Source organism: Mercenaria mercenaria, chromosome 13 (assembly GCF_021730395.1).
Source record: "Mercenaria mercenaria strain notata chromosome 13, MADL_Memer_1, whole genome shotgun sequence".
NCBI lineage: Eukaryota > Metazoa > Mollusca > Bivalvia > Venerida > Veneridae > Mercenaria > Mercenaria mercenaria.
In genome coordinates this window covers 44,047,437-44,150,927 of record NC_069373.1, presented here as the reverse complement: position 1 = coordinate 44,150,927, position 103,491 = coordinate 44,047,437, and the positions used below count along the sequence as shown (strand labels likewise).

The window sequence follows — 103,491 nt, the reverse complement described above, 5'->3', positions numbered from 1 at the left end:
TATATTTTTATACTCTGTGCTGAAGTCCTTTCAATTATGCTAAAACAAAACCAAAGAATAAATGGCATTAATCTTAATAATTCTGAATTTCTGCTGTCACAATATGCAGATGACACAACTGTACTATTAGATGGAAGTGAAGTATCTCTCAGAAACCTAATGCTAACATTAAACTACTATGCCAAAATTTCTGGATTATGTATTAATGTGGAAAAAACAAAAGCTGTTTGGATAGGAGCAATGAAAAATAGTCATTTAAGGTTATGTACTGATTTGGATCTACATTGGGAACAAGAACAATTTAAATTACTGGGTGTAACCTTTACACTAAATCTGAATAATATTGTTATTGCAATTACTATTCAAAAATAGAGGAAATTAAAAGCTTATTAACACAATGGTCTAAAAGAATGATCACACCAATAGGCAAAAATATAGTTAAGACATTAGCTATGTCAAAACTGAATCACCTAATATTAAGTTTACCAAACCCAAATATAGACATAACTAAATCAATACAAAACCTATTTTATAAGTTTCTGTGGAATTCTGGACCTGATAAGATAAAGAGAACAGTCATAACGCAATCTTATGATTATGGTGGCATTAGAGTGGTGAACTTAGAAACCTTTATGACATCTCTTAAAATTACATGGCATAGAAGGTACCTGACCTATAATACTAAAAACTTTAACTTTATCACACAGATATATCCATTTCTTAATACGTTTCACAGTTTTGGTGCTGACTTCTTAAAAAACGAACTACATAATGTGAAAAATGCTTTTTGGAAAGACGTTTTTCAGGGATATATAAAACTCAGCATGCAATATCCAAAATCATGGAAAGATTTCTGTGTTTTACCAGTTTGGCATAATAGTATGTTTAAAATAGGAGGAGCAAGTTACTATTTTTCGAGATTCTCTAAAAAGGGAGTAAAATGGGTGAATGACTTCCTGGATAGAAATGGAAGTCTGTTATCATTCAACAGTTTTATAATTTTATATAATATTCAAACTAACTTTCTTCAGTACCAAAGTATAGTTGAATCTATTAGGGAATTTTTAGATAAATTAAGATTTCCTCATTATGCCGTCAAAGAGCAAAATCCTCTGCAATCATTACCAATAAAAATCATTCAGAGTGCAAAAAAAAAGGTTGTAGGTGTATTTATGACTTTTTGTTAAACTTTCATAAGTTACCAGATTCAAGTAGAAAATGGAGAGACAAATTAAATTTAAATGCTGATTTCAATTGGAAGTTTATATATAAATCTCCATTTACAATAACAAAGGACCCAAAACTTCAGTGGTTTCAGTTCAAAATAAATCACAGAATTATTGGCACAAACTATTTATTAGAAAAACTGAGGAAAAGAAATGATAATCTCTGTACTCTTTGTCACAATCACTCAGAAACTATAGAGCATCTATTTGTAGACTGCCAAATTTCACTAACATTTTGGGAAGAAGTTAAAAGATGGATAAAAAGAAAATATCCTAATGCAGATATTGACTGGTCAATATCAGATATTTTATTAGGTAATTCAGATTTCAGTGCAGCTACTCTATTATTAATTCTGCTTGGAAAATACACTTCTTATCAAAGTAAATTTAAGGAGGCGGTTCCTACCTTACAAATGTTTATTAGTAGTTTAAGAATACATTTGAAAATTGAGAAGTATGTTGCTAAAAACCCTAAAACATGAATAGCTTTGATAGAAAATGGAAAAGTTTTAGGACTCTATTTGTAGATGGTGAAGTGTAACACGTGGGTCTGGGGCTTCATAGTGACTGCGCCTGTTATCTTTCTTTTTTTTCTTTGTTCTGTTTTTATTTCTCAATAAAAAATTAACTTAGGTCTGAATTACATGCTATCTATGAAACATTTTAGCTTTTCATTAATGGATATTTTTACTGACTCTTTTCCATTCTGACCTTGTACTTTTTAAACTACATTTTTTCTCTTTTTTTTTTCACATATAACTTGTTGAATAAGTTATTATAGAGAAGATATGCAACTCTGCAATCTCCACAGAAAAGTATCTGTTAGAGTTTTCTCCCCTAGATCAATATCATGTTAATGACAAAAAATCAAAGCCTTGAGATGTCAGGTGGTTGCGGGTTTTGCTAGAGTTATTTTCATTTTAAATGCCAATCTATAAATATACATGTATAAGAAACAAATACTTAGATGTCTCGATCTAAGATAAACTCTGCCTGACCTTACATGAACAGCTGGAAGTCAGTGATGTAACCATGGGCTGGAATACCTAATCATTGACTGATCTTATATAATCTAAATGGCCAATGTGAATGGATAGAGGATGAATAAGAACTGCTTGATCATTGATAATTCATCCGCACTTTCCATGAATGGGACTAGTTTGTGTTGCACATGAACAAATTCCTTTGGATGTGATTTGGAATCAAATAAAGATGCTACATGATTGTCAGAAATACACAACTTTGGTAGCGGGATAAACTCGCAACCAAAAACCTTGCAGTTAAACTAAGCAAGGTAACTATGTACGGTTATTAAGCCGCTAATTTATTGTGTGTAATTGGATTTCTGGAACCTACTCGTCAATTTGTCCTTGTTATTTTCGTACTCGTTTCTTTTTCTTTCGAGCAAGGATAAGAAATTATAATACATCTATTAACGATATTAATGTAGACCCAAACATTGCAAGTTAAGTTTATTTACTGATAAGTTACTCAAACAGCATTTGAAAAACTATCTGATCATGTGTACGGTCTTTTCACTGTTAATATATTACTAGTCTATCTTTTTAGAATAGTCTCCATACGAACACAAGATGTTATTACTTGATGATAATGAACAATGTATATCATTATTTGCTTAGACATGTACATTTATGCACTTTCAAACAATTCTGGTTTATGTAGGTAAATTTATTTCTTTTTTTGCATAGACATGTACACTTTCAAAAATTCTTGTTTATGTAGGTAGATTTATTTCTCCAGCTACGCTTGATATTCTATGTAAATATCTTTTTTGGCACATAAAATCAATGTTTGTGATGAATGTATGATACTTTGGATGTGGGAATGGAAATAAATTATATATATATAAAAAATACTCTATATATATTACAAATATTCATCACATCAAGGCCAAGGCTAGTCATAGGGGATATGGGCATATTTTATATAATTTAAGCTCTGAATTTCTTGGCTTTTGTGATCACTCACACTTCCCCAACACATCTCTGAAACTAGTTAGCGGAAACTTGACCTGGATGGTCCACTACCACAATTGTTCAAAGAATTCTATTCTATGGCAACCGAACGGAAAAACCTTAAAACTATTGTCCAAAACTGCTTAGGCCAAGAGCTTGGTATGTAGCAAACTAACATTGTAAATGTTCCTGTTCCAAGGTTCACGGTGGGGAAACCAAGAATGCAACGTCCTCAAAAACCAGCGCAAATGAGCTGTCCACACACAAATTTACGCTGATTTAGGTAAGATTTTTATTACTGCAGCTTTCGACTCGAGATAAAGAGCACCGTATATACCCGGCCTGGAGTATACTATTCTGGGGTAGTGTTCCATGTTGTATGTATAGCTTGGTTTCTTCCCGAAAACGCGAACAGTTCGCAAAGAGGGCATGAGCTGTACCACACTTTTGTCTAAGAAAGTGAATTTTGACCTATCTTCGTGAAATGAGGACAGATTTGACGCTCAGTTAATATCCGTGACTAGCATAATACTCAATCATTGTTTTATTTTGCTGTTTTCAAGGATATCCGACGACAATTCATTCAAAACAAACATTATTAAAATATGAACATCCACACTGACGACTTTGTTGGAGAATATCCACACTCTTAATTATCATGCACTATTTACAAAAATCTAAACCAAAAACGTTATTGTTTTAAGTTTTGCTGCATTCAATCTGCGCGTCATTTGTTATTTTGTTTCGGATGACAGGGCGTTTGAGCTAAATAAATATTTAGTACAGTAGAATCTACATGTATAGGACCGTGTTACTTTTTCGAGAAGGACCACACCTTTCCGCTTTTATGATATACAAATACTTATCATTGGTGGACTTTGCATTTTTATTAAACCATCTTAATTTTTTTTGTTTTTTGTTTTTTTTTTTTAACTTTTTTAAAGCCCTATAGGCCTACATCAATGACGAGTGGACAGACTAAGCGAACACAATATTTCCGATGGCTAAAATCACAAAGGATGACTGCGCAGCATAGTGAATAATACGGGACACACTTTAATGGGGCAATAAATGTAGGTCACACACACACACAAACACAAACAGACAAAAGAGGGAAAAGAACACACAGATCTTTTCAACCTTTTTAAACACCCTTACAATTTTCCTGGTTGAACTATTGTTTACGAAAAGTACGTACGGCTCAGGCTCTATAAAACAGTTTGAAATTATTAAGATTTACTAATGTGGAGAGGTGTCCGCGAATACTAAACTTATTAATACAGTATTCAAAATCAACATTACTTACATAGGCTAGATCCACAGCAAACAATTTAAATGATAATATCATAAAGTTCTACCTCCTGAATTGAGAAAATAAAACAAGAAGTTAATTGCAGCAAGTGCAAATTAAACGGTAAGATAAAATTTTGTATTACGTATGATTTACAAACAAATTCTCCAATGAAAATGCGAAAACTATCAAAATCCTAGATACAACTTTTTGAGTCAGCGATACTATAAATATTGTAAATTACCGGCAACATGTGAACAAATAGAGAACGGGGTAAAATGATACATACAATGTAGGTGACTTGCATTTGGAAAGAGAAATCTATTTTCCCTTCGTTTTCAAGTGATTGGCCATTTATCCCCATTTTGTGGAACAAAAACAAATCTAATAGATTGTTCCATTTCCACGCTTAATAATTTCTATATTGATTATTTTCTTGGTAGGCGAGTGGTCGAGCGCCCACTTTATGTGCCGGAGGTCAAGTCTTGGCGCTCAGTATTAAGAGGATATTTCTAGGAATGGTAAAAAAATGTGACTGGGTGTGGTATTATGACATTTGTCTATGAGTCATATTCTAGTGAAGCAGCGCTATAAAGCTTGGCATTCTGATCACTGCTACAAGTAGATACTGTCGTTTATATTACTAAATGTTTTTGTTTTAAGATGCTTAACCACACACGCAATACTAAGTGTTGTGTGGTTTCTATTATAATGTGTTTCAACTACGGCTCGTGTCTCAAAGATATATATTGAAAATATTAAAACTAGTTATTTTCTTAAGTCGAATTCACTGTCATTGTTTAAATGATATTATAAATTGATTTTCAGATGTTCCAAGCATATTGAAGTTGGCACGTTTGTGTGTGTGTGCAGTGCCACAAGCATTCCCTACCAGTGATGACCTTAACCGCCTTGGAAAGCGCAATAGGAAAATTGGATTGCAGTGTGATATTAGTGGCGTAACTTTTGCCGGAAACATTGCTCTGCGGGAACATTTAGACAGTCACAGCGGAGAGAAAAGCAAATATGTGAGGAGTGTGAAAGGTGTATAAACATCGACAATTTTTAAGCCGTCACATGAAATCACACAAAAAGGCATTCCTTTAAGAATCTCTTTCCCGCATGGTGCTTACGGTAGTTCTACATGTTCGGATCATTTTTTCTACACTGATTTGAAATTTGATTAAACCAATTATAGAATAAGCTTGCTAATTGTGGCAAATGTAAAATGATAGTGTCGTGTGCTTTTTCTGCTAGACAGAATGTTTTGACCTTACGCAAGTTTTCGTAATAGGTGTCTATATGGGAAATCATCTTTTAAAAAAATAAATTGTTCCCAATGCAGCTTTTAATTAATGTCTCAGTCGTAAATATATTCTACGGTCTTACATATGATGATATTAAATGTATTAGTCCGTGTGTCTTTTATGTTTTCTTTCATTTTAAGAGATCAGCGAATTTCAAGCTGATTTAAAGACACTATTTAGGCCTAGAACTTTTCAATAACGTTCTAACAATTTTAATATTATGTTCTATCTTTAGAAATATAGTATTGTTGTCATTTTTAGAACTTAACTCATTGGGTTAGTCATTCAAGAAATGAATTTCGGTTCCGTATGCCGAATCCAGGCTTAAGTCTACATAATGATAATACACTGTGTGCCTTACTTCCGCTTTATCAAACGTGCAAAATCACCTTAAGTGATAATGCCTTTTGCATGGATCAGGTTTGATTATATTTGATATTCGAAAGAAACTTCCATTTTCTGAAGTAAGGTTTAAAATAACTTACAATAGTTATTCTAAATTAATGTTTTTTCCCTAGAAGCAATCGTCTGAACGCCGTATGTCCTAATGTTACACCATACTCAGTGTGCTCAGTCATTGCTATGTGATTTGGCAGTTCCATTTTACCTGGCCTATAGCCTCGCGGTCTAAGTTTTTAACTGCTGCTTGTATGTACAGACGATACATGTATTTGTTGTTGAACAACGTGGTGACTGCCTTACAGACATCTTTTAGCAAGCACACTTGCAATAATGAGAGATTCTAATTAAAAGTGTGGATGTTCTCCAACAAAGTCGACAGTGTCGATGTTCTCATTTTAATAATGTTGATTGTTTGGAATAAACATCATCGAATAAATATCATCGAATATCCTTGAAAACAGCAAAATAAAACAATGATTGAGTATTATGCTAGTCACTGATATTAACTGAGCGTCAAATCTGTCCTCATTTCACGAAAATAGGTCAAAATTCACTTTCTTAGACAAAAGTGTGGTACAGCTCATGCCCTCTTTGCCAACTGTTCGCGTTTTCGGGAAAAAAACCAAGCTATACATACAAATGGAACACTACCGCAAAATAGTATACTCCAGGCCGGGTACGGTGCTCTTTATCTCGAGTGGAAAGCTGCAGTAATAAAAAAGTTACAAGACCTTTCTCATCTGAATCGGCGTAAATTTGTGTGTGGACAGCTCATTTGCGCTGGTTTTTGATGACGTTGCATTCTTGGTTTCCCCATCGTGAGTTTGTTCAAATCATGCCCCTGGGGTAAAAATTGGCCGCACTTCAGGATTCATTGTTTTACTTAGATATGAGATATCTCTTTGACCATTGCGCATTTTTTAGCTTGACTATTCAAAGAATAGGCAGAGCTATTGGACTCGCCTATGCGTCGGCATCCCGATTTGGCTAAGTTTTTGTATGTAAGCTGGTATCTCCGTAACCACTTGTAGGAATGGATTGAAACTTCTCACACTTGTTCACTGTGATAAACCGACTTACATTGCCCAGGTTCCATAACTGTTTTTCTTTTTTACAAAAATTATGCCCCCTTTTCAACTTAGAAATTTTTGGTTGAGGTTTTATGGTATCTCAGTACCCACTGAAGGGAATTGATTGAAACTTCACACACTTATTCACTGTCATCATGATCTGACATGCAGTGCACAGGTTCCATAACTATTTTGCATTTTTAGCTTGACTATTCAAAGAATAGGTAGAGCTATTGGACTCGCCCATGCGTAGGCGTACACGTCCCGATTTAGTTACGTTTTTGTATGTAAGCTGGTATCTCATTGACCACTTGTGGGAATGGATTGAAACTTCACACACTTGTTCATTGTGATAAACTGACTTACATTGCCCTGGGTCCATAACTCTATTCTGTTTTTATTTTACAAAATTATGGCCCTTTTTCGACTTAGAAATTTTGATTGAAGTTTTAAAAGTAAGCTGGTATCTCAATACCCAATGGGAATGGATTGAAACTTCACACACTTGTTCACTGTGATGATCTGACATGCAGTGCACAGGTTCCATAACTCTATTTTGCCTTTTTTACAAAATTATGCCCCTTTTTCGACTTAGAAATTTTTCGTTAATGTTTTGTATGTAAGCTGGTATCTTAGTACCCACTAATGGAAATGGATTGAAACTTCACACAATTGTCCATTGTCATGAGCTGATAGGCATTGTACAGGCTGTTTTGCCCCACCCTAGAGGTTCCCTTGATATACAAATAAAATCTGTAAAATGATCCTTTGGAAGCAAAGAATGCAACGAAGCAGAATAATAGCAGACTCGATTTCATTGAGTCTGTTCATGAGAGTTAATAAAACTAAAAATCTTGTCTAAAACTAATGGATATTTGGTATATAGCATTGTGTAGTTGTCCTCTACCAAATTTGTTCAAAACATGCCACAGGGGTCAAAAATAGTCCTGCCGTGGGGTTCATTTGTTTTACGGAGACATGCATAAGAAAAATTTCAAAAATCCTCCTCCAAAGACATGAGTCAAAAGAGCGATATAGTGTCATCATTATCCTCTTGTTTGAGTAACAGCGCCCAACATGAGGCTGCACGGCTTTTTGTCGCGGCTGGAAAAAAACTCCCTAGCACAGTTGTGAATATATGATTTTCTACATAAATGTGCACAAAAAGGAACACGGTTGTAATACACATTTCACTACTACAAAAGAAAGAGATGTCAGACCCTCGGCTGGTAAGGCTTTAACGTTCAAGTTAAGCGCAGTATTTGCTGACCTCTAGCATTATAAGAATGAAGTCTTCTCGGTTATGCTGTTGTAGAATGCAACCGGTCTCGTAGAGAAGTTTTTCTCTTTCAGAAAGGATACTCGCTGTTTGCATTTCATCGTTCGTTAGACGTCAGTTACATGTATAGGGACCAATTCTATTTTGTATTAGACCTTTATCACGGACACGGACATGGAAATGTAAACGTACATGTACTCTGTACTTCAGTCAAACTTGAGGGGTCATCTCAAAACTGTTTTACTTGTTCAAGTTGTTAAACTTATGTGTATATTGAGGATATATAAAGGGCTTAGTGCAAAAAGGAAGCTATTTCACATTTTCATTTTCTATTTTTTTTTAAATCAAAATGTGAGGATTAAAATTAGGAATGTTGTAAATTTCTCAAAGGGCTCAGTATGGTTTTCTGTACAAAATGGCATAAAACAATGAGTTCAAAATTCTAAAACATTTAATAAAATATTTTGATAGATAATCTTAAATCTATAAACAAGTGTTTGAACGTCATAGTGAAAATAACGTTATTAGTTTTTCTAGTTGTGGCGTCACTGATGACGTCATTTATATGTGAAATACTGTATAATGCTAGAAAAACCGTGTGTTGTTTTTTTTGCTATAAAATCAAGAAATAAACAATATCCACAATTGATAAACTTTCCATTATTTACATGGTCATGTGGGAGGAAGAGTTATCTCTGTCACATAACAAAATTTGTAAAGTTTACCGCTTGCGAAAATGCTGATATGACATCTTGTCATCGTTGCTTTTTTAAAAGAAGCTCAATATCTTACTAAAATGAGTTTCTATGCATTTTAGTGTTCTTCTAACACCAGAGATATCAAAACTATACTGACAATTTCTTTATTGAATATTAATAAGAGACAAGTTTTTTATCCGATAGACTTAATTCTACAGATTCGTAAAATGATTAGATCTACACAGTTCTTCGGTAAGAAGTATTTTGGAGGAGTAAAATTTAATTCAACATTTTGAACGTAACTTAGTCAAAACAGAAATATTTTTATGTACTGTACCTATCATGTGTTGCTTTCAGATCAACATTAATTAGAAAATATATGCGTGGGTCCCCGTAGTTTGCTAGCTACAGCGATGTTCACCAGCGATGTTTCATGCATTACCAACTTTAATAAAACATGCACTCTAGAAGTTTTATAAATTACACTGCTTAAATCACAAACTTTTAAGAATTCTTTGAAGCAGCCATCTTTTCATTCGATTTATCATTGATTTCACTGAATGGTGTTAATTTCAAATTCTGTATATTCTTTCAACATAATACAGAATTTCACAATTTTGATAAATATTCATTTTAGTGAATTATCTGAAAGGAAAATATCGACAGTCTTAATACTTGCAATTTACGGATGTTTGTGAAATATATAAAGGATCTTACGTGCGTGAGTTTTGTTACTGAATTTATTCAACTAGTGAATTAACATAATAAAACCAGAGGCTCGTGACGAGCATTTTATAATTAAATAAATAAGGCAAGTCTTTTTCTCGTTCTTGTAAGTGAATCTTTGCTATAGAATTTCCAGCATGTCATTTGTGTATACAGTTTACAAAGAACGACTGTTTTGTTTGTGTCTGTTCAATGTTCAACACCCTGCACGACCCCTGGCAACGGCTGTATCACACAGATATTAAATGAACTTGTATGGCCATAGTCTGTGTAAAGTTAATGTTCTAAACTTAAGCACATGGACGCTTATTGAAAGGAAGAATGAAATCCTACATGAACGCGTACACGTACAAGTACCACCTCTCTATCTAAAAATATTTACACAAAAAATACTATTATCACATACACGTGCACTTCGTGAACTCTATGGACTCGATATTGCATGGCTATATTTGCATGGACGTGATCAAATAATATGTCAATAGGACATTTTTTCCATATATTTATTATGCCTCACGTTGATAATGGAACTATTTTTAATCAGCAAAATTATTTTACCGTCTTCCTCGTTGACTTTATTGTGTGATGTTAGAATATTGATTCTGTGCCGTTTCAGTAACTCATTCATTATAAGAATATTATGCACGACTGCATGATTAAAGTACATTTGAAATGAAACTACCTTAATTACGTATATACTCGTATATGCCTTTCAGTAACGTTTGACGTAACGTCAAATTAGCACGTACAATGTAAGTGGATCTTTATCGCACTGAGAGTCAGATTGAAAACCGACGTGTAGAAGGGACAATTTTCATGATTTTTTAACATATCTTGTGACGTCATTAGTGAAACAGTCATAGTTAATTTATGTTTTGAGAAATCCCCCATATTTTGACCAAAGTACATAGTACGTCTACATTTACATTTACATCTACGTGTCCGTTGTAAAGGTCTATTGAGACGCGCAAACGTTGAATCCGTAGTAATCGTATCTATACATGTACCAGGTTCGATCCAAAAGCAATGTCATTGGTCCTCATCATTGTATTATTGAGAAAATTATATCAAAATGTATCCTTATTCAGTCCTAATTACACGACAAAAGGTTGTAGTGTTGTTCCGTTTCATAGAGATTCAAAATAAACCACCTACGACAGAATAATGGTTGTTCTGTAAACACAAAGACACTCGTAAATTAATTTCTAAATAACTATTATAATGATGCGAAGTAACGTCTATTTGCAGGCTACCGATAAAACTTCAGTGTTGCGATCACATGTTTTAGATCTCGAAGTTGTGCTAATGCTCGTTATTGCTTAGTGACAAAAAACACGTAGGTAATGTATGATGTTTATACAGCCCCGGTGACATTACTTTTGAATCAACCCTCATACATCGAACATCATTTGTTTTAATGTATATAACAGCCAGTGGCCGAGAAGTTTACGGCTGCATGCTTCAAAATAACGTATCTGCCACTAACCAACTTGAGCTCTTATCTCATATTCTTTGGTGAAATCTTGTTAAACAGATTGCTACTTTGGTTCCCTTTTGTATCTAGAATATTGCATTGCGGAGAAAAGCTGAAAGTTGCCGTATAAGATCAACTTTCGGTGTAAAAATACACACAAAGATTTTGTTCAGAGAGCGAATTACACAAAAAGGGAAGGGGTCTCTGGGGTTTATGGCCGCTAGTTCAGATCGTTTGCCAATCACCTCTGTAGGTTGCCTGCACGTGCATGAAGTCGCCTGGTGTCTTTCTCTGTAAAATCGTAGGTTATATGGCGACATTCCAGCTTTGATGGAAAGTCGCCATATGACCTTAATTTATGTCGGTGTGACTCAAACCATAAAAAGAAGAATATGACCAAAGATCAGAGTATTGTAGGAAAACGACAATAATTTTTTTCAAGTACGATTTTCTTTCCATACAGTTAATTCGTTCGTTTCTTAATAAATATATTTATGTATATTTGGTAACTTTGAAAATGAGCTTAGGTCCGGCCAAATAAGAAAAAATGTTGATTCTATTGAAATTTTGATATTGTATTGTGCTCATGTTGCGTTAAATACACATACTTTTATAATAACTTGAGTGCTCAAACAAAATGGTAAAAGCAAATATTGTTGTGCTACATATACTGATGATAAAATGTATAAGGACCTCTTAATGACAACACAATTACATACGTGTAAACGATAACTTAAAACCTTCTCAATGCTATGTGTAAATGCTACTGAAGGGACATGGAAAAAGCAGTTTAAAAAGAATGTGACTCAGTGGGTTTCTTTATTCAGAAAAAACATGTAAGCAGTATGTAATTTAGCAGTAGTAATTTGAAATTAATAGTAGGTACACATAAACAATTGCTAGTAAACAGCCTTTGGCCTGTAATTGCGGACAGGTTATTGAACACTATTTATTCACTTGGACTAAACCACACGGATAGTTCATACGGATGTAGAGGTTTTGGTAGAAAATAATGACAGCCAATGTTTTATTTGAATTATTTTTGTACGAGCAGTAATAACCACTTCGCAGCAGTATAATTTTGATGTGAGCTAAAATGCTGGCAAAGTAGCTATTTAATAAATACAAAATGTTAAAAAAAACGTATTTTTGAATTGAAAAGGATCCATACTTGATATAACCTTCTTATAGCACAATTATAGTTTTGGCTTTTTATTGGTTTTTTTTCCATTAAAATAACTTTTTGATTTACTTTAACTGCAAGCGTTACGGACGAATTTATACATTTATAAAGTATAAGCACTCGTTCATGAATTATCTTATAAAATATATACATGTATATTCCTAGGATGGATGTGGATCCGTTGAAGTATTCCCTAAGATGTCTTTGTTTGTCTACATATAAACATGAAGTCATCTATATTCCCTACCTAATCTTCTGCAAATCGGGCGTTTGTAGACACTCCACACTTTCTTACTCAAATTCAAATACATGAATATCATCATCATTATCACATCCTACTAAAATTCGGTTATCGTCCACTGCTATAGATAAACCTTCATCAAGACTAACATTGAGAAGTCTTTTATTGTTATAGTCCGTATTAGAAATTTGAAGCACTCTTCCAGACCTCGAAATAACATACAGCGCATCTTTGTCTGAGACAATATTCTCAATGTTGTGTTTTGGTATTTCCTTACCAATAACAAGGTACCTTTGCTCATGCGCAACTGTTTTACCTGTTACCGGATCCTTAACAAGACTAAAGCAAAGTATTCTGTTCGTCTCTGCTATGACGATTTCATTGCTATCGTTGACGTGTATTGCCATAGGATTTTTCAGTGTAAGAGACCTGTTACTATTTATAATCTTGAAGTCAGTTATGGTATCAAGGACATGCCCAGTTAGAACGTTCAAAATGTCTACTTCAATTTCGTCTTCATATGTGATAGTGCCTTCGGAGAAGCCTTGGTGTACCATAATTGCTAGTATATTCTTCCCGTCGTACGTGATTCCACGGTTGTATAGCCTTATGTTAAAGCCACCTTCATACACTAGTGAACATCCCACTAACTTGTAGCGATTTATTCTTTTGACAATTTCAAAACTCACAGCAACAGTGTTTGGCCCTATGGTACAGATCCTCACAGGTCTTCCCGGTAATCGTAAAGCACTCAGGAATTCAAAATCATTAGCAAATAATTTTATTTTTAAGTTGGTGTAATCTATCAAAACAATTTGCCCATTCTGAAGAATAACTAATCCTTGAATAGAGCACTCGCACTTTTCGCCAGCACCTCTTACGTGATGAAGCATTTTATCCGCACTAATATTTCTTTCTAATTTTGATATCCTGACATCAGCTTTTGTATCAGTAATCTTATGATTATTCTTATCTCTGGCGGAATGGTCTTCAGCGAGGTCTGTCACTGCATCGCTGGATATTTCAACTGCTCTTTTAAGAGTGTCATCAGAAGCAACGATACTCTCTGCATTTCTTATTACGTCTACTTCCCCAATCGGCTTGAACTTGCTGATGTTAAATGACTTAGAAAGCTGCAAAGTAACAAGTCCCTTTCTCTGCAAACAGAAAACCTTCTCACCTAGTGACTTAACTTTCTCCACCATAATGTGTTGAACAATGTTGACTTGGTTATCATTTCCGGCCCTAGGTGCTGCGTCAAGAATGTGTTCATATTTTGTTTTGGACAGTTCAATAACGTCCAATTCTTCTACATCTTTCTCAATTTCCTTTACCAGTGATTCTGTTATTGTCTTGGTATCGTTATTTGATTCATCAAGTAGTTGTTGCATCAAAATTTGCCTTTCCTTGAATACTTGTTCCTGGTTTTGATATAAACTTGTGATATTTTCCTTTTTACCTTTTCTTGTTTCTTTCAATGCATTTGCTGTTGTGGCAAGGAGCCCTTGTACATCGCTGAATAGTCTTTCACTTTGTTTTTCCTTCGCTATCTCATGTATATTTTCACAATTCTTATGAGTATCGACCCTACATAAGGCACATACATATACATCGTGATTTTTACAATGATGCGTAACATCCATATCTGCATGGTTAGGGCACGTTACCATTGCTTTAATTTCTTTCAAGGCGTCAGCATTTTCAGGAATATTATCCCGTTGAACTTTGTGAGTTCTTGTCATTTTCACTCTACCATGTTCTTTTATACAGCTGGGACATAAATATTCAACACATATCCAACAAAATCCAGTCGCTTCCGCTTTTGAATCGTCAAATAAGCAGGGATCGCACAGTATGGTTTCAGATGCATTCGTCCGAGAGTGTGACATCTTGTTTGGGAATGAGTACGTTTCCCAAACGTGATTATTCTATTAAAGTTTCATATGTCCAATGTATGTATAATTATCCATTTTAACGGTATCTTCAAATCCTAGTTCTGACGTAACGTATCGATTGTGTAAATATGCAAACTGCACATAAGTGGTTTACACAAAGGAAGTTATTTCACCGTATCCAGTCGTTACTTAAACAAACCGGATAAGTTATATCGGTCTTCCGATTTCTAGCACAAATATGTTGCATCAGTAATATCACGGAATTGGTAATATTCTATGTTTATCAGAGAACGTACTTAATATAACGCTTTTCCTGGGTCACCTGCTATTTTTGCATGGTTTTTCGAAGTATTAGGAAAATGAAAAAACAATAGCAACGGGTATTACACAATGTTCGGAACACCTTCTTGATCTTGTGCTGTATGCCGTCTTCGACAATAATTTTCAAATAACTTAAAAAGACAATTTTCTTACTCAAATTCACCAAAAACCGCTCCATTTATCCGAGATCATACGTTACTTATCCGGGTTTTCAAAGTAACGATTGGATACGGTGTATTTGAGGTCTTCAAAAGGGCAACTAAACACGCAGGCAAATGTGGCGATATGGCAATATTATTTTGATAAAAATACCACATCCTTTACCGATATGTGACTGAAAATATGTATCTTTATGTTCCAGTTTTTTATAATTTTTCCTCATTTACCTACAAACAGGCCCCAGATAAAGAAGTGTGTGCAATGATTAATATTGAGGTCTATTTAAAGTCTACTTTGAGTTACAAACTACGGTATACATGCATGTATTAAAGCATGCAGCCACACGTTAATGTATACGTGCACGTTTACGCTTAAATATGTATGAGCACATATGAACATGCAACTGTAATTACGAGTGCACTTGTGCGTACGTATGCACGCGTATATGAAAGTATAGGCTAATATATACTGCATGCATAATAACTAATAAAGCGTACGTGCACGCTTACAATTTTTATGTGTAGGCGTAAATATGATGGTGCATATATACAAACTTATACCTGTCTATAAATTAACAATTACACCAGACTAATATAATCTAGTTATCCACGTATATTTTTAAGTGCACGCGCAATTACAAATGCACGTGTATATATGCGTGCACTTGTATTTTAATGCGTGAACATATAAAACTGTATACCGGTGTGCACGCATGTAAGTATGAAAGATTTGCTTGCAACCATCAAACTTAACTGAGATATACACCCTATGTAAGTTTGAAGAAGATTGGCTAAGGAATGGAGCACGTGTAAAAAGTAAGATTGTTGACGGTCGGACAAAGGATCACCACACTAGCGAGCCATTGCATCTGAGAACCAGCTGTCATTATACCCAAAGAGAAAGTTGTTTCCTTTTTTGCGTAAGTAGTCGATGATACACCAGTACATGTATTTCGCAGATAGATCTAGTTCAGTCTCAATTATGTTGAACATTAGCACACAAAACGGGCCGCTGACTAGCTTTTACACAAAGCTATATCCTTGTTATAACTTATGGTTACAACACACTAAATAGATGCACTTTTTCATTCTATATCAAACTGACATATTTCCAATGGTTGCACACATTAGGACCCATTTTAATGTCTGTAACTTACATTTTCTTGAAGAATATTTCAAGTGCTGAATAAAATCAAAAGAAAAGCGGGGATCATGTTTGATGCAAGAAAAATATTTTCAAACACACAAACTGCAAAATCAGCTAAATAATGTGACCCCAAATTGTAGTGGTGATGTATGTTAAAATTTCTGTCATGTTATTATTTCATTTTGAAAATACTACCTACATGTCAAGCATAAATCTGTCATGTGATATTTGCAAAAAAATTGTAAAGAAAATCATGAATGAAAATTGCTCTACAGAGAACCTGAAAAACAAGAGCACTGCAATGCCGGGCAATATACGCCCGAAGGTATAACCTTTGCATGACCCCTAAGTGTGACCTTGAACTAGAACCAAGCCAACCAAAACATGCGCTCTGCACGTCGTCTCGATGCGGTGAACATTTGTGCAAGTTTCTTTGAAATCCTTCATTGGCTTGAAGAGTTAGAGCGGACACGAAATTCTTAGACGGACACCAGCGTCATAACATAATATGCTCCCGATACGGACACCAGCGTCATAACATAATATGCTCCCATCGGGCGTATAAAAACTGAGGATTATTTGAATCCGCCATTATGTGAATACAGTTTTTTTTTCCGTGCCATTTTCCTATTTAGTGTCTGTATTATACCATATTCTACAACTGATATTGGATAAAGGATGAATATACCCTAATTGCAGAGAAGAACAATGAAGCAGCTATTGGTCAATTCTCAATACCTCTAAAACATCAACTTCAAAACAAACACTGGATGCATGTTTAGTATTTTATTAAGTGTATAGAAAACTTAACTGGATACATGTGAATATAAAGTTCACGAAGCATAGAATTAAATTCCATTAACAAAAACCCCAACATCCCACCAATCTGTTTAGGGAAATACTAATAATGAAGATCTAGTATCATGACCATTACTGTAAAAGCACATATTTTGCCAAGGCAAATTATCGCAAATTTGAAATTCTGAGTTTGTTTGCGAGGTTTAATATTCTGGAAATTTTAAAAATGGTATCTTACTTGAACCTGTATTATACTAATCGTAAATATTTGTGTGGAAATTAATATACAGGGCATTGCGAATAAAGCGAAAATTAAACCCTTGTGAAAATTTCTGCTTTTACAGTATTTCCTTAAACAAGGTAACATAAATATATTTATGACAAAATTTAACAAAGATTTAATACAAATCAGTTTAAAGCCTTACTGGAACTTTAAATATTAGGACTGTGTAAAGCCAAAAGGTATTATCTGCCTTATTTTGTCGATATCTAGATAGAACATTTTAGTTTAAAGCCATCCTATAAAAAGATAGCATCTTTTTACCCTCTGCTATCAATACCTTCTAAGATCTCTGTATAAATGACTTAAAAAATAATTAATTAGGACATTACTTTTTTTCTATACTGTTTGATCAGCCTTAAATTATGTCTGTAGACACCTTACATGAATTATGCCTACGGAAAAGATTTGCTACTACTAAATGCGTGTAATATCTAGGGCCCATAACTTTACTTCACAATATTGCAGTTTTATGCCCCTCTCATTCAAAATGAAACTTTTTTTATCTGAACGCATAATGCCCGTTGTCAATTATATACCATAATGATGTTACATAAAAATCCCTAAATACACATACAGATATAATATCAAACATATGCACATCTAAAGTATTTGCATTAAAAAATTTCAATGGATAATATCTAGTAATATGTTAGAGCAGACATAAAAATGGGACAAGAAATATCTTTCCCTCAAATGCACGCTTAAGTGTCTTTGCTTTGCTTTGAGAGATGTTCAATTTCAATTATACCATCTCTCTCGCCTAAAACGGAAAAAAAAAAAAAAGAACTGTGTACAAGAAAACCCTAAACAAACTTAAACAATACAAAATATAATATTTCTAAAAAAAAATGAAAAAATACTAACACTAAGACGCATCTTTCGGTTCTTTTCAGAACTTTTTTCTTGTAAGATTAAAGAACAGCTTAGTCAATATCTAGCTATAAGTTATGTTCTACATTTTTCAAACAAAAGCAAGAGATGTAAAAGATAGATTTGACAGACTTTGTTTTTGATTTTGTATATTGTTGGGTTTAGAGTCGCATGGACACAATTTACCTATATAGATTATATCGGGCAAGGGTGGGCACCAAGGTAGAACCATCAACCTATTGATGGTTTCTTTACAAAGAGAATTCTACATCCCAAAGCCAGGTTTCGAACCCGCATCAGTGAGGGCCAAGCGATTCACAATCAGCAACTTAAACCAGGCCCTGGAGACTGATAGATTTACAGAAGTCAAAAAAAAAAAAAAAAAAAATGAAATTTAAAGAATAAAGAAAAACAAAATGATGGCACATTTTATAACAGTTATAAAAGCAGCACTTTTTTCCATGGCAGTATAAAGCAAGAGGGCCATGATGGCTCTAAATCGCTCATCTTATTACCATTTCTTATGATAGGGGAAGGTCACCAAGACAAAATTTAGTAAACACATACATAACTTAGTTGAAAAAAAATCTTTTAAGGTGATGTCAGTCAAAAGTCATCTCGAAAGAGTATCAAAGTTTTTCTCTGGTTTTTTCTAGTGACCTTTGTTATGGACCAGATGACCCAGAATCAGACCTGACAAACTTTCTCACCAAGTTCCATAAAGATCTGCCAAAAGTTATAATGTTTAGTGTTAACAGTCAAACTAATGATGATGGACAACATGATAAAATTGAGCCGCACCATGAGAAAACCAACATAGTGTGTTTGCGACCAGCATGGATCCAGACCAGCCGGCACATCCATGCAGTCTGGCCAGGATCCATGCTGGCGCTAACGGTTTCCCTAATTGCAACAGGCTTTGAAAGCGAACAGCATGGATCCTGACCAGACTGCGCGGATGCGCAGGCTGGTCTGGATCCATGCTGGTCGCAAACGCACTATGTTGGTTTTCTCATGGTGCGGTTCAAATGATAGACACTGATGCAGTACCATCCTCCTATACTAGCAACTCCCACATGAACCTTTGTTTCAGGTGAACTACATGTATAAATTGCACTATATTCAAATAATACTTATTTTCATACACTTGGCAGTCCCTCAGTATTTGATAACAACAAATATTTAAACCTACAGCATGAGAAAAGGTGCCCTACAGTACTTTTTTTGTCAAGTTTAGATTCTCTTTACAAATACCATTTTCATCAAAATTCAAAGCAAAAACATCCCCATCATATTTTGACAAGTCAATATGTTATTTCACCTTTTAACATGAAACGGCACAAATAACAGCATATCCTGGCAGGCAAAAAAGCTCAACAAAACTACAATGGTTATAACTGTGATGTTACATAATTATCAAGCATACAATATGACACATAATACTTGAAGAAAAAAAAATGTTTCGAGAACTTATTTCATACGTTGTAAAGGAGATATGTGTGACTTTTGCCAAAATTTGGGCATAAGAAGGCATGGTAAATTTCTGTCATTTATGACATATATGGATGCAGTGTAATATCATGTAAACTCATTTTGCTTGCTTTTGGATTTTCAGTTATTTTTACTTAATGGGGTCAGTTTCAACTAAGGTCATTTTGTTCTGACAGAAAGATCTATACACAACAGAGCCCACAGTAAGTAAGAGACTTTCATCTAGAATATAAATAATATATTTTCAAGGTCTTATATTGTGCAACATAAGTCATTTACCACATGAATTTGGAAGCCTCTTCGATGTTTTTTCTTTTCTTTTTTTCAACCCTTACCCCGCTAAATTTCTAAAATGGACTGGTTCATTATTCAATGTGGGCAATACCATTTATTATTCAAAGGGGTTTTTACTGAAAATTTACTGACTGAATAGCGAAAAGTGCAGACCATGATCAGCCTTCACGGACGTGCAGATTGATCTTGGTCTGCACTGGTTACAAAGGCAGAATCTGTTGCCACCAGCAGGCTAAAGGTAAATTTATATCATACCGCCTCTATATGTAACTATTTTTATTTAAAGAGCAAAAGTCTCCTTTATTACAAAATAACAAAATAAGTTCTCAAAACATTTTCAGTATTATCAATTACAGAAAATATTATCAATTACATCAAAAATGTACAATATTCTATAACAGAATGAAAAACAAAGAGAATGTACATATGAAATATAACAATAATGAATATAAACACACATATATAAATAATACTTGGTTTATTGTGCAGTTTGTATAAGACTTACTTTAAAACAAAAAACCAAAAAGGACAACACAAATTATGTTTTATATTTAAAGATACACTGTGCTCATTTTTCACTATATTTCATCATCACATATTAACTTTAAATGTACAAAATCCTTGTCAAATATATCTGACTTGGCTAAATATAGTGAAAAATAACTGTAAATCACAATTAAATGTCATTTAAATGTCATGTAGGAATAGTAATTTGTTTTAAAGAAAACTGCCAGTTTTTTAGTACCTGTAGTACGGGTAGTGCTAATTCATTTAACAGCTAGATATATCTTTGTTGTGGTCTATCTTTAAGCTAACAAACAATACTGTATATACAAACAATTATCTTACTATACATTTTTTTTTCTAAATATGAAGTTTGAGCAAAGTACAACTTTAACAATATTTCCTAAATCAAAAACAGACTTAATTATACATATTTATTTAAAAAATTTGATTCTAAATTCAAAAAATCTCTGCAGCACACACAGATAATCTTGTAAGTGCTAGCTGAATACATTTAAATAAGTTTGACAAATTTGTGTAGTACATAAAAATTAATTGTTTGCGTATACACAACAGAAAAATACTACATGTATCATTAATATTCATTTGTCAATAAAAACATGACAACTGATACAGTCTAAGACATTTTTAAATTAAAAATTTTCTTCAAGTACAGTTGCATTTAACTCCATTATGCAAATTGTTACACAGGATTTACATAAGTAAATGGCCCTATAGTTTCAGAAATTTTATAAGTTAAAAACAATATGCTAAATAATTTGCATGAAAACTGTTGTTTTTATAAAGCATTAAAATCTTTGTTATACAGTAATCTTTTTAAGTTTACGTAAGGGTACACTTTCTTGCCATTTTGTGTTCAGAAACAACAATAAAATCAAACTTTCAACAATAAAATCAAATTTTCATCTTCTAAACTCTTTTAAAAGGAACCCTCAATCATAAAAAATTCTTTTGCTTTTCAGGAATTATGATAGGCATCTGACTAACTGTAAAATATTTTGTGACATACAAATTTTGAGCAAGAAATCCTGATTTTAGGTGATTTTAACAAAAAATGGCGCAAACATCTATACCTGTGGTCGTTGGAATTATGTAACTCTAACTATGACTTTCATGCTTTATGTGACATGTTTTATTAGAGCAACCATGAATATAATAAAAGCAAATTATTTCACATGTTGTCATTAAGTTTTGAATTTTCTGAAACTTTGGGGTCATTTTCTTACGTATATCCTACATTATCCTTTTATTACAAAAAATATGCGTAAATGAATAATCTGGAATAATATTTATACATATAAAAAAATCGTTGAAAAGACAGAATTGAACCCTGAGAATACCCTGTCTAAACACTTGGACAATCAGATATAGCATGTAAATTTATTTCTTTAAGGTACAGTAAATTGGGGAAGATTTGTGATGGTTTAATTTTTTTTTGCTAATATTTGTGAATAATGCCACCTGAAGATTTAAAATATTCATGAATATCATTCTGCACCATGCCCACGGGCAGATTGTCGAGCCCACCAGCTGTCGTGTGACCTTGACCTAAGATCTAGGGACCTGGTTCTTGCATATGACACTCTGTCTCATAATGATGAACATTCATATCAAGTTACATCCAAATCCCACCATGCATGAAGAAGAAATGCTCCGGACAAACTTCAATTTGACCTTTGACCTCTAACTGTGACCTTGACCTTTGAGATAGGAATATGGAGTTTGTGCATGACACTCCTTCTTGTTGAGGTAAACATTCATGCCAACTGTATACAAGAATGGTCCATGTATGTCAAAGTTATGGTTCGGACAAAATGGGACGGACGGATGCACACACACACACTGACCCGCCAAAAGTGACAACTATATCGAGCTCGCCGCAAGCGGGCTCGACAACAAATAACTATTGGTGTTCAAACAATTAACAAATTGCTAAAGTATCAACTTTCAATTAATACCAACAAATTAATGCCCAACCCTGTGCTAAGGAATAAAATCAGTGGCTCAAACTTAATGTGTCCATCATTTCAAAGATTTTAAAAATTGTATAGCTTGAAAACTGTAATAATAGAGAAATTTTTTCATTAAACCAATCTTTTCCACTCTGTTCATTCAGCTAAATATCTAAAGCTCGACAAGAAATCAAAAACTTGCCCAACATGCATACTTTATTCAATCATTAGCCAAGGGTTTTCTTTTTGCATACCAAAACCTACTTGCAGACTTGCAACAACAATCGCCAATCTCTGTTTGATTTTTTGCAGAAACCCTCATGCTTGTTTAAGCTAGACCAACGGTAGGAGAATGCCAAATATAACAAACAAAAAATTGCAGAGACTGCCGAATATTTATACCAGTCCACAACCTTAAATAATATTTCAACTTTGTACAATGAACTTTGAATGCCGGGCAACATTACACACTTTTAACTGGAAATTTTACATCTACTCAAGAAATAACATCATCCATGACTTGAAGTTGCCATACTGAATTAACATTCCAAGCCAAGAGTCTCCAGGAATTCGTCAATAGTTTTCAAGGATTCCTCTGCATCTTGCATCTCCGTGTACGTCTGGATGAAGCTTGTAATATGGAACCTGATACTATCTATAATATCAATGGAATCTGTCTCCTCTCTGTCTTGCACTTCGCTGGCATCAGATTTGACCAGATCTGCAAACTCTTCCAGTTGCAACACCTGAAATAAATTTTTTAACTTAAATGCAGCAATGAACTTGTTTTGTTTTTTTTGAAAATGATAAATAATAGTATCCTTCAATACCCCCATAAAAAAGGGAGTATATCAGAGTCTTATATAACGGTCTGTCATATGTTTTGGCAGTGTAGACATGCATGACTTTTTTTAATGTCTTTCCGACCATTGCAGAGTTAAAGGCCCTTATTACCTTGGACAAAGCGGTATTGCATGGGTATTATTCACATTCAGTGATAGCTCCAGTTTATCTTAAAATAAAATTCATATCCAATTTCTAGCTTGATATAAATCTTTCTGCTCTAACTGATCACCGGCAACTTATACGGGTAATTTCTCCAGATGGCTTTTAATAATTTTAGTGGGAGGATAGTGCAACATATAGAAAACTCCCAGTGAAGAAGGTCTATAGCATGCAACATGCAAAGCATCCATACACAGTACTCTTATTCCAATGTTAACTTTTAACTGGATGAGTGGAGGCTTTAACTCACAATCTCAGATTTCACAGTTAGTGTTACCACTGAACCATCACATCTACTTTTTTTTAACATCATATGAAGGTTACATTCTGTAGCTGTAATCACTTTACTGAATAAAATGTATTCTCCACTGTTCACATGCTACACCCCCTGAAGGATTTTAGTCATTTTTATATTTTTGGAGGATAGTGCAAGATATAGAAGATGCTCCAATTCATAAGCAAAGGAACCTCGATTTAAAATCATGTCTGAAAGTCTTTCAGGAAAACTTCTGTATTTATTTAGAGATACGGGGAATCGAACTCACAACCTGTGGTTATGTAGTCTTTTGTCTTACCGCAGGAACACTGCACCTGCTCTGTATGAAATTGCTGACATTCTGTCAAATCTGTTGGCATTTAATTAAAGTACCAACCCGCTCCTTACAGAAACTACAGTGATATTTAAGTACATGTGCACTCACTTGGTCTAAATTCTTTGCAATAAACTCCGCACATTGATCCTCAAGTCGTGGAAGATTGAACAGTCTCGCCGTCCTGAGCACTGTCACTACATCATTTACTGTGAGGAATTTAGCCATCGCATTAGCACAGAAACGTTTCAAACCAGGAAGTAAAAACATGTCTGCTGCACATAATACATCATACACATTATCTTCCGACAGCTGTAAAGCAAAAAATTATAGAAACATACTGAGAGGCCACAATTTCGAAGTTTTTCAATACTTGTACCTACACATGCAATAAATCCCTCTACCAATATTAAGAGTCCTCTAAAAATTATCTGCTAAATTTAATTGAGTTGTTTGCTTAATTTGAACCTACATGTCTAAAACTTCAGAAGATGGTTTTGCTAAAGCATTCTAAACACTTACAGCTAAATTGTGCAAATAACTTGCAATGTACACAGTCTGATACTGAGCTGCTCAATGACAGAAAGAACAAGGAGCTGCGTTCAATAAACGCTTGATGCCCCTTGTGGTATCCTTGTCAATACAAAGCAACGTAAGTCAAAAACGAGGTCAAAATCAAGGTCAAACTGAGGTCAGGTGATGTCTGAAGATGAGGAATGTTCACAGGTTACATCTGCATTAGTGTCAAGTCATTCTAGTAAGGGGTACTGATGCTAGATGAAACGGTCCCATTTGGTTAACCTCGTACGGACGGACCGACAAACGTACAGGACAATCACTATATACCTCCCGCATCAGTAGATGCCGGGGGCATAACAAGAGCTGTCTAGTGACAGCATGCCTGGCTTTGAAGTCCCTCCACTTGTTACTTCCTTACATACAAAACTTTTGTATTTCCTTTTGAAAAGCTTTAGCAGCATTTTGCAAAAATGTAAGCCTGAGTTATAAAACTTGCCACCTGAGGTCACTCGATGACACCGAAGATGTGTGGAGAATCTGAAAACATTCCTTTGTGTAGTTTCTGAGAAACATGCTTACAAGAATAATTTTCATATAATTTCTATGTTAAAAAGAGGCATAGTTAAAATAAAATAAGGGCTTGTGAGGTCACTTTATGATGCTGAAGATGTGAGAAGTCTGAAAGCATAAATTTTGATAGTTTTAGAAAAACCTGCTCAATTGCAAAACTGAATGACTTTTTTTTACCTTTGACCTACTGACCCCTGAAACAATAAAGTTCATACACTGACCACAGGCAATCACCCTACTAGGCTGATGCCTATAGACCAAAGTGTTCTTTAGTTATGGAGTGCAAACAATCTTCAGTATCAAGGTTGCTGTGGCCTTGATTATCGACCTACTTTTGTCTCAAGGTCACTGTGACCTTAATTTTTTTACCTTCTGTCTCCAAAAAACATTGGGGGTCAGTTACTGATCACAGACAATCATCCAATGAAGTTTGAACACAGTAAGACCAAGCATTCTCTAGTCATTGATGGGGAAACCAAATAGTCTACTGGCCACAACAGGCAGACAGACTGATGGACAGATTGACTGATAATAAGCAAAACAATATACCACCTCTTCTATGAAGGAGGGTTTGAAATTTCTAAACCAATGTCAGTGATATAAAAAAACTATGCAATTTACAATAAAAAAAAAACTCAAGAAAAAAAATGCACTTACCTCACAGTAATCCTGATAGAGATAATACATGACTTTAACAAATATTTCTACACTAATGTTATGCAATTCAAGAACTGGAAGCTGCTCTTCTGAAGTCCAACATTCACCAAAATGGTCATGTACTAATGCCCTGAAGTAATCACTTCTACCACAGAAAAACACCTGTAAAAAAGATGTCCCTTATGTGTTTTATGCCAAATAAAAGATTAAATGAACCAAAACAAGAGGCCCAAATGGTCCTAAGTCACTCACCTGCTGAAGACCTTCACCATTTGACCTTGCTTCTGACCAAGTTTCCTGTATCCTCTCAAAATCTTTTCAAAGGATTATCTAATTTTTGCTCAGACTGTCCAAAAATGTTATCAAATAATAAAACTGACAGTTTGGTGACATGCTATCATGCGTTTCATGATAAGGAGTTGTTTAAAGATTTTCCTATTTACAGCTTTGACACTTCAAGTGGAACCATTTAAACTCAATTCCAAGGATGCTATAGGCTGACTTGCTGTTCATGAAAATAAGTTGTTACAAGTTTTTTTTTACTGTCAGTTTGGCGGCCCTTAGAAGAGACCTGTCAGAGCCATATGAGCAAATGTGACAGAAGTCCATAAAAAAATGCTACAGACAAACTTTGGTAAAAATTCATCTAGCGAGTCATGAGAAGAGGTTGTTACAGATTATTTTTTCTAATTTTAGCTCTAGCAAACTCTAAAAAGGTCCAAGTGGAACCACTTGTTCAAATTTGCGACAATAATGCTACCGACCAAGTTTGTGGAAGATCCATCAAGCAGTTCATGAGAAGCCATTTAAAGGTACTTTTTTTATTTTTAGCTCTAGCAGCCCCTAAATGGGCCAAGTGCACTGTTGGGAATAAACTTGGGACAGGAGTTTATAATAATGCTATAGACTAAGACTGATGAAAATCTATCATGGGGTTTAAGAAAAGAAGTCGTTGGAAGCCCCTAAAAGGGTCCAAAGTGAACAATTTGATCAAATCTGATAGAGGCTCATGCCAGGATGCTACTGACCACATCTGATGTAATTCTGATGGGATGTTTCAGGGAAGGAGATGTGTAAGTACAACTGTTGACACCGGACAATGGATGATGGACACAGTACCATCCACCTTGACTGATAGCTCTCCCTGAACAAAGCTCGGATGAGCTAAAAAGGTTAATGCCAAGAACTCCAACCATGTTTCTCTCTCATAAACTTGTGGACAACAACTTGTTAATAACCTTATATCTAAAAATACATTCTCAGAACAAAAAAATTTACTTACAAATAAAATCAAAATCGTTATTGAGAAGTCACTGCATTGAATAATATAAAATAATTTTATTGTTAATGATATTTTTTGGTTTACTAAATTTCTTACTTTAATATACTCTTAGTATATAGAATTGTTTGTACATATATTACTTCGTTAACTCTTAAAAAGCTTTGACTGTAAACATACCTTATGGCAGTAAAATTTATGTCCCTCTACCACTATTTGAATATCTGCATAGACTGAGGCAAATTCTGGTTCAAACGGCAACTCCCCAGTGGCCTGAAGAAAATAGACAATGTTTATGAGACATCCGCACAGTCTGGTCGGGTTTCATGCTGTTCGATTTCAAAGCCTATTGCAATTAGAGAAACTGTAAGTGACCAGCACGTATCCAGACCAGACTGCCAATCTGCAATAGAACAAGTGAGGTAATCAATGAATACATATACTTACAATAGAACAAGAGAGATAATCTGTGAATACATATACTTACAATAGAACAAGGGAGTTAATCAGTGAAAACATATACTTACAATAGGACAAGGGAGATAATCAGTGAATACATATACTTACAATAGAACATAGTTCTTCAGGTAGAGCAATATCAGCGAGAGAACCAAAATGTAACTGCAACTGCCACTTGTCTGTCTCCTCTACTAACACTGTTGTTATGTTAATACCTGGCTTTGATGATTCTGTATACCAATAAAATATAAAGAAACAAAAAAATCATAGTAAAGAAATATCTAAAAATAGTTCAATATAACACTGTCTGTTTCAAGAGACCAGAGAGCCACCTGTAGGTGTTTTCACTCATATGTCAGCACTTGGCATTAGGTATTATGCAAGAAGTCTTTTAGTTCTTAGCTTACTTACACAAAATTAATACTATGTTAAACAAATGTACAAAGTTTTGATATTTTTCTGACTGATACATATAATGTTAAGCTATAAATGAAATAAAAGTTTTCAAGATAGCATGTTATATTATCTAGAAAATATGAACTAAAACAAAAATAACAAAAAATATCAAAATTCACCACTTTTTAAGTTTTTTAATAATAAATCTCTTAGATGCACAGTGACCCCAACTTTTTTTCTTTACATTTTGAAGCATTTTTGTGTGTCATTAATGCTGCAAAATATTTTGAAAATCTTGAAGTCAGAACTTTTTTTGTAGATCTAAATACGTGTTTTCCATTGAAAATTAAGTGGGTGGGGTAATTATGTCAACAGGTAAAAGTTAAAGAGATTTGTTAATGACATTTATGCTTATATAATACTGACATCACCATATATTCATATTAATCTGTAAGACCATAAATCCCTATAAGATTAAGTAGGATATTATATGTTTCATCAAGTACAACATTTTTTCAATTTTACAAAATTTCAGAAATGCGTAAACAGTGGGTGAAGAAAATACCCTATAAAATTAAAACGAGTTCGGTGACCTATGTTTTTTCTGCTCTTGTTTGTCTTAGAAACTAATGTTCTTCAAGCTCACAGGGTATGAAAAAAATATTAACATTAGAAAAAATTCACTCGTACATCCTTAAACTTTTAAATATTTTACAAAAATCTTAACCAATGTTAACCCTTACCCTGCTGAGTTTCTATAATGAACTTGTCCATCTTTCAATTTGGACAGTTCCATTAACTGTTAAAAGTGGTGCTTACCAAATAGATACTAACTGAATGGCGAACAGTACAGGTGATGATCAGACTGCACGGATGTGCAGGCTGATCATGATCTACAATGGTGACATAGGCAGAATCAAGCATGTCCAGCATGCTATGGGTTAATGCTGACCATCAAGTGACAACAATACCTCATAGTTATTTCCTAAATTGGACAAGCTAACAATTATTTTACCCTCTAAAGCCTTAATCTGGAGCATATGCCTGATGTGCAACAGAACGCTTGATTAGTACAAACTCTCTGAGTCAGATAGAATTATTGACTGACTTTGTTGTTGTTGTTGTTCAAAAGTTTAATATCATAAAAATTTGCTGGCATATAATTTTTCCAATGATCTTGTCATTTTTTAACCTTTAGCCTACTGGCGGCAACTACTTTTGCCTTTGCGACCAGCCTGCATGATCTGCTCGGTCCGCTATTCTGTCAGTAAATTTTCAGTGAACACCTCTTTGATTAATAAATAGTGCTGCCCAAACTGTATGACAGATCAGTCCATTTTAGAAATTTTGCAGAGTAATGGTTAATAGAAACTTATGAATTTTCCGATTTTTGAAACAATGCAAATTGCTGTGAAAATATAGATAAGTAATTCAAATATTGCTAACAGAGCAAGAACAATATATTCCTTTCACCAAGACTGATTCTACTGCAAAAGCATTTTTGTGCACATGGAATTTCAAAGTTTTGGCCAAAACACCAATTTAATGAATTTGTGGGTTTTGATTTTTTTAAGATCAAATTAATGTGAATTTTACTTGTTGACTGGGATTAAATTTCAATGTTTTTCATTTAGATAGTGGTCCCACTGGCATTTAAAGTTGAGGGGTAAAAACTGAGTTTTTTTTTTTTTTGCACTTTTGAACCCCCTCACTAAGAGATATATAACAGCTGTCTCAAAAACTGCGGGTGCAAAGTAACAAAAACCCATTTGGGGGATTCTGTGAATACTGATTTAAACTGTTCAATGGACTGGATAATATTCACATCTCTTTTTATTTTGCCAATCTGATAATAAACAGGTATGCTTTCAGGATTTGTGTCAAAGAGCCATAAATAAATTAAATATCTGAAAATTGTATTGACTAACAGCCATGACTACTGATTATTCTGAAGTCAAAAACCACAATTATGGTCAGAAAAAAAAAAAGAGAAAAAATTTAACCATCTACAATGGTATCCAACCTGTTGTAAAACACACTTACCAAATGATGCCAACTTCTTGCATTTCTGCTCAATAAGTTCGATAAGTTTGTCCATTTTACACTGTTTTGCTAGAGTAATACATGGCTCTATTTCATCAACTGGAATTTCCATTTGACCTGTAAATGAAATTGATGCATATAATTTTCAGCAAAACAACTCTGAAATAAGCCAAGTAGTTTTAGAAATAAATATTCTCAAAGTTTTAACTTCAGTCATACATGTACATGAAAAACTTGACCTGCCTTGCCGCATCATGCAGGGCAGCCATGTTTTTTAAAATAGAGGTATGATCTGATGGAATTGGGCTGACGGTCATCCAAGGACCACTTCTGTTAAATATTTAAAATTAGGCAAGCTGCTTCTCACAAGAAGATTCTAGTTTACACTATTGCAATATAAGGAAAAGGTGCCTCCTGGTGGCATTGCCTGAAGCTTATATAAAAAAGCAAATTCGGTGAATTTATATAGGTTGTTTTTGTAAATTGGGGGACCATATTTTGAAAGATATTTTGTTTTCCAGATATATACAAGTTATGTATCATAGGACTAAGCCATGGTTTGTTGGTTCCACTTTTTTACTAAATCAAGGGGAAAATCTTTGCCCTATAGTGCTCTATATTTGTATTAAGTTTCATGAAGATCCATCTATGGGTTACTTTTTTTTGTGGAAACTTATATTTTGTAAACCGCTTTAATGCCAATAACTGGTGATCCTTATGAAAGATGTGCATGCACTATTGCACTATAGTGATCTATATTTGTATTTTAATGTTGTGAAAATCCTTCAATGGATTACTTACAATGCAGGAATTTATGTACTGTAAAATAATTAATGGGCAATAACTGTGGTCAATTAAGTGGCAAAGGTTGCATGTTTGCCACCGCCATAATTATAGTGATCTACATTTGTGTAAATTTTCATGAAGATCCATCGATAGATTACTTGGACACAGTCAAAAATCCTTACTTTTTACAAAATCAAGCGGGAAAAAATCTGCTTTAACTGGGTCAAGGGGGATAATACTAAAAGTGAGCAAAGACCATGCAAGGTTTGGAGATTGTAGCTAAAATACTTTGTGAATTATAACCACTTTCAATTTTTTTTTTACTAAATCAAGGGGGAAAACTCTGCTTTTACTGTCAAGGGGGATAATACTAAACGTGAGAAAAGGTCATGTGCTACTTAATAATTATGTGAGGTTTGGTGATTCTGGCTAAAATACATTTTGAATTGTAAGCATTTTCAATTTTTTTAAATAAATCAAGGGGAAAACTCTGCTTTTACAGCGTCAAGGGGGATAACAATATATGTGAGCAAAGGTCATATGCTAATTAACGATTATGTGAGGTTTGGTGATTCTGGCTAAAATACATTTTGGATAACAAGCAAATTCAGATGGCTGTACAGACTGACATACACACCAATGGACAGATGAACAGCCAGATGGACAGCCCCAAAACACTATCCCTTTACCTTTGGCAGAGGATAAAAAAATATCTGAAGGAGTTTGGTAGGTCACACAAGGCTAATTTCAGTATACGTATTTTGAATTCTTAGGAGAATATTTTTAAAAAGTTTTTCCTCTCAGTTGCCACTACATCCAGTATTTTTTTATGGATGAACATTTAAAGGAATAAATGAATAATCCTATATTCAAACATTTATGTAAACATAAATCTTTAGCTAATGAATACCTAATAACTTTCCTGAATACAAGTATAGGTAGATTGAAATTTAAATAATGTTTACCTGAATATAAGTACTGAACAATCTGTTTAAAAGCTCCTGGAAAAATCTGAAGAAAAAAAAAATTCAGAAAAATTGTCAAAGCTGTTAGATCATTTTCACCAACTGAATACTGATTCATGAACATTGTCATATTGCTGAAAAAGTGTTAGCTATATCTTCCTAATTTGAAGAAACAGTGAAAACTGGACATTTTTTCCTCACAACATATGTCTTAAAAAAGAAATTAAACAAAAAGTGCTACTGGGCTTGAGTAGTCAAAATATTACCTTGCGCAAGGAACCTGGCTTGAACAAATATACAAGTGAAGCACCCTTAATACAATATGTAACATAATCTAGCTCAAACCTCTAAGCTTTCAAGAGAATGACCTCCAGATTGAAGGGCAACAAAGATTAGAAGAAAATTTTAAAATACCCGGTATCAGGAAATTATTGCTCTTTCTTTGAAACCTATTTACTGACAGAATTTGTGTTATGGAAACACATGAGAATTAGTCGTTTTTACTAACTTTTCCATTTAAAATTGAAAAGCATTAGTCACTGATTAGTGAAGGTAAACTGCCTTAATAATAAAGCTTTATAAGAAAGTCTTAAATACATATTCTTCCTTGGTGTATTGGTCAAGATAGTAGGAAAGTTTTTATTGCCAAGATTACATGGGTACAGGTTTGATTCACAGCTGTTTTTTTTTTTATTTAGCTTTTTAATAACAGTTTAGAAACAAAAACTCGTGTTCTAATATTCATAATATAACCTAACTTCAAATTTAAAGAAAGATCATTTTAGCTGATTCCAAAAAGATGATTTTTAAGCCATGTATGTATTTTTATTAAAAAGAAATCCAAAGTCCATGAAAGAATAATAATATCTGTCATGTGTTTACGAATCGGATAGAAATATCCGTCCCGAGGGCACCTGCGCATTGGGCGGTAATGAGGCTTGCCGAATTCCCGCCCATGCGCAGGTGGCCGAGGGACGGATATTTCTATCCGATTCGTAAACACATGACTGATATTTTTTCTTGCATATCGTATACATGTTAGCATTTTATTCTGGCAGATTATTTTTCTTGAATACCGTATTTTACAAGTAACAAGTAGAAATTCTTACGTAGCCCTCTTTCTTATAGTAGAGAATAAACACAAAGCATGGGAAATTAACATCCGTAAGCAGAAGTGACGTCATGATGTTTTGCGTTACACACAATAACAAAGTTCCACTTTAGTTTTATCATTTGTAGCGTAAGGTTATGTTCTTACGGTAAACTAACGTATTTTGAATCGAGAAATATACTATAAGGAACGGAGAAAAGCTATCAAGGTACCTGCTTTTTTCGTATTTTACATAAACAATATATTATCAGTGCATGAACCAACTGTTGTCATTAACAGCACGAAAGTCATCTGGCATGGGGGGTGCCAGATGGGTTTTGCCGGCATGGGTAAAATCACCGGAAACGCCAGTCCAAGCTTATTGAGCAATCAAGCATTTCATGTAAAAAATAACATTTGAAATAAAATGTTGACACCAGCCAAGGTAAAATATAGTATCAGTCTATACTAACAGCTTACTTTCTATTCACATGAGCTTACAATAGAGTATTTACCATCTGGTGTTTAAGCTTTATTTCTTTCCTGCCCTTCCATCGTGTCCGAAACAAGTCCGCAAAATATGAGCTCCTTGCACTGAGAATGCACCTATGTACTGGAAACTTCTCACCATGTACATCAAATGTTACGTCTTGATACATCCCCGGATCTGACAATCTAGTGTGTACAAGTTAGTATTGTTAAAATCTTCTCTTTAATACACTTACTTAGTTCACGTCTTTTGCAATGAGATTTTGTAATTATTACAGACTCGATTTAAAAGTAACATGCCTGCATGTGCATCAAGATATTTCATGGGGATACAAATTCACAGATTTCAACATCTGAAGATAAAATGAGTAGAATTTTATATGTTTGTTGGGTCTTAATTTCATGGATTCATTCAACTATGAAATCGATTTAAATTAGTCAACAATGAATGTTAACGATTGCATAGTTCCATGTGACTACTGAATTCCATGCAAGTGATTACTTGTACACTGTGAAATCATTGATATCCATGAGAGATTAATTTTCATGGATTTGTTGTTAAGTCAATCCACACAATCAAATCCCAATTACCTGTAAAATTCCCATTCATTTTATATTAAAATGCCCTAACTCACAAATTCATATCCCCATGACATAGCCATTAAAGTCCAAACCATGAAATTTCATGCCCATGAAAATTAAACAATTTCACAGTACTTTTTTACTATAACAAGAGCTGTCCACAAGACAGCATGCTCAACTTTTCTCAGTGCTTGACTCTGAATTAGAGCTTTGCCAGTAAAAGGGCTTAACTCAATAATATATAATCAGAGATATGGGGATTGTTTCTCCTGGTGAAGACTTTAACTATTTTAATTATTTTAAGTTTCAAGTCAAGAGCTTTAATAGTAACAGACATATTTGACATTATCAAAAACATTAACAAAAAAATTCTAGGTTAAAAAGGGGCATAACCCTGTCAAAATTCAAATTAGAGTTATGGGGATTGTTTCTCCTGGTGTAGACTTTTTTTAGTAAATAACTATTTTAAGTTTCAAGTCAATATCTTTGATAGTAACAGAGATATTTGACTTTATCAAAACCTTTAACCAATGGCAACGGTGATGCCAGGGGGAGTGCAATAGCTCTACTTTTTCTTTGAAAAGTCGAGCTAAAAATAAAGGGAGATAATACCTTCTAAGAAACTCCTCATATAAATCTCTCCTCATTACTTTAGAAGAGACCATATTATATGACAGCAGCAATCTTTTGATGGTATCAGTGAGAGCCCCATACAAACAGCGCTCTCCGTCAAACGTATTTGCTTCACATCGTACCCCTGTAACAACAACACTCAACTTAATTTTGAATCTGGTCTTTTGTTATTACAGTAAAACACTACTCGCTCATGGTCATAAGGGAATGAACAAAATGCTTGACGATGAGGAACAACATAAAATGCTCATGGGAAACAGGGTGATTGAGCCATAGATATTCGAGAGAGTGTTTTTCTTACTCTATTTTTCTGTATTTATAAAAGTCTATGCAATACTCTTTATACTTTTTTTCTTGTAATTAACAGAATCAGTCTATTGTTTCTTTGTTCATTCAGCACAGGCTATCATACAAAAATAAAAATTTCAACCTTTAAATGACATTACAGGGCCGTCGCCGGGTTCCAAAAAGTGGTCCGGCCATGGGACGTCGAAGGCGTCCCGCGAGTGCCGACGGCAGGAGAGTGGGGAGAGCAGGAGAGGGGGTTTCCCCCTTTCGTAAGGGGGGTTTGGGGGGTCTCCCCCGAGAAAATTTTAAGATATGGGATGCCCGTAAGTACGTTTTCCTTGCATCTTGAAAGCATTTTCCATTAAGATTTTCAGTCAATTTTATAACAATTTTCAAGGATAATTATCCGACATTTGCCCAATGAATGTTGACCCCTCTGTGAGTCTCATCAGGCGGTGGCATTAATAATAAAGACTTTATCAAGATTCGAACTTGACAACTTGCCGTCTATGTGAGCAAACATACACACATGACAATAAGCAAGGTCATTAGTTTCATCGTAATGCAACCACGATCTATTAGTGAACCACAAAGGCTGAAAACTTCTGTTCACCGGATTTTTCCGACCAAAGGTGTGTTTCGGAAACTTAAATGTCTTAGGTTGTTTTGGAATTTCAGGTATGTCCATTTTGCAGCAATACGTTAAGCAACGAGTTAAGCATACGGTTTCAGAATTTAGAGATAGAAACGAAGTTTATATTATTTTATATAGTTGAGATGTACGTAAGCATTTTATTTGATTTAAAGCAATTATTTAAGATTATTCAAAATAATTAGAAGAAATTAGCTTTCGGTTAGTTTTGTTTTATTATACCACGAAAAACACATCTTTTCTAATTTTTTTAAACATACGACTATTTTTGTTTTCGTCAAAACAATTATTATAGATTATAAAAAAAATGCCCTTTAGATCATACCGGATTAAAGATAAGCGTTTAATTATGATTAATCTAATCAAGCAGGGTCGATACTTTTGATACGAAGTGTGCCGAAGTTTTCACACCCCGCGGGCAATTATGACAGATACCGCTCGTTGCGGATAATTAGCAAGGCAGTATTTCGGCACTTTCAATCTAAGCAAAAGCTGAAATTTTATGCGAAAAAACAACTGGTCATGCTCGGCCAAAAAAGTGGTCCGGCCATGGCCGGACCGGCCGGACCGCCCGCGACGGCCTTGCATTATATGAAAGTAAACGTGGTTGATACCAACTTTTCAAAGAAAATACATTCAGATGGGGGAAAAAATCATACAACATGTATATCAAGACATTTTTAGACATGCTGTCATTTAGGTCATTTCATTTGAACAAAATATTCATTAAAATTGGTCATTAAAATGGCCAAATCAAACATCTGAAAATCTTTCATGCTATTATAAACACTATCTAAGGTTCTATTTCATGTCTTTTGATTCTCACAACCTTGCCAATCTGGCTTAAGCTCAGAAGGTAGAATATGTGACTAACGGCCGAGAAGTCTCAAATCAGATCCTTGGGAAGGGCAATATTCTCTGTGGTGACTTATATGCAGCAAGCAGAACTGAAGTAAAATTCATGACCACCAGTAAAGTTAACTGATGACACTGCATACCTGAAATACTGTTAAAAAACAACACTGGTGTTGATGATGGGTTGAAAGTAATACCGACACAACTATATGCTTTAGACAGCACAAGAAGACCCTTAGTGGGCCTTAAGGGATTATGTCAGGCACTGTAGGCACCTAGGTAGAACCACTGACCGTCTGTAAGCCAGACAGATATGTGGCTTCCTTATAAGGGTTAAGTGATCTGAAATCAGTGACCTTTACAACTTGATCATGAGGCATTAAGCTTGTATCAAACAAACTGAAAAACTAACATGTAAATTTAATTTTACAAACAGACCAGCTGAACTGACATACCATTTTCTAGAAGGTACTGCACAACCTCCTCATGGCCACATAAACAGGCATAATAACTGCAAAATCAAACATTTATGCAAGTTCTTGTATCTGAAATAGCATATTTATACAGTTTTTTAAAAACTAATCTATCGTACCACTTATTATGATACCAGTGTAAATGTGTAACTGCCAAGTGAACAGATGGATGCTATGTCCATTTATTTCAAGGCTAAACTTGTGCTACTTAGATAATGCAACATTTAACCCTTACCCTGCTAAATTTCTGTAATAAACTTTATATCCATCTTTCAATTTGGACAGTACCATTAACTGTTACAAGGGGTGCATACCAAAAAGATACTGACTGAATATCAAACAGTGTAGATCACTATCAGACTGCATGGAGTCTGATCATGATCTACACTAGTCACCAAGGCAGAATCAATAGTGTCCAGCATGTTAAGGGTTAATGTTAGACCGATAGAGCAAAATGTCTTCTTTATTAGAAGTATATTATTGTAGGAAAATCAAGAACTGAATGTACTTTAGTTTCCCATTTGGAACTTTCAATACTTTCTACATTATGTTTAAATCTTAGTTTTTTGCTCGATCATCTGCAGATGGGAGGTAGTCAACACTCACAAAAATTTGGAAATTTGCCAAATTATCATTAAAATAATATTGCGACACTTACAGTGGAGTACTGTCCCATTTATCTCTAATGTTAACATTCACCTCCTTCTGTTCAACCAAATACCTGAAAAAAATGTTTAAAAAGTCAACATTTTCTCATATTTGGAAATGTTGTGGGGAGAGGAATGAGTAAGCAGTCCAGCAGCAGGAATGGTATTCTACAGTGACTCGTTCAAGTCCCAGTCTGACTGCTAATTTCTCTTGTGTCACATTTTTGGGCTAATATTTGGCTTTTACTGTATAAAATCATACTTTGAGAGATGCCTTACACCTTCTGTCCCAATGGAAAGTTTTGAAAGAATTTCGGAATGGACGGGAAATACATCATGTTTCAATACAGTGGAAAATGTGTAAGTGGTCCAACAGTGCAGTCAGTAGAAAACCTGAATTAGTAAGTGTGATGTTTCAAGTTGACTGGTAAGTAGCATTGTTACACTGGTGTTTTTTCTGAGAAGTAATCATTGAAAAAGAAAATAAAGCTTTTCACAGTAGCAGTTCTTGGATGCCAATTTAGGTTCTGCAGTGGTATTTTATGACACTGCCACAGTGGATGTATAAAGAAATAACATGCATTACATGAGTAACGAAGGAGTAAATTTCAGTGTTTAGTAACACACTTTTCCCTAAATTTTAAAAGCCCTGGATCCATTCCTAAATCTATATATAATCCTATATCCAGAGCAACCATGCAGGTAGTGGTGATCTACTGTCTCAGGCTGACAACACTGACATAACAGAGTCAGGTGGACCAAGGGTGATTCTGCATAAAGGTTATGTTACAATGTTATATCTTTCTCAGGTTGAATATGATTTATGTTACATGTATCTCAAGTCTGAGCATCCACTGATAAACCCATGATCTAGTAAGGACTTGTCACAATTTGAACGTCTAAGCATTATAATTGTAAAATACAACAGGCACTCAAATTTTATTATAGATCTATATGCGAAAACAAGGGATTTGTTTTGACTAATTACATTTGTTGTGAATGGCCCTAAATAGTGTCAGATGACTGAAACAATCAGAAAACTTATATGACTTGGATAGAGAAAACAACAGTAAGTTAACAATAAGTTAGTTCACCGTTTTAATGTACCAGTTGTAAGCTACAATACAGAAGAGTCTTCTTATTACAATAAAACTGCAAAGTAGAAATAAACAAGAGCTGTCTCCGTAGGATGACACATGCCCCCGATGGCACTTTGAATGAATAGTTATGGCCAATGTTAGAGTTTAGGACCTTTGACCTACGGAGCTGGGTCTTGTGCGCGACACATCGTCTTACTGTGTCACACATTCATGCATAGTTATTTTAAAATCCATGCATGAATGACAAAGATATGGACCGGACATGCCCATCAATGCACTATCATGAAAAATGATCTTTAACGTCTAAGTGTGACCTTGACCTTTGAGCTACGGACCTGGGTCTTGTGTGTGACACATCGTCTTATTGTGGTACACATTCATGCCAAGTTATTTGAAAATCCATCCATCGATGACAAAGATATGGACCGGACACGCCCATCAATGCACTATCCTTTAACGTCTAAGTGTGACCTTGACCTTTGAGCTACGGACCTGGGTCTTGCGCACTGCACGTCGTCTTACTGTGGTACACATTCATGCCAAGTTATTTAAAAAATCCATCCATCGATGACAAAGATATGGACCGGACACGCCCATCAATGCACTATCCTTTAACGTCTAAGTGTGACCTTGACCTTTGAGCTACGGACCTGGGTCTTGCGCACTGCACGTCGTCTTACTGTGGTACACATTCATGCCAAGTTATTTGAAAATCCATCCATCGACGACAAAGATATGGACCGGACACGCCCATCAATACACTATCCTTTAACGTCTAACTGGACCTTGACCTTTGAGCTACGGACCTGGGTCTTGCGCACTGCACGTCGTCTTACTGTGGTACACATTCATGCCAAGTTATTTGAAAATCCATCCATCGACGACAAAGATATGGACCGGACACGCCCATCAATGCACTATCCTTTAACGTCTAAGTGTGACCTTGACCTTTGAGCTACGGACCTGGGTCTTGCGCACTGCACGTCGTCTTACTGTGGTACACATTCATGCCAAGTTATTTGAAAATCCATCCATCGATGACAAAGATATGGACCGGACACGAAAATTGCGGACAGACCGACAGACTGACAGACCGACAGACAGACAGACGGTTCAAAAACTATATGCCTCCCTTCGGGGGCATAAAAACAAATATTTAAATAGGTCATGAGTCATCTTTCACCTGTCAAATACTGCCTTTATTTCCCAATCTGTTAATTTTGATAATTTTTTTTTATATATGACAATTAATTTCATATAAATAGTTGTGCTTAAAATTGTTTTGTTCATCTCATTGAAGTCATATAAGAATTTTCAATTTAGGTTCATGCACTGTTGGCAATAACGACACAGAAACTTGATGTTAAGGTGTAAGAATGGCTCGATCTCCTTTCTGATGGGCAAAGAAAATAGTAGATAGAAACATTGCATTTTCATTTTGGGAATAACTGGTTTTTTCTCTTTTTTTTTTCTTTAATCAGAAATTTGGAACTTCAAACTATGGAGCTGTGTAAGTTTGCTACATTGAAAACAGGGCATAATTTTGCCAATATGTAAGCCAGAATTATGAAATTTGTCAGGATAGTGTCATCCCATGACTTCTGTCATATAAAAGCTAGAATTATGTACATTTGTATAGATATGGCACAAAATGTGCACATTTTGGACCATATATGCATTTGTAAACTGCCAAGTGAGGTCATCTCATGAGTGAAGTTTGAAAGCATTTAGCCTGGTAGTTTCTGAGAACACTGCATGCTTATACATAGAACTCTTATTTCATTAATCTGAAATTCTAGAGTTATGAAACATGTCAGGTGAGGCTTAATACATGTTTAAAGTTTGAAAGCATTAGACATAGTAAATTTAGACAAAGAGCTATAAAAATAAATAGATTGGCAACTTGAAAGGCATACAGAGCAAATTCGCCAACCTCCTGTGACAAAAAAACGAGATCTCGTTTACCGGAAGTGGCACTTTCTCCACGCGCCATTTTGTATGCGAAAGCAATTATTCATCGGTAATATAACGTTTTAGTGCCACACAAATCCCGTCGGGGAAAAGCTAGCTCATCACCAAAGGTGATTTAATGTGCATATATACTGTCATTTTACTCCAGTGACAATTGACAGGTTTACAAATTTGCATATTAATGCAATTACTTCCCTTTATGCATTTAGTAATTGTTACATTACTTTCCCTCCGAGAAATCTCGTCCCGAGATTTGGCCTAGGAAATACATGGGTAAGGCAACTCCAGTCCGGCAGTTGACTTCATCCCACCGCTGCCACCATTTGTAACGTTTTAGTGCCACACAAATCCCGTCGGTGAAAAGCTAGCTCATCACCAAAGGTGATTTAATGTGCATATATACTGTCATTTTACTCCAGTGACAATTGACAGGTTTACAAATTTGCATATTAATGCAATTACTTCCCTTTATGCATTTAGTAATCGTTACAGTAAAATAATTATCACCGTATGACCACGCTTCTTTCGATGACAAAAAAAAAACGTGTACTTCGTGTCTTAAGACCATTTCACATTAAACTAATTTTGTTTTAGAAGCTAACATGTATTTTAAATGTAGTTTTAAAGGTACAAATTGTAACTCCATGCTCGCCGATGTTTGTTTTTAGTAAGATAACGCCAAATCACGCTCTGACACGAGCTCATGCGAGATTACAGCCAGTTGCCATTCTGTGTATTTTATACTTCTTTGATTTAGAGAAATCTGTTTATATGCAAAACTTTTGCAATGCGATGCAGACACTGGCAAGAGCTGACAACAAATGCTCTTCTCTACATTTGAAAAGTTGTCAAGCTAAAAATCGACTTTTCATGTCAATGACACCAATATGTTTCGCCAGCTCTGAAGACAGTTAACATTTGTTCCTGTTTAAATGGCAGTTAAAATACTTGGAATTAAGTTATGGATTGCATGGTTGGTAAGGATCTGACAGTGACACAGATTCTGTGACCTGTCCTTGGCTTTGCCTGCGGAGATTTAGACATGACAGCAAATTCAAACGCTGCCGTTCTTTGTCTTACTTAATTTTAGTGAGATCTCCTCTTCTACAACATAACATTAGTTCATGCTGCTCCATTTCTCTTGCAATTTGCACAAATTCCCCGAAGTTGACCAACCAAGAAACGATTTACTATATTGTTTATTCTTTGACAGAGTCGCTTCTATCGTAATTAAAAATAATAAGACGCAATATTATAATTATCAATTATGCGTTGAGAGTTACACAGAAAGTTAATTTTGAAACAAAACAAATTTATAAGTATACTATTTGACATAATTTTTGTCATAAAAGTATACCAAAGTATATTTCACAATGAATAACACAAGCGAGGTTAGATAGCAGTCACATGATCAAAACATGGTGGATGTCATGCAGATTGTCTCAGTCTCAGTATTATTTGTCTTGTGTATTTTTAGATTCATGAAACGGAGGAAAAATGAGGTCATAGTATTTACTAGGTACCCAGTCGCTGGTAAGGCTAAGACTCGACTGATACCAGCACTTGGTTCTGCTGGGGCAGCCAGGTTGCAAGTTTGTATGGTGAGGAGATGCTGCAGGGTTGGCGACCTAGATTCGGACAATTTTACAACCTTTTCAGATGTCATATTTTCATTTTTAATGCAAGATCCAAAAAATATAACCTGAATCAAGTTCAGTTCTTCGGTGTCACAAAACGCGAATCTGTTTTTATCGAAAAAATAAACTGAACACATCACTGAGGCCCGTTTTTAGCGTATTGCAGGACCCGGAAATCGGACAGTAGGAAAACGCTAATTATCATCATTTCAGGCTCGCAGAGTCACTTTTAGGTCAGTGTTAATTATAAAAAGACATGTTTACCTTGTTTACATTTAACTGATTATAATGTTTGATAACTGAAGAAATAAATTATGGACAATTCAATTTTAAGCCTGGCACTATATACCCATTTTGATTATTTTAAAACATGTAATTTTCTCGTCTGCATTTAGCAGATTGTAGGTGAGTACCCCAAGCATCTGTGTACTTGTCAACAAATGATCAAACAGAATGCCGAAATAAGCGTTTACGCGACTGTCTGGATTTTTGGGTCGTCCGAAATTCTGGGTCGCCAACCAGTACTGACTGCAGACACTTCAGCCCCAGCCGTTCAACTGCCGAACCCAGTTGTCATCTAATATTTTAAACATTCAAAAATAAAATTGAGCACAGGTCTTTGTCAAAAAACATGTTTTATTACAAAATCAGATTGTTTTAGAAATTCTCTTAAGGGGGTGTGGCGTATCAGAAAGCTATAATGTTCAATCACAGGAGTCTAAAACTCTGTCCCTTAGGCCATACCAAATTGATTTGTCGTTCGTCGGAACTACCGCATCAATGATTTCATTCCCGAGAAAAAGAAAAAAAATTTCACCCGCCTGCACGTACATAAAAATCGCCAAAATTTTTTTTTTTTTCTGATTACGCGGTCAGGAATGATAACGGTAAACAGGTTTTATCGCTGTTTTAATGCGTCAAAGTGATATTGATCGGAATCCATGCGTTCGTAATACATGTAGCTGATGACACAAACTCAAAAAGTCAGGAATTATGGTGTTGTTCATCATTTGTTTTAAATCTGAAGTGTCTGTGCTAGTGCCACACATGTCCTTCGATGTGCCGGTAGGTGATGAAGTAGGCACGTTCTACGATTGTTCAAATTATACAGTGAAAAGAACAAAGTTTGACTTGTAAGACGTGCACGGCCACGGGGATTCAAATTGAAAATATTTCAATTAAACATAGAAATATTGTTCAGATAAAGTTTTCAAACCATTTGTTATCAGTGTGTTTAGTTAAATATTTTAGATCTAGAGCCAAAGCCAGTGCTTTCTTGAAAAAAAAGTTTGTTCACAGATCCTGACTGATGGATCCATCACATTAATTGTCTCGGGGCCCAAATCGTTTTGAACGTAACTTCTTTAGTACGGCAGTCAGATATTCTATCAAAATGCATATATTCATTTTTAAAAAATGTTCAGCTTTTCAAGTAAGTTGTGTAGATATAAAAAATAATTTCTGTCGTATTGTAACCCCAATTTTTCCTGTTTGTATATTAATTGGCTGTGAATTGATTGAAAGAAAGAATCTGAAAAAACAGACTTTCCCAACTCAAAATTTCTTGGTCAATCAAAGCACAACAAATAACACTTTTAAAGAGTGGCCATATTGGGATCATTTTTTGTCCGTCTGTTATCATTTTTGACTGAAATGAACCTCTACCACAAAAACTTAAGCTAAGCTTATCTGTTAAGAAATTATTCCAATGGATTCGAGCAGTGTCGAAGCATTTGTGTGCCCAACTCCGTTTGGTCTCATTGGTCAAGTGATTTATTACTTTCCCCTCACCTCTACCGTTTGGAGTTTCACTAGGGGCACAAAGTTGCTCATGTGTCGAAGCCATCTAACTGGATTTCAGAAGATATGTTATTCCACTTGGGTGCCTGTTTTGTCTTAAATATTCCTCATCCTCTGCCGTTAAATGGGCACGCCTTCAGATTAATGTAGAACAATCAAAATTAAAAATAAGACACTCATCCCTCAGTAATTATAAATACAAAATAAAAACAAAGTGATTCAGTGAGTTTTAGCAAGAATTTATTTGCAAAACCATTCATGTAGTCTTTAAAACATACAGAAAAGCTATCTACTGTCTTAGTCACACTATAAATGTTTAAGTTCTGTGTTATTCTTAAAGAAATGTTGACTTCATGTATAATCATAACTGCAAAAAAAAAAAAAAAATACCCGCTCGCTCCATGTAAAAGCTACCCGCCTCTGAAAAAATCAAAATTGAGAAAAAAAAAAAAAAAAAATTTTCGCTCGCTCGCACCCATTTTTTTTGAAAATTTTCCGAAGAACCATGAATCAATTTGGTATGGCCTTAGGCTAAGACACCAGAAATCTATCTTTTAAAAAATGTCTATCCTTTTAAAAATTAATCCCATGTATATTTGAAACATGTTTTATATATATTTGGATCTTTTTATATTATATATAGGGGGTTATTTCTTTTAAAGATAGACTAACAGTGTCTTATGGATAGCATTTCAGACTACTATGGCTTGATTATAAATGAGCCATGCCATGAGAAAATCAACATAGTGCATTTGCGACCAGCATGGATCCAGACCAGCCTGCAAATCCGCACAGTCTGGCCAGAATCCATACTGTTCGCTAACAGTTTCTTTAATTGCAATAGGCTTTGAAAGCGAACAGCATGGATCCTGATGAGACTGCGCAGATGCGCAGGCTGGTCTGGATCCATGCTGGTCGCAACCGCAGTCTATGTTGGTTTTCCCATGGCTTGGCTCAAATACAAGTACCCTTATTGTTTGGATCTGGTGTGCATCATGATGTAGAAAAAACTTAATTAAAGTTTTTAAGCGATCTTATAATAGAAAACTGAATGATACATTGTATTATGTTTATGTTATAATTAGATTTGAAAGGTGTAACCAATATATGCATGCCATCCTTTTAGAACATTAGCATATTGTATAAGAATTATAAATATTTTTCGGCTTTTAAGAAAATTAAAAAGAATTAATTATTTAACAAGTTTATGAACTACTCTGTAAAGGCATATATTTTCTTTTCCATTAGCTCTAAGAATCTTAATATATTAATCTATATAGAGCAAAACCTGTTTTACACAACCATATTTTAGCCTCTTCAGAGAGAGAGAGAGAGAGAGAGAGAGAGAGAGAGAGAAGCTGCTGCATGATATAGAAGGAAATATTAAAAAATAAGGTATAAACATTTTGTGGCAGTAGTTTCTTATTTTTAATTTCCAAAGTCAGCCTGCTCTTTTTCATTCATATGACGGTGTTTTTACTTTTAAATTTCAGACTGAACATGTGCTTCAGACGCTTCAGAAAGTGTATAACAGTTTGAACAAGGCTGTTAATGTAACCCTACAGTATAATGGTGGCACACAGGCTCAGATGCATGACTGGCTTGACAGGAAGTTATGGGGTCTTCCTTGTGTTTACAGACCACAGACTGGCAACTCACTTGGAGAGAAACTAAAATTTGCTGTGAAAGATAGTTTCAGCAGGGGCAATGAACGTGTTGTTGTTATAGGTAAGGGAGAAAGTTATTTTGGTTAGACCTGCAGTGGCAATGAACGTGTTGTTGTTATAGGTAAGGGAGAAAGTTATTTTGGTTAGACCTGCTATATCTTGTACATTCTGTTTTCCAAACTCATTTTTGATGTACTAAACTAGTTAAAATGAATGAATTGACTATCATAAAAAAACAGGCTTTATTCTTGTTTTTAGTGAAATTATATTCGAGGCGATATTTTTATGCATGATCCTGAAGCCCTTAAGATTACTGTTGTTACTTATAGCACATTTCTTGGGCATACATCACAAATCAAAATACCAGTGCTGTGAATTAAAGCAGAATTTTAACAAACTTCTTCCTTTATTGAAAGGACTTTACAGTGCTATTCTGGAGGCTATGACAGTTCAAATAATCATTTACTTAAGGACACTGCATAACAAATTCACTTCCTTTTTTATTTTTTCAAACCAATGCACAGTGCTGTCACACACCATCCTTTTGTCTTTAGGTGCAGACATACCAGGCATTACTGAGACCGTTGTTGTTAAAGCATTTGAGGCTTTGTCTAAACCAAGGACTGATATGGTGATTGGGAAGGCAGAAGATGGAGGATATTACCTTATAGGGTTCAATAAAAATGCTAAAAGATATATTGGTAAGGTTTTTCCAAACCTGTAAAACTATAAATCTGAAGGTTTGCTTCATTTGTTTATTTTTCAGTATGATAATAAGGGAAGCTTTAAAGAGAAGTAACCCTTACTCTAGGCAGCAGGCTCCAAGATTTTAACCTTTAGCCTGCTTGCAGCAAGTGATTCTGCCTTTGTGACCAGTGCAGACCGAGATCAGCCTGCACAACTGTGCTGATCATGGTCTGCACTGTTTGCTATTCAGTCAGTAAAATTTCAGCGAACACCCCTGTGAATAACAAATGGTACTGCCCAAATTGAGTGATAGACCAGTCCATTTTAGAAATTTAGCAGGGTAAAGGTTAAATCTGAGTTTAGGATATCTGTCTGATACTAAAAAGATCAAGAACAGCCAATATTAACAACAATTTCTCTGTTCATTTTATCAACAATTCGGCACCATGCCTTTTTCAGTTTTGGAAACTCTAGCATCTTATTGGTTGATTCTTTGCATAAATTTGAAATTGACAGATGACCACTTGCCCCTCACCGATGTGAGTTCGTGACTCACTAGTGACATTGAATTATTCATGCAGGAAAGCCATCCAGCTGGCTTATGGAAAGTTGGTGGTTTTATCCAGGTGCCTGCCTTTGATGGAATAATGCATGGTAGGGCACCTAGAATCTTCATCCACCATCAAAGTTTGAAAGTTGCCATATCACATATATATGTCAGCATGACGTTAAACCCAACAAAAAGAATGGGAGTGAGCTGTTTTGAAACTGGTCTCCAATTTTAGTTTAATAACTTTGTAGCCAGCCCTTATTTTTTTCCACAGGAGCCCACTCAGAGAATATTTCAGTAAGCTGCAAGTAGGTATTATTCGAGGCTGAATAATTTAATATACTGTGAAATCATTGATATTCATTTGGGACTGTTTTTATGGATTTTATATTTTCTTTAATTCATGTTGTTAAATGACAGTGAACAAATTAAATTCTTGCTTCATATTATCTTCAAAAGTTGAAAGTCCATGAATTCATATATCTACAAAAAAAGCAGTTTTAGTAAAAATCATGGAATTTCCAGCCCAAAGTTTTTATTTCAGGAGGACATGAAAAAAAGATTTTTTTGTTAGGACTTTTATTTTTTATTTCACAAACATGAAATTACCCCAAAATTAATCCTGCATGAATAATACAGATTCTCTGTAAACTTAATTTTTTTTTATATGTCATGCCGTTTAATTCTTTTCTGCTGAGACAACCTAATATTACTTACTAGTGGAATAAGCCTAACCACTATTGAAAGAATCAATGCACAAAGCATCTGGTCAAGACACTTTAATAATGTCGGAAAAGTTATAGAAGACAAAGTTTTTACTTGTGATAGCAATTATAGAGGTATATATTAATGCCAGTTTTTGTTTAAATTTCATTGTGACTGTAGTTTTGACATTTGCTTACAAAAAAAATTAGGAGAGAAGGTTGCATTTGATGTAGACTGAGATTCAGTTTGCAAAGCAACGCCAGGTCGCAGCAGTGTAATTTGATGTGATTCTATTGTAAATAAATGTGACAGGGAAATCTCTCTTCAAAGTTACACAACCCGTGCCTATGTTCATTTTATGTCAGTTTTCAAAATGAGTAGGGACATCATTCCTGAAATGAGGTAAAAATTTGTAATCTAACATGGGTCTGATTATGTGTGATAACACGGATCATTGTGCATTTTTTACATAGAAAATTTAAGGATCAGCATTTAGTGCAATTCAACCTAAATGTTGAAGTATTTCAGCCAGTATATTTAAGTGCTTTGTGACATTCATTAAAGCTAAAATGATTTTTTCACAGATGATGTTTTTGAAGATATAGAATGGGGCACAGACAAAGTATTTCTACAACAGATAAATAAAGCAGAAACTCTACAGGCATCTGTTTCAATACTGCCAGTTATTTTACAAGATGTGGTTAGTAATAATTTTAATAAAACAATGTAATTGTTCCATCTTCAAATTAGTTTTTGTTTTAAATTTAAGTTTGATGTACGTGGAGGACTTTCGACTTAAGCCAATGAAAATACCTGAAATATATAGAAAATTTGTTTGTTTTACATATACTATCAAAATTACAATTTAAATAGATGCTCTGAAACTTTTGAAAATATTGAATCTGATTTTTACTAAGTTAACAATATTTTGATCTTGCATTTAAAACAAGTATCCTCCAAACTGCCTAAATATTAGAGGTATTAAAAGTATGAAAGTATCAAATATGAAGTGACATTTTTTCCCTGAAATAATAAAATTCTATTATTTTACAAATTGCTTAGAAACCTTCATTTCCAAGGTTTTTCATCAGATCAGAATTGTTTGAAAATGTAAGCTGTATTATACTGTGTATATTGGAACAAATATCATAAAAATACACGAAGAAATAAATTACTGATGAACATTTGTATTATTTGTCTTTACAAAAACTGCTAGTTTTAACTGCTATTAGCACACACACATTTTCTCTACAGAAGTAATGAAATAGTTAAATCGGATTTATATCTATATTTAAGGTAGTAGGCTTGCAAGGACAGTTGACAATTTTTTGTGTATTCACATATTCTTGGCATCCTATAGTCGTTAGTTTGGTTCATACTGGAAATGTTTTTTCGTAACAAACAGATAATGCGAAATTCACATATGAGCCACGCCTATGGCAAGCCAATTGTCCAATAATTACGTGAACTCCAGTTCACGGTCGAAAAACTAGGATTAACGACCGATAAACTAGGTTTTTCGAACGTAAAACTAGGTTTTTCAAATACTAACCTATATTTTTGAATGAAAACATCAGATATCGGGCGTAAACCATAGTTCACGCTCGTGAACCCAGGTTTACGTTCGATAAACTAGGTTTCTTGATTGAACTAAGAATTTCGGTCGTTATCCTATGTTTACAACCGTAAACTTGGGTTTACGAACGTGAACCTACGTTTATGAGCGTGAACTATGGTTTACGATGTTCTCCTATGTTTTCGCTCGAAAAAATAGGTTAGTATTTTAAAAACCTGGTTTATTGAACGTTAACCTAAGTTCACGCTCGTAAACCCAAGTTCACGTTCGTTAACATAGGTTCACGCTCGAAAATATAGGTTCAGGTCCGTAAACTATGGTTCACGGTCATAAACATAGGTTCACGACCGTAAACATAGGTTCATGGCCGTAAACCCATGTTCGTGCCCGAAATTCATTGTTGATTCTATAATTCTAATATATCGACCGTAAACCATGGTTTACATTTGATAAACTAGGTTTACTCGATTGAACTATGAGTTTCGGTCGTTATCCTTGTTACGATCGTTATTCTATGTTAATGCTCGTAAACGCCGGTTCACACTCGTAAACCATAGTTTACGAATGTGAACCTATGTTTACGACTGTGAACTGGGGTTTACAATCGTGAACCTACATTTACGAGCGTGAACTATGGTTCACGGCGTTATCCTATGTTTTCGCTCGAAAATATAGGTTAGTATTCGAAAAACCTAGTTTTACGTTCGAAAAACCTAGTTTATCGATCGTTAATCCTAGTTTTTCGACCGTGAACTAGGGTTCGCGTAATTATTGGACAATTGGCTTGCCATACACGCCATGAGAAAACCAATATAGTGCATGTGCGACCAGCATGGATCCAGACCAGCCTGCACATCTGCGCGGTCTGGTCAGGATCCATACTGTTCGCTAACGGTTTCTCGAATTGCAGTAGTCTTTGAATGTGCAGGCTGGTCTGGAGCCATGCTGGTCGCATATGCACTATGTTGGCTTTCTCATGGTGTGGCTCATATGGAGTACACGTAATTTAACGGCAATTGCCAATTGTCATTAGGGATCCACTGCCTCAAGTAACCTTTCATTTATTTCATACTATTTGGTAATTTCTTGTTGTCAAGGATACAGAAGAAGATATTGCAGTATTTGAAAGAGAAGTTGGTATTTCCAGGGATGAATTATGCGATACAACATGGAGTATTATTGTACCCACACTTAACGAGGAGAAAAATATTACAAAAATGTTAAATAATGTTATACAGGTAAGGTAAATGTCTATTTATTTAAGTACAATGTATGATATAAAGTACAGCTAACTTCTTTCCCTTTATTATGTGGCTAATGCTGTTGACATTCTTGTTGTTGAAGTAAAGTGTTTATCATATAAATACTAGTATTGCATTCCTTAGAGGGTAACATGAAAAATTGTTCTTCTTGAGAAAACATAAATATGGTGCTACAATCGATATTAATATTTCAAGGGGTGAATATTTTTCATATTACCCTCTCAGAACTGCAACATCTTTTTCATCGAACGGAAAACATACAAATGTAAGTGGCCATGTCCGATATATTTTTAGTTATGCCCATTTTTTGTACTTTGTATTATTTTTTTATGAAGCATTTTCATGGGGCATGTGTCATACAATGATGTCCTCACTCTTGTTAGCTCATCTGAGTTTTAAAAAAAATCTACGAGGTATTGTCGTCACTTGATCATTGGCGTCTGCATTGGTTAAAATGTTTGTTTAGGTCCACCTTTTCTCAAAAACTGTAAGAGCCACAGCTTTGAAACTTTGCACACTTGTTTGTCATTATTAGGGGACTATGTAGGTCAAGAACCATAACTCTGATATGCTTTGTGGTAGAGTTTTGGCCCTTTTTATACTTAGAAAATTTGAGTTCTTGGTTAAATTTTTTTTTGTTTAGGTCCACCTTTTCTCAAAAATTTGTAAGAGCTACAGCTTAGAAACTTTGCACACTTGTTTATCATCATTAGGGGACTATGTAGGCCAAGAACCATAACTCTAACCCGCATTTTGTTAGATTTATGGCACCTATTTGTACTTAGAAAATCTGAACTCTTTTCTTACATATTGTCCAGCACTTGCAGACAAGAGATGGCACCTGTAGACGGTGCTCTTGTGTACTCTGTAGTTACAGTAAATGAATATGCAGTCTTACTTCTGAAAAAAAATCTTAAGGAATATTTCTTTAAAAGTGGCTGTGAGATTTATAATTTGCAACAAATAACATACAAAATTACGTCTAAATCATGGCTCTTGTCTGTTAGGTGGCAGTTAACGATAAAAGCAGTGCATATGTTTTGAACTTAATGGAGGCCCTGGAAGACAAAATCTGATTACTTTTCTAGGATTACCTCTTTGATGATTTACTGATTCCTTATTCTCTCTGTAGATTGAGTTTAAGGCTCAAGTGTAAGGATGACGACGTTTTATTCCCGTTATTTTTATTGATTGACGATCATTGTCCAGATTCTAATCCATTAAACTGAAATAAGACGTAAGTTGAACAATCAAGTAGCTTGTGATTACATAACGAAACACTACCAACTCACAAATGCTGTGATGTCATATACACACTAATATCCACACTCATTACACTTACAGTTGTTTTTTTTATGGGAAATTATTCTATTGAAATATTACTTTGAAAGGAAAATCCAATTTTGTTTTTTTAACAGTCTTGCAGTAACTTGAAAAATGTAAGGGAGATAATAATCTGTGATGGGGGCAGCTGTGATAAAAGTGAAGATGTTGTAAAGGAGTTCAGTAAAACATCGCCTGTGATAGTAAGAATGATTCAGTCGAAACCTGGTAATTATGCTGTTTATATTTCACTGATTTGCCTAAAACTGATTCATTGAAGAGTATTAAATGTACACAGAATGATATGTTTAAATGATTTACTATTTTTAGTAACTATAAGGTAGCTGAAAGACTTATGCTGTAAGAACTATTTAGTTCAACTTATTTTAGTTAAATCCATATTGAAATAAAAAGACATTAAGTTAAAGTTGTACCAGTACTGTAAAGATTTTCTAAATTTGACTGATTTCATCAGGATACTTTACAATTTCATGAAGTAATCAAAAGAAAACAAAAAGCTTTCCGGAGTGAACACCATTTGAGCCTCACCATGAGAAAACCTACATAGTGCATTTACGACCAGCATAGATCCAGACCAGCCTGCGCATCCGCACGGTCTGGTCAGAATCCATGCTTTTCGCTAATGGTTTCTCTAATTGCAATAGGCCTTGAAAGCGAATGGCATGGATCCTGTCCAGACTGCGCAGATGTGCAGGCTGGTGTGGATCCATGCTAGTCGCAAACGCACTATGTCGGTTTTCTCATGGCGTGGCTCATTTGGACTTTAACTCAGTGGGTTTATTGTGTAGAAGTTGTTGCTTTGCAGATGTTTAGTACTATCATTATTAACTAAGAGTTATTTCAAATGTGAAACGTAATAATGAGAAATCATTAACCTTTAGCCTGCTGGCAGCAAGTGGTTTTGCCTTTACGACCAGTGCATGATCGTGGTCTGCTCTGTTCGCTATTAAGTCAGTAAATTTTCTGTGAACACGCCTTTTAATGATAAGTGGTACTGCCCAAATTGAATGATGGACCAGTCCATTTTAGAAATTTAGCAGAGGTTATACTGTATTTACAGGGAGAGGAAATCAGTTAATCACTGGTGTTACAGCAGCATCGGGAACTAATTATTTATTTCTGCATGCTGATACAAAATTACCAAAGAACTTTGATGTTCTTGCCATTGAATGTCTGGAGACCCCAGGTGTTGTTGCAGGGGCTTTCCCATTTCAACTAGATGTCTTAGAAGATAGTGATTTGTGAGTAAGTTTTCTGCAAAAAAATTTTCTTTTTAAAAGTTACTCATTTACACATGCTTTGCTTGTTTCATTTGGTTTAGTTTTAAGTTGCACGAGACATGACTTTCATATGGAGGAAGACAACTCATGCCTGTCTGGGTATTAATTCAGGGAGGGTCCACCAGGATTTGAGATTTTTGAGACTGATGCAAATCTGAGATTGTTGAGAGGTGTAGGAGAGGGAGTAGGTACTGTTTTGCCTACCATGACCCCCTACAGAGATTTACCCTGGACTACAGGAGGCTTTAGGTGGCAGCCTTTGACCCATCTACCAATTTTCAACTGATTTATGAACTTGCATTCTCATGCTTGTTCTACATTCTTATATAGGTCAACTTTGAAAAAAATATTTATATATATATTACAAAAATCTTACATCATCTCATCCATTCCTACCACCCCTACCCACCCAACAATTTTTTTACACCTTCCAGACTTACTTATATCACATATACATCTCATATCTCATATACATTATATTACTATGTTGGTAAACAAGCATGCTGTCCTTCTGACAGCTCTTGTTTTAACCTTTACCCTGCTAAATTTCTAAAATGAACTGGTCCATCGTTTAGTTTGGGTAATACCATTTATTATTCAAAGGGGTGTTCACTGAAAATTTACTGACTGAATAGCAAACAGTGCAGACCATGATTAGCCTAATTTTGGTCTGCACTGGTCGCAAATGCATAATAACTAGTCGCATGCAGGCTAAAGGTTAAAGTACATTTTGTAAGATTACAAAACAGACATATTAAAAGGTCAATATAAGCATTATTATTTGCAGAAAAAGATCCGAGCCATGGTGGTTTATATTACAGATGAAGGGATTAGTATGGGGGGCAAATTTACGAGCCTCAAAATATGGTAAGAAGATATTGTATTCATATTTCTGAGGACATGTGCACATATTTATTTTATTATTTTTTTTTTTTTGAGGGGATAGATTAGCTCAGATCTGAGGAAATTTAAAAAACTTGCCATATATGGGAGGGGAGGGGAGAGGGGGTTTGAAGTCACACCAACACAATTACAGGTCAAATGATGACTTTCCAGCTTTAATGATGGAGCAAGAATTCAATGCCCCGAGTGAGACTCGTACCCGCTGAAGTCAATACATCTAAGGTCTTTTGTCCTGAACCTCAGTTTTTATTTGGGAATTTTTCAGTTGTTTGCAAATAAATTAATACTGGTTATATATCAATACCTAAGCTAAACTGACGACATTTTAAAACTGAAATACTGTTGAAAAATCAATTTAAATGGGGCAGACCCCAACAAAAAGAAGCACACAAGAAATGTAGTATTCTGTCCTTTGGCATCTGCAAAGGTCAGTGATTCTTCGGAAGGATTCACCAGTCTTCTAAAGTGACAGACACTGAAAGCATTTACAGTAGTAATATATCCTTAATATTTACAGTATTTTGTTTGATATGTCAGACTGTTGTACTCTTAAATACAATTAATAAAAACAAATTGATTGGTGAAAGATAAAGAATATATCTGCTTCTTTAGACATAAAAAAAAAATTGTTTGTTTACGGCAACATGCTCAAAAAAATTAGGGTAGGTACTAGGTAGGTTGGTAAAAATTTTTTTTTGTTTTTTAGCTTGACAATATGAAGTATATGGAGAGCTATCCTACTCACCCCGGCATTGGCATTGGTGTCTTTCCACATCCTCAACTTGGTTAAAGTTTTTTTTACTCTTTCTCTTTTTTCTCCTTATCTCTGTAATTACTGGATGGATTTGCTTTAAACTCAAAAGAGTTATTCCTCATCATCACCCACATCATCTGGCAAATGGGCTATAACACTCACACCAATATTTCATGAATTATCCCCCTTTTTACTTAGAATTTCAGGTTAGAGTTTTGGTGCACTTTCACTCTATCCCAGTTATTACTATATGGATTTGATTCAAATTTAAAATAAATGTTCCACATCATCACCCACATTATATGACAAAAGGTCCATAAGTCTGGCGCCAATTTTTCCTGAATTATCCCCCACTTTTACTTAGAATTTCAGGTTAATGTTTTGATGCACTTTCACTCTGTTTTAATTATTACTAAATGGATTTAATTCAAACTTAACATAGTTTTTCAGAGTTGTTCAGCATCATCACTTATATCATATGACACAAGAACCATAACACTTGCATCAATATTTCATGAATTATCCCCCCTTTTTACTTAGAATTTCAGGTTAAAGTTTTGATACACTTTCGCTGTATCTCAGTTATTACTAAATGGATTTGATTCAGACTTAAAAGAGTTGTCAGCATCATCACGCACATCATATGACACAAAGGGGAAAACTCTCACACCAATATTTCATGAATTATCCCCCCTTTTTACTTACAATTTCAGGTTAAAGTTTTGATACACTTTCACTCTATATCAGTTATTACTAAATGGATTTGATTCAAACTTAAAATAGTTGTTCAACCTTATCACCCACATCATATGACACAAGGTGCATAACCCTGGCACCAATATTTCATGAATTATGCCCCCTTTTACTTAGAATTTAAGGTTAATTTTGATGCATTTTCACTATATCTCTTATTACTGAATGGATTTGATTCAAACTTGAAGTAGTTGTTCCACATCATCACCCACATCATATGACACAAGGTGCATAACTCTTGCACAAATATTTTATGAATTATCCCCCCTTTTTGCTTAGAATTATACTTATTTAGTGTTTTGATACACTTTTTCTTTATCTCTCTTATTATGTCCCCCCCCCCCCCCCCCCCCCCCCCCCCTTCCTCCAACCGCACTGGGGGAGACATATTGTTTTTACCCTGGCCGTCCATCACACTTCATTTCCAGTCAATAACTGGAGAACCATTTGACCTAGAACTTTAGCACTTCATAGGGTGGCAGGGCTTATGGAGTAGACGACCCCATTGTTATTTGGGTTACTCCATCAAAGGTCAAGGTCACAGCAGCCTGAACGTGGAAAACCATTTCATCCTTGGACATGCCAAGTAGATGATCCCTATTGCAGCCAACCATCAGTGTCTCTTTGACTTTTGCTTCTGTCCCCTATTGACTTCTTGCCTATACAACTATGCATTGGGGAAGACATGCTCTTTTCAACAAAAGCATCTTCTAGTACCTTAATATTTTTGACACAGACTCAAGTTATTGTGCAATATCTTCATTCACCATAGGAGACATTAAACTCTCCAGTGACAGCTCCAGTTTCCAGTGCCCAGTTTCACTATCCAGCACCGAAATAGTCAAGCGCTCTGTTTCCTGTGACAGCTTTTGTTTTTTTATTAGCTCACCTGAGCCAAAGGCTCATGGTGAGCTTTTGTGACTGCTCAATGTCCGTTGTGCATTGTGTGTCCGTGAACATTTTCTTAAAAAATTTCTTCTTGAAAACCACTGGGCAGAATTACGCCAAACTTCACAGGAATGATCCTTAGGTGGTCCCTTTCAAAATTGTTCAAAGAATTAAATTCCATGCAGAACTGTGGTTGCCATGGCAACCAAAAGGAAAAACTTAAAAAATCTTCTTGCCCAAAACCGCAAAGCATAGAGCCTTGATATTTGGCATGTGACATCATCTTATGGTCCTCTATCAAGATTGTTCAAATTATGCCCCTGGGATGAAAAGAGGCATTGCCCTGGGGTCACAAGTTTTACATAGACTTATATAGGAAAACACTTAAAAAAAAAATTCTTGTCTAAAACCACATGACCTAGGCCTTTGATATTTTGTATGTAGCATTGCCTTGTGGTCCTCTACCAAAATTATTCAAATTATGCCCCTGGAGAGAAAAGAGGCCCTGCCCCGGGGGTCTCAAGTTTACCATAGACTTATATAGGAAAAACACTTTAAAAATCTTCTTGCCTGAAACTGCAAGGACTAGGCTTTTGATATTTGATATGTTGCCTTTCCTAGTGTTTTTTTTTCCAAAGTTGTTTAAATTATGTCCCTTGGGTGAAAAGAGGCCCTGCCCTTGCGGTACCAAGTTTAAGATAGACTTACATGTATGTAGGGGAAAAAAATCTTCTTGTCTGAAAGTTCAAGGCCTTGGCCTTTGATATACGGTATGTAGCATTGTCTGGTGGATCTCTAACTAGTTGTTCAAATTATGCCCCTGGGGTGAAAAGAGGCCCCACCCTGGGGGTCAATTGTTATGATTATGGGTAATACAGAAAAAAATACTTTAAAAATTGTCAGATCATATTTCCTAGACTGTTTAGTTATAATTACCTGATGACCCAAAGCGATTAGGGATCACTTGACTGTGACCTTGACCTACTGACCTACTTTCTTGTTTTTCAAGATACAGTCTTGAAATTCTGATGATGTGTGCAGTTTTGCACACTGATCTTAAAACTGACTTTCAGTTACCATGAATATGACCAACTGAACTATCTTCTTAATATTTTAGCATCAGTTTGCTATTTGAAACATGTGACTCATATTACTGAGGTGAGCGATCCAGGGTCATCATGACCCTCTTGTTAGTAAGTGGGACATTTTGGAAATTATTTTTGTGTCAAAAAATGAATACAAATAAGGGGGTTATGCCTTTAGAGCATTAGTTAGTTGATTTCTAACATCTCTTACCATGTTTAAAGCATAAGAAATACAGTTTTGCAACTTTTTATTAAAAACACTGGTTGGGCCAAAAATTTAGGGTAGGTCGGGATACCGGAAACAAGCAATTTTTTTTACACCTTATTTATGTGCACTTAGATCTCTATTTGCTCTTACCCAAGGAAACACTAAATGAAATTATTTCTAACTATTGGTGAAGAATGCTGATAAAAATTTGTGAGCTTTATGTCAGACTCAAGCGAATTTATATTTTAGTAAATTTATGCGTTTTCATTCCAGAGAAGCCGTATGGTGATCAAGCATTGTTTATGAAAAAGAGAACATACAAAACAGCTGGCGGATTTCCTCCGTATTTCCTTATGGAAGACTACATACTGGTATGACAGGACCGGTCTTACTTTGCAGTTTTTACTGCATGCGTTATTAGCTCACATGAGCCAAAGGCTCAGGGGGAAATATTTTGATCGCTCACCGTCCGGCATCCGGCTGTCCACACTTTCCTTTAAACAACATCTCCTCCTAAACCACCAAGTTAATTTTGATGAAACTTCACAGGGATGATCCTTGGATGGTCTTCTTTAAAAATTGCTCAAAGAATTGAATTCCATACAGAACTCTGGTTGCAATGGCAACCGAAAGGAAAAACTTCAAAAATCTTTTTGTCCAAAACCACAAGGCCTAGGGCTTTGATATTTAGTATGTAGCATCATCTAGTGGACCTCTACCAAGATTGTTCAAATTATCCCCCTAGGGTCAAATATGGCCCCACCACGGGGGTCACATGGTTTATGTAGACTTATATAGGGAAAAACTTTGAAACTCTTCTTGTCAAAAACAAAAGGGCCTAGGGCTTTGATATTTCGTATGTAGCATCATGTAGTGGGCCTCTATCAAGATTGTTCAAATGATCCCCCTAGAGTGAAATATGGCCCCACCCAGGGGGGGTCACATGGATTATATACAGACTTGTATAGGAAAAAAACTTTAAAAATCTTCTTGTCTGATACCACAAGACCTAGGCTTTTAATATTTGGTATGTAGCATTGCCTTGTGGTTCTCTACCAAGATTGTTCAAATTATTACCCTGGGATGAAAAGAGGCCCTGCCACAGGGGTCCCTAGTTTTACATCGACATATAGAGGAAAAACTTTAAAAATCTTCTTGTCTGAAATTGCGAGGCATAGGCTTTTGATATTTGGTATGTTGCATTGCCTAGTGGTCCTCTACCAAGATTATTCAAATTATGCCCCCGAGTTGAAAAGAGGCTCCACCCAGGGTTCCCAAGTTTTACATAGACTTATATAGGAAAAACTTTAAAAATCTTCTTGCCTGAAACTGCAAGGCCTATGCTTTTGATATTTGATATGTTGCATTGCCTAGTGGTCTACTGCCAAAATTTTTCAAATTATGCCCCTGGGGTGCAAGAGGCTGGGGTCCCAAGTTTTACATAGACTTATATAGGAAAAAACTTTAAAAACTTCTTGTCTGAAAGTTCAAGGCCTATGCCTTTGATATTTTGTATGTATCATTGCCTAGTTGATCTCTAACAAGATTGTTGGAATTATGTCCCTGGGTGCAAGAGGCCCTGCCCTGGGGTTTCCAAGTTTTACGTAGACTTATATAGGAAAATTACTTCAAAAATTATCAGATCATATTTCCTAGACTGTTTATTATATTTACCGGATGACCCCAAGTGATAAGGGGGTCACCCGACTGTGACCTTGACCTACTGACCTACTTTCTTGTTTTTTAAGATACAGCCTTGAAATTTGGATGACATGTACAGTTTTGCACACCAATCTTAAAACTGACTTGCAGTGACCATGAATATGACCTACTGACCTACTTTCTTGTTTTTTAAGCTTTAGCAAAGAAATTTGTTGAAGCAAGCAACTTAACTCAGGTGAGCGATATAGGGCAATCATGGCCCTCTTGTATGTATTACTAGTTTGACTATTTTACATGATTTTAGTAAGTTAAGGTGGGGCTCCGGTGACCAAGTGTTTAACATGTCCCTCACCTCTGTAGGATTGAACTTTGCTCAGGACTTCATTTGAGGAGAGGGCCTGCATGGCTTAGTGGTTAAGGTCACTGAATCACAGTTGCACCTCATTGCTGTGGGTTAAGGCCAGTGGTTCTACCCAGGTGCCGGTTCATGATTAAGTAATGTGTGAAGGGGTACCTTTTGTCTTCCTCCACCATAAAAAGCTGGCAGTTCTGCCCAGGTGCCTACCCATGATGATGTTATGCTTGGAGAGGGACTGGGCTTCATCCACCCTCAAAAGCTTGAAAGTCATAATACGACATATAATTGTTTGTGTGATGTTAAATTCAACAAGAAAAGATCATGTGAAGAAATCAGCCAAGTGGCTTTCTGAAGTCAGGGTTCATGCCTGTGTATGAACTTATGTCATATGGGTTCCTCCAACATTTTAATGCTTGAAAATAAGGCTTAGTTTTGTCAATATTAACAAACAGAAGTTTTTTTTGCTGATGATATTTGTTTAGGTTTCCTTTTGTTCCAGCCCCCAAAATAATTCTTATTTATACTTTTCTGAATAATTATTAAGTTGCTCATTTATTTGACTAGAACTTAAACAATCTCCTGTGCAGTGCTCTTCCCTTACAGCATATAGGCTAAATAGGAAAATGGCGGGGGGTAAATGGTAGTCACATAATTGTGGATTCAAATAGTCGATCTCAGGGTTTTTTTTTTTTGCTCTATGAGCTTTAAATATTTTCTTTATTTTCTTTGCTAAAATCACATGACAGATCTATGCATGACATGTAGGTAGTATATTCATAATGAAATAATAACATTTAAGCATTTGTCATGGAAACTTTGATCATACACCACCACTACAATTTGGGGTCTCATTTTTCAGCTGATTTTGCAGTTTGTTTGTTTGACTGGAAGTATATTTCTTGCATCAAACATGACCCCCACTTTTCTTTTGATTTTGTTCAGCACTGACAATATTCTTCACGAAAATGTAGGTTACAGACATTTAAAATGGGTCTTAATGTGTGCTGCAGCCATTGGAAATATGTCAGTTTGATATAGAATAAAGAAGAATAGCTATTTAGTGTGTTGTTACCTATACAGCACTAGGGGAGGTTACTACTGCTAGGTGCCATGTTACAGCCATGAAATACTAGTAGTGAAATGTAGTATTCAATATAATTCACAGATTGAAAAGTTAAAAACACTTGGACATATTGGTATCGTCAAAGGATCTCCTATTGTTACATCATATAGAAGATGGAGAAAATGGGGCTACTTCAAGGTATGTTATGATATCTAAGTGTTCAGCAGTTGTTAAAAGAGCCAGGGATCAAGGGTCATTGGTTCAAACCTTGTTTGAGCTCTATGTGTTCTACTCATGTGCCAGATACAATGTACTCTATTTGTGGTTGTCAAATTTTTGTAGCTTTTGAAACTGATTTATAGAGCCTTTTAATATTTAAGTTATCATTAAAATTGTTATTAATAAAAACGTTTCAAAATATACTGTTACGGTATATTTTGATGCATATATTAATAGGCCATAGTCTGTTATTTTGCTTGAGGGTTCATAAACGGTATTGAAGGGCGATCATTTCTGTTGATAGAATATAAAATCTGTCTAACCTGTCTCCATTTCCAGTTCCAATGCCCTATGGTCTATACTACATACCGTGTTCATTTTTAGCTCATCTGATTTTTTGGAAAAAAAATGATGAGTTATTGTCATCACTTGATCGGCGTCGGTGTCAGCGTCAGCATTGCCTGGTTAAGTTTTATGTTTAGGTCAGCTTTTCTTCTAAACTATCAAAGATATTGCTTTGAAACTTGCAACACTTGTTCACCATCATAAGCTGACCCTGTACAGCAAGAAACATAACTCCATCCTGCTTTTTGCAAGATTTATGGCCCCTTTTGTACTTAGAAAATATCAGATTTCTTGGTTAAGTTTTATGTTTAGGTCAACTTTTCTCCTAAACTATCAAAGCTATTGCTTTGAAACTTGCAACACTTGTTCACCATCATAAGCTGACCCTGTACATCAAGAAACATAACTCCATCCTGCTTTTTGCAAGAGTTATGGGCCCTTTTGGACTTAGAAAATATCAGATTTCTTGGTTAAGTTTTATGTTTAGGTCAACGTTATCTCTTAAACTATCAAAGCTATTTGAATTGATCATAAGCTGACCCTGTACATCAAGAAACATAACTCCATCCTGCTTTTTGCAATAATTATTGCCCCTTTTGGACTTAGAAAATCAGTTTTCTTGGTTGAGTATTATGTTTAAGTCAGCTTTTCTCATAAACTATCGAAGCTATTGCTTTAAAACTTGCAACAGTTTTTCACCATCATAAGCGGACGCTGTACATCAAGAAACATAACTCTATCCTGCTTTTTGGAAGAATGATGGCCCTTGTTAGATTTAGAAAATCATGGGTAGGACAATATTTCTATTATACAAAAAAATCAGATGAGCGTCAGCACCCGCAAGGCGGTGCTCTTGTTTACGAGGTGGTAAGGTGACAATGTGCCCTATCCCCAACCCCACCTCTCAGAGTTGCAACCCTCACATGCTCCTACGCCTGTGATTTGTCCAAATTGATTTTTAAAAAAAATCGGGAACTACAAAGGTTAATGCACATTCATATTCAGTTTTAGATGGCCCTGAATAAAGAATGCTGTAAACGCCCCTTGATTATCACAATGTGACACAGTCACTTTATAAATTCCTCTATTTTTCTCATTTCAGGTGACAGGTCTGAGCCAGCTGATTATAATAGCATACAAACTAGGAGTCCATCCTAACACATTAGCAAAATGGTATTACGGGGATAAAATAAAAATGGACTAAATATATTAAAAAATTTTACAAGGACTGCAAGCTTTATATACAGTTTTTAGCTCACCTGTCACAAAGTGACAAGGTGAGCTTTTGTGATAGCGCAGCGTCCGTAGTCCGTCCGTCAGTCCGTCCGTCCGTGCGTGCGTAAACTTTTGCTTGTGACCACTCTAGAGGTCACATTTTTCATGGGATCTTTATGAAAATTGGTCATAATGTTCCCCTTGATGATATCTAGGTCAAGTTCGAAACTGGGTCACGTGCGGTCAAAAACTAGGTCAGTAGGTCTAAAAATAGAAAAACCTTGTGACCTCTCTAGAGGCCATATATTTCACAAGATCTTCATGAAAATTGGTCAGAATGTTCACCTTGATGATATCTAGGTCAAGTTCGAAACTGGGTCACGTGACATCAAAAACTAGGTCAGTAGGTCAAATAATAGAAAAACCTTGTGACCTCTCTAAAGGCCATATTTTTCATGGGATCTGTATGAAAGTTAGTCTGAATGTTAATCTTGATGATATCTAGGTCAAGTTCGAAACTGGGTCACGTGCGGTCAAAAACTAGGTCAGTAGATCTAAAAATAGAAAAACCTTGTGACCTCTCTAGAGGCCATACTTGTGAATGGATCTTCATAAAAATAAGTCAGAATGTTCACCTTGATGATATCTAGGTCAGGTTCGAAACTTGGTCACGTGCGATCAAAAAACTAGGTCAGTAGGTCTTAAAATAGAAAAACCTTGTGACCTCTCTAGAGGCTATATATTTCATGAGATCTTCATGAAAATTGGTCAGAATGTTCATCTTGATGATATGTAGGTCAAGTTCGAAAGTGGGTCACGTGCCTTCAAAAACTAGGTCAGTAGGTCAAATAATATAAAAACCTTGTGACCTCTCTAGAGGCCATATTTTTCATGGGATCTGTATGAAAGTTGGTCTGAATGTTCATCTTGATGATATCTAGGTCAAGTTCGAAAAAGGGTCATGTGCTGTCTAAAACTAGGTCAGTAGGTCTAAAAATAGAAAAACCTTGTGACCTCTCTAGAGGCCATTCTTTTGAATGGATCTCCATAAAAATTGGTCAGAATGTTCATCTTGATGATATCTAGGTCAAGTTCGAAAGTGGGTCATGTGCCATCAAAAAGTAGGTCAGTAGGTCAAATAGTGAAAAAATGTTGTGACCTTTCTAGAGGCCATATTTTTCATGGGATCTGTATGAAAGTTGGTCTGAATGTTTATCTTGATGATATATAGGTCAAGTTTGAAACTGGGTCAACTGCGATCAAAAACTAGGTCAGTAGGTCTTAAAATAGAAAAACCTTGTGACCTCTCTAGAGGCCATACCCTTGAATGGATCTTCATGAAAATTGGTCAGAATGTTCATCTTAATGATATCTAGGTCAGGTTCGAAACTGGGTCACGTGCGATCAAAAACTAGGTCAGTAGGTCTAAAAATAGAAAAACCTTGTGACCTCTCTAGAGGCCATATTTTTCATGGGATCTGTATGAAACTTGGTCTGAATGTTCATCTTGATGATATCTAGGTCAAGTTCGAAACAGGGTCATGTGCTGTCTAAAACTAGGTCAGTAGGTCTAAAAATAGAAAAACCTTGTGACCTCTCTAGAGGCCATACTTGTGAATGGATCTCCATAAAAATTGGTCAGAATGTTCATCTTGATGATATCTAGGTCAAGTTCGAAAGTGGGTCATGTGCCATCAAAAAGTAGGTCAGTAGGTCAAATAATGAAAAAATGTTGTGACCTCTCTAGAGGCCATATTTTTCATGGGATCTGTATGAAAGTTGGTCTGAATGTTTATCTTGATGATATATAGGTCAAGTTTGAAACTGGGTCAACTGCGATCAAAAACTAGGTCAGTAGGTCTTAAAATAGACAAACCTTGTGACCTCTCTAGAGGCCATACCCTTGAATGGATCTTCATGAAAATTGGTCAGAATGTTCACCTTGATATCTAGGTCAAGTTTGAAACTGGGTCACGTGCTTTAAAAAACTAGGTCAGTAGATCAAATAATAAAAAAGCCTTGTGACCTCTTTAGAGGCCATACTTTTCATGGGATCTGTATGAAAGTTGGTCTGAATGTTCATCTTGATGATATCTAGGTCAGGTTAGAAAATGGGTCAACTGGGGTCAAAAACTAGGTCAGTAGGTCTAAAATTAGAAAAATCTTTTGACCTCTCTAGAGGCCATATTTTTCAATGGATCTTCATGAAAATTGATCTGAATGTTCACCTTGATGATATCTAGGTCAGTTTCGAAACTGGGTCACGTGCAGTCAAAAACTAGGCCAGTAGGTATAAAAATAGAAAAACCTTGTGACCTCTCTAGAGGCCATATTTTTCATGAGATCTTCATGAAAATTAGTGAGAATGTTCACCTTGATGATATCTAGGTAAAGTTCAAAACAGGGTCACGTACCTTCGAAAACTAGGTCAATAGGTCAAATAATAGAAACACCTTGTGACCTCTCTAGAGACCATATTTTTCAATGGATCTTCTTGAAAATTGGTCAGAATTTTTATCTTGATAATATCTAGGTCAAGTTCAAAACTGGGTCACATGAGCTCAAAAACTAGGTCACTATGTCAAATAATAGAAAAAACGACGTTATACTCAAAACTGGATCATGTGGGAAGAGGTGAGCGATTCAGGACCATCATGGTCCTCTTGTATTATTATGTTATACATATATAGAGAGGCAATTGTCATTTTTAGCTCACCTGTCACAAAGTGACAAGGTGAGCTTTTGTGATCGCGCGGTGTCCGATGTCCTTGTGTGCGTCCGTCCGTAAACTTTTGCTTGTGACCACTCTAGAGGTCACTTTTTTCATGGGATCTTCATGAAAATTGGTCAGAATGTTCACCTTGATGATATCTAGGTCAAGTTCGAAACTGGGTCACGTGTTATCAAAAACTAGGTCAGTAGGTCTAAAAATAGAAAAACCTTGTGACCTCTCTAGAGGCCATATATTTCACAAGATCTTCATGAAAATTGGTCAGAACGTTCACCTTGATGATATCTAGGTCAAGTTCGACACTGGGTCACCTACCTGTGGTCAAAAACTAGGTCAGTAGGTCAAATAATGGAAAAACCTTGTGACCTCTCTAAAGGCCACATTTTTCATGGGATCTGTATGAAAGTTGGTCTGAATGTTCATCTTGATGATATCTAGGTCAAGTTCGAAACTGGGTCATGTGCGGTCAAAAACTAGGTCAGTAGGTCTAAAAATAGAAAAACCTTGTGACCTTAGAGGCCATATATTTCATGAGATCTTCATGAAAATTGGTCAGAATGTTCACCTTGATGATATCTAGGTCAAGTTCGAAAGTGGGTCACGTGCCTTCAAAAACTAGGTTAGTAGGTCAAATAATAGACAAACCTTGTGACCTCTCTAGAGGCCATATTTTTCATGGGATCTGTATGAAAGTTGGTCTGAATGTTCATCTTGATGATATCTAGGTCAGTTTAGAATGTGGGTCACGTGCCGTCAAAAACTAGATCAGTAGGTCAGATAATAGAAAAACCTTGTGACCTCTCTAAAGGCCATATTTTTCATGGGATCTGTATGAAAGTTGGTCTGAATGTTCATCTTGATGATATCTAGGTCAAGTTCGAAACAGGGTCATGTGCAGTCAAAAACTAGGACAGTAGGTCTAAAAATAGAAAAACCTTGTGACCTCTCTAGAGGCCATACTTGTGAATGGATCTCCATAAAAATTGGTCAGAATGTTCACCTTGATGATATCTAGGTCAAGTTTGAAACTGGGTCACGTGCCTTAAAAAGCTAGGTCAGTAGATCAAATAATAAAAAACCTTGTGACCTCTCTAGAGGCCATACTTTTCATGGGATCTGTATGAAAGTTGGTCTGAATGGTCATCTTGATAATATTTAGGTCAAGTTTGAAACTTGGTCAACTGCGGTCAAAAACTAGGTCAGTAGGTCTAAAATTATTAAAGTCTTTTGACCTCTCTAGAGGCCATATTTTTCAATGGATCTTCATGAAAATTGATCTGAATGTTCACCTTGATGATATCTAGGTCAGTTTCGAAACTGGGTCACGTGCGGTCAAAAACTAGGCCAGTAGATATAAAAATAGAAAAACCTTGTGACCTCTCTAGAGGCCATATTTTTCATGAGATCTTCATGAAAATTAGTGAGAATGTTCACCTTGATGATATCTAGGTAAAATTTAAAACAGGGTCACGTACCTTCGATAACTAGGTCAATAGATCAAATAATAGACAAACCTTGTGACCTCTCTAGAGACATATTTTTCAATGGATCTTCTTGAAAATTGGTCAGAATTTTTATCTTGATAATATCTAGGTCAAGTTCAAAACTGGGTCACATGAGCTCAAAAACTAGGTCACTATGCCAAATAATAGAAAAAACGACGTCATACTCAAAACTGGGTCATGTGGGAAGAGGTGAGCGATTCAGGACCATCATGGTCCTCTTGTTTATGATTCATTCCTATTACTGTTCTAATATAAATACAAAGAATTTGGTATATTTTTTAAAAACATGTACTACTAGTATTAATATTTTGATACTTGTTAAAATTTTAAAATATATATTATCACTATTATGCCATATATTCTTTCTTACTAGGACAGATAGTTGATACAGTATTTTGTACATGTATAGGTATGATAATATTACAGTATCTTGAAATAACTATTGTTTTAAGTATTAAATGTTGCTATGTCAACTATGAGTTGTAAATTTTGTTTGAGCAGAACCTCCTATTTAGGGCCTCAATAAATTAAAGATAAATCATTGATATGTGAGGGAGACCAAGTATTGTGTGGTTTAATTTTTTGCCATATTCGTGACACTTTTTTAGATAATTTACTTTCAGACATACACCCCCTTCCCTCTAAATGTATTAAAAATAACCAACTGTAATAGGTAATGACCCTTCATTGAAATATATTGAACCAGTCTGGTAAATCTTGCGTGTGTGGGGGTGGGGGAGGGGTTGCGAGGCGTTAGCCGAGTTCCAAAAATATTATTGTACTGACCTCATATATTTCTTGTGGGGTGGGGGTCATAAACAATTCTTAGTTTGTTTATTGACCACGTTTTTACCAACATTAAAATCTACAAAGCCATATGCATCACGGAAAATAGAAGATTGCCATGTGACCACCTTTAAACCAATGGAAATGCTAGAATCTTGTGTTTAATTTGTACACTCTTTGTGGTATGGTATATATCAATACTCCCTTCCATTTATTTAAAGCCCGCTTTTGTAAGAGTCATGATCTCTATTTTACATCATTGGCGAGTGTGACAAACGATTCTAAAGGTCACAACCATCTAAATAGTTTTCCCTATATATTCTATATAAAACTGACATTTTTTAAAGAGCTTCCAAACATAGCTAGACCCATTTCAGAGAACAAATCCTTACCTCATTTTAAAGAGTTGTGATAAAACTGATATAATATGAAGAGAAAAGTAGGGGTCATGTATCTTCTAAGAGAGATTTCTCTGGTCACATTTGCTTACTGTAAACTGACATCAAAATCACACTGCTGTGACCTGGAAGTACTACTCATACTACAACTGAGATTCACTTCACCAAATACAACCTGCTCTCACATTTTTCCTACCAAAATGTCACAAATACATCCACAATGAAATTTAAACAGAAACTAGCTTTAATTTAGACCTCTGTTGCCATGCCAAGTGAAAAATTAGTGTCCAAATACCTGGCAGCCATTACGCGATAGACCAGATGGCTCCCACGCTGGTTCCTTTAGTATAGTTAGGCCTATAAGTGAATATACACATGAAACTCGGCAACTCGAACTCGCATATTTCGAAGACCCGTCCTGAAAACGTCTGCACAAAATATCCCTGTAAAGACGAAAGTCGCGTATCTCGAAGTATAAGTCTCGTGGGATTTGAGATTCCGAGTTTCAACTGTATTTCAGTTAGTGACATGAAACGGTATAAAGACGTTAATACTCAGTTTTTTTTTTTTTTTCTTGCTGCAAGAGTTAGGCTTACAGCTTTAGAAAGTCAATAGATAGTTATAGATAGTTAAATACCATAAATTCCAAGTCGTAAAAATAGGTTAAACAAAGCCTGTAGGAAGGTAGGTCTTTGACTTTCAGAAAAAAAATCGTTTGTGATTTCGTTTATCTCGGTGGATTGTCCGTAAGTGTATGGATCAATCATTAATTTAGAAAAATACGGACAAGGACACTGCAAAGTAGTGTTAGGCTAGTCTGCAACTCCATTCGTCCGCGAATCAACGATGCCTAGCTCTAAACTGAAAATTACAGAGAGAATGGTTGGTGTGTTTCTAGGCAAACTAATATATTCTTTTATACTTAGTATTTGTTCGTTTACACACTTTGTCCATCCAAAGTAAAACAGTCTTCTTCTTCTTCGTCGTTGCTCTTTAAATTCAACGTTTGATGATAGCGGCTATTTATATCAACAAATTTATTCTGCAGCAAGCTTAAACGCTCACTTGTTCCGTCGAAAATAGATTCTGGTGGATAAAAACTGAGATCACACGAATATGTCCTTAATCTTGACGCATGCCTCTGATAGCACGTGGTACACACTGTTTGTCTGCTGTTTTTGTCACACGTGCACGCAAGATACGTGATCGTTTCAGCACTTCGCGAGCGGACGCTTCTTGAACGTAAAGCTCGAGTTCTGCGCATGACTATCCCAGAATCGTCGCTCGAAGGTGAATTCCGAAGATAGAATAATTTTTTGAACAGCCATGACTTATGCTTACTTTGATAAACGAATGATGCGTTTATTGAAGAAAACAATGCCATTTTGTCAGCTGCATTTAAATTTACTACATTTGAATCTGAAGAAACCGCCCTGGAATGTAAGTGTTTTATAAAAGCTTCCGTATTTGTAGGAAGATTAAACAGGGGGCCAAGAAATGGCTCTCGAATGACGGCCGAATCCGGGGTGTACTCGTACCGGATCGACACGAACTTTGACGCAAGTGCGGGATTTTGAATCATTTCATTCACGTATGCAAGAAAAACTTTATCTTCAATGTGTGCTAATTCAGCGGCGCTGACCTCACCGGAGGCAATAACTGATATGAGTTTATTAGCCCATTCCGAATGAACAACACAAATAACGTCGGCACTGTTCAGTATTTTTCTATCAAGACTTTCTTCGGAGTTTGCAGACGACAAAAGTGAACTTCTGGTTCCGGTTTCAACATGATCGTTTGTGGCAACAATAAAGTTTGTGGAGTTCTTTATGAGAGATTCCAAGCTGTTGACTGCTGATTTGTGAGAGGCGTGATCATATGTATATATTATCCGTAGGGTAGGTCTTTTTGCAATTTGGTCTTCTGCTATGGATGTGAAATCTGAAATATATCGATGAATTCATTTTATGATTATATCGTATATTTAATTATACTTGGTATATAGTAACATTATAGACATCATTCTTGCAGAAGGTATAATTCGAACTCCACTAGACAAAACTGAAGATGTTAAACTTCTATGTATTTTTGCTGTTTGGGCTATTTCACATTCACACCGAACCAAAACCGACCAAAAAAGAATTAGAATACATTATAATCCATGGGCCATTTTACGTATACGTTGAAACCGAACTACAAGTAAAACCGACAGAAAGTTTATCGAATTCCGTTTCAGTAAGTCGACGGTTTCGCTCAAAGTCTAGTGTATATGTGATACTCCTAGCCGATTCCAAAACAAAACATACGGCATTGGTTCAGATTCAGTTTCGGTTCGGTGTGTATGTGAAATGGCTTAAAGAATCCAAGTCTTTATAATTAATAAGTTGAACAAAACGCACGGACCTAAGCGTAATATGATTGTGTAGGCTAAATATCATACAGGCTTACATTCAGTACAGAACTAAGCTTGACGAAAATCTGATCAGGCTTACATGTTATATAGCTATAATGATCTTACCGGATGAATGTTTCTTCCTCAATATTTCTGGCAAGTTTACACATGACGGCAGTTTGTTCTTGTACCATATATACCATATTGACAGTGCTATGATGACAACCAGTGATATGACAAGAACTGGTGCCAGAATTAGGGCAACCATGGATTCCTCGTCAGTTGGGGGTAATTTTACTTCAACTAGGAGTGAAATAATCACAATCTAACAATAGTATTTAAGCGAATCTGTGCAATCCATCAAAACACAAATTTAAATATATTTGTTTTGTTTTAATAGCAATTGCGATTTTATTTTAACGTTCATGGATGTTAAATGGATGTAAACATGACACTCCGCAAGTGTGTCATTCAAATAGGTCGGAACATTTTAACGCATGGAATAGTTCTCTTTCAAAACCTATGGATTTTTGAAACGGGAAAATTGGTTTTCATAGAATATAATCGGAACACGCAATCCATTTATCTGCTTGGGCTTAATTTATAAATGCTTTAAATATACTAACTGTAACTATAGTAGATGAAAGGGGCTTTCAAGACCGAGTGGTTAAAGTCGCTGACTTCGAATCACTTACTCTTCACCGCTGTGGTTTCGAAACCTCACTTGGGGTGTAAAATTCGGTGGTGTTAGGAAGCCGTCTAGCTAGTTAACGGAAGGTCAGTGGTTCTACCGCCGTGTCCGCTCGTGACTGAACTAATTCCATAAAAAGTCACGGAGGGGAACATTGGTCTTCCTTCATCGTCGAAAGCTGGAAAGTCGCTATATGACCTATAGTTGTGTCGGTGTAAAGTTAAACCCAACAACACAAAGAAATACTCTGAGGTTAGAAAGAATAAAGATAAGATTGAAAAGCGGGATACAGAAAACGTAAACCAAAGGTTACTTAAGCTAGACATGGCGGAATAAACCAAAGGTTACTTAAGCTAGACATGGCGGAATAAAAAGACAAAATAAAGACGGGAGTTTATGGAAAATGACCACTGAACGTGGAGATGCTACCCCTACCAGCAGGATTGGCAGAAAGATTATAAATTCAAACACATATGAAAGATGAAACTGTATTTTTTTAATTAGAAATAAATAAGCAATTTACAACTACAACATCTATTTGATCAAGAAATTTTGCTGTCCAATGAAAAAATAGTTCAAAGTTATGAATTTGAGTTTGTAGACCAGTCATAAAATGCGACCTTGCCATTGACTAATTTCAAAATTATGCTAAAACACACCGAATCAGATGACTACGGTCCCCGAACTCGGTTTAAAAACGTTTGAACCAAGTAAACATAAACAAATAAAATAAATAAAATCTAAACTGAATATTAAAACACATACTGTAATCATTTGATAAAAATGAAATTACATCAGTTCAGAACACAACACAACATTTATATGCAAATGATAAACATAATTTGAGCCGCGCCATGAGAAAACCAACAAAGTGCGTTTGCGACCAGTATCAATCCAGACCAGCCTGCGCATCCGCGCAGTCTGCTGTTTCTCTAATTGCAATAGGCTTTGAAAGCGAACAGTATGGATCTTGACCAGACAGCGCGGATGCGCAGGCTGGTCTGGATCCATGCTGGTCGCAAACGCACTATGTTGGTTTTCTCATGGTGCGGCTCATTTAAACAACTCCTGTACAAAACCGAAAACAATGTAATTAACATGCAAAAAACAACAACATATTTGTCAATTACGCAGCGTAACAAAGCTCACAATGGGATAAAGGAAGACGGTACTAAGCATGGAAAATAAACTGGTGAATGACCCGTACTTAGCAAGGGCTTGTCATTACTTTGACTTCTGCCTAATTTTTTTTTCTATTTTTTTTTTTCTAAATCAATAATTTGTGCTGAATGTAAGCAAACATACATCATGTCAGAACTGTTAGCTACCAATATTTCGTATGGTGTACACCATATTATGAAATTGGCTTTTACAGCTTAAATGTTCAGTCACAGAAACTGATAAGTACAGGTCTCGAGCACGACAAAAGGAGAAAACAATAGTTGATGCATGATTAACCAAATGCCATGGAGGAAATAGGATCAACATCTCGGACACTTAAGAACGGCTTACTAGAAGTGTCCGTCCATTTTTCTACTCGTATTGCTTTCGTGTAGCCCATACAGGGCCTACAATCTCGATGGTCACTTGTTCCAAAATAACATAGACACGTGGTATCATCGGAACCATAACTTGGGTCTATGGGTGTTAACTGTAAAAGAAATTAAAATACTTTTAACAGAAATACGACACATTTTACAAAGATGTTGTTTTGTTTTTTTGTTTTTTTTTTTATAAAGAAAACAAATATTCATATTTCTCTTACTGCACTGGCGCATTTGATGGATGCATATATATTTCTAAGGTTAAGAAGAATCTTGATTTAAAAATGTATTCACAGTAATGGCGTAAGAGAGAGTTACCGCCCGTTTGAGAAAAAAGAGTAAACTTTGAGACGCAAGCTAAAACTCACGCGGAATTTCTTTAGAAAAAAGAGAAAGTGATAAATGTTCATATACGTATGTATATTTGATACCTTTAGGGTATAATTCCCCTCTTGTAAATCATTTATAACGAATGATTCCTGAAAATATAGAAAATGTTTAATAATTAGAACTAAAATACAATGTAATAATAATCTTGATGGAATCAACGTAAAATATATAAAAAGTATTAAAAACACATACACACAGATTATACCACTTCGTATGAATTTCGATCGGCTCCTTTTCTACTCGGTGAGTATCATTTATTTAGATTTTGTATTGTACTTAATACTTTATTAATAGGTGAATCATCTCCTATTATGGCTACGCATTTAGGAAGATCGAGTACTTTAGTCAGACTGTCAGTGATCAATACGTCACCGTCTGAATGAGGCGGAGTTTTAGGCGGAAAGGTTTATTCCTAGAGACCGTGACTATCAAATATTATTACTGACTAAAACATTCTATGCTGTACATTTATGTGGGGAGGCATATAGCGGTGCTGCTGTCCGTACGTCTGTCCGTAAGTCCCGAAAGCTTGAAGTGCAGATGACTAGAAAGGAATGACTTTCTGTGACAATTTTTACTGCAGTTATGGTCCTTTGATGGTTTTGCTATATAGAATATAGAGTAATATATTGTGTGTCCAACTCCTCCAACACTATTTGCTTAATTTGCTTCAAACTTTCACTGATGGACAAGCATGATGTGCAGATGACCATAAAGGTAGGAACTTTTGCTGGGATCATTTTATCCACAGTTATGGCCCTTTGTGTTTTTTGTTTTGTTTTATAGAATATAGAGAAAAAGCTTGTGTGTCCGATCCTCAAACGCTTTTAAAATGATATGCTTGAAAGTTTCACAGATAAAGGACCTTCATGTGAAGATTACCATAAATGATGGACGTTTTTCTGTGGCTATTTTTTTAGAGTTATGGCCCTTTCTGAACTTCACAAAATAGACCAAAGTGAAGAAAGTTGGCGTGTTCCACTCCTCATATACTTTTTTGAAGGAATGGATTCAAATTTTCTCGAATAAACAACCATATCTGAATAAAAGTTGCTTCAAACTTCGTGTGAAGATGGTCTGTACTGAAAAACTGCTATATACAGGATGGTAAAGTATATGGGAGCATCCGTGTCCAATGGACACAATTCTAGTTTAACATTTTTCAAATCTCAAATGAACAACAGATCAGCTTATACCACGTGCACTTATATAAGAAAATAAGAATACTTCCTCAACTTACTCAAAACAAAACCTTAAAAAAGCTTGCTAGATATTTTTACGTACGCACATTTGCATGCATGAGATCACTATATATACATAATATTTATTGCCGATATTGGTCTAATATACCAAATGCTTGTCAAATTATAATAATTTTTTATTGAAAATTGAGCCATGTCATGAGAAAACCAACATAGTGGCTTTGCGACCAGCATGGATCCAGACCAGCCTGCGCATCCGCGCAGTCTGGTCATGATCCATACTGTTCGCTTTCAAAGCCTATTGCAATTAGAGAAACCGTTAGCGAACAGCATGGATCCTGACCAGAGTGCGCGGATGCGCAGCTGGTCTGGATTCATGCTGGTCGCAAACCCACTACGTTGGTTTTCTCATGGCACGGCTCATACATAATAAATCATACAACCCGATACAATTATACAAACCGTACCTGCACATATATAAATTCGATACCTCTCTTATTTGATGCAAAAACAAAAACAAAACAAAACAAAAAACGCTTACCTGGGAAATGTTAAAATGTTTTTGTGCATTTGGTAAATAATCTCTATTTTCATTAAATAGCATAATTTCCATTGATGTAAGCCCTCTAATTTCTCCACTTATAAATACTGATATATTCACAGCAGTTGCATTATCTTGGAAGTAATCAACCGTCATGTTTATCTCCGGATGATAAACTGAAAAAATAAACATTTATTGATTTTTTTATACAAAAATACTAGTATTCATAAATAATGACAGTCGCAAATCGAAACTGTCAGACGTATGGTGAAAGTCAAAATTACAAAGGCGGAAACACAAAAAACACGATGACGAAAAACACGAAACCACGATGGAAAAACTTCGTGCTTTTGACTTTTATCATCGTTGTTTTGACTATCGCTGTTTCGGCTTTCATTATCGTGTTTTCGAATGTTTCGACTTGCATCATCGCAATTTCACGATTTCGAATTTCGGGCTTATAGGAGTCCTAAAAAGAAAAAGCGATGATCAAAACGATGATAGTGAAATGCAGTTACGGTTGTTTTACTTATTTGTATTAAAACTGTGAGCATTTTTATTTAATGTTGCATAATGTGTTTTTCTTAGGTAATTACACTCATCTAGATCTGCCAAAGTCTGGTCCTTTGGAACAGTGAGGCTTTGTTCTTTTTCTTTTTTTTGTGTGGCCTCGTTTGGCTATTTGATAGTGATGGGCCGACAATCGGCGACAATCGAATAATCGTCGGCGCTGCATTCATGAGCGCGATCGCCGACTTCACTTTTATCTGACCGATTAATTACTTGGCACCCTAAATGGATAATTTAGTTGTTTCTGACCTCTTCCTTTCTGGTATTTACGGTTCTTTTGGGCAATTACGCCAAAGGAAACTACTCTAAGGGCGCTTTTGTTTGTAACAAACTCAGTTCGGTTTCAAACCGGTTTGCCAAACTTTCGATTTGTTTTGTAAAACTGGTTTTGATCTGGAAAAGGTTTGTGTCATTTGTTTTAAAAAACCGCTAACCGGTTTGTCAAACCGACCAAACTGCCTCCGGAGGCGGTTTGTTCGGTTTGTTGTATCCGAAATTTATTGCAGTTCGAGAAAAAATGGCGGACCGTCTGGACCAAAATGGAAATGAGTAAGGAAAAAAAAAAGAATTTGTTAATTTCTGGAGAAAACACGTGGTAATCTTTATGCTCAGCCGAATTCATTTGTCAATAATTACTTCTGAAAACATTCTCTTTGATTGGCATGTATACATCGTTATAATCAGTTTCTCTTACCATGGTCGAAATATTCCATTCATTTCGTTCCAAGATTATTCGACCTCCGACAGTCCCAAATCCAATTACTGTTATAGTATAAAGTTTTAATTTATAGTAAATGTGTCTGTTTCTGAAGGATAACATACAAATGCAATATTTTGTATTTAAATAAATGTCTCTGTTGCTAAGCAAGGGATCACTTCTTGTAGTGTAAAGAAACACACTTACTTTTGTAAGAATTCTAGGTTCAAGTCCTAGCAAGAAGCCCTATGCACATTGACATAACTTTATATGCACATAAACATCATTAGTATATAAATACATAATTATGCAAAGCAGTTCCCTAGTCTGACTAAATTTTAAGAGCAAAATGAGTATTTTTTTATTTTCATGCATACAACTATTCATATCAATAAAATTTTAATTTCCAATTAAATTTTCATTTTTAGCTCACCTGACTGAAAGTAGGTGAAACTTTTAGTATGGTCTTTTGTCCGTCGTCCGTCCGTCCACAATTGAGCTTGTGTTCAAGATAGCGAGTTCATTTCTTATTTGATTTGAACCAAACTTGCAAATAACTTGTATCTCTATTAGATCTCGGTTACTTTCGAAAACCAGCCATATTGCAAGATAGGTCTTGGAGTTATGCCCCCTGAAATGGCTAAAATCTGCACAATTGAGCTTGTGTTCATGATAGCGCTTTCATTTCTCATTTGATTTGAACCAAACTTGCACATAACTTGTATCTCTATTAGATCTCGGTTACTTTCGAAAACCAGCCATATTGCACGATGGGTCTTGGAGTTATGCCCCCTGAAATGGCTAAAATTGCAGATTTTAGCCTTGTGTTCACGATAGCGCTTTTATTTATTTTTGCATGTTCACCAAACTTGTTTAACTCACCTCACCGAATTTCTAGAAAATTTGTTCAAATTATGGCCCCAGTGTCAAAATTGGCCCCGCCCCAGGGATTACTTGTTTTTTACATAGACTTGTATAGGAAAATCTTTAAAAAAATTGTCTGAAACTACAATGGCTAGAGTTAAGATATTTGGTGTGTAGTATTGTCCAGTGGACCTCTACCAAGAATATACAAATCGTGGCCCTGCAGTCAAAATTAGCCCCACCCTCGGGACTGCTTGTTTTTACATAGATTATTCAAATCATGGCCCTGGAGTCAAAATTGGCCCCGCCCCAGGGGCTACTTGTTTTACATAGAGTTATAGAGGGAAATCTTGAAAATTCTTTTTGTCTGAAACTACAACGGCTAGAGTTTAGATATTTGGTGTATATCATTATCTAGTTGACCTCTACCAAGATTCTTCAAATCATGGCCCTGGAGTCAAGATTGTCCCCGCCCCAGGGATACTTGTTTTTACATAGACTTATATAGGAAAAACTCTTGATTTCAAAAATTCATAAAAAATAGAAGACATGATATTTGAACCTGGAGAAGAAAAAAACGTATTATGATTTTCATCAAGGATTGCTTTGGTCGAGATGTTGAGGGTGTGAGCCCAACCGGGTTGGCCGAGCCTATATTGCACCATTATCTCCTGTGAAACTGCTGAGCCAAATTTAAGGAAACTTTACAGGAATGATCCTTGGGTGGTCCTCTACCAAAATTGTTCAAATAACATTTTCAGTCATTAACTTGTTCTCCTACAACCATAGTGCATCATTGGCTTGTCAGGTGAGCGACCAGGGCCACTTGGCCCTCTTGTTTTTTATCCCTGACAAGATATTAATTGAAAATAACTTGACTGACAGCTCTAGGACCTGTTAACAAAAGCAAAAAAAATGGCCGTAAAACACTGCAAAGTCATACATACTTGTGGAGGACTAATTTTCATGGATTTCATAGTTGTGTAATTAATTTCTAACAAGCCATAAATACCATCGTTTTTATCTTCAAAAGGTGAATTCTATAAAATCATGTCCTCATGAAATAACCATTTCAATATAGACAAAGCAGTTATCAACAACAAAAATAAAAATGACTATTAAGTCTGTAAAAAGAGCTGATCCTTGTTGTCAAATGTTGTACAATTTATTACAATGCTAACTTCGAAAACAAGTTTGCACAAGTTTGTTTCAACTGATAATGCATTGTCTCATTAGTGATGGTGACTTTCCCCTTGTGACTCACATGTTCTGTTGGTTGTTCTGACTGAGCTCCTAACTTAGCCAGTTTGTCTGCCTCTTCATTGCCTGCAAGTCCACAATGGGATGGAATCCACTGAAGTGCTACTTTGCAGGTTATACTCAGGTGCTGCATTCTCCTGGCTAGCTGCGGAGCTTTATTGTTGATAAGAGCTTCCATGACAGACAGTGCATCTGTAAGAAAGACGACTGAGGAACTTTCTTCTGCCGAGTTTTCAATCATTGAGACGGCCTTCATGAGTGCGTCAGTCTCTGCCTTGAAATTGCTGTAGTGTTTTCCTGTGGCTGCGTTTAGTGTAGAGAAATTTCAATTCACCGAAATACATATAACTATATACATAAGTATCAATTATGTTTAGTAATGTATATCCATGGTTTCTCCCCCACCTAATACAGTGACATAAAAGTTCAAAGTATTAAGTATTATCTGATCAAGTCAGGGGTGTCATTGGATGCCATCCGGATTTTGAATATACAATGCGTCATCAGAAAAAAATGTCAGAGGTTGAATATGTCAACCATTTTTGAAAAATCTTAATTAATATTTATTTAAACATGTTTTTGTGAGGTAAGATACACTCGCTGGCCTAAAATACAACTGCTTACTTAAATCAGTCCAGCACCAGAGTCAGAGTATATGTGCTTTGCTTGAACCTTGAGTAGTATAACGTCATCTATTTTTGCACATTAACTACATCACAACTGTCAAACTTTGCTGAGTGTGTCTAAAACAAGGAAACAGCAATGATTTCAATTTAGGAGTTATCCCTGTTACAAAACACTTAATCTCTAATTTTCATCAAATTGAAATAAAAAAAAAGTCTGCTGGATAGTGGATACAGTTATATGATTACATCTCAGTCTTAGTCTTTGTGGCCGGATGGTTAGGGTAGTTGATATTAATTTATTTGTCCTTCACTGCAGTGTGCTCGGAACCTTGCTCAGGGTGTAGAATTCTTTCATGTGTGAATTTTTAAGTAATCCAGCTGACTTAACGGACAGTGGCTTTACCTAGCTGCCCGGCCATGCCTTAAATAATGCACTGAAAGTTGATATATGATCTATAATTCTGTCAGTCTGACATTAAACTTAACAAAAACTATCATTTGTATTCACTCAATTGGTCTAATGTTCTCGAGTGCAAAAGGAAGTGACTCAACTGTCTATGCCATAATTAGCCTTGCTATGTTAAATTGTGGCGGCACGTGAGGAGTAGTAATAGTAGTACATGTTATTTAATATGTTTGGCTCTTAGATACAAAATCTGTCATTTATCTCCATTTAGAATAAATCTGTATCTGTATGTTTTACAGTGTAGGGCCTGTTACAGCTTCGCACACTGGAGGGAGGCGCTTAATCGTGAAGAAGGGCAGACTTGAAGCCCTCTGTTGTCTGCGCGGACCACCCTATCGTCCAGGTGGTTCCATTCAATTGTAGTTTTCACAAAAAATGAGTTTTTCAATTGCTCAGATTTACAATGCTTAACACTAAAACCTCTGGTATTGTTTATTACTTGGTTTTCAACAATGTTTGACACTTTGAAATCACTATATGATTTTGCTCTGATTTGTCTTTTACGAGTTACAGTTTGTAGGTAATCCGAAGGGTGTATAGCTGGCACCAGACCCCCGGCCACTTTGTAGAGAAACACAAGTCGACTGGTTCTTCTACGATCCTGAAGTGGAGTTAGTTTGAAAGATTCCAACATGTTTGTGACCGATCCTTTTTCTCTAGACCTGTAGTCGCCGGTAATAAATCTCGCTGCCTGACGCTGGATACGTTCTAACTTATTAATATCGCCTTCTAAGTAATGCACCTGTCAATATTTTGCCCGCCCGGGGGAGCGGCGGGCATACACGGGACTTTAGACAGAAGGCCATTCCCGACAGGCGGGAATTGGACAAACATTTGATGTACCAAGAAGGCTCTAGGGTGGGATTTAGACAAAAAAGGTTGTCTCTAGGGTGGGGATTTAGACAACAATTTTTTTGAAATGTCAAATTCCCCTGGGTCAGCCCGCCGCCCCCCTGGGCGGGCAAAAAGTTGACAGGTGCATAAGGGTCCCAAACGAATGCACTATATTCGAGAGTTGATCGTATTAAAGCTAAGTAGGCACTTTTCTGCATTCTGATGGACAGTGGCGAAAATTTCTACGGAGTAGAGCCAAGGCTGAATTTGCCTTTTTTGTAATTTTATCAATGTGCTTAGTCCATAAAATAAATTTAATCACTATTTTTCTAGATTCGTCATTTTGTTCATACAAACCGCCTGTTTGTTCAAGAACTCATTTTAACCGAAACCAGTTTAAGTTTATCATTATTTTTTATCCAAACCAAAACCTAAAACCCAAACCGGATTTTTGCAAACAAAAGCGCCCTAAGTAAAAATGGCTTCCTCCAAAGTGTCGAAAGAACTTTATGTCATCTCTTGATCACCCAGATTTGGGAAGATATATGGCTTTTTCAAAATTAAGCCGAGAAAACCACCAACCTAAGCTCTTGACATTAGTATGGCAGTATGCATAGGATGCCGTAAGACTTGCGCAAGCATGTTAGCAGAAGTATTTTCATTTTTTTTTATTTTGTCGGATTGAAATCATTCCAGTCGTTAACTAAGAATTAATAAATCGTTAATACCTTTTTTGCTCCAAATAATTTTACAACACAATATCACTGGATAAGTCCCTGGTGAAATTAAGACGAGTTCCTGATTTGAAGTTTACTATCCTCACAAATATTTTACTTTATACTGTTAACTTACTCGTATTTATGAAGGGGTACAATAGAAATAGGATATTTGATGTCTGTGAGGTTCATTTCTTAAGTAATGACATAAAACATACCTTGTGAGGTGAACTTACAAATATGCAACTAAAAAAAACCCGATTATCCGATTATATCCGATTAAGCGAATCGGTTGGATTGTCCGATTATGCCGATTAATCGGTTGGCAAATCTAACCGATTTGCCCATCACTACTGTTTGACATAAAATAATCTTTTGTAATTTTGAACACATTTGGTTTTGCCGTTGACTTTTTATACACGGCTTCTTTATTTAATGTGTCAAAAAAAACAACGATAATACCGATTATTGGAAAAATTGAAAGTTCAATATATTGCTCTTGAACTTTCAGTTCAGTTGTAATTGAATTGCATTTTAGCGGTAAAATAATCTGCATTTAAAAGAATATATTCTGTTTAAAGACTGGAATACTAGTTCATGTATGCATGGGCTTACCATTTAAAGTTTTATTTGCTTCCAGAGAAACTGTAACACCAGTAGACTGTATGCCTTCTGGAGGAAACGGTAGAGGTTTTATCTGAACGTCATAGCTTCCCGCATCTTGGTTCTCTATACGAAATTTTGTCTGAAAAAAAAGATATATTATTAGAAATCCTTTACCACTACGAACGGCTTGTAATCGAGAAATAAATATTGCTCGTTTTCTTGTTCGTAAATTTAAACCGTTTTAGTAATGTCCATTTCTAATTTCATGAGAAATATGCACTAGACAGAGGACTTTCGTGTAAGGTATGTAAGCTCTACTGCTAATTTTCAGTCAGAATTTCGCATTTATATTTATCAAAATGTTATATAAGTCCGGGCATTATCGGCTAAAGGTGTTTCCGTTGAGCGTCGTACTCCTGAGCCGGAGATCACGGGTTCGAAACTTGAACTGGGCGGAATTTGGCCATGTTCCCGACACTAACGAGTACTTGTACGGCCTCCCGATTAATGCCAGACTGATGGCAAATAAATACTGTCCCGAAATCACTGAGTCAGTTTTATGATATCTTTATTTACAGATACTCGGTATCTAGTAGCAACAAATTTCTTTCTAAATTACGCAAATATGGAGCTGTCATCATTTTTTGTTGTTGTTTGAAATAACCGATTTATCTACTTGGTACTCAAAATTATATACGGATGAATATATCGACGTCTTACGAAGAAAAAGTCGTAAGAAATCATGAAAAACAGTCATGGTTGAGAACACTTAATATTTCAGATTCGCGAATTTCTCTAAATTCCTACGTACAGGGTACTTATATATTTATCGTGTTCACGTAATTTTAAGAACATTTGGATACCCTTTTAACAACTGGGTATAATAATCGGTTTAACTGCTACTTACGACATAATTACTACAAGTCTGTTTTTTTTTTTGTATCCAGTAGCACATAATATGAAATCTGATAATGTCATATGTGACAGATCCAACATTATTCGTCCAAAGATATTTCTGAAGCTGACCAAAAATGGGTTGTAACAGATACAACTTATTACTGTAACTTAATTGTCACTTTAGCTCAACAGGAAATTGAATGCATTAAAGACCTTTTGTTTCTGTAACGTCAGAAAAGAAAAAAAAAACAGTGATGACAGGTCTGAAATGTTACTTAAATCAGAAATAAATTATAATTACCCTCATTAGATGATTAAGGTCTGATTTTGTCATCTTGGAAAGATCTATCACGCTGCACAGTTTAAGCCCAAATGTTTCAAAATCTTTGCCATTTTGAATAATCTGAAAGCCTTTTAAATAATTGATGTTTCCTGCAATATAAATATGAATATACATGATAATTTCCATTCATATAACTGCAATAATGAACACTCAGCGGACTGCTGGGTCCAGCAACGTACTAAAGCCTTACATTACGAACGAGATATAGGGGCAGGTAAGCCTCAGACTAGGTCCAGAGCCGGAATACTGCTTGAAGCCGGACTATTTCTACGCCGTCAACGGCCAACACTACGTAGAATATAAATGTAAAAACTTCAACAATTTCTTGTAGACGAAGTCATGTCAGTTTTCTGGCCACCCGTTTAGCCAAAATACATTCAGTCAAGTCAGTCGTTCCAGCTGAATGTCTAGGCTTTTTTGTTGTTGTTGTTGTTGTTGTTGTTTTAGATCATTACGCCATGCATCACTCGGTTTCCACTACATATTCACGCTTGGAACTTGTCAGTATCGGAGTACAACTGACCGCCTTGTATATATTCCGTTGAAATACAATTCCAAAATGGCTAACAGATTTGCATGGCCAGACTGCTCGTATATTTGATTTGTTTCAAATTTGAACATACTAACGTATGATCATGCGAAATAAAAGTAAAATTTGGCTTTCTTAAGTACTAAAGTAAGCTATTAGTGATAATGAAAAATAGTACCGTCTTGAGTTACTGTCCATTCCGTGCTTGATTCCTTGTACTCAACGTTTTGAATTTTTCCCGGCCAGTTTGCCCCGTCTGGGTCCACCCGATTGTACAAGTCCGGGAATAACTTCTGTAATGTGTTTTCTGTACAATCTGCAATTTCATCATACCAAATATACTTATTTATTACATTTTTTCAGTAGATTGAAATATAACAATGAAATATGTGTGGTGAATTTCACAGTGACACTGAAAAATGTCAAAAATAGAATAGAATTAAAAAAAAAAAAAAAAAAAAAAAAAACATTGAAAATTGTGTGTTTTAGGCCTACATGCGAGACAAAAATGTTAAATTCACTCGTGAAACCCATATCTAACTTTTCACTCGTGAAAATTATAGCATATGGTGTTCACTCGGTGGTGGATATTGCAATCCGGCAAACAATGAAACAAACACATATCCTGATATACATTATACGTGAAATGCGACTTCATCTTTTTTAAATTTACCCCGAAGTCATATGTTTTATTTCCTTATTTCATTGTGTGTGCGTACGTTTCAATTCCGTCGATACTTTACGGTATAGAAGTTACTTTTTTTTTTAATCTGGATGTGCTGGGTGTGGTTGGGATGCTCCTATTGTTTATGATACAATTCAACCTCTCTAGAGCGTACCCTGTGGAGACGAATGAAATGTTTCAATAAAGCCGACTGCAGATGTTTTTTTTTTGTTTATTTGTTTAATGTCCTGTAATTTAAAATTTATTCTAATTTTTAACATGTACAGATCAAGCTTTTGTGAATAGCGATCAGGTCACTCAGAACCAGATTTGAACAAGCGTTAGTGCTTTTGAAACAGAACAGAACATAAATTTTGTTTTAGACTTGAGTGTGTGCTCCTCATCCATGTAACACGGTACAATCAAATATAGAAATAAACTCTTCAATCTCATGACGTATTTGCCACATACACTTGTAATATGACGTCTGCGTAAATTAAGAAATCTTTAAGCCCAGGGTGCCAAATATCGATATAGTCTTAAAGATTATCTTAATGTTTATTTACGGAGCTTAGATAAATAGACCCGCTATCAGCAAAATCGCTATTTAAACCCTTCTAAGCGTCAATTTCGTTCTACTAATACGTCAATAAGTTACATATCCGAAGAAATTGAGATTAAGTCATGTAGTTCATTGGTGCTGTAATTCGAGATCTGGGCTGTTCTTCTCTCAGCTAAGACAACCAAAATCTTAAACCGGAAACAACTCTGGAACAGGCGGTCACACTTTAACGGACAGCATAAACGGACATCCGACGGAGAGCAATTTTCAAGATTTTCAATCCGTTTTTCTCCGTCCACATTCGTTTCTTGTCCATTTCTCATTCGCCAAATACGCTCCTTCTCAGGCGAGGTCCGTTCCATCCGGCGGAAATTTGAGCATGCACATAAGTTGGAACGGACTACACCGGACAAAGGCGCCCTCTGGACGTAAGGTAGCTTAACGGTTCGAAAGTAGTGCGTTCCTTGTATTGCGCCTGTTCAGTTCGTGTCCACTGATGTCCGGTGAATTTGATTTGCGGCCGGCCTATTACCTTACATTCAACGGTCAACCCGAGGTGTTCCGAACACTGCCAGCAATTACTGACAAGAAACGAATGGAAACTGACGAATATAGGATGCGAAACGGTGGTCCAGGGGATCAAATCGACAACGTACAACTTGGGAATGATTGGAAATATCTAGCAGTCCAGTAACAACGAACGGAGTGATGATACCAGGTGGTTTTTGTTGTAGATTCAAGTCCCGGTGATTTTTTTGTTACGGTACTAACTATCTAACTAACTAAGGTAATAATTATATAGAGACGATAGTTACTCAGTGCAAGATTTTCATTGCAAGCGAGGCAAAATGAATCTATTATCTATATAATCTGTCTTGCAGTGCCACTAACACGCCGATGCCGGCTAATATAATGACCGGGACACGCCGAAATAACGAAATAAGATATATGTAATCGAGTACAAGCTAACAAAAACGAGTACAAGCACAGCCGAAGATGTCACGATGTTTGTAAAGATGGGAAGGGATGGGAATCATGACCGCGATACCGGATAGATAAATTGTACAACAACAAATATACATGTATACAAATTGTTACCCAAACTTTGCAACATACACCCCCGCTTGTAGTCATCCGATCATGCACTGAATTACATTTTCTGTGATTAATCAGTATGTTAAGAGATGTAAAATGTATAAGCTATAAAACAGTATTGAAAATGATATATTTTTGCATTACCTTGCATTACAAAAATAACACACTTTTTTTTGGATATCCTTTATTTTTTCCGTCTCAGTCATGTGTTTACATTATCAATCATGTTTATAAGTTTTTACCAGATCAATCACGTTTTTACCCTGATGATCAGCAGTCACGTCTTTAAATCATCAATTCTGTTTCCGTTTTAACATTATCAGTAACGTTTACTATCATTCTCACAACGTGACGTTCAATCTTTCTAACTTACGTCGCGAATTAAAGCACTATCATACTCTTGATTACTGTCACTATCATACTCTTGATTACTGTCACTATCATACTCTTGATTACTGTAACCCATTACTGTCTTAGTGTATTCAACAATTATATGTTTTTTTTTATCATACTTAAGCCATGAAAAAATACGACGTTTGACAATATTTCATCTTTAATGAAACTACCAGAGATTTTAATATCTTACAAAAATACCTTAGGATAATTTCCATGTTTGATCTGGTTGCTAATGTAATTCTTCCTTCACTGGTAAATATTTGAATTCATACTGTACTACATATTTTGGCGGGTATTGTCGTTTTAGATAATATATATTCCAAACAATGAATAAAATCATTGAACTTCAGATACATAGGAATTTCGTCCTCGTGATATATTAAGACGCGTCTGAACGACAATGATTTTATTAAAAAAAAAATCACTGAGATTTACTATTTGAGTCTAATATGATCATCTATTGAGGGTTACTATTTACATCATTGAACGACAAACAATCATTTTATTCAAGACCAAATCACTAAATGAGATGTATTATTTCGATTCTAACACTTTACCAAGGATTTCAAAGTACATCATTGACGACATCCATTAAATATTTGTCTGTTTTCCGTTGGATTTTTTTCCAGCGCACCGCTATGCCGTTTGACGTTATGACGTAATAATTGTAACTAGCACTGCCTTGGAGTTTGAGAAGACGTTGGTCAAAGTAACTTTGTCTATTCTAGCATAAAACTGATGTTCTTGTCACTTTTAGAAGGGTGTTTTAACAGGACAGAAAAAGTGTGTTAACAACGAGATTCTCGCGCTAACGTGCTGTTAAAACACCTTTTTATATATGCACGTTTCATGGCAAAGCGTAAACGCTTTACGGTCCCAAAACGGATAATTCAAAAGAGAATGACGTCAATGTGAAAAAAGAAAAAAAAGAAAAAACAACGCAGACGTTCCCGCGCATGATAATTTAATGATGCTGAGGGATAATTTATTCGTTTATTACCTTTTTACGCGTTTTATACCAGAATAGCGTTAACGCATGTTCATTTTGTGCTTTAACATCTTTAGAATTCCTCGGGAAACGTTGGTACTCTCGCCCTACCGGGCTTGGGGTCCAACCATTCCTTCGGGATTCTGCAGATGTTATAACACGAAAAAAAAAAACATGCGTTATACCTACAGCTTAGGCCACCGTCGACGGATTCATAATGGGGCAGTGTGCCTCACGCGCCATAATCATAATGAGCCCGGGTAACCAGAACGTCCACGCGTTCTGACTTGGGTGTCATGTAAAAACATCATTATGGTGGTCGAAAGGGTGGTGAATTTTTTTTTTTTAATTTCAGCAACCAAAGGTTGCTCATTTATTATCCCCGTCATTGTGGAGAGTGGGGTCGGAGAGCCATCCACCACTTCCCTTTACAGAATCATGTATAGCAACTACTCATATAATTTTTTAAACTAATAATAAAGATATATACTGGTAGTTAAACTTCGTTTAAAAATGGGGTTTTCGTATTTTTTGTGGTGAATTTATTAATAACGATTCTCGAATACTGCTGATTATTATGGATGCAATACTATTAATACTAACAAGTTTGTGTAAAATATGAAAAATGAAAGATAAAAATAAAGGGAATGTAAACTGCTAATGAATGACTTCTAGCCATAATGACACATCTAGTTTCATAATGACCCTTGAGCTAAATCCATTGGGAAATTATGGCATTAGGTGTGCCATTTTGGTAAAGCGACAAAATCAAGCCGTATATCAAAACCTCCGACGTGACGTTTCTGTCAAAGAAAACAGGTATAAGGCCCCTAATAGTATGATTTAAAAAATGGCATTTACTTGGTATATTCTTACAGTTGACCGTGCTTCGCACTATGTTGCAAATTTTTAAAAACTTTTACCGTGCCGTTTTTCGATAAATTTTTTGTAATTCATGGTATCTCCTCAAGCTCAAGTAGAGACAAAGTTCAAAGCGGCGGCCTTTATCCAAAACGTTTGCAGAGAATTCATTTTACCATTATTTTTTATGAAAGAAACATCAAATATTGGTAAACAATTATAAAACTTAAAATAAAACTGTCGATATCATTTTTTCTAGGATGCCTCAAGTAAACGGATTTAATGAGACAGAATTCTACTGACTCTAACATTGAAAAATTAAGGTTGAATCTTGCGGGTCTGTTTTGAAGTTTGCTCGCTTCATTCAAAAATAACTCTGGGGCAGAAGTAAAACCTACCTACATTTCTTCCACAATATGTAATCTAAAGAATGAAGGCAAAATAGAGAACTTTTACCGCATGTAACTCAGTATTTTTAAAAGATGTCTAACTCTACCCCTTCTGTTTCAGAGGTAAATTCACTTTGAACAGCAAGAAACCGCTTATCAAATGAATTTTTTCCACATTTGTACAATAAATTAATAACAAGTCTTGAAAGAAGTAAAAACTTACTAGAAAGAAAAGGAAAATGAGATAAAAAATTTTTGGTCCCAGTGGGGCTTGAACCTACCCCCACCCCGCCCTGAAAATTGCAGTCAAAGTAGGTTTACGGTAGGAATTGAATACTCTTCAAAAAGGAGGTACTCTATTATGGCCTAATCGCAAAATTCCTATATTCAGCGGCAATCGAGCAGTGAAAATGTGAATAAAATGTTTTTGCGATGCATGTTTCTATTATATTTATATATCACACTATTTTACGCTTTTGTCTTATTACAGTTTTTTTTTTACAACGCACAGTGCACGAAGTTCATCGTACTTCGTGAACCTCTCTAAAGACATCTGCTTTTGTCAGACCTTTTGTGCCAATTCCCACATATTTAGTGCAGTCATGGCACATGGGAATTTGCCATATGGGTTTTAATACTTATCAAGTAGTATATATATATACTTACATTGTGGGCGGCCAGTAATGGTGAACTCCCTACAAGGTAGACTGGTGTTCGCAGGCTGCAATAAATCAACAATAGAAACACTAAAAAAAAAACGTTCAAGCCAAGTATACAATACCCGTAAAATGGATACTTTTGTTTCAGTCGTATTTTGAATGAAGTTCTGTACTGATAGGTCATTCAGAAACATTGTGATGAAATTATTCGGTTTTTTTTAAATGGTGTTAAGTCTGTTTTAAATGCAATGTTCATACTACATGTGTTTTACCCTATTTTTACCAACAATTATTTTACGTAGAAATGACATTTTTTTTTTTCAATAATGCGTGGGTCCATAGGATAAAATGTATTCTTTCTATAATGTCTGTCTATATGGAAATAAATGTCCGAAAACGTCCGTCTTTTGAAAAAAAAAATACACGATCGAGGCTCTTTAACAAAAACAGAATACTTACAATAATGCTACATGGCTTATTTTGAATTTCCTTGTCTTCTGTTATATACATAGAATATACTCCATCAATTATAAACAGTATTCCACAAGCTACATACATTATTTTCATATTTTTTATAAAGTTTTGTTTTTATTCAATATTTGAAAATTAACCACTTGTTAAAGTTTCCCTTCTATTAAAAGAACAAAGTAAAGCGTTTAATGTTTACAATGCTTTAAGATGATTTTCAGAACGCACACTGTTTTACAAACTTCGGGTATCGGTCTATTACCGCAGCGCTGACGTCACACGCTAATTTTCAAATTAGCCTATTCAAAAACTGAATCAAAGTATATCACATTTTCTGTAGATTAACACATCATGCGGTGAAACGTTTATAATTAACGCCCCTATATTGTCGCTATATTTGGTAAACAATGGCGATAAGCCAGGGAGTGTTGCGCGCCTGCTGTCCGCGTTCACAAAGTCGTCTGATAATTCAAACATTGAGTAAATGTTCAGTTAAGGCCGCATGAAGCTGAAGATTACGTTGATATGGAAAGAATAAACAGCGTTCGGCCAGGAACAAAAATGCCATCTATCTAACTATCAAAACTTTTGCTTTTAACCTCCTGTATACGAAACTCAAAACATATAGGAGCTCTATTCCCTCCATGTATTTCATTACAGGACAGGTTATATAAATCGCCGGTCAACTGTTTGTTATATTGACGGCCAATAGTTCCCCAATAAATTTTGCTGGGTCAAAGTAAAAATTTGGGAAAGCAATGAGAAATTGTTTCTAATGTCATGTAATAGACACTTAAATTGCTTGCTTGTCATTAGTCAAAACTATTCGCCTTCGGTCCTTCGGATCTGGGGCAATAGTTACGACTATTGACTGGCAAGCCATTCAGTAAGTGTATATACTATTTTGATACTTTTTCTTTTTTCTCAACTAAAATGTCACTGGAGGATCAGAAAATCCTCTACGTGAATTAATTGAACAAAGGTTCGTCGTCTGCGAAATTATGGATAGGATACAGTATTTGGGATACGGACTGTTCTTTCCGACAATGTTTACGACAATCGGACAGCAGGGTATAAGGTACGACTTGACAAACATAGGCCTTACCTCTAGCACTGATATATAACATAACATGTAATAAAAACAAAAACAAAAACAACGGGCCTTCAGTAATTCAAATATATTTTGACCAACTGCAAAAGTTTGAATGAAATTGAAGAACAAAAGGGTCGTAAAAACTGATAAAATGGTACAGCGATTCATCAGATTTTATGTGGACATATATATCACGGTCGATCATCGTTTAAATATAGAAAGAAAAAGAAGAATTCCTAACCAGAATCTGTATAACAATAAACAGATAAGTAAAAAATAAAATAAAAAGAATCTATTTTGAAAATGTTGGAGTGTTTATAATAGGGCCTGTGCGAGTGTTTATAATAGGAACTATATATATGTTTTGGTGGACATGCGCGCTGGAACCATGCCTTTCGTAAAAAATTTCAACTTCCATTCGGTATGATGGTTACTTCGGTTGTATTCTAAAATGTTGAAATATTACTTTAAAAAAAGCCAATCGTTGAAATATTTTATGTTGAACTGATGACTTAAACTTTAAGCAAATGTAAACAAACTTATAGTGCTTTCATTATTGCCATTTTAATAACATCTGCTTATCATTTGTTTACAATTTTATGATAGATCTCTTTGTAAAAATACGGAAGCTGTTGTAGAATATATGTATCAAGGCCAGATTTGTTTACATTCTCGTTCATATCACGAAAGGGAAGGTGTTCTTATTTTTTATAGGACGGGACTGCCATGTGCCGGGTTTACAATATGGGCCAGACACCGGAAGCACTTAAGATATCCATAGCGACTGAACTCCCAACAGAAAACTGATATTGTATTACTTGTAATTTTACTCATTTGTCCGGTTATCCCGGTCTCTCCATAAATATAGCAGCAGACGGCCTTAGCACACGGTAATCCGCTTGTGTTTGTCCATGGCATACGTTGCTACGGTGTTTGAAACAATGTTCGATTTTTAATAATGTCGTCTGCTTGACATTATTTGTAACATTATCGTTTGTTACACATTACATTATTAACTTCCAGCTGAATTCGGCTCAACTTTCGACCTGAAGCATCATATAGCCGAGGAGATCTTTAAGGATTCAGTGTTGTACAATTGGCCAAAAAGTACAATTAATTTCCCATAGAGTTACATATAAATACATCAATGCAATGATTTGATACAATATATTGGAGCCAAAGCAAATACCTTCTCTTAGAAACCTATCTGAGAGAAACACAAAAATCCCTTATAACTGACTGTCCTTCTCACATCTGCAAGAATGAATAGTGTATTGCATTTAATCAGAGTGAAACGGTCCAGCCTACGTTTTGTACAAACCTGCAGCCAGTCATTTGCAAAAGAAATCACTATTTTCCAGCAATGTTTACCCCTTTCTCGTCATTCACATCAGTTCTATAAAATTTGGTTAATTTCAGAAGCTCAGGATATCTATTTTCAATCAAATTTATCCCTTTTCTCTTGGATTCACTTACTTTAGTCAGATAACCAGGGTCAGATAACTGTGCCTTATTACCTATTTAACCTAAAATCTTTGTCGAACACAAATAATACTTTGTGGTATTCATATCTTATATATTAGCAAACAACTGGTGAAGCTTGGACATTCTAACTTATGCATATGAAAATTGCCAGCAATATAGCTAAGACAGTTGAAAACATCTATTAATTTTTTGCCGCAATTCTGAGAGTTAGAAAAACTAAAATTGTAATAACTTCTTTAAAAATCTTAATAATGGAATGAAATAAAATGTTGTTTTTCATGCATTCATGGTAATCTGAAAACACATATAAAGCATACATATCTAAAATAGAAAACATATTTTTTATATTATTATATCTAAATGTCAAAATTTAGCAAAAAGAATAAAATCTGTATCTGCAAATATGTTGTGTGATTTTAAAGCACACTTCTATAAATGACAGGCAACTTTAAAGTACATGTCAAACAGTTAACAATATGCAGCTTCTTAAAGCATGCATGTTATCTCTTCCACTTGAATTCAATAGCGCCAATCTTAGTCTTTCACACCTCTTGTTACAGGGGCCTGTTTCAATATTAACGGTCCTGTGTACTGCCTAAAAAGTCCACGCATTTCTAATGCACAGGTTTTCACAATAAATAAAGTAATTTGCAGTCACGCTCTTCAAAGAGCGGACACAGTGGTCCAGTGGTAACACTGTTTGACTACGAAACCAGGGGTCGTGAGTTCGAGACCCCCGCTTCTCCAACTAAAAATTACTAACATTGAGATAAGAGTCCCGTGTATGGGTGCTTTACACCTGGCACACTAAAGAACCAGGGAAGCTTTATGAATTGGAGCGTCTGCTGTATCATGCACTATCCTCCTACTTCTTCGCCTCCTACTTCTTCTCCCTTCCTCTTCGTTCGCCCTACACTGTCAGACCAGTAGCATCGATGAAACTTGTGGTTTGCCGCTGATCCTCAATGCCACATGGACAGGTTGGTGAGGGTACCAGTCTGTATTTCTTGTACATGTGAGCATTGAGCTTGTTGTGCCCTGAGCAAAGCCTGACCAGCATCACTTGTTCAGACCAATGAAGGAGATGAAAAGCATCTTCCTTTATCCTTGGTCTCGTTAGTGCCTTGATGATGGTGACTTTCTCCTTGTAGCTCACAGGTGTTGTTGGTTGTTCTGACTGAGCTCCTTGCTTAGCCAGTGGGTCTGCCTCTTCATTGCCGGCAAGTCCACAATGAGATGGAATCCACTGAAGTGCTACTCTGCAGCTGATACTCAGGCTCTGCATTCTTCCGGCAAGCTGTGGAGCTTTATTGATCAGAGCTTCCATAACAGACAGTGCATCTGTGAGAAAGATGACTGAGGAGCTTTCTTCTGACGAGTCTTCAATCATTGAGACGGCCTTCATGAGTGCTTCAGTCTCTGCCTTGTAATTGCTGCAGTGTTTTCCTGTGGCTGCATGTAGTGTTTCTCTCTTGTCAGATGGGTATAGAATGAAAACTCCTGCTTCTCCATGAGTCCATGTTTCCGGAGGATAGCCTTCAATGACCATGGCTAGCGTGAGGATCTTCCGAATACCTTCAACCTCTTATTTCTCGCGGTCAAGATGAGGAACAGCAAGTCTCACAGTTACTGAAGACAGGTCATTCCCTAAAGGGTTTATAATGTCTTCTCTACCTAGGGGAATCGTTGGTATGTTCAGCTCAATTTCGACCTCTCGATCGAGTTTCTTTGCTTCGTGAGCGAAGCTGCTACTCATGAGCCGATTTTTGCGGTAGCCACCCAACTTGGTATTTCCCATCTTGATTTTACCCGCCCACTCCCAAACAAAAAAATCAAGTAACAAATGGTATCAAAATCGTGAATAAATGGTGAAAAAATCGGGATTTGCCGATTTATTAACACCATTTGTTTACGATTCATTTAATGAATCGGAAGCAAATCGGGTTTTGCAGAGAAAGTCGCCACACCCCCATTCATTGCAGATAACTGATTTGTTTACCATTCATTAGAAACAGATATTTTGTGCAGTACCATTTATTACCGATTCATCAAAATGTAAAGTTGTGACTTTTTGGGCGGGAAACATGAGTATAATGTCAGCCATCTTTAATGCATTTTGGCGGGGTAACTGAAATACACATGTAGAGACACCACATCCACTAAAATACTGGAATTTTAACTGTTTTAACTGTCTAATATAGTTGTAAAAGGACATGTTTAAGTGCATACATTAACTCTGTAAATAGAATCTATATATTTCATGTTGTTCTTTCCTTACTAGAACATTTAGTTTGCCATTCTTATAGTTAATGCTACCCTTTCTAGAGAATTACAATTCGTACTCAAACTTTTTGTACCCATGCTTTCGTCCCTTAAATATAATGCTGAGTTATTAGTACGATTCATTACCGATTCATTACCGATTTATTAGTGTCACTGATCTCCAAATTCCTTTCATTTCAACTTCAGCATACCCGATTTGTTACCGATTCATTATATTGCAAAACAATCAAAAGTCCTGATTTGTTACCGATTTATTAAACGATTTGTTTACGATTTATCACCGATTCATTAGCTCATTTGCATACCATTTGATCAAATCGTGAACAAATCGTTTAATAAATCGGTAACAAATAAGGGCTTTAAATTGTTTTGCAATGTAACAAATCGGGTATGCTGAAATTGAAACGAAGGGAATTTGGAGATCAGTGGTACTAATAAATCGGTAATAAATCGTGCTATTGAATCGGTAATGAATCGATTTGTTTACCATTTATTACACCGATTCATTCCATTTTTTGTTTGTATGGCAGCTGCTTTGATGACAGGGAGAATAGTGTGGTGGACGATTTCTCTGTATTGATTGCGACACACCAATCCTCAGCCCAATCTGAAAGCCTGTTGATGGCTTCTTGCATCCTGTATGTGGCTGTTGTGGCATGTTTTTCCTTGCACCATAACACCAGGTTGTCAGCATAGAGAGCAGTGTTTACCCGTTTCGGTAGTTCAGACACCAGGTCATTGATGAAACGCAGGAAGAGCTAGTGTACGGAATAAGACTCCGCCTTCCGGGACACAATGACGCAACAGGAACTTGTATCTACTGCTGGCATGTTCTAAGCTTACCCTTGCTCTCCTGTTGTAGAGGTATGTTGTAATTCACCTCAGCAAGTGACCTCCTACTCCACTCCTTATCAGTTTGACGAGGAGTCCATCAGTCCAGACTTTATCGAACGCTCGCTGCAGATCAATCCATGCTGTAAGCACGACTTTCTGCTCTTGGAAGGCGTCCTCTATCTCCTGCGATAGGTAAGTGGTCTGGTCCTCAGTGGAGCGGAATTGTCTGAAGCCAGCTTGTTGTGTTGCGAGTAGGTTGTTAGTTTCCATTACCACTTCAGACGTGCATTCACAATCCTCTCCATGGTCTTTCCAACACAACTGGTTAGACTGATTGGACGATAGCTTGCAGTCTTCTTTGTATCCTCCCTTTTCTTATGGATGGGGATCATGACTGCCTCTTTCCATAACTGTAGAAGTAATCCTTGTGTCCAGCTGTAGTTGTAAATTTCCAGGAGTTTGCAAATTGCTGCAGTGCCTAAGTGGGTCAGCATTTCATTTGTGACTTCATCTGGTCAAGGAGACTTCTTTGTCTTCAACTGCCTGAGAGCTGCCTGTAGCTCAGGTAGTTTAAGACTCTGTTTCATGCATTCTTATGTCACTTGACTTGTCTGCCTTTCCCTTTTTCTCTTCGGGATTCCCTTTGCCGTTCCCTGTTGGTGGGGATGTTGGAAACATCTTTGTAGTTGGAGGCAAAAGTGTTTGCCGCTTGTTTACCCGTCAACAGCTCACCATTCTCTTCCAAAGTTCTTGAGCCTCTCCCTGTGTCTTCATCGTTCAGCTGTCTCCATAGCTTTTGACCATCTCGCACTAGGTTGAGCGAGGCTGTTTTGTATCTCCAGTTCTTCCTCTGGGCTTCCAGTTTACGCCTGAGGAATTTGGCCATGGCTCGCTGTAGAGAAAGGTTACTTTCTTGTAAGGGATTGTTTTCTGCTTCCTCCCTGACTTCTGATAGCGTTGCCTGAAGATTCTCCAGCTCATCACTCCAGTAGGGCTTATAGCCCTTTCTTGCTCTCCTTGGAATGGCGCTGTAAGATACTAAAAGTAGCTTACAGGCATTGAAGCATTTGAGAACCCGGTTTATGTCTCTACCTTCCACTCTGATGTCTTTACAGAGCTCATCACTCAGACTTTGGTAAAAGATCCATCTGGCCTTCTTGTAGTTCCATCTGGGGAAGTTAGGTGAAATAGAGGCTATAGTAAGATAGACTGGGCGATGGTCGCTACCTCCTAGTTGCTCATCAACTTCCCGTTTGACATGTTCGTGTACGTCATCAGTACATAAGGCAAGGTCAGGGTTAACGTTGTTCGTCCGCTTCTGGAGTAAAAGGTTGGAGGATCGTTCGGCTTGTCGATAAGGTTCAGCTTGTTATCATCTTGCCAGGTCTCCACTTCCTCTCCACGTTTATCCAGGTGCTCATATCCCCAGCTTGGTGAGTGACTATTAAAGTCTCCTACAATGATGAACCTGGTTTCATCAGTTGCAGGGACAGAGCTTTGTCACTTGGAGAGTATATATTCACAAGTTTCAAGTTGAACTCGTTCTTCCTGAGGCTCAGAACTTGGAACTCGGATTCATCCATATGCATGTTAGTCTGGACAGCACTGATGTTGTTCCTGACCAACGTCATGATGCCTCCTTTTCGTTTGCCAATTCTGTCACAGCGAAAACACTGGTATTCTCTGACTTTGAAGGATTTTTTTTCTGGTTGCAGATGAGTTTCTTTCCTGAATGCAACATACATTGATGTCTTTCTCGTGGAGGATATGCTCAGGTTCAGCCTTCTTGTTGAAGACAGCCTCTGCATTTCAATGCATCAACCTGAAAGACTGATGCTGATTGGTTCTCCTCTTGTTATGTTCCTCTTTCTTCTCTTTGCATGTTGTGGAATGAAGGAGGGACATCCTGTAGCTGTGGGTGGACTATGTCGAGGCTCAGAGTCCAGTTCTAAATCTCCCTGGAGGGACCTCAGAGATTCAGCACCACATTGCAGTACTGCAGGGCAGTGTAGAACAGAACAGAAAGTTTATTTGACGCATACATTTATTTTCCCCCGACGAAACTCGGAGGGATATAGTTTTGGCGTTGTCCGTCCGTCCGTCCGTCCTTCCGTCCGTCTTTCCGTCCGTCCGTCCGTCCGGAGCCATATCTAGGAAATGGTTGGGAATATTTATTTAAAACTTCATATACATGTTCACCACTATGAGTTCTTGCGGACCGTCAAGTTTCAGTCAGATTGCCCAAGTAACACCAGAGTTATGGCCCTTAGAAGTTTCTAGTGTTAACTATATAGGGTACTATAAATATGGTAATTTCTGCGTCATAACTTTTGATATATTTCACCTAGAACTATGAAACTTAAACAGAATTTAGATCACCATAATGTGGTTGTGTACACACAATTTCGTTTGGATTTATTTGTAAATTTAGAGTTATTGCCCTTTAATTGTATAAAAATCCACATATTTGTACATAACAAACTTTCCATTTGGTAGAATTTCATTAAATATTAAATTTCTTTCATTCTTTTCCATGAACTTTTATTGTAAACATGTGAAGTTGTGTACTCACACCTGGTCACCCCCTTACCTTGATCATACCCCCCCCCCCCCCCCCCCCCCCCCCCCCAAAAAAAAAAAAAAAAAAAAAATTCATTATTTTACATTTTTTTCAGATAAACTGTTCATGTTCACCACTATGAGGTTATGGGGCCCATCAAGTTTCAGACAGATTGCCCAAGTAACACCAGAGTTATGTCCCTTAGAAGTTTCTAGTGTTAACTATAATATAGGGTACTGTAGATCTATAGATATGGCAATTTCTGCATCATAACTTTTGATATATTTGACCTTGAACTATGAAACTTTAACAGAATTTAGAGCACTATAATGTAGTTGTGCACACACAATTTTGTACGGATTTCAGAGTTATTGCCCTTTAATTGTCCAAAATCCACATATTTGTACATAACAAACTTACCATTTGGCAGAATTTCATTAAATTTCTTTCATTCTTTTCTGTGAACATTTATTATAAACATGTGAAGTTACGCACCCACACCTCGTCACCTACTTGCCTTGGTCACACTCCCTCCCCATCCCAACCCCCTCCCCCCCTCCCCCAACCCCCACCAAAAGAATTTTTTTTTCATTTATTTTAGATTTTTTTCAAACCTTCCATGATTATTTATCAATATGCAAGTTGTACCATTTCCCCACCTTCACTCCTCCAAACAGTCATGCCCACCACTGATCATGCATCCTCTGCCCCCCCCCCTCCCCCCTCTCCCCCACCCCAAAAATAATCCACATATTTGTACAGAACAAACTTACCATTCGGCAGAATTTTATTAAATTTCTTTCATTCTTTTCTGTGAACATTTATTAGAAACATGTGAAGTTGCGCACCTACACCTAGTCACCCACTTGCCTTGGTCACACCCCCCCCCCCCCCCCCCCCCCCCCCCCCCCCCCCCCCAAAAAAAAAAAAATTTTTTTTTTCATTTCTTATTTTAAATTTTTTTTTCAAACCTTCCATGATTATTTATCAACATGCAAGTTCCCCCACCTCACTCCTCCATACAGTCATGCCCACCACTAATCATGCATCCTCCCCAACTTCACCCTTTTACCCTTTTTTTTTTTCATTTTTAATTTTCCATCAATATTTATAATCAACATGTGAAATTTTGTTTCCTCTCCCGTTCCCTCGCACCCTACCCCCTAAAAAAATAAATATATACATATATAATTATATTTCCATTCCTTTTTTTTTTTTTAAATGTTCAAACCTTTAACATGTTAAGTTGTGACTGCACAAACCTTGCCCTCAGCCATGTTCAAGATATCTTACCTGTGTTCTCTTAAGGACATCTGTTCTTTTAAGTTCAAATGTACATGTTAATCAGCAACACCTGGTGCCAAACCACTCAAAGACAATATTTCGTTCCAGTTAAACTTCAAGCTCAAATTTCAATTAACTGCATTTAATTTTAAAAGCTAAGCTTATTACAATAAGCATATCCCATTCAAAATAAATTCTTTAGTCAGGATCAAAGTATCATACATTTACTGTGAACTCTTTAATTAAACATTTGTTTTCTGTTAAACTGATTTTGACTAATGAAATTATTTGCTTCTTATTAACATCCTTAACTTTTTGACGGATATATTTTTTTGCCATTCCTCACCACAAACCCTTTCGGCGGGGGATACCAATTCATCGAATTTGCTTGTTTTATAATAAGCTTCCAAAGATCACGCATACAACTGAAATTTATTGACAGTATTATGGCATCACAATTCATGTGAAAAAACATTGCAAAAAAGGCAAAAGAAATACACATGTGCTGAGCGGAAAAAAGAAGATGTTGTTGGCGTTTAGTTGCTTATTCCTTAATTGAGCCGCGCCATGTGAAAACCAACATAGTGGCTTTGCGACCAGCATGGATCCAAACCAGCCTGTGCATCCGCGCAGTCTGGTCAGGATCCATGCTGTTCGTTTTTAAAGCCTATTGGAATTGGAGAAACTGTTAGCGAACAGCATTGATCCTGACCAGACTGCGCGCAGGCTGGTCTGGATCCATGCTGGTCGCAAAGCCACTATGTTGGTTTTCCCATGGCGCGGCTTAATTCATCCTACAAAATGGGAAATGAACTGAATTAAAGAGCATGCGGGGTATATTAATATTCTAATTAAACACTGTGACAAACATGGCTATAAAGGAATTTCAAAATTCTATGATGATAATTTACTCATTCTAGTAACTAGTCATCTTAAAATATGTTAGATAGTCATTTCCGCTATCATTTGCTTTTATAATGAATTTACATGAATTACAATATTTTGTTGATTTACAGTAAAGTATGGGTAATTGGTCGTCCTCGGTTCCGTTTGCAGTGGCACCCTTATAATGAGAAATACTAAAGCTCCAGCCAATACAGAGCGTATTCTTACATAGTCTTTAAGCAATTTTGCTTGCATTAAAGCTATAATTAAATACATTAATAAAATAGGATTGTACTAAGTTGGAATTAATTTGAAAGAACATTTATTGCTGTCAAATTTTTTTTTTTAAATCTTAGGTGCAAATTGGCCGATTATAATAGATAACTATACTGTAACGGGACTGAAATACACGAATTATTGATCCTATAATTAAAGTTTCCACAATTATCCTCTAAGAATTATATTATTATACCGTTGTCTACAAAGGAGTAAGTGTCAAGTATTTTGATAAATGATTTATCACCATTTTCCGTAAAAAAAGTTCAGTACAAAGCCAATAAACATTGAAGTTGAGAACGATCTGGCACGAATCTTAGAAAGGTTAGTAGGAATAAATTGCTATCAGAGGTCTCAACATTGTTTGCGACATCTACCAGAAGTTCTTTTGTTATGGACTTCGAGACAGCGCAACTAGCCATAGCTCAAACAGAACTTTGACAAATTATACGCCAATTACTAGTATACAAGAGACTGCATGAAACCGCTGCTATAGATATTGATCAAGGCAGATATATATACTGTTTTCTCTTATTATTAAGTTCGATCCACTGAGTAATTGCATGCCTAGGTCTTCGGTCTTTGCTATCATGTCATAGGCAGTCGAAACCACAGGGGTTCGGCTCATGCCTAGGTCCAGGCCCTACCGTATAAAAAATCAATGATTTTTTATAGGGTAGGGCCTGGACCTAGGCTGAGCCGAACCCTGTGGTCGAAACTTTGATATAAAAGATTAAACAGCATGTGTTTGCTTATAGTCGCACAATAATAACAATAAACAACGGCTAACACTTACAAAACTCACTAAACTATTGTATTTAGATTTTGAATAAAAGTCCTAAGTTGAAACTTAAACGCCGATTCCTTCTTTCACGTTTTTTAATAAGAGTTGTCCTCTACTGATCATGTGTCTTTATTATTATTGGAATGTAGTCTCATGTTTATGTTATATACATATTGTGAAGCTAATAATGATAAAAAAATAGGAAACTTGAAAACACTTCAAATCTAATGAAACAAACTATTCCAATTTAATATATATAGTACACTGCGTCTGCTTTCAGCTGTATGGGCTTCTCCAATCGAACAGAAAACACATAATTTATCATTTCAGTATGTCACAATTCCCCCATCGAACAGACGGATCCTCCGTGTAGCACCACACACCATTACCTGTAATATAAATCAAGAGTACATTTCTTTAGTTGATTTTTGCCAAATAAAGTCGATATTTCATAATAATACTTTACAACATTTTAAATTTTAAAGCGACTGGTTCACGTATCATAGTTTTACGAACACTTTTTTTTTCTTTTAAACATTGATAAAATGTGGATGCTCTGAAAATGAGCAATAGTACAAACCTATTGGTATGTGAATTAATATGCAAGATAACCTTGTACATTACACAATTTTTTGTGCAGACGGGGCTAAACCATGGTGATGCTTTTGAAATAAAGAATAAAATCAATATTCCTGTTGTTTTATTTTTACCAATAGCTAACACTCATTTTCACTCACTTTAACATTTTTTTCTGTATCATATATAGATTCTAGGACAAACTTGGCGGGAATGAACATGCTGGAAAAGCTGAAAGGTACAGGAGTAGTAATGCAAGGAGATGATAGCCTACCGCGTTTACTGTAGTTCAATTAGTTGACTTTTTGATTTTTGCACATCCAACGTAGAGCTACCATTTCTTGTCCGAAATACGAGTTGTATTCCACAAACGAATACAAAAACATAATCGATGTTGGGACTAATTGTTTAAAGTCATTACGTCAAATACTAGTCTATATATGACGTCAAAAATGATTTTATGATGACGTCTCAACGTTTCAAGCGTCGAAACTTTGTCCTTTGAAACGAGTGTTTAATCTTACCATGTTAAACTAATGTCTTCTTTCATCAAGGGACAATACCCTGTATTTACCGCTGATAAGACAAGACAGATATGCGAGTTTCTCCCCTTATCTACCCGTTAGGTAACCTAACGTATCTTATCACCAGTAAAGTTAGCAGTTGTCATTATCATCTATAATAGAATAAGAAGGAAGAAATAAGAGTCAGTAAAACTAAATGCAATAATTTTAATGGATGAAATATTTACAGTGATAATATCAAATATATGAACACAATAAATAATCAATCTCATTGAAAAGGTGTTCACGTAAGAATAACTATTACGTAATGACAGTCATGTAAAGAGTACAGTTTTATTATACAAATGATAATAATTCATTTTCAGCAGTAATTTTAATGTGTTTTATTCACTTCTGTCCCAAACTGTTTTCAAGGAGGGCTATTAGTTTTTGCCTATTCCTAAGTTTAGTAATCACTTTGAGCGATTTCAGTTTTCTTTTAATTTCTGCGTCAGTCATTTCATTCGGCTTTTTTTCTACCTCCCTTTCATATTTTTTGTTTACTTCAGTAATTTCAAAATTAATTTTCCGGCGTTTCAATGACTGTTTTTCTTAAATAGTCTCGTTCCAGTACAAATCGTTTTTCTTCACATAATCATTCTTTGTTCTTTCACATCGTTCGTCTATTAATAGTTCCATTCTTTTGCGGGTTCTCAATTCATCGACAGTCTGGTCATTCTTGTTGCTTCGTTTCTGATGGAGTTGCTTGACTAAAATTAAAGTAAGCTATGACTAAGACAACACAAGTTACAGGTAGAAGCATATAATAAAAGGGCCATTAAAACAGTACCTTGATCTGCTGTGAAGCATTCGACTCCCGTGGGTTTTGCCAGTAGGCATGTTCTAATCTCTGGCCTGGCCTGGCCCGGCCTGGCCTGGCCTGGCCTGGCCCGATGAGCCCAATTTCCTACTGAGCCGGGCCAGGCCAGGCCAGGCCAGGCCAGGCCATAGATTTCAATTTCGTGAAAGTGATTTCTATAGCATCTTTAAAATCCGACTTTTGGAATAAGTTTGGATATTTCAGACATTATATAAATACATTTTGAACTCCCACACTGTAAAATTATACACCTGGGAATAAGCCTGTAGCTAAGATAACTATTATGTCTAATTTAAAGGTGATGCCTGATTAATTGTTATGACTATTATCAGGGGATCTCAACCTCAATTGACCCTTGACTGGTAGTTTGGTTTTGCCCAAATTGAATAACCTAATTAATTTTATTATTTTGTCTATTGAGGATTATTTAGTATTGTCCGAAATTATTGAACTAGCACTCAAGAATATATTTTGTATGCTTCCGTAAAAAAAAATTGTGCCCAAACATAAATGAAAATATAAATATTGAAAACCAAATAAAATATAAACATTTCTTTACTGCCAGGTCGTACATGCAGATAAAGTTGTGCTGACAAAATGTTCAGCTACCAATCTCGGGACTGTAAGTTCGAAACACCTGTTTGACCATTTTCATTATCATTTTTTTAAAATTTCCTCTGTAAACTTAGAATGCAGGAAAATTATTACTTATCGTGATTTATTGTTCATTTATTGAGTATTTGACATTCTTCTACATAGTA

The 103,491-nt window shown here is 35.8% G+C and overlaps 4 protein-coding genes across 6 annotated transcripts; 1 reads left to right on the top strand and 3 right to left on the bottom strand.

Annotated features, from left to right (window-relative positions):
- Nucleotides 1-12,923: 12,923 nt before the first annotated feature.
- LOC123530388 (uncharacterized) lies at nucleotides 12,924-14,762 on the bottom strand. The gene has a single exon (XM_045311159.2). It carries the CDS (start codon nucleotides 14,760-14,762, stop codon nucleotides 12,924-12,926), a length of 1,839 nt encoding a protein of 612 aa, XP_045167094.2.
- Nucleotides 14,763-21,278: 6,516 nt separating this feature from the next.
- LOC123528543 (ankyrin repeat and BTB/POZ domain-containing protein 1-like) lies at nucleotides 21,279-41,888 on the bottom strand. Of its 2 annotated transcripts, none has more exons than XM_045308311.2 (12): nucleotides 41,737-41,888; nucleotides 37,597-37,659; nucleotides 36,921-36,976; nucleotides 34,650-34,794; nucleotides 33,482-33,641; nucleotides 31,877-31,922; nucleotides 30,126-30,242; nucleotides 27,795-27,916; nucleotides 27,408-27,500; nucleotides 25,949-26,110; nucleotides 24,314-24,514; nucleotides 21,279-23,353 (listed from the first exon to the last, which is right to left on the bottom strand). In XM_045308311.2, exons 1-12 carry the CDS (start codon nucleotides 41,790-41,792, stop codon nucleotides 23,147-23,149), a joined length of 1,428 nt encoding a protein of 475 aa, XP_045164246.1. In that variant the 5' UTR covers nucleotides 41,793-41,888; the 3' UTR covers nucleotides 21,279-23,146. The 2 variants fall into 2 exon arrangements, with proteins under 2 accessions (XP_045164246.1, XP_045164247.1); XM_045308312.2 differs by having other exon boundaries at nucleotides 36,921-37,010; nucleotides 41,737-41,752.
- A 176-nt stretch (nucleotides 41,889-42,064) lies between these two features.
- On the top strand, nucleotides 42,065-67,326 carry LOC123529317 (uncharacterized). Of its 2 annotated transcripts, XM_053521667.1 has the most exons (12): nucleotides 42,065-42,257; nucleotides 45,587-45,821; nucleotides 46,315-46,461; nucleotides 48,287-48,402; nucleotides 50,376-50,516; nucleotides 51,959-52,091; nucleotides 52,945-53,125; nucleotides 53,952-54,031; nucleotides 58,029-58,126; nucleotides 60,941-61,036; nucleotides 62,505-62,653; nucleotides 65,285-67,326. In XM_053521667.1, the coding sequence occupies exons 1-11, from the start codon at nucleotides 42,075-42,077 to the stop codon at nucleotides 62,604-62,606; spliced, it is 1,512 nt and encodes a 503-aa protein (XP_053377642.1). In that variant the 5' UTR covers nucleotides 42,065-42,074; the 3' UTR covers nucleotides 62,607-62,653; nucleotides 65,285-67,326. The 2 variants fall into 2 exon arrangements, with proteins under 2 accessions (XP_053377642.1, XP_053377641.1); XM_053521666.1 differs by having other exon boundaries at nucleotides 62,505-67,326.
- Nucleotides 67,327-67,469: 143 nt separating this feature from the next.
- On the bottom strand, nucleotides 67,470-89,648 carry LOC123529295 (uncharacterized). The gene is made up of 10 exons (XM_045309566.2): nucleotides 89,279-89,648; nucleotides 88,827-88,881; nucleotides 83,384-83,521; nucleotides 82,635-82,765; nucleotides 81,446-81,575; nucleotides 74,798-74,973; nucleotides 73,096-73,143; nucleotides 72,633-72,771; nucleotides 70,556-70,732; nucleotides 67,470-69,978 (listed from the first exon to the last, which is right to left on the bottom strand). Exons 1-10 carry the CDS (start codon nucleotides 89,384-89,386, stop codon nucleotides 68,975-68,977), a joined length of 2,106 nt encoding a protein of 701 aa, XP_045165501.2. The 5' UTR covers nucleotides 89,387-89,648; the 3' UTR covers nucleotides 67,470-68,974.
- Nucleotides 89,649-103,491: the final 13,843 nt, after the last annotated feature.

What these genes read in the sequence shown, in the direction of transcription:
- LOC123528543 (XM_045308311.2), bottom strand. Translation starts at nt 41,792, where the DNA reads ATGGAGCAGCATGAACTAATGTTATGTTGTAGAAGAGGAGATCTCACT. An exon ending in GCAGTACCTTCTAGAAAATG is followed by an intron (nt 34,795 to 36,920) that starts GTATGTCAGTTC and finishes TTGTTGTTACAG; the next exon opens with GGGTACGATGTGAAGCAAAT. An exon ending in CTGAAGAACTATGTTCTATT is followed by an intron (nt 27,501 to 27,794) that starts GTAAGTATATGT and finishes TATTTTCTTCAG; the next exon opens with GCCACTGGGGAGTTGCCGTT.
- LOC123529295 (XM_045309566.2), bottom strand. Translation starts at nt 89,386, where the DNA reads ATGAAAATAATGTATGTAGCTTGTGGAATACTGTTTATAATTGATGGA. An exon ending in AGCAAATAAAACTTTAAATG is followed by an intron (nt 74,974 to 81,445) that starts GTAAGCCCATGC and finishes TTATTTTTTCAG; the next exon opens with TTTATCATCCGGAGATAAAC. An exon ending in AAAATGGACGGACACTTCTA is followed by an intron (nt 70,733 to 72,632) that starts GTAAGCCGTTCT and finishes TTTCACTCCTAG; the next exon opens with TTGAAGTAAAATTACCCCCA.
- LOC123530388 (XM_045311159.2), bottom strand. Translation starts at nt 14,762, where the DNA reads ATGTCACACTCTCGGACGAATGCATCTGAAACCATACTGTGCGATCCC.
- LOC123529317 (XM_053521667.1), top strand. Translation starts at nt 42,075, where the DNA reads ATGGTGGATGTCATGCAGATTGTCTCAGTCTCAGTATTATTTGTCTTG. An exon ending in TGAACGTGTTGTTGTTATAG is followed by an intron (nt 45,822 to 46,314) that starts GTAAGGGAGAAA and finishes TTTTGTCTTTAG; the next exon opens with GTGCAGACATACCAGGCATT. An exon ending in AAATGCTAAAAGATATATTG is followed by an intron (nt 46,462 to 48,286) that starts GTAAGGTTTTTC and finishes ATTTTTTCACAG; the next exon opens with ATGATGTTTTTGAAGATATA.